General features: G+C 38.2%; 8 protein-coding genes and 1 pseudogene across 9 annotated transcripts in view; 7 read left to right on the top strand and 2 right to left on the bottom strand.

Moving 5' to 3' along the window:
* Window positions 1-14,818: 14,818 nt before the first annotated feature.
* On the bottom strand, window positions 14,819-17,661 carry LOC141592677 (uncharacterized). Of its 2 annotated transcripts, none has more exons than XM_074413435.1 (2): window positions 17,542-17,661; window positions 14,819-16,641 (listed from the first exon to the last, which is right to left on the bottom strand). In XM_074413435.1, the coding sequence occupies exon 2, from the start codon at window positions 16,624-16,626 to the stop codon at window positions 15,124-15,126; it is 1,503 nt and encodes a 500-aa protein (XP_074269536.1). In that variant the 5' UTR covers window positions 16,627-16,641; window positions 17,542-17,661; the 3' UTR covers window positions 14,819-15,123. The 2 variants fall into 2 exon arrangements, with proteins under 2 accessions (XP_074269536.1, XP_074269537.1); XM_074413436.1 differs by having other exon boundaries at window positions 14,819-16,635.
* A 3,347-nt stretch (window positions 17,662-21,008) lies between these two features.
* Window positions 21,009-23,093, top strand: LOC141591271 (uncharacterized). The gene has a single exon (XM_074411611.1). The coding sequence runs from the start codon at window positions 21,138-21,140 to the stop codon at window positions 22,935-22,937; it is 1,800 nt and encodes a 599-aa protein (XP_074267712.1). The 5' UTR covers window positions 21,009-21,137; the 3' UTR covers window positions 22,938-23,093.
* Window positions 23,094-72,269: 49,176 nt separating this feature from the next.
* LOC141590582 (G-type lectin S-receptor-like serine/threonine-protein kinase At1g11300) lies at window positions 72,270-113,161 on the top strand. Its single transcript, XM_074411158.1, has 9 exons — window positions 72,270-72,412; window positions 84,872-85,047; window positions 98,758-100,053; window positions 100,159-100,269; window positions 108,008-108,183; window positions 108,327-108,537; window positions 108,631-108,868; window positions 108,954-109,104; window positions 112,835-113,161. Exons 3-9 carry the CDS (start codon window positions 98,793-98,795, stop codon window positions 113,159-113,161), a joined length of 2,475 nt encoding a protein of 824 aa, XP_074267259.1. The 5' UTR covers window positions 72,270-72,412; window positions 84,872-85,047; window positions 98,758-98,792.
* Window positions 74,715-75,994, top strand: LOC141590583 (G-type lectin S-receptor-like serine/threonine-protein kinase At1g11300). Its single transcript, XM_074411159.1, has 2 exons — window positions 74,715-75,271; window positions 75,391-75,994. Exons 1-2 carry the CDS (start codon window positions 74,715-74,717, stop codon window positions 75,992-75,994), a joined length of 1,161 nt encoding a protein of 386 aa, XP_074267260.1.
* Window positions 113,162-123,539: 10,378 nt separating the features above from the next.
* LOC141592676 (G-type lectin S-receptor-like serine/threonine-protein kinase At1g11300) lies at window positions 123,540-129,741 on the top strand (annotated as a pseudogene).
* A 1,748-nt stretch (window positions 129,742-131,489) lies between these two features.
* Window positions 131,490-133,803, top strand: LOC141591270 (uncharacterized). Its single transcript, XM_074411610.1, has 2 exons — window positions 131,490-132,412; window positions 132,790-133,803. Exons 1-2 carry the CDS (start codon window positions 131,741-131,743, stop codon window positions 133,450-133,452), a joined length of 1,335 nt encoding a protein of 444 aa, XP_074267711.1. The 5' UTR covers window positions 131,490-131,740; the 3' UTR covers window positions 133,453-133,803.
* Window positions 133,804-136,806: 3,003 nt separating this feature from the next.
* LOC141590581 (glutathione S-transferase omega-like 2) lies at window positions 136,807-137,833 on the bottom strand. The gene is made up of 3 exons (XM_074411157.1): window positions 137,539-137,833; window positions 137,159-137,335; window positions 136,807-137,007 (listed from the first exon to the last, which is right to left on the bottom strand). Exons 1-3 carry the CDS (start codon window positions 137,614-137,616, stop codon window positions 136,807-136,809), a joined length of 456 nt encoding a protein of 151 aa, XP_074267258.1. The 5' UTR covers window positions 137,617-137,833.
* Window positions 137,834-139,460: 1,627 nt separating this feature from the next.
* LOC141590580 (G-type lectin S-receptor-like serine/threonine-protein kinase SD1-13) lies at window positions 139,461-141,240 on the top strand. Its single transcript, XM_074411156.1, has 4 exons — window positions 139,461-139,509; window positions 140,070-140,307; window positions 140,396-140,546; window positions 140,692-141,240. Exons 1-4 carry the CDS (start codon window positions 139,461-139,463, stop codon window positions 140,995-140,997), a joined length of 744 nt encoding a protein of 247 aa, XP_074267257.1. The 3' UTR covers window positions 140,998-141,240.
* Window positions 141,241-144,105: 2,865 nt separating this feature from the next.
* LOC141592675 (G-type lectin S-receptor-like serine/threonine-protein kinase At1g11300) overlaps window positions 144,106-144,179 on the top strand; it is a 4,810-nt gene continuing 4,736 nt past the window's right edge. The window contains exon 1 of the mRNA XM_074413434.1: window positions 144,106-144,179. This exon is cut by the window's right edge and continues 103 nt beyond it. The gene's annotated coding sequence lies outside the window, so the exon portion shown is untranslated.

Genomic DNA, 144,179 nt, shown 5'->3' with positions numbered 1-144,179 from the left:
ATATTAAAATTATACGTTAAAAGTTTATACATAATAATTATTATGTACAAATTCAATTATTTACTAACACAAAATACCGAAGAAAATATTTAAAATATACTTACCGTCATTAATTAAGTCAACGGATAAGTTTTCTTGAGTTTGTGAATAGTCTCCACGTGAATAGGGTAAGTTTATTACATAACGACCTGGTCTTTCTTCATTTGGAGTTATAGAAGGAAGAATTTCATTTAAAGCTAAGGTCCAGCATACTCGACACATAGATCTCTTACCAATCGCTCAACAACGTCGGTTAGACTACATATACCTCCTAAATCACGTTATTATAAACAATTATGAGAGGGTGTTTGTTTCGTGCACGGGTATGGGTTTGGAATCAGGAATCATACCCGGGTGGTATGGGTTTGGAACTTGATTCCTCATACCTTGTGTTTGTTTCATTTTTTAGTGGTATGGGTTTGAACCTCAATTAAGGTTAAAATGCGTAAATTAAAATATCGTAAATAATCATTTTTAATATTATAAAATCATGAAAATGATTATTTATCAAATAAGTATATAAAAAATTGAATTTATAATATGCTATAATTTGTTTTTTTCATATTTTTGTTCATTTTAGTTTGATACCCTTCCCCCTCCTTGGGTATGAGAAACCCATACCTCATGGGTTTGAGGTATGGGTATGAAACCCCCAAATTTGCCAAACAAACACTTGGTATGGGTTTGGCTCATTCCAAACCCATACCTCATACCTTTCTTGTGTGAACCAAACACCCCCTGAATTAAAATGTTAACGCGCATGACTAACTATGATATATAACAAATAGAGATAGATATATACCTGTAGTGGTAGAGCTAAGTGGTGTAGTAGGAGGATTCAATTGAGAAAAGACATTACTGACATTATCAGTACGTTTTTTAGTGAAAAACGTTTTACTTCTCTCTCTTGCCGTTTTCGCCTGTAATTGATCAGGCGTTTGAATAAGAGCATCGACATCTAATGCTCTCAATACTCAGATCTGAGTTATTCTTGTTGATTGGCAATTGTTTATTTTTTTTCACATATGGAATTTTAAATTAATTAATTTAAGTAAATAGGATTTTTTACTTGTAATTTTAATAAATTAATTTATGAAATGTTATAATTTCGTAAAGTGATCTGTGAAATTAATTAATCTCGGGTCCTACTTGACCCGAAACAATTGAGTCAAGCTGAATCGAGTTGAAACTAATGGCTCTAACCTTAATATATGCGTCTGGCCCGACTTAAACCACATGGGTCTGACCCGAATTGATCCACGTGTGTTTGACCTCATTTGACCCACATGGATCTGACCCGGCCCACATAGGTAGGAGCTGACCTGACCAAGTTTGTTTAGTTGACTCGAATTTTATCTTATGTAAAATTTATTTCCATAGTAATAAACTTTCAAATCGTCTTTTAATTACATCAGGTTTTTTCTGGACTTGCACGATTGTTGATTGGTGATTATGAGAAAGTGTAGGCTCATTCGAATCTGTTGTGAATGGATGTTAGCCCATTATTCCAATTATGAATTTGTTATTATCATAAATAATTTATTTGGCGATTCGATTCAAGGCTACGTTCTATTATGATATTATGATGATAATTTGGCCATAAAAACGAACTTGTGGTAACGAAAATTAATTGGTAGCCTATCATTGCCACCTTCCGAAAACGAAATGGCGGCTGGTAGATAGTTGCCGGAAATTTTTGCTCCAAATTAATTCTCGGTGATGATTGGATATCTGTCCTGATCTGAGAGGATATTAAAAATTTAAATTATATTTTTACTAATTATATCGTTAATGGTAACAACTTTTTTTCCTTTTAAAAAAATAATTTTAGTTTTTTAAAATTAAATTTTAATTTCCTTTTTTTCTAAAAAAAATTATATAATTTTATTAGTCGAGTTTATATTTTCTTAAGATTATTGCAACTATATGAATGATTAAACATAAATCATTATTTAAAATTTATTTTTTAAAAAGGATTTTGTTTTTTAGTCTCTTTGTTCATTTACAGGTAATTTATAATTGCATTTTGTATTTAGTATTTAATTTTTTGGTAAATCGACATAAGCGGTGGATCTTTTGTGTGCGTTAGTGTTATTTTAATTTATTACCGTAGTAAAAAAGTGTAGTAAAATTTTGTACGCAAATTCTCATTTGTGACGGGCATATGCGTCGCAACCTTGCGAATGGTCAAATACTACTCAAATGGGGAGATAAGACAAAAGCAAATTGCCTAGAGAGTAGCATTCTATTTTGTCTAATTTACCCATATGGGTAGTATTTGACCCGGCCCGTCGCAAGCTTCTGATGGATATACCCGTCACAAGGAAGACTAATTGAAGTTTGTATTGTATTTGTATCAATTTTTTTTTTTTTTTTTGTAATTTGTTGTTATTTATTGTAATGTAAATTGCTGTAATTTATTGTTATTTATTGTAATATAAACTATTCATAAATAGTTAATTCGTTAAAATTATTCATAAATATTTACGTATAAATTATAAATGTAATCATTTACGTACAAAACATCAACAATGACAGTTATTTGTTAATTACATCCTTAATTTTTCTGTGGGTCCCGCATTTAATGGTATAAAAGAAAAAAGAAAAAAAATTGGATTTGATGATGTGGATGCACATAATTGCTTTAAATGTTTCTGTATTTATAAAGATAAGATAATTATTTGTTTATTAATTAATTGTTCTATTTTATTTAATTATTAATCAACTTTTATTTGTTTATTAAATGATAAAATTTGAGTTATTTAAGTGTTATTTAATTAATCAAATTGTTTTAGATTGTTTCATATTTATTTCATATTCAAGCTCACTTGGTAAGGTGAAATCTAAACGATTTTATTCGGATGACTTTGGAAATTTAGACTTGAGAACCCACTATCAACTTCTTAGTAACAATCTTCGATCTTCGTCCTCTGGTTCAAAGGTGCAAGATTAATTAGTATGGACGGTTGAATTGTCCAAATTAATCATATATTTAGGAAGCTAATCGTGCTGCATATTGGTTAGAGAACTTTGGCGTCCACAATTCTACATCTACTATTTTTATCGACATACTTCGTGACAATCTTCGATCGATCCTTCGTGAAGATTTATTAGGAGTTGATTTCCCTCATTTGGTTTCTAGTTAGCTTTTTTGTACGGGGCTTCATCCTCTTGCGTACCACAAAAAAAAAAGATATTTAATTGACCAATTCCAATGTGAATATATGATATAATTAACTTATGTACCCCGTAATTCTTAAATCTCGCATACAATTTTATTATAACACAATCATCTTCTTCCTATCTCTGTCAGACAAGCATCGTGAAAATAATTGAATTGAATTGACATTATGACGGTTCCTATCTCTGTCAGACAAGCATCGTGAAAATAATTGAATTGAATTGACATTATGACGGGAACACAGTGCTTGTTTAGGAGGGTGTGTCAGTCTTAGGCTCCGTTTGACAAAGCATTTCAGGTACCTGATTTGGTCAAAGTAGCTTATTTGACCAAAATTTCTGGTACCTTATTTTTTTGTAAGCGTTTGGCAAGTAGCTTATTTAACCAAATAAGCTACCTGAAATGAAATGCTACCTAAAATAGCATTTGAGATTTCAGGTACCTGATTTGGTTTGATTTTCCGTTTTTACCCTTTAAATCTATACTATTAAATAATTATCATATCCTTTTGCGTCATTTCATCAAAATCAGTTACCTTTTCAATTAGTTTGCCAAACATTTTTTTATATAATCAGTTACCTTATCAGTTCCTAATTTTCAACCACCTTATCAGTTACCTTTTCAGGTTTCAGGTAGCTTTTCAGTTTTCAGTTATCTTTTCAGGTTTCAGCTAACTTTTCAGTTAATTTTACCAAACAGAGCCTTAAAATAAAAACGAATTAAATAAATTATACTCCCCGTGGTAGTCACATCCACCTAAACAAATACAATTGGACTCGTATCTAACACCGGAATAATATGAATTTCAATGCCCAAAGGCCCAAACCAAACAATAAAAATTTACCTGTCAACTAAGTTTGGGCACAAATTCAATTTTCCTCATTCTCCCTCCAAAACATAACACGCTACTCTCTGTTTATCTCTCTCTCTACTTTCTCTCGGTTCATCAAAATCAAATCATTTACCGTACTATCAAAACGTAAGAAATCTTGCAATTTAGTTGATAAATTCTTCAAGTTTATCTGATAATTGATGTTTAGTTTATTATATTTTGATTTTCATAATATCGATCGAGCATCGATTTTTTGATATTGATGTTTGATTTTATTGAATTAGGTTTAGCTATGGAGGAAGGTTCGAGTTCAAAGAAGCTGAAGATGACGGAATGCTCGGAGAACAAAATCGCTCTTGAAGCCTTGGATACGACTCTCCGATCGTATAAAAGGTAAATTATTGTGAAATTATTCAGAAATTTTAGTTTAATGATTATACATTCATAATATAACATTGTCGATGTTTGAGTAGGAGCGCACTTGAAGGAATGACCGCTGAATGGGAGTATCATGTCGGTTTGGACGTTTTCTCCGAAAATCACTCAAGTCTCTCTGCACTTGATCAGATGAAAGCTTGGTTTGCTACCTCCAAGGATGAGGTCCGTACGTTATTTAATCGACTTTTTTCTTTCTTTTATTGTAAGTTTGAGTAGGATCAATTATGAATTATGATTTCTTGATTACTGATTTACGGATGCGTTGTTTAATCAGTAGCTTTGGTGTTTTGATTAGCGCTACAATTCGGTTACGGACTGATTAATCTAATTTAGCGCATCGCGTTAATATTTCGATAGCACTAATAACTTGAATTTTGTTTCACCGTGCATTTTTTATTTATAAGCGAAGATATTTTGTAAAAAGGAAAAAAATCGCTAAGTTGATAAATTTGATTGAAGGAATTTGATTTTGAACACAGCAGTCTCTACATTTGATGATTTAACTGCATATAAATATCAATTACTGTAGTAATTATGAATTTATGATTGCTTGATTACTGATTTACGGATGCGTTGTTTAATTAGTAGCTTTGGTGTTTTAACGCTTCAACTAGTTTTATTACTCGTGAAATTCACGGGGCTAGCTATGTTATCACGGTGATGGTGTTATATAAGGCCGGATTTGCGATAACACTGGGCCCTACGGACAAAAGGGACTCGTAAAAAGAAAAAAATTATCAACCAATACGTATATTGTCATAATATATCATCAAAATATATTTATTGTTATGCGTATGGCCACAAGTTACTAAACTTTTGCCATTATTTATTATTATTTTGTCACGAATATTGCTACGTTTGTTAGTGTTTTGCAGCGATTATTGTTATTATTGTTTTCTATTTTTTTTCCTTTTTTTTTATTATTATTATGCTCCCTCCGACTCGGTCATTTTTCTACCTTTTATTGTTATTTCATTAAAAACAATCGATTTATGTAATTAATTCAACCTAAAAGAAATTTTTCAAAATAAAAATTTCTATATTTTTGTTTGCGAACTATACTTCAATGTAGATTGAATGTATAAAATTATTTTGAAAGAATATCGTGAGAACTATAAACGCTGGAAAAATAAATGATGATTTTGTTCATAAAATTTATTATAACAAAAAAAAACCTAAAATTTAATTACTATTCGTTTTGATATTTAATGATTGTTTAATTTATTTTTAGAATGAAAAGCCAAATTTTGATAATTGTGTTTAATGCTACAAAATATTTTGGCACGTGGTGTGTTTTTTCTTTATTTTTTTTTACATTTTACATTGTTTTTCTATTTTTCTTTTTATGGGTCACATGTTGTGTTTGATTTTTTATTTTCTTTGCTTATTATTTTTTCTTTTTCAGTGCATTTTTTTTTGTTTGATATTTTTTTAATTATTTTTCTCTCTTCGTTTTTATTTGTCTTTATCTTATTTCAACAACAAACGTGAAACTATAAAATTTAGTATGTATTTTAATTTTTGATTATTGTTTAATTTATTTTAAAATTTTAAAATTAAATAGACTAAAGTTTAATGTTTATTATGTTATTTATTTGCATTTAATGTTTATAAATTCATTTTTGTTTTCTTTTTTTTTTCTTTTCAAAATAAGAAATGATGATGTGGTTTGATAACTTGTTCTTAAATAGTTGAATGGTTAAATGTTATGCCTTTGATTGTCTTTTTATTATATCTATAAAATATAATTAAAAGGCTACCCTAAAATGACAAATAAACGCCACCTAGACAAAGCCACGTAGGATCTAAAAAGCCACCTAAATTAAAATTTAATGTGATGTGTCATATTTAAATGTGATGTTGCCTATTTTTAACAGATTTGTGACCCGGAAATTCACGGGTTTATCTGTTTTAGTTTTGTTATTTTTATCGTATTGTTTATATTTGTCCGAGCAATTAGTTGATCCATTTAAAAAATATAGTCTTGAAATCTATAAAATTTAGTTAGTTAACGCCTTATTTCTTTGACAACTAAATTATTGTACTTTAGTTGTTGTTTTGATTAATATACTAATAACATGTGGTTTTAAAAAAAAATACTTTCGAATCATCAATGAGTTCAGTAATTCATGACACTCATGTAAAAAAAATTAAATGGTTAAGTTTGCCTTTTAATTAGATTGTATAGATTTTGTACTAAAATTTCTGTGTGAAAGTTTGAACGCCCCTTTGTCATTTAGGATAAATAAAGTTAGTAAGTGAAGATGAAATGACAAATTAATGCATAATGTTGAATTATTTTCTCTTTTTTTTTTCCTTTCTTTTTTTTAGAATGATAAATCTCACAATCTAAGGAGCTTAAAACATATATGATTATAGGTTTTTTTTTATCTTCTCAATATTTTAATTCTCATAAATTATATTTTTTATAATAATATAGTCATGAAGTTTAATAAATGCTAGTCTTAGTATATCATCTATATCAATTTGTCAAAAATCCTAAATTTTAAATTTTTGCATAAATGATAAAACGAGTTAAATATTAGTAGTCTACTACAAATTTCATTGCAATCTCATTATATGTTTTGTATATGTACATTAGATAGATAATATGATATATACGCATAAATATTAGATAATAATTTACATTTAGCCATTATCCATGTCATTATGTCAATATGATTTTTTTTGTCTAACTTGTTAATAAGATTGAGATCCTCGCAACTCCAATTTCATTCTATGACAGCTATTATTATTCAAAGGAAAAATCTATACTCCCTCCAATTCTATGTATTCTTCCCTTTGTTTGGGGGCACGAGAATTAAGGAGAATAATAAAATAAGAGTAAAAAGTTGGGTGGGGTTTGATAGTAGGAGAGAGGTATGAATAATTATGAGTTAAATAAGAAATGGTGGGGCCAAAATATTAAGGAAAGTAATAAAATATGAGTAAAAGAGTTGGGTGGGGTTTGGTGATAGGAGAGAGAAATGAATAAAATAAGAGTAAAAATTTTCAAAATAAGAAATGGGAAGAAAACCTGAATAATCCGTTTTAGGAAATAGGGAAGAATATATAGAATAGGAGGGAGTACAATATAATTAAATGGCTAATGTGACATGACAAATGCGACAAGACAAAATTAAATGTGACATGCCAAATTAAATGTGACATTGTAAATTAAATGTGACATGACAATATCATAATCCACATATTATCAATCTATATAATATAGTTTAAAAGACTACATAAAATATTAAATTTTATGGCATGAGCCATTTTTACAATTAATTTGTATTTTGTATTTGATTATATAATATTTGCTTAGTGACAAATTACAATACAATATTGATGTCTTGATGGATAATTCTTACTAAAAAAACACATTGAATGATAATTGGGTTAGTGCCCCACCAAAATAAAGTAAAAGCCTATTTGGGGAGGTATATATCAATTATAAATAATTTTCTATAATAAAAAAAAAATACCACTTGAACACCGAAACGTAACTTTGACTATTTCTAATATAACATTGTTTATTTTAAATGAGACCATTACAACTTACAAGTAACTAAATTACCCTACAAGGTAATGTTTACAAATTTTTGGGATCAACTTAAAAATAATGTAAGTATTTGTGACTTAAAAATTGAGAAAATATTGCGGTCATACAAAAGAACGGTCTCACAAAAAAAGATTATCTTTATGTAGAATTTAGAACATAATCAACACAAATATTTATTAAATATTTATGTCATAATAATGAAAAAAATGATGTTCAAAAGTCATGAACTTTGCTTCATATTTATGCCTATATTAAATTTGATAATAATGAAAAAGGATGTTCAAAAGTCATAAAAAATATATATCCTCAATTTTTTATATATTTTTTATGGATGACAAAATTTGTGAGACAGAAATAAATCTAAAACATTAAATGCAAATAACATAACAAATATTAAAATTTGGCCTTTTTAATTTCTAGATAAATTAAACAACAATTAAAAATTAAATAAAATTCATGCTAAGTTTTAAATTTTTACTTTATTGTTAGAATATTCTAAGCAACAGATAAATATCACATAATTCTATATTAACCTTATCGTTATTAATTTAAGTTTTCTGGTAAATAATGAAAAAAAAGGGCGTTGAATCATAAAAATGTAAGTGTATTTACTTTTGAATAGCACAACTCCACAAATCTTGATAGCCCCTAAATGAAACAAAACAATATATATGAGAAGGTTAGAAATGTGAAGAGTACTTCATAACCAATGTAACTTAAAAATAAATAAATAAATTATTAATTTAAAACCTTAATACACTTACCTTGATGCTGATAAAATGATAAGAAAAATTATTGACACATATTTACAATTCTTTTGGCGATGGGGCAAAAAGATACTGGCTTATTTTGGCTCACAAATGTTGTCTTTCATCAAACATTTATAGCCAAATGAGGATGCATTTTATAACTTTTGGCGTCTTTTTTTATTATTATCAAATTTAATTTATACATAAATATGTAGCAAAGTTTTATGACTTTTGAACATTCTTTTCATTATTTTCATTTTATGACTTTTGAACATTTTTTATTATTTTCATTCTTTTTATTATTTTTAAACATCTTTTAGTTTCGTAAGATAACCCGCTAAACAATTCTCATATACATGTTAATATTATTCATGAATATTTTTTAGTCAACAATTTAATGTAGCTAATTTTATAACTATAAATGTTTGTTTAAATTTTTTACAAATTTGTTATTTTTATGTATTTATGATGTACGTCATAAATAATTAAGCTAAAAACGGTTGTGTCGTTAGGTCGATAAACAAAGCACTCCAAGATCGCGGTTACATATCTGATAGGTTTTTCTAAGAAAGTTAAGTAGATACTATTAATTTAACTTTTCCTCAAAATCTATACTTTTTATCAAAAATATACATGTAAAATAGAGAATCTCGCCGATGATGAATGGTGATGCTTTGTAAACCAACTAAAAGAGTAAAAAATATGTTTTCGTTTTTCACATTTAGATCCAAACATGTAATCTCCACTTTTTAATAGCCTTCTCACAATCAATAATCTGCAAATTGAGATAGTTAAAATTAAAATTAAAATTAAATAAGCATCATCTTAATTACAAAACTAACTATACAACTTATTAAACGTTTAAAATTTTAAAATCTTAAAAGATAGAAATATGGAGTACTTTTAAGAAGACTATGAACGTTTGAATCACATGCACATATACACCTTATTTTTCACTTTTTCGCAAGTGTGCTAATTACAATATTTAAGATGGTTTTGAAATAAATCAAAAGTAACAATATGAGAAATTGTGAAGCTTTATAATCCATGTTATTGGATTTTTCATTTACCACATATAAGACCTTTTAGCTACTATCTTTATTACTAATGAGTAATTATATGGATAAATTTTACGATTTAAATTTTAAATAATGAGAGTAAATTCTTAATTTATTTTTGTAATTTAGTACATGATCTTATGGTTTCCACTAAAAATATTATTAGTAGCTTTATAATCCAAATTATTAGACTTTTTATTTACTACATATAAGACCTTTTAACTACTATCTCTATGGTTAATGAAGAGTTAGATGGACAAATTGTACAATTTAATTGATGAGAGTAAATTGTTAATTAATTTTTATTATTTAAATCATGATCGGTATTATGATTTCTATCAAAAAATATTCGTAAATCTCATGAAATTTTTAATAAATAAGTCTGATGTAACCTTTATATTAACCAATATAAAGACGACATATGAATTAAAATTAGATGTTTTAAGTAGTCTTTTAACTATATTGTATTTTTTTTTTTTTTTTTTTTTTTTTTTTTACAAAAACAGAGTTATAAAAAAACAATTTACTAAGATCCTCTAAATTCGAATTAAAAACTAAAAATGTTTTGTTTTTATATCAAGTGAACAATTACGTACCAAATAAGTTTTAATATCATTAGAACATGGTTCAAGGACGGATATCAAGTTTTTGTTCAACTAAATCCTTCTATTGCCCACACATTTCTCATGTAGTTTTTTTTAGGGTTATTTAATGGCAATAATCCAACATATGCCTCCCCTTCCCATATTAATCCATACTAACGATTAACTGAGAAAAATCCAACTTATGACCTCATTTATCTCAAATTAGACCAGGTAACCTGCTACCGATTTTTCATGTCGTATTTAAAAAAAAAAAAGAAAAAAAAACTTTGATCTCCTTTCTTCCATATTATACTTTCTTCTATTACCACCTCCTGAGTACACCTCCATAATAATCATTCATACAATACAAACTTCACTCCATTGCTAGACACTTTTCAGGATTTGAAAAAATAGTGCTGCCTCATTTCCAATTCTCCCTTCACAACAACATCAAAGCTTCTAGGCAGGACGAATTTTTTTGGCGGAAGGCAAATACCTTGTTGTTGGTGGTTGTTAATGGAAATTTTAATCATCAACAAACCCAAATAATTAGCCACCATCTTCCAATCGATTCCCTTCCAGTCGATTTTAATCATTAACAAACCCAATCGATTTTTTGGCGTTTATCATGAATGAACCAAGAAATTGATTATGGGTGAGCCCAGAAACCAGATTGTAAACCCAGATATTTTGGGGGTTTATCAACAAACTCAAATCGATTTGAAACCTAACTTTAAAAAAGATCTGGGTTTATTAATCAACCTAAATTAAAGCTTCAATCCATAACCCAAATTTGAATCCATAAATTGAGTTTATTATTCAACCTAAATTAAACCTTCAACCCAGAACTGGAGGTTTATTATTCACCCTAAACATAAATATCATGGTATTGGATCTTCAACATCATCAACAACAACAACAACAAGAACGACTAGCAGAAGAAGAAAATGTCTTCAATGGTAACCTTAAAGACTAAAACCCAAGCAAGCAGACCGGAAAATCGAAAGAGATGCCGTCTTGAATATGAAGTATCATGACTTCGTCTTTCGTCTCTGTAGTGGTGGTGGTGGTGGTAATGTTTGTAGGTAGGTGGTGATAATGTGGATAAGTGGGTTTATGATTGATTGATTGTGGTGGGTTAGAGGCTGTGTGAAATTATCAAATTGTTGGGTGAGATTGTCAGAATTGTTGTTTTTGGGTGAGATTATCACTAAATGACGAAGGTTGTCCGATGTTGAGAGTGCTAATGATTTTTTTTTTTTTTGGTTACACGATGAGAGTGCTGATGATGATTGTCAGATAAAGGGGAAAAATGGATGAAAGTTATAGATATCCAGGAAGAAGGGGTAATGAAGAATAAGAAATGGGAAGCCTATGTATAGGAAAAAGGAAAATGAAATTAAGGAGGTGACCTGATTGTTTACCCATAGTAATAGGTCAAAAATAGGCAAAGTTCAGTGAAAGATAAATGAGGTTATAAGTAGGATTTTTCTCAGTTAATCGCTAGTATGGATTAATATGAGAAAAGGGGATATAGGTTGGATTATTCTCATTAAATAACCCTTTTTTTTAACATACTATGTTAATATTATGAGAAGACAAAGGAAGCATCACCTACAAAAATAGAATAAGAAACAAACATACATTTAACGATAATTCAATTAATCTTGTAAGAGGGTTTACATAAAGATAGTATAAAATAAATCTACCACAAAGCGATATTAGTGGATAAATTACAAAAAACTGTGCATTTTACAATAAGCTTATATAAATTACACAAACAAAACTCGTAGAACATACCTTATGTATAACGTAATTAACTGCACAATCCAACTTTGCAATAATAAGAAAATTGTACCATTCCACTGCAAAAATAAATCAAGGTGAGAAATACAAATTGACATCAATAAAAGTTATTTAAACAATATCAAATAAAACACAAATCTTATGTATGATATAACTTTATTTTTTTCACAAATGCAAATGATTAATAAAAATTATATGCAATGGAAAGTTTCAATAACATATGAATATGCCAAAAGGTTAGAAAAAGAGGGTAAAAAATAAAAGTGCTTATTTTAAAGACTTTACTTATATTAACTTAGCATCAAATAAGGAGTTCAATTTTAGGGGGAGAAAAGAATCATCAAAAAGGAAAAGGAAGAGGTAAAGAGAAAATGAAGAGTTAGAGATGAATAAGGGGTGATAAACGTGATAATAAATATTCTATCTTAATTCTATGAATGAATATTATTAATTAGTCACATATTATCAAATGAAAGTTTTTTAGTGATTCTACGCTGTCGCATGTCTTATACATATGCTCAAGGCAACCTTTTTATATTATTGTATAGATATGACATGTAGATTGTGATAGGTAATTTAGCATGCCTTTTAAGTTAGATATATAGATTTTGTATTTAGATTATAGAGTTATTGATTTTACATACATAAATATGGAGTAAGGAGAAATGTAATGTAAAAAGTTTGCATGAGAGTGGTTTATAAATTATCTTATGAAATTAAAATAAGACATATAGTTGATGGTTGATAGTTTGGCTTACTTTTTAATTATATTTATAGATTATTATTATTATTAAATTCACTTTGCATGAGGGTGATTTAAAAATTATCCTATGAAATTAAAATTATCTAAATTTAGTTTTTTACCATTAATTATGAGAGTAACTTTTAAATGTGGAATTAAAAGCATTGAAAAAGAGTTGGTTTCAATAAATAGTGTTTTATTTTGAAAATTTCTCAAAATACATTATACTTCCCTCATTTCATTTAATTCTATACATTTGTTTTTTGGGCACTATTCATAAATATTGTTTGATTTTGAAAATTTCTCAAAAGATAGTCATGTGAAATCTTGTTTAAATTCTCTTACCTAGTATATTGTGAATATCAATTTTTATTAATATGTAACTAAATATACGAACAAAAGAAAATGAGCATTGATATACGTGTATAAAGTAAATGTATAGAATTGAATGAAATGGATGTAATACCTTTTAAAATAATATAACTTGTACAACATATAATATATTCAAGTACTTAATTTAGCATGAAATTCAAGTAGTTCAATGGATTTGTGGTAAGTAAATCACTTGAAGGTCAAGGGTTCAAATCATCTCACAACCGACAAGAAGTGCATAGTGAACTACTAGAATTGATGACATGGAATGGCAATTTCCGACAATAATACCACGATTATGACTTGCATTAACATGAGACGAAAGAGTAAAAAGCTGAACAGAAAGTAAGCTGAACAGAAAGTGCTCATCTCTGATGAAAACGGGCCATTAAGTAGAGTATCCAAGGAAAAACTAAAGAAGCAGTCGGAGTGTTATGGGAATACCACTTGAAATATCAGAATTGACTGACAGCTTCTATAAGGTAATTGAAGAAGGTAGCAGTCGGTATATTGAACCTCAAGAAAACTGCAAGGCTATTCTTTAGATGGTAAGATACTGCTGTCCAGACAAAGGACCTAAACCCCTGCATTTACATGAAAAATATGAAGATGTTCCTAAACTGATAACCGAGGCTCAATCAGACGTTTTAAACCGTCAGTCCTAAATACTAATCATGGTGCGAGGCTCAAATATGAAGATGGGATTCTACTACTGGCTGCCGACATCTAAAATTACAATTCTCCAAACACAAAACAAGTAAACAACTCCCACATTCCTTTTATGCCAGAATGAGTCAGACCAGCATACCTGCACTAGTTAGCTTTTCCGAGAAATCTATGCTATCACAGTTTAATGATCTCAAAATAGGCAGTCAACATTGCTCCCTCCATCTCAATTATATTGGACCGGTTTCTGTTTTCATCCACCCCAGAAATAATTGGGCCTAATCTATACTAGTGCATACAAAAGTAAACTTCTTATACTGCGTAGTAGACAGACGCCTATTATTTATCAGTATTCAGTAATTGCATGGTACATGCTAATTGCTATGTTTCCCTTCTCTATTCCCGACTCCCAAAGGATCATGGGCTCGTGGCTCACACACAATCTTCTGAAAATAGGAAATAGCTACTCAGAGAAATGGATATCCAAATCCTGCTACCATGACCAAGAAGCTAAAAGATCGTACTGTATATGCATCAATGAGTCTAGGGTCAGAGAAGTTATTACCATTGTAACAATTATCCCATCCCAAGCATCACACAATGCGCCGGACTTTCATCTGTCTTAAAGTTAACAACACAAGGCACAATTGGAAAGGTTCACATGAATTTACTTCACACAAGTGTGCTTTGTCTACCCAATCTAATGGTAAAAGCAGCATCAAACTGAACATCATATCTGGCTTTTCTTCGGTATTTAAATTTACATGAACTGAACTGTAAGAAATGTTCTTCATGCATAAAGAACCATCATTTCATATCATCATTAGCAACCAGAAACTCGCAACAATTTCCATCAAATTCAACACGCATTTCTGAAATTATTGGGACCGAGGGGGGTAAATTACAACTTTGATCAAAGATCTAGATTTGTCAAGTTAGATAAATAGATTTAACAAGTATATAGCCTTAAACAGGAATGACCACAATAATACTACTTCTAATTACTGATGTTCAATGCTACAAGTACCATTTTCTACCTGCAATTGCTTAATGGCAAAGCTAACTATCCTCTATTAGATGTATGTCATGCAAGGTTAGCACTTAGTACCTAACAAAGCAGAAAACTCCCTCTCGAGTCTACTAATCCTCGATTCATACTGAACACAGAAAGCCACAAACGGGTTGTGATCATTACTGACAGTAAGCTGATTCATGGGATCTTTGTTCTCGCATAATGCTTCATCAGATTCATCTTGGGCAAGCAGGGAAACCGATGTTTTCACCTCCGTTTTCACATGGTGCTCAGCAACATTATGTTCCGGGTTTTGCTCTCTAGCATTGACCACACACTTTTTGGAACCCCCTTCTGGCCTCGTCAATGGACTCATAGCCCTAAACTTGCCAACTGCAGTGGCTAAATTATGATGTCTTGCAGCAAAATCTGAACCTCCAGCTTCGCTACATAGAATGGTGGTCTCATTTTCCTCCTCTTCATTGTGGAAACTACAGTGATCAGAATAATTACTACACTCACCCAACGTATGATTGATAATTCGGAACTCATCTTCCTCTGTACTCGTGTTTTCTTGTGAGTTAATTCTGATGTCAGTAGGAACTTGTAACAGTTTCCTGGTGTGATTGCAAACTTGCAGGACATTTCGAGACGACTCCTCTCTAGGTAGTGGTATATCCATCTGATTTTCCCTAGCACTCCCAGCTACATCTATTGCATCAAATTCGTTACTTCTATCAAAAAATTTGAACATTTTCTTAGCTCTATTCCTAGTTATCTTCTTCCTCTTACATCCAACCTGCACCTCTTCTTCTAAAAGTGACCCTGCCCTCCACCAATTTGAGTACCGATGTGTAACATCTCCTTCGTGCAATCGAGGAGGTATGCATAACTTCAAACCGCTGAGATTCTTCTTATACCAAAGCCAACCAAGTTTACAACTAGCCTTAGATCTATCAATGGACTCTGGAATATCTTGATCAAACCCGAATTGGAGAGCCACTCTATGTGGGTTATACCCCTCAACACAGTTCAACCCAACCAATTGACCTACCATCAAACACCTAGAGAATAACATCCAATCCTCATGGGAATCCACATCCACCCACTTCCCTGAATCTACATAAAACCTAGGTAATGACCAATTGGCAAGCGACATGGTATATGGGCGCCATCTAAAGGTCTCTCTAGACGAGTCTAGAAGCATCTCCATATCAGCATATGCTTGCCTTACATGACTTACCCAACGCGCCAACCTAATCTCTCCACAATTAATCATCCTAGGAACAGGCCCTAGCGACGGAAACCTCTCCCAAGCCCAAACCTGAACAAGGTACAATGGTGATGTCAACCTCACAGAATGACCACTTAAAGATCCCACAATCTTCCTTTTCAGCAAGGTCAAGTCCCTATAAATGGAAGCTAAAATCATGGAGCCAAAAGCGAGTTTAGCCCCACAACTAAGCCTGGCCGCCATGGGTAAAACCGAGTGAGGAACAACCGTGGTTGATTTGGCAGCGAAAACATGACGGGCAAGCCAAAGAGCCAGAAAACCAGCATGCTCTATCTGATTACCACATCCCATAAAATGCTCCTGCCACTTCAATTGACTCAAATTACGATTATGATTAAGATTATGATTAATTTTCGTTAATTTTCCATACGACTCAGTCAGTTTCTTCTCAACTAGTTCCACATTTTCCCCTAAAGTAGAGCTACTACTACTACTCAAAACAGAAGCACCCAAAGGCGAAAAACCGCCTAAAACGTAAACATCTTCTAATGTAACAGTAGCCTCACCCCATGGAAAAACAAAAGTATTACTCTCAGGACACCATCTTTCAACCAAGCTAAAAATGACATCACTAACTTTGGCAATCTTGTAAGTAGAACCCTTGATAGCATCAAAGATGCCGGCTTTTCGCCACACCGATTCATGGGTTACTCTCAATTTCTCCACCCATGTTTCCCATCCTTTAAGAGGGACTGAGGTGCAAAGAAAGACAACATTCGGCTCCGACGAGGATGAAAAAGATTGAATCTTTGGAAGTGGGGGTGGTAATGCATTAGGGTTTAATGAGGGTTTCAGGAAAAGGGCAGTTCTTTTAGTTGGGTTTTGGATAACATTAGAACTAGTATGATACTATGATCAACCATCAACTCTACTCTTTCCTCTATAATGCTACTTTCAGATGATTCTTCTTTTGCCATTTTTTGATCAAATGAGTTGGGGTTTAAACAATGTCACAACAATGTTCAGAAATCGACTCCAAATCGACATCAATGTTCATCAAACTCAAATGCAACACAACAAACATGACCCAAATCACATACTTCTAAAAAAATACATATAAATTTCAAAGTATCAAAACTTTGAGTTACATTACTTTAGTATGAGATTAATCTGCCTGAATTAAGCAGAAATTACCAAAGATATATTGATCAGTTGAGCTACAGAAATGTAGTTGAGGAAATGAGGAAACTAAAATCAGCAACTTACCTTAAAAGGTTGATTAGGAAGCTAAAGAGAGTTCAATTTTATGCTGTATATGTTCTTCCTTTATTTGAGCACAGTTGGGATTCTCCTTTATTACTCAATGGTGGGTTCGTTAACTTACGGGTACCATTTTCCTTCACAAATGACCCAAATAGAGGAGAGAGGGAAGCACATAGGGGTGCCCCACCTTGTCACCCCTATCCGTTTTGTGAGTGACATTATCCGTCACTTGCTCCGACCTGTCTTCAGCAAGACTAATTGAAGTTCACAAAATCTCATTTGTGACGGCATGTATCCGTCACTCCAAAGTGACGGATACGTGCCGTCACAAATGAGATTTTGTGAACTTAAGTTGGTTTAACTTGTCCCGAATAAGCCGACTCATAAGTTATATCCGACATGCACCCAAGTAGAGGTTTTGAACTTGACCCGATATCCTAAAGTAACCCGATCTAAATGTTTTTTATTGCATAGTGACTGTTATGAGCTATCTCCAAATAATTTGGTAACACTAACCCTCCATCCGGTAATGAACCGATTTGACCTGAATTTTTATAAACTGAAATGATTCAAATCCGGCAAGTCTCGATTGACCCGTCTGTTAGATATAGTTTTAACTTTTAAGTCCCTTTGGTTATAATAATACAAATGAGATACGACGTCAATATTTGAATGAATATTACTCATTTTGTCTCAATCATTTGTTAATCTTTTCCGGTGCCATGTCACCTCTCTCCGGCAAGAAATTGACCTAAATATCTTGTGTTGGGTTTGATTGCACATAAATTATAAGTAATGGCAAGAAATTGACCTAAATATCTTTTCCGCCCCTTGTGGGTCCCGTCACAAGGGGATGTGCACATTAATGGTCCTTGGGTTTTTGTTGTATGGTTTTGAACGGGGCTTAGGTGGTAAGGTTGCGGTCCCAACTGGCGGTATGATTACTGGTTGCGACTGGTAATCTGGCAGGACTATACCTTCGTGTTAGTCAGGTGATTGGTGAATTACTGGAGTTGGAGGTTCATAGGGTGGTACATCTGACGTACAATCTTTTTTCTCGTTTTAGTATTATCATTTTAGATTTAGATTAATTGAAATGATTAGTTATCATATAAGAGGGAGGGGGTTGGTCTGGCGGTCATAGCCTCATAGGGGAAGGGCGGTGGGTGAGGATGGCATGGTGGTTGGTGGTGGTTACAAATTAGAGGATGAGTTGAGAAAATGGAAGAACATAGATGTTGGAATAGAGGGGTAAAATGATCAATTATGTCCATAATTGAGTAAAACCCGTCCATGAATGAGCACCACCCAGTGTAAAATGTTGAACAATTACGACCTGGATATAGTACTCCCTTCGTCCCAAATCTCATTATTTGGCGAAACACGATTTAACTTTTCACAGAAACTCACTTTAGACGGATACTATCCATGTAAAGTTGTAGACGGGTCAAATATGTCACCATTTTCATAATAAGACAAACAAGAAGTGAGATGGTGGGGTTGTCTTATTATGAAAGTGGTGACATATTTAACCTGTTTATATCTTTATACGGATATACCCGTCTACAATGAGACTAACCGTTAACTTTTAACTATATGTTCAACAATGTACTTAAACATTGGTTGACAATCTAAAACACAATTATGAAACAATGCCGAAACACGATTTAATTTAACTATTAACCGAACACCAGCGTTATTAGACCGGGAAATAATCCATCATAGTCTCATAGATAGCAAATCCAAAGCCACCCTTTTCAAAAGTGACCCAAAATGATTAAATTTAAATTTTGCACACAAAACTTGCCCAAAAAGAACCCAAAATCAATGGAATCGTCAAACGTGTTATGCTTAAGGCGATATCGTTAGGTGTAATATATCTCATTTATGACAAATTATGATGCCTATATTATTATAAAATCAAAATGAATTAAGTCAACCAAACTAACTAAATGAGACCTATATTTTAACGGTCGGTCTCCTGAGAATGACCATATTCGTTTTAAATAAGTTAATTACTACTCCATATATAAATAGAGAGCTGGGGAGTGTGACTCAATACAAACCGAGCAAATCCGGCAGGATCCGAAAATGTTGCAAATCAAAATCGACTCAACCCAATACAATTTCGATGATGACATGCAACCCGACAAAACCCAATCAAAGCTGACCCAAACCCAAACCCAATTCGAATTGAGATGACCCGTAACCCGAATCAACCTGGTACATGTTTGGACCCGACTCAAAAAGTAACCCGAAATTGACCCAATCCGAAAGATAGCCTGACAATAACTTAAAATATTACCCTAACGTAAACGAAAATAAATTGACACCGTAAACGACTTTTATAAATTATTTAAAATTAACTAACCTTAAATATTCTAAATCATACTCCCTCCTATTCTAGATAAACCTCCCTATTCATGGGAGGCACTAGAATTAAGGAGAGGGATTAAAATAAGGTAAAATATTGTAGTAGGGTTAGTTAATTGAAGAGAGGGAAGATATTGTGGGGTATTATTGTGGGTGAATGATTAAAATAAGTATTGTTGTTGGGCAAGTTGATTAAAATAAGTATTGTTGTGGGGTGAGGTGGGGTATTGTTGTGGGATGAGTTGATTAAAACAAGTATAAAATTTTACTAAATAAGGAAATAGGTAAGGTATTGTGAATTGATGAAAAAGGAAAGAGAGAAGGTTACGTAGAATAGGAGGGAGTATGACCATAACCCAACTCAAATTTGTAAAATAATCAGAAAAATCGACTAAATGATAAATGATGAGTCAAACCAAGCAAGACCCAAACCCAACAAATTATCATAATTACGCGGCTCAAAAATGAGCCTGAGAATGACCCGACCAAACAACCAAAACCCAACCCAAACCTGGCCTTATAGATATTATCTAAATGACCCGACTCGACAATGTCCCGAACCCAACCCGACTAGACCCAAAATTGGGTGATATTTGACCCGTTATCTGTAAGACGAATGTATGTAGATGTCTAAGAGACCCACTACTCACCCAACTGATTTCAAGTAGACCTGTACTCGGGCCGGGCTAGGGCCGGGCCGGGCTGGCCAGGGGGCGGGCCGGGCTCTCCTGGTCAAACCCGGGCCAGGGGGAAGGGACGGGCTTGGCCGGGCCGGGCCGGGCTGGGATATGCTTGACCCGGGCCAAGACCAGAGGCGGGCTAAGGCCGGGTCGGGCTGGCGGGCCTTACCATTTTATTTTTTTTATTTTTTATTTTTGCTAAATTGGCGGGCCAAGGCCGGGCCGGGCTGGAATTTCAGGACCCGGGCCAGGCCAGGGTTAACGGCGGGCTAAGGCCGGGCCGGGCCGGTTCAGGCCAGGCTGCATAAAATAACAGGCTAGGACGGGCCGGGTCCGTGCCGGGCCGGGTCAGCCCGTGCTGATGGCCAGCTCTAATTTCAAGACTATCAACCAAAATTAATGTTAGAGAATCAAGTATATATGCCCATTTTAAAAGTTTCCTGAGCTGCAACCTGCAACCTGCAACCTGCAACCCTACAACAACCCAGACAACAGCAGCAGCAGGAGGCAACAACAACAACAACAACAACAACAACAACAGAGAAAATGGTAGAAAAAGAATTCTCAAAAATTAGCATTATAGAAGAAAGAGTAGAGTTGATGATTGATCCTACAACTTCAGAAGCTGAACAAAATCCAACAAAAAGAACAGCTCATTTTCTAAAACCCTCTTTAAACCTCAATTCATCACCACCCAAACTTCCAAAGATTCAATCTTTTTCATCCTCGTCGCCAAAACCGAATGTTGTCTTTCTTTGCCATTCAACCCCTCTTAAAGGATGGCAAACATGGGTAGAAAAGCTTCAAGCAACCCATGAACCGGTGTGGCGAAAAGCCGGAATCTTTGATGCTATCAAGGGTTCTACTTGCCACATTACCAAAGTTAACGATCTCATTTTTAGCTTGGTTGAAAAATGGTGTCCTGAGACTAACACCTTTGTTTTTCCATGGGGTGAAGCTACTGTTACATTAGAGGATGTATTAATCTTGGGTGGTTTTTCTCCTTTGGGTGTTGATGTTTCGGTTTCGAGTGATAGTTCTTCTTTGGAGAAAAATGTGGAACGAGTTGTGAATAATTTGATCTATTTATATGATATAATAAAGGATAAACACAATCAATTGTCTCAGGTAAGGTGGCAAGATCATTTTATGGGATGTGGTTATGAAATTGAGTATGCTGGTTTTCTGGCACTTTGGCTTGCTCGCCATGTTTTCCCAGGTAGGAATAACTATCTTGTTGGGCAGAAGGTTTTCGCAATGGCTGCTATGATTAGTTGCGGTGCTAAACTCGCTTTTGGTCCTGTTATTTTAGCTTCCATTTATAGAGACTTGACCTTGTTGAAAAGGGAAATTGTGGGACCATTGAAATTGTCATCACAATTGCAGTTAGTCCAGGTTTGGGCTTGGGAGAGGTTTCCATCGCTAGGACCCGTTCCTAGGATGATGAATGGTGGAGGGATTAGATTGGCGCGTTGGGAATGTTGTGTGAGGAAATTAATTGATATCCCTGATGATATAGAGATGTGTTTAGACTCGGGTAGAGAGACTTTTAGATGGCGTCCATATTGCATGTTTATTGAGAATTTGTCATTACCGATGTTTTATGTCAATTCAGGGACGACGTGGGTAATCGTGGACTCTGATGAGGAGGAGGAATGGAAGTTAGTATTTGGTAGGTGTTTGATGGTTGGCCAGTTGAGCGGATTAGATTGTGTGCAGAATTATAATCCTCATAGGGTGGCTCTCCAATTCGGGTTTGATCAGGACATTCCGGAGTCTGTTGATATATCTAACCTTGGAAATAGTCTGATGAATTTCAAGGGTTTGAAACTGTACATTCCTCCTCGATTGCAGGAAGGAGATATTACATATCGGTACTTTGATTGGTGGAGGACAAGGTTTGACGTACAACGAGTGGTGCTGGTAGGATGTAAGAGGAAGAACACATCTGACAAGAGACTGCAGAAAATGGCCAAAACTTTTGATAGAAGTTCTGAAGAGGACTTGGGGAAGACTGATGACGTTGGTAGGGAGCGAAACCAGGAACGAGATTTGATTAAGCATGATATGAAAATGGAAAACAGCTCGGAATATTTAGAGGCCAATGTTGTTCATATCAGAACACCAACTGAATGTAATGGATCTTTAACCAGAGTAGCTTGTGAAGCATTAAGTGAGGACCCAAACACGAATTACAGCAAAACTCAGGAGGTGGCTGTCAGTCTGCAAGTGATGGATAATTGTGTTCACAACCCATTTGCGGCTCTTTTTCTTGAGTACGAATCAAGGATTAGTAGGCTCGAGAGGTATTTCAATTCGGCTTTGTTAGTTTCTAATCCTACATAACTTACATCTATTAGAGGGATTTGTATGTATGATTTCTGTGCCTTGTTGGCTATGACTTAGCTGTCATTTACCTTTGTGTGTCATCGTCTTGCATTGTTAATGTACGCCCTGAGAAAGGGATTTATGTATGATTTCTCTGCCTTCGGACATCATGAACCAAATTACTTCACCTCTGCAATTTTGCTGATGGTATATTTTTGCTAAGTTTTTTTAAAAGAAATCCGGACTTCTATTTTAAAACCTATAAGTTTACTTGACTTTGTATTATGTTTCACTCCCCTTTTGTTTTCCACTCACCATGGACGATTCTAAAGGATGATTCATGTCAGCCGACCCCCCAAATCATTTTGGGATTAAAGCTCTGATGAAGTTGTTGTTGTATAATTTTGCTGCACTTATGTATCAGTCTACGCATTAATCCTGTTTTTCTAGGAGAATATACAGAGCTGTGAACTCAGTCCTACGACAGATCGCATTGGCGTGACATGGCGTTTATAAGACCTTCGCTTAGTCATTATACCAAAGACCATTCAAATTCCGAAACAAGGAATAAGATTTTCCATTTATGATCATTGAAATGTTGTTTAGTTTGGACTTCTAAGAGCATGACTAACTATGAAATTTTCTCTTATTTCGGTCATCATGATGGGGTTTTGGTGAAATCAATCAATCAATCAATATATATAACTAAAGGAGACTTTTTTTTTTTCTAATTATACTATTAACATTAGAATTAGAATTAGGTCAATATCTATCTATCTATCTATATTATTAAAGGAAGCTTTTTTCGAGCGATTATAGAGAGTCCAATATTATAAAAACACGTTAGACAATCTATCTATATTATTAAAGGAAGCTTTTTTCGAGCGATTACAGAGACTCCAACCGTTATGGAATTCTAAGAGCTACAAAAGTAATAATATAATAAATTAATAATAATGATCATGCTAAAATTAATTTACGTCCACTTTAATTTGGTGGTGTTTGTATTAGAATGGAAAACTAAGTTTGCAGTGTTGCACTAATAGGATTCTGCGGTTAGACATATTTATCAAGTAATAATATTAATTAAATCTTCGGGATAATAAAATGAGTTTTATATGACTACGATTACTTCCGTATGTATATAGCCTTGCATATATAAGGACACCATGCCCGACGTACAAAGAAGGTGAACAATACAACCGTCATATTCTTCTCTCCTAATTTTTTGTTTCTCTTATTTGATCTAGGATTGAGCTTTTTTTGAGATATTGCTTATTATATAATGACATTGAATGGCTTGCTTATTACCAGAGTATATTATATGGTTTGTTAGCGTACTAATAGTGTAATTTGGTATGTAATTTCAGGTGCAGTATGAGGGGGATGACATGGCCGTTTAATTCATAACGAAACAAATTTCAAGGACTTGCAATCGTAAGTCCGATGGCATAGTCATATACACGACATTACCAATTACGCCACGCAAAGATCTGCCATGGGAGGCAGATGAGATCATGCCACCAACGGTAACACCGGTCCAATATGGGGATAAGGTAGGGCTACACCTGCTTTTGTACCCTCATCTAGGAACTACACGTCGTTTGTTGATATGTATTGATAAATGCATTTATCTTAAAGTTGTCAAATTTGTAGCATCCTATATTTGTTATTATTTGTAGGTTTAGTTGTAAAACTTAATATAATGGTATTGATATTAACATTGATCTACTTATTTTAATTATCTGTTCCCAAAATTGATATACCGTCCCTTCAACGCTTTACTCCAATCTTTTGTCAGATACGGAGTATTAAGAAAGTGACCAGCAAAGAAGCTCAAATGCAGAACCCCAGTACTTTCTGCCTATTTCCATTAGAGGAGGGGCCCCCTCGTGCTTATGCTGCTGCATCTCAGATGAATTTAGCCGATCGACCAACCCCATAACCAGTCCCTTGGATACCTTATATAAATAAGAGGACTGGGATTCATGGATTGAGGACCTGGCTTGACCAAGAATAAGAGGACGCTGGTGAGCTTGATGATAAGCACTCTCACGACTTAGCTTCCAATATTAGTTCCTCTCTCGTTTGTCGAGTATTTCATACCTCTCCTTTTTTGTTAGTAAGGCAGGATCAAACTCATATTTTGGAATTCTTCCGCATTCAGAGTTTACCGAACAATTTAGTATGATGCTTATATTCAGATTAAATCTAAGTTTGACTTTTAAGAAACTTTTTTGGATAATATTCCAAGATCATTTTATACTACGTCAAAACTATTAACTTAAGCTTTTCCACTATAGTAGGATCCTAATCTTTCTTGGATGCAATTTAATGTTACAAATCTCTCAAACGCAGTGCACTATATATTATGGTCGTATGTACTCGATTCTTCAATGCGTTCTTTCGGGAATGAAGTATTAAACTTAACTAACCTACGTTAGCCTACATGTTACAGGAATAATTTTGATGGAGATAATAATTGATTTAACATTAAAATTGTGAATGTAATTTGAAACTTATGATAAATCTCGCTAACTTCAATTCATTCTAATGCGTAGGCAAACACACATAGTGACCATAATGATTTATACTCCGTATTACTTAACTGTCTTTCCCCATGAAGTTAAGGTAGCGTTACGATCTAAATTTATACGTAATAGTTTCATAAATTATAGAATAAGACGGTCTTACCGAGATGGTCGTTTTTTTAGAAAAAAAATCATAATTCATTGCAATTAATAAAAGTGTGATTTTTACGCAAATGAACCGTCTTACATTTTAAGATCGACTAACACGATAATTATTACTGTAATAGTTTATATTACCGAGCAGATTGGGGAAGGAAAGATCAACTTAAATAATTATTACAACACATATAGATATTGATGGTGATCGGTGAGATTATTAGACTAAGTCTTGTAGTCATCCCAAGAAAATTACATTAGGAAGATATCAAACCTACAAAATAAGGCGAAAACCTTTAGACGACTTTGGCTTTGCATAAGACAATACTACAAATCAGTATTCGTGATGATAAGTATCTTTACACTTACAGCTACGCTATTTTAAGGTCTACTTTTACGAGATGAACTCAGATGAATCTACAAATAACATATCATCGTATACGTGAATACGTTATGGGCTTAAATTGACTCTCTAATAACTATAAATTGTGATATAAGTCTCTTACAAACATTTGTGCATTATTCTTAGCAACGCAAAATATTTATGCCAACGTTTATAAATGAAAATAATGTTGAAGATTTGTTTGTTATAGTTGAATTTTTGTACACAGACCCCTACAAAAAGGCCCGTGCATCGCACGGGTATTAAATCTAGTAAATATATAATATGGAGTATATCAATTTGACTATGACACCAAAAACAACTAACCACTTACCTATTACATATTATCTTTGATGCTAAGACAAACTCTTATCTACATAGTATAAAAGCCAGGTTTTTTCTTGGTTTCTGATTGGCTGTTGAGTTTCTGCATGCGGACCCTCCCATGTTTCTTATTCTATTTAATTACCCTCTACTCAACCAAATTCATATTCATATCTCATTTTCCTATTTTAATTACTTATGTTAAAACATAAGTTAAAATATGACAATTACATAAAATGTTGCAATTTATGTAGACTCAACGGATCTAACATGTCAAATATCATTAATATAATTCTAATAAAATACGATTATATATTATCTGATATTCAACTCTAATATTTATCAAATATTCGAATCTCCAAATTTGAACTATTTATATTGTCACGATATTAAACACTTAATCACGTTCAATTATATGTTACGCTCAAATATATGTTCATGTATCTAATAATAGCACCTGCTATTACGACCCGTGCATTTTTTGCACGGGAATAAAACTAGTTATGCATTAAACGCAGCCATAATAACCACTATAAATAGAGACAATGATGATCTTGAACTATCCATAACAACCATTATAATTATAATTATAATTATAATAACTCCTATTTTTTGCTTCTTTTAACAAGACCACGTTCTTATTAGATCTTTTGTGCTTAAATTTTTTGCTCTTCAATTTTGAAATTTTGTAGCTGTCTTATACGGATATTTGCTATTGTTTGCATTTTTTATTATAGAATTTACTAATGTATTGATATTGATCTCTTTATTTTTATTTTTTTGTAGGATTGATTGCATTATTGTGAAGTTTTCATGGTCTTCACAATACATAAATACGGAGTAAAAGAAAACTAAACAACCAATACTACAAGAAATTCTTATGCTACATGGTCCATGGTCGATTATTTTTACGTGTAATCTATGCTTGCTTTTCTTTGCATTCAATTCGTGTGGTATATATGAACACTTCTTACCGTATATACAAGTATACAAACCATGATTGCTTTTCTTTGTATTCAATATTGGAGTAAAAAATTATTAATATTACCACACTTTTCCATGTTAAAGTTATTTTGATCTACTTTTGTAGTGTTTTTTTTGTTTCTTTAATAGTTTAATGTTTTAATGAATTTATCTATTTAACATTCTTCATTACGGAGTACTATTTTAGGGAGTATTTGTTTGGGTTTGGGTGAATTCTTTATTTCATGTATGGTATATTGATCATTATTTCAACTATTGGATGAAGAAATATGAAAGTAAATATCTCAATTTGGTACTTATATATATTTCGATGTATCTTTTTTGCATTTCGATCAGTTGTCGTATATAGATAAACAATACTCAAATATTGGAGCATGTAGATGAAAAAACATGGAAGCAAACATCTCAAATTTTAGATATAGTTTATGTAAACAAGGGAAAACTTCAAGATCCAAAACATAATGTACGTCATAAAACTCCAATAGTGCAATTACAAGTTACGATTACCATAAACTGATGAAATGGCCGAAAGCAAAGATCTTAAATTTTAACTTTAGAGAATGCGAACTTACTATTCTACCTCTTTAATTAAGAATAAGAGGGATAATACAATTTTAATATGGTGAATGGTAGTTACAAACTTAGGAGTATTAATTAGTATTCCCTTTTCCTTTATTTTGTGAGAGAAAAATAGAGAAAGTGTAAACATATCACTGGAACGGAGGGAGTAATAGTTTACTAATTTATATCAAACTAAATTAAGAAAGGGCAATAAAATTGGGATAAATTTTGGAGAAAAGAGATTAGACGGAGGCAGTAAACTATATCTACTCTAACAAATTAAAAATCTAATTTCATCTAAACTAATGATAAAAGAACTCCCATTTAAAGTATTTTTCAAGCGATTACAGAGAGTCCAATGTTATAGAAACGCGTCAAACAATTATAAACTCCAAGTTTTACTAACTACCTTGAGACAAGATAAAAAATATATAATACGAATTATATCATAAATAGTACTCAGTAGATGATGTACGTAGTATTATGAGCTTTTTAAAACAATGAAAAGTTTATTAGTAAGTTTCAATATTATAAGACTCCTAATATATGTAGGGTATGTAAACAATGAAAAGTTTCAATGTTATAAGAATGTCATAGAAACTCCTATTATTTACTATTAAAAGTTATGAAGAACATGATTCAGACTCCTAATAATTTGGGTATCGCATGTATATATTTTCAGTTTGGCCAATGAGAAAGTCCAACCTTTTTATCTCTGCAATTGGTGTTACGATTTGACAATCAATTTAACTACAGTTTTTTTTTCGAAGGAGATTTTAAACTTAAATAGTTATTAATTAAGATGGAAGGATTATATATTTAAGATAAGGCAAAGTAATGTATTAAGAATTGGTCTACGACTTTGTCATATTTATCATAATGCCAATATATACGTATCATGACTCACATGTTAGTAAAAAATGGTTGGATGATTTGCTATAAAACAGTGTAGATGGAGAACTAGAGAAGGATGAAACTCAATTGAAAGACCAATTGATCACCAAACAAACATATCAACAATTTGCTATAACGAGAGACGACTCATTAGCAATTTCTTATCACGACAAACTCATTAAAGTGAATCAATTAGATTAGAAATAATTAATCCTTGTGCGTACATACACTTATACACAATAGCCTTCTGTTTTTACGCCTCTTAGCAGCCTCTTTATCTCTTACAAAAGTTATGTGGACATAACATAAGCAAATCATTCTTACAAAAATAATGGCGAATGTTGTTATTTAGCTCAAGATATATTATTTTTATAAAGATTCTACTATGAGGCCCGTGCATCGCACGGGCATTAAATCTAGTATATAACTAAAGGAGACTTTTTTTTTCTAATTATACTATTAACATTAGAATTAGGAGATAATTAATTATTTATAATTTTTCTATTATAATTAGGAATATAATTTTCCTATTAGAAATGAGAATTAATTAATTATTTTACCATTTTCCTATTAGAAATAGGAAATAAATTAACAATTTATTAAGGCTTTTTTTTCCTAATTATACTATTAGAATTAGGAGATAATAATTATTTAAAAACTTTCTATTATAATTAGGAATATGATTTTCCTATTAGAAATGAGAATTAATTAATTATTTTACAATTTTATTATTAGAAACAGGAATTATCTACAATTTATTAATATTAAAAAATTATTTTTTAGTACTTGTTAACTTTTTATTAAATTAGAAGGAAAAAAACCTTTGATATATTTATAGTATCCAATTTTATAACAACTTCCGATTAAAAAAATGAGGTATTATGAGGCTAAAAGGCCCTAGGCCGAACTGGGTTGTGACAAATGTGCATGCGTAATACGTACTACATGGAATTTACTCATGTAAAGAGTAAAATGAACGCTGAAATATGCCCCTACGTCTTTTGCTACTGCTAATGTCATATTTAATTATACATAATACGACGTTTATTTTTCAAATGTCATATGTATTTCTTCTACTAATTTTAAAGTTATTTCCCTCACAATACACTTAACTTCTATTGATAATTTATTATTATATTATTTACATTCATTTGTCATTATATAAAAGTATATTAAACAAAATTTAAATAAGATATTCACAAATTATTGATAAGTACAAAGTTTGATATCTATTTTTCAAGGAGTATTAAAAGATAAAGAAAGTTGCTGCTAATTTGCGAATCGAAATATCATATTATGACAAATGAGTAAATGTTTTGAAAAACTTTATTGTGCGATTGTTTCATAATTTAAAGTAAAAATGGTACCACGAGTAATAAAATAGATTTGAATGAAGCTTGAATGTAAATTAGATACACTTATTATAGAAATATGTATAAGGTTAAGATTCAATTCAAGCAACGATCAACATTAAAAAAAAAAAGTCATGAAAAACACATAAAAGGGTAAGAGTAGTCTTTCCCTAACATAGTGAAGACCGTCTCTCTCAAGCTTTTCTTCTGACAAATTTACATGCATAAAAAACGGTACTATTCAATTATATGGAGCAAACTAATTCTATATTTTTTATTTGTGTGTAAATTGAGCACATCATCACTATAATTTAGGGAGAGATACGAATTGGGGAAGGGTGAGACATATTCGTCATGCATAATACGAAACTTTAACTACCTTTAGGCAAAAATATAAATATAAATGGAAAAATTTAAACGTAAAAGGGGGTCACGTACTTGCCAACTCTTCTATAGTTCTCTGCCACATTAATATTCTCATGAAGTTTATGACATTTATTTCATATTAATAAAAAAAATGATTATACTGCTTCCTATAATTTGTGATTTATAACTTTTAGCTAACTTATTGAACTTGCTTAAATTTATACTCCCTCCAATTCGCTATAATGTTCCCCTTTGTCTTTGGCACGATACTTAAGGAATACTAATAAAAATGAATAAAGGACATTGGTGGGGTTGGTGATTAGAGAGAGAGATGAATTATTAGGAGTTAAATAAGGAGTTGTGGGGCCAAAATATTAAGAAAAGTAATAAAATATGAGTAAAAGAGTTGTGTGGGGTTTGATGATAGGAGAGAGGGATGAATAAAATAAGAGTAAAAGTTACTAAAAAAGGAAAGGAAAACATTACTTGAATAATCCGTTTCGGGAAAGAGGGAACATTATAGCGAATAAGAGGGAGTATATTTTAAATGAAGAATATTAATTATACATATGATAAAGATAAAATTTGATCTTTAATATCCTCAGAGATAAAAAAAACTCAATTTTTATTTTCTTATAATATACTAATTAAAGGTCATAATGTAAAACAGGAAATTACACCACAATCTACTATTTCAATATGTCGATGATCAACACTCAAAATAGCACATATTTTATTTAAAAGTGTAAAAACTCTCAAAATGCTAAAAAAAATGTTCAATCGGTCGTTATCAAACAAAACCTAAGTTTCTCCATTTTTTTTGTCATATTCAACTTAATCTTTACGAGATGTAAATATGATGAAGTTCACAAAGTAGCGGTTAATTTTCTGTTGGTTAGATGGACTTTTCAAGAGAGAGATGAAAGCTTTGCATTTTAGACCGTTTTATGTGTGAACCGAAGGGATTAAGTAGTGGGCTAAAGGTTGTTTCGAGTGGGAATGAGGTTGATTGCGACAAGTTGATTGACTAAAGTTTTTTCTTACTAGATCTAAAAAAGGGATAATAGTTATGAGATAATAAAATTTGAAGAAAAAAGAATAATAAAAATGAGATGGAGGTAGTAAGATTTATTTATGCAAAATGAAATAAATAGCAAAGTTCGTGTATATATATAGTATTCAAACTTATTCAGTTTACAAACATAGTACCCAAACACTTTGTTTGAGTATCTGGAATGGAGGTAGGGGAGGGAACGAGAAAAAGACTAGAAAGGGAAGGGAGAGAGATAAGAGGGAAGATTGCTTCTTAAACTTTTCTTTGTTGAAGAAGAAATAAATTGTCTTCGATAAGGGAGACGAGGATACATATCATCTGGAGTAAAGATTGTTGTTTCATGGAGATGAATGTGATTAATGACTTCTTAGATGTAAAACGTGGAAGAAAGGTAGTGATAGTGGTAGTGGATTGAAGGTTATATATTCAAGTAGTAAGAACTAACCACAGTGGTTGATGTTTTATTTTATGGGTAAATTAGTGGGGTGGAGGGAGGGTGCATTTGTGGAGGGTGATGAGTTTAACGAGGATAGTGATAATAAATAAGGTTATTTATCAGCAAAATATCGCTTGCATTAAACATATAGGTAACATGAATAATAACAAGAAACCTCAAAAGATCATACTGATAAACTTAATCTTGACCCCATCATTCCAAATTAAGTAAAATCTTAATTCTAACAACATTGTCGAGAGCAAGGGTTAGTTTCCATTGGATTGTGGATTTTTCTAGAAGTAAGGGTTTAATTTTTTCACTAGATTGGATAAATTTGAGAGAAGTTTCGAAGACAAAGATCGATCTTTCAACTGATAAGATTGTTTTAGATCACGTGTGTGAATAGGGAAGAAAAATAGGGGTCTGCGTGAAAGATTTTGTTTCAAATGAGAAGATGTGGGGCAAGACTATTGTTATAGGGGGATGTCATAAGCAGCCCTAGCCATGTAGTATTGCGTTGGAATTTGGTTCACATTCAAAGGTACGTCTATAGTTTGACCGGGAGATATAATATTTAACTACCTGTAAATGTTTTTACGTAACTACCATTTGACTCAACAATGATTAAATTATGGTTGTTATTCTAAAGAAGGAGATTTGTTACATCATTGAGTTGATTATGCAAAGTAGATAATTATTGTTTTCCTTGACCAATTGAAAAACAAACAGGTATTAATGAACAAAATCTAAAAACTCTCAGTTCCAAATATCATATATATAAACTTCATATTGGTTTTATTTTCCTAAAAAAAAGTATTTTATTAATCAAACGCTCTTTTATTCTTATGTCAATATTATGTTAACGGGAATTATTTGTTGGTCATGCGGCATACATAAAATCTTAGACATGAACGATGTACTATATATTTATATTCCATTTTATTGTGAAATTTATCACACAATGTTTTAATATCCGTGCAACGCACGGGCAAGAAAACTAGTAACAATGAAAGGGAAGAGATTGATAAAACCATTGAAGAACGGCTTGGAACTAAGCTTGTGGCGGTCACAAACCGACCCAGTGTGGATTTTATGCTCTAACGGCCGACAAGTGAGCTAACAGATTGGTGAATGGTGTAGGAAATATGATCGATACTTTTCCATTGATTATGAGAACGAATATATACACCTAATCAACAAGCTAATTGCCTAATTACACGGGATCTTCTATTGACTAAATATAATACAATAGGTAACTAATAATATCTAATTACGGAATGAATAAATAAACAAATCACAATTGATTCGTTTCTATATTCTAACACAGCCCCGCAGTCTTAACGGGAGGAGAGCGAACGTTAAGACTGTCCCGAAAGTCATTAAATAGAACCGAAGGCAGCCCCTTCGTGAAAATATCCGCGAGTTGATGACGAGACGGTACGTGATGGAGTCGAACGTCACCCTTAGCAACCTTTTCCCTCACGAAATGAATGTCGAGCTCGATATGTTTAGTGCGTTGATGTCGGACCGGATTCCCAGCAAGATATATGGCACTAACATTATCACAATACACAAGAGTTGGTTTTGACAAGGGGCGATGTAATTCCAAGAGAAGATTACGCAACCAACAAGATTCGGATACCACATTCACAACCCCACGGTACTCGGCCTCGGCGCTAGAACGAGACAATGTGGGTTGTCGCTTGGAGGCCCATGACACCAGATTATCCCCCAAAAACACGGCATACCCACTGGTGGACCGACGCGTGTCCGGGCAGCCTGCCCAATCCACGTCTGTATACGTCGTCAAGGAGAACGTCGGTGATGCACTAAGGAAAAGGCCATACGCATGAGTGCCCTTTACATATCGAAGGATTCGCTTGAGAGCATTCATATGCACTTCCATCGGATTGTGCATGAACAAACACACCTGTTGAACCGCATAGGACAAGTTCGGACGAGTCAGCGTAAGATATTGAAGAGCTCCTGTGAGACGACGGTAGAGGGAGGGATCGCTGCAAGGAGGACTAGCGACCGAACTAAGCTTAGGCTTAGTATCCACGGGAGTAGAACACGGTTTGCACGAAGACATACCTGCCCTGTCGACTATCTCAAGTGCATACTTAGATTGCGAAAAAAATAATCCCCCTGGTTCTGGTGTCACGGCAATACCCAGAAAATAGCTCAACAGACCTAAGTCCTTCATCGCAAATTAGCTTGTTGATTAGGTGTATATATTCGTTCTCATAATCAATGGAAAAGTATCGATCATATTTCCATTGATTATGAGAACGAATATATACACCTAATCAACAAGCTAATTGCCTAATTACACGGGATCTTCTATTGACTAAATATAATACAATAGGTAACTAATAATATATAATTACGGAATGAATAAATAAACAAATCACAATTGATTCGTTTCTATATTCTAACAAATGGGTTCCTCCGTGAACGACTCTTGAAGTAAAGCTAAAGGATGGGTCACGATTTACGGTCTAAGATTAGAGGTAATCCTAGATGAAGTTAATGGGTTAGGGTTAAAAGGTTCTGATCCATTTAAGTAATCTTATCTTTGTTAATTCGAAAGACAATCTTTGAATGTAGGACGCGCCACGTCATTTGTATTTGTTTTTTTTTTGAAATTCAGGTTATGGTGGGACCCGTTGGTGTGCAAATAATTAATTTCTTCAAATCGTCCGCCAATACAAACATGTGACAATTTCCGTCTTAGCAAAAATATTATGAAATAATTTTACATTCGGAATAAATGAAATTAATTTAGACCAACTAGATAATTACAATAGAAATGCAAAAAAAAAATCTCATCCAAAAACATTAATACCAGCCCAAATACATACCCGTGCAATTTAATTACTAATTTAGACGAACTAGATAATTACAATAGAAATGCAAAAAAAAAAATGCATCCAAAAATATTAATAATGGCCGAAATACATACCCGTGCAATTTTGCACGGGTTTAAAACTAGTTAGGTTGACACGAACACGACTAGGAATTTAAATGGTTCGATTAGTGTTGAGCTCGTTTGCACGAACCCGTTACGAATAACCCATTTATTTAAAATTTTATAATATATTTGGATTAAGCCGATAATCCAACTAAACAACTTAAAAATAAGCATATTCATTCAGCAATTTTGGGATAATATGGCTATAAAACCGAATTATTTTATTAGTTAATTGAGTTAAATGGGTTAAAAATGACTTACTTCAAAATAAATGAGTTAAACAGGTCGAGTTGGGTTATAGAAAAATTAAATGGGTTGGGTTATGGTTGACAAATGACATGTTTATGTAATTAGGTCGAGTTAGGGTTGGATTAATAGTGACCCATTTATACCTGATTTGTTTGCCAGGTCTATCTAAGATGACGTGATCAATCCCGACCTTAGGTATATTTAAGGGGAGTTTGGTTCGTAGAGTGATATGGGTTTCAGATCATGAAATTCTAGTTCATTCAGTTCAATTCAGCTATTTTGAGCTAAAAAGAACGAGCCCTAAATTAGGGTGGTATTATTCGGCTCGAACTTGCTTCCTATATGGCTATATCTAGTGTTTAGTTCATTGTAAAATGTGTCGGTAATCAAATAAATACAATAGAGCGAATAACCATGTCCATTAATGTGCACATCTCCCTTGTGACGGGAATCACAAGGGGCGAATCAAGGGCGTGAAGCCATTCCCGAAAATGACTCCACTCAGCCGAGGGCGCACCTCGTGAACCACATACAATTACAACCACACAATTAGAAAGACCATGCACCACACATGACAACTAATCAACAGTACTGAGTAGGAAAACCTACTTTTAGCAATCAGCAACCAACATCGTATACATTCATATGAAGGCAAGGCAACCTCCATCCATATCTGTCACAACCAGTAGGAAAACCCCTATTACTAACAACCATAACCACAATGAAACCTAGGGATGATGATGATGACTTACCTATGTTCGGCATTCCGGTGACAAGACCGCGACTCGACTCAAGCCTTCGTCCCCATGGTGTCTCCAAGTGTGAGGGATCTCAAAAGGGTTGAAAGAAGGTAAGGGAGAATGTGTGTCGTCAAATAGGTTTTGGGAGAAAGGAAAATGAAAACTGATTTGGGTTTACGACTCACTATTTATAACCTAACGCTGAACCCGACATACTCGATCGAGTATGGAGCCTACTCGATCGAGTGGTCTCTACTCGATCGAGTCACTGGACCACTCGATCGAGTAGCCTACACTAGATCAAGTTCCCACCTCCCAAAGGTTACTATGACGCAAGGCCGATAGAGTAAAGGTTTCAAGAGGTGTAACATGTGTCTAAGGTCAGTCAACAGACAGTCAACGGGTCCCTAACAGAGCGGGTATTACAAATATATTTACTTACACATTATTAAAAATTATAAAAATTTGATATTCTTATAAAATTCACGACGATAAATCAAACAAGATCTTACATGACTATACTTTCTCTTATATATTACAAATAATACCAAAGATTCTTTACAACCATTAATAATGCCAAAAAGTCAATATAACATTTGGTCTGGAAGGAGTAAGTTTTCCTTAATTGATTTAATTAATTAAACTAAATTTGACTAAAACAAAAAAAGTAAAAGATGGAAATCAGAAATGAGAAAGGTCTTCCTAGTTGTTACTACCTCCGTCCAAATGAATAGTTTATATTTGCGTTATTTTGTGAAGGGAAAATAAAGTAAATGTAAACTATTGACTGAAACAAAGGGAGTACAATCTAATGTCAATTACCATACGGTTAATTAATCAATGGTTATAAATTGAACTTATTAATCCCGAATACTCCATATTTTTCCTCGGTAAGTTTAGACATTGATATACGTTTATGTTTTTTTTGGTGTAAAGAAAGACATAAACGTGATTTTAATGCTGATGCATATATGTTAGGGTCGTACTTTTTCACACACTCATTTTACAATATTACCCTTATCGTTTTTTTTCTTACCTCACTCAACTGATCTTGTTTTTCTCTCTTTCCTCACCTCCCTTCACCACCCAACACCACCCCCGTTCACCTTGACACGGCTATCGCAACCCTATCAAAGATAAAACCTAACGGTCTCAACTAAAATGTAGCAGAGGCAGTCGAGTATCGAATCCACAGGGAGGTAATGCAATTATCAGTCGCTAATTCTAATCCTAAGGTAACAAATGGGGGGTTGTTTGAATTGGGTTCTAAACTACGAGATTTAAGAAAAGAGAAATAAAGATAAGAGCAATAAAAACAAGAAAATTGGTTTAAACTATCAAGAAGAGAGGGACATGTCAGGATTTCGGTTCACTGCGGTAGTCCAATGACTCAGCTGTAAATGACTCAGACGAATTAATGTAAGACTGATGTTGAAAGGTCCTTTCGGTCCACTTTCTATCCTAAAATACCACTAACTTAACTTTCATCCTCATTAGGGTAGTCTCTTTGTTCATAGCGAGCCTATTTAGTCCAATCTTTCGATCCAGGATTAATTTTAGCCAGATTAAAGGGTGACATAGAAGCGTGCACTCAACTAAGTCGAATAAATACAATTAAATTGCTATGGTGACAGAGTCTTGGATCAATTCGTCTAATTCATTTACTACATCGTCACATTTCTACCGCAGGTCCCCTAATCCCAACATGAAAGGGGTTTAGCTACTCATATCGCTAATTAAACTAACAACAATTAAATTCCCAGCAATAAGCATTATGAAATAAACAATAAATTGCATAAAAGTAAATTAGGACAAAGGAGATAATGAGACAAACAAGAAATTAAAAGCAACAAATGATTAATTATTATTAAAGGAAGAGAAGGAATTACAATCAATGCGAATCCGGCGTAAAGAACAATCGAATCCGAGCAATAATAATCCCAAAACAAAGTTACAGTGAAGAGGAATAATGTACGTAACAAAGTTTAACAGTAGAGAGTTTGATAATATAAAAGATAGTTCTAATTAACCTAGTAAAGCGTGCTTAAATAGCAAAGTAAAAGAGTTTAGCGAAATAAACACTCACGCGGGCTGATTAAAGCCCAAAACCATCAAATCCACTCGATCGAGTGGATTAAAACCACTCGATCGACCAAATCCTCGGCCAAATCCTCTCGATCGACTGAAAGTTACTCGATCGAGTAGATGGCTTTTCTGCAAGTTAAGGATCGAGTATAAAGTGCTCGATCGACCATTCAGGATGTAGAAAACCACTCGATCGAGTGGTAAAACAGCTCGATCGAGTACTTTGACTTCGTTTTAGCTCAAGTCGGCGCCTAAATGCCTCGTAATGCGTGCCACGACGCTTCCAAATGCAGCATCTCACTCTGGAACAATCCCGTCTCCTCTAAATGCATGCAAAAAGGACGAAAAAGAGTACGATTCCACTACTTTCGCGTTCATTTCTACAAAATGGACAAAACGAACCAAAGTAGCCAATTCGGGGCAAAATACCATAAAAATAGTATAAAAATGCATAGAAATACGTGCTGAAATAGGCTAAAAAGACTATACATTAGGCACGTATCAAATCTCCCCAAACCAAACCTTTACTCGCCCTCGAGTAAACTCAAAACTAAACTAATGGAACGGAAATGATAACTCAGAGCTAGCTTAACTTGTCTACTTGAACCAATTTAATGCAACAAAAACTAACAGTTAAAGCTAAATAGTCAATACGCAAACGAATTATAAGCTGTTCAGAAATATAGCCGACCTATCGACCTTGCAAGACCAACAAAATCGGACTCTCTCGTGGTCACTCTTCTCTCATGAAGCAAAGGGTGAATGTTATATGTAAAAGAGAGAAGAAAAGACAGTCACTCACCTAACTGCGACCTACATAGCATGCATGCAACAAAAATGAAAGACAATTCAAGTACTAATGCACACAATCCAACCAATAATGTCCGTCACAGCCGAGGGCTTGCAAATAATTTGGGAATAGTGAGGTTCATGTGGGAACGGCAAAACATGTTATGGAAATGTGGAGGTAAAAGCGTCAAGCTAGTTCCTAACAGGACCATAATGAAACCATCCGAATCTCAACTGACTGAAAGACTAAGTACAAGTGCCCTTCTTTTGGCACACAGCTCACTAAAACCAAACACAATCTCCTCAAAAATATAGAATAAGAATGGAGGAGTCAGACGGTCACAAAATTCCCTTTTTTAATACCGTCTGAGAGGACTAACTGAGACAAAACAACTCTTTTTTTTTTCAAACTTTTCTTTTTCTTTTCTTCCTTCTGTTTCACGTTCAGCTCTCTTTTTTTTTTCATTTTTTCAATTTTTTTTTCATTTTCACGTTTTCTTCCCTTTTTTTTTTCTTTTTCAATATATATTTTTTTCTTCCTCCTTCCTTTTTTTTTCCAACAACTCCGAAACAAGAGATACGGGCCAAAATGCAACCGAAAAGCATACCACAAAAGACATACTAACTAGCTTGACTAGGCAGGCTTAGTTTGGGATGTAGCTAATGGGTCAAAAAGGCAAGCTTTGGCTAATGTGGAGCTAAATGGGTGAAAAATATAAGGAAAGGGAAATTTGCAAGCACCTCCCTGCATGTGACACCAACCACAAACCCGAATATGTGCATTTGACAAGAAATTGAATGTCATGAATGTGCAAAAATGATAAACATGCTATGCAAGGAGTACTACTCTCAAAATTCCTAATGAACTGGTCATGAATGTCACCAGTTATGGCTCTAAAAACTCAGAATTTTTAAGTAGTTTGCCAACTTATAGGTCAAGTCTAAACAGTCAGCTATATTTGAACAGAAACTCGTAGACTATGCGTATGACAAAACTAATAACTATCAATAGAAGTGCAAGGCTCAAGTAAAAATGACAAGTTATAGTGCATTGTCATCATGGAAATCTACCGTTCCGACTCAACCTATATGCAAAAGTAAACGTGAAATTTTTTGAATTTTTGAAATTTTCTAATTTTTTTTGAATTTTTGAAATTTAATGAAAATAAACAACAATGCAAGCTGAAAAATAAACGTGCATGCAAAACAAATGCAGATGCAGACTCAAAAGGATGCAATATAACCTCCCCAAACCAAAACGGACAACGCCCTCGTTGTCCTCCAGCATACACCAGCAGAAATATGGGGGAACGGGAATATACAACCTATAAACAAAATAAAAGCAATAAAATAAAGGAGACAAAATAAAAGATTGAGAGATACATACAAAATACGAACTTCCCCAAACCAGCCAGAAAACTGGGGAAGTGAGTAGACCAGTAGCTACTCGTCAGCGTCGTCGCCGCTGCTGTCTCCATCTCCATCCACCACCGTGTACTCCGGGTCTCTCTCCTCCTCTCTCCTCCTCTGCTCCTCAGCACGAGCTCTCTCCACTGCCACCTCTGGGTCCTCGTCCTCCTCCTCATCCTCTGACGCCGGGTACCCCTCAGCTGGGTACCTGAAGAAGGAAGGGTGTGGCCAACCCTCGGGGATCGGTCTGTGTCGCCGCAAGTGGTACTCGTACATAGGGTGTAAGGTCAAAGCTAAGTCCCTCTCCATACGAGACTGACGCTCTGCAACTGCAAGCAACAAACCGTAAACTGCGCCCCCTGGGTCTATGACCGTGGGCGCCACAAAAGGAGGAGGTGGTACGTAAGTAGCCGGTAAGACCGGCTCAGACTGTGTCTGGTCAGTGGGAGGTGGAGTAGGAGTGGTAGTAGTAGTGGGAGTAGGGTTCGGATCGGGAGTAGCCGTGGAAGGCCGGGTACTCCCGAAGGTGTAGACCCTTCTCCGCTCAAATCGCCGCTTCTTGGCGGCGGGTGCATCAGAGGTGGTCGAGGACGAAGTGCAAGGTGAAATTGAGGCGATCTTTGGTAGACGGTGGCCCTTTACCACGAGGGGTAAGGGCTCAAGACGGGGGAGACTGTCACAAGGTAAGTCAACAGACAAGGAGCCGTCAATCTTCCAAGTCTGGTAGTCTGGGGTTAGCCAATGCTGGGAGAGCATGGCTTCTAGACTCAGTAACCTCTCTCCCGGGAGGTACTGCAGGTCACGAGGCCAGGTGAGGTAAAGGCGATGGGCAAGAATGGTGGCTATGCCACCGCAGGCAATGGTTCCCGTCTCCTTCAGCCCCTGGTCGTGGAGGTACTGGGCGGTCAAGTAAGCTATGTTGAAGGTAAAAGGACCCTCACAGTCGACGTTCAGATAACCGCCCAGGATGGAGAGCTCGGTGTTGGTCATGTTATTCGGCTCCTTTCGGCCGAAAATAGAGTTCCCCATCAGTCTAAGAAAACAACGGACGGGGGGAAGGTGGACCTGATGGAGCTTTCGCTCCTGAAAAGTGGTCTAGGCCAGGCACCGCCAAAGCTGACGGTAGACCTTCCTCGGGGCTACTTTCACGCCCGTAGAAGTAAGGTCAAGTAGCCTACCAAACTCCGCCAAGGGCATCGGAAAAGTCCGGTTAAACAACCGGAAGGAGACAGAAAGACTGTCGGGGTCAGTATCGTATGCCCCTGAGGAGAAGGTAAAGGAGCTGAGAAACTCATGGCTCAGCTTTAGGAAGGTATAGCCTCTCATAGTGATGAGTCCGGCCATCCCCGTGCCTCGTAGTAAAGTACAGACTGACTCGTAAATGCCGAGTTTATCTAATGCCGATTTATCCAAAAATCGGGAAGGTACATGTACACACTTTATCAGGTTATAAAATTTCTCACGGTGTAAAGCGTTGACGAATAATACCTGCGGATGAGCTGGGTGAGAGTCGAGGGAAGTGTCCCCTCGGACTGTGACTGTCTCAGAAGTAGAAGCAGAAGCAGAAGCAGAAGCTGTAGAAGTGCTAGGAGCGGAAGTAGAGGTAGAAGGAGTTGGCGTAGCTCGAGACTGTCTACGACCCCGGCCTCTGGAACGCAAGGCAGCAGCCCGCTCTCGGACGGTGTAAGGAACCAGGGCAGCTCTGAAGGCAGCTGCAACCGCAGGCGAGTCCGCCACAGGTGTAAAAGTGGTGGCTGGTGTACATGTAGTGGCTGCTGTGTCCACCACTGAAGAAGAACTAGCAGCAGTGCTAGCAGTGGTGGTGACCGTGGTGGAAGTGGCAGCCTGAACTGAGCTAGCAGCAGAGCTAGCCGAAGCAAAAACTGTCCCTGCAGCTGAAACTAGGAACACTGGGCTGCAGTAGTGACTAAGGCGGTGGTAGTGGCAACAGGAGGGGCCACTGACTCACTCAAGGACGGGCTGGAGGTGGTACTGGTAGAAGGCAAAGTACTAGACTCCATCCTGTGAACATAGGGCAGAGGACACGATAAGAAAATAGCTGCTAACCGTGGCTAAAACAACACGTAAAACCAGCATGTGACAGCATGTGAATCCCCTACCAGTCGAAAAATTCGACTTTACAGCAAATAAATCCCAACGATTCCTCAAAATTTCGAATGACAGAATGCAAATAGCGATAGGGAACGGGAATAGCAGTTAACAACAGTAGTAAGCATCAACTGAAGTTAATTAAATCATGGAAGCATATAAACCGTCTGACAGTCGAAAAATTCGACTTAAACAGCCCTAACCGCAAAAAGTCACGCACATTCGAATGGAAGCATGTTAGGCATGTTAAACATTCTACAAATAGCAGTATTATCGCAACAAGGAAGCTAGCTTAGACAGATGACAACAGCAAAAACCGTCTGACAGTCGAAATTTTCGACTGTCCTGAGTCCAAATCGCAAAAATCCATATAGAATTCGGATTAAGCATGCAAAAACAGCGAGGAAGGGGAATTATGATCATCAAGCAAGATAATTAAGGGTAATAAACACAAATTAAGTCGAAAAAAATCGACTAGCCATGGATTTTCGAACCCTAATTCAATTTCACCTCATAAAATTCGAAATAATCGAAAATATAATGCAAAGAGGTTATAGAAATCACTTACTTGATGGCAAAGAACTGTAGACACCTCGTTTCTGCACCTCCCGCAAACCACCCGGTGATGATTGGGCCGCATGTTTGGTACGCGGAGCGATTTGTGACAGTTCGTAAGTTTATCGTCAAGTAATTGCTCAAATATTAATGTCTACCTCTTAGTTGTCATCTACGTCCCGATACGGTCGTTTTGGCAGTAATTAGAGTACATTTGGAGTCCGGGTCAAAAACCGTCTTCATTTCCTAACACCGTCAAATCCCGAGTCAAAGCGATGTGCTTGTCTACCTAAGGTTAGGATGTCATAAAATATTGAGATTATATCTCATTTTGAGTCTCATGTCACTTCATTAGGCTAAACTAAAAGTTTACATTACAAAATGTGCATTTCATTTAGCTAAAATGACAACCCGACCTTTAGGCCCGTTTTACGAGGTGATAACGACTTTTTTGAGTCAGGCCTATTTCACAGAAAGTTCTAGATCTTTCTTTTAGCTTTCCAACGCCACCAAAATCACCTTAATCCGAGTCTTGTAGAGAAAGTTATGCCTAAAATATGACAGGCTGTCAAACGCGTTTTCTACGCGAGAGGAACCTACCCGGAAAGGACGCGGCAAGTGCGCGCTCTTCCAAGGGACGCGATGCCTCTTTGCGCCTTTTCCCAGGGCTTTCTTTTTGTCCAAGTTTCCGTGTTTAACCTAAGTCGGTTATTTCCGGATCTTTCCTTCCGTATCCAAGTCTTACCATAATTCCTTCGCGTGATTAGTATAAATAGGAGCCTTCGTTCCTCATATTTCTCACGCGAGTGTCCGCCCTTCTCTTCTCCCTTTGCATTCTAGACTTTGTTCTTACTAATTGGCGCCTACGTGCTTGAACATTCGACCACGTAAGCTCGGATCCTTCCGGGTACCAGCCTCTCCGTTGCATGACCGACCAATTTGACCAACTCCACAATAATCAATCAACTTAATCGTTTTCCTCTTACGAGGGCACTCTCTTTGCATTCGCGTCGAGCATCACTAATCGATTTTCTTAGTCCTTCTCGTTTCGTTAACATGTAAGTCTGAGGGTGTATAATCCTTATTTGTTTATTGTATTTATTTTTATTGTATCACTCATGTAAGATTTATGTCGAAAATACCTCACTAAAACCGATTTCTAAAACCGTCTTTAAAACCTCTTTTTTACGGATTTTCAGAAGACTGACAGTCGAGAAAAGACGCAGCAACTGCTGCGCCTCTTCGAAGGAGCGCAGTTCCTGCTGCGCCTCTTCGTGAGGCTGCCGCAGTTCCTGCTTCTTTTCTTCTTCTTCGTCCTCTGTAAATTTCGTCTTGCTTTTGTTTATTTTGTTTGCTTGATTAATTCTTCGTTCACATGATAGTTTAATTCACATGTATATTATTCATTCATTCACATGTTTAACTCATTCATAAATCCGACTTAGATCCCAAATAACTCATATTTGCGGGTTTTCGTCATTAAATTCAATTCCGGGTTGTAGAGATTCAATTTGTTCATATTGGGTTTCTGGAATTCGTCTTTGATATAGTTTTCATCTGTTTATTCACATGTTCATCGCATATTCGTCATTAATCATCATGTTTAATCTAATAATTTGTTTAGTTAGTTTAATTCACTAATTCATCATAATTTCATGTAATTAATTCATTTAATTCCATCTCATTCATGTTTATTGCTTTTATGACCATCGTTCACATATAATTAATCTGTTAATCACTTCCATCCGAGTCAAATAATTTAATCAATCATCAAATTAACAATTGACATTAACGATTTGCGATTCAAAACTTCACGGCCCGAAACTCACCCTTGGAATGAGAATGCAAAGAATCGCCGCGCCTCTTCCGAGGGCGCGATCTGCTGCGTCTGCTTCCAGGATGAGTTCTGTCTCTGAACTCCGTTGTTGCCTTGACCTAGTTTAATTAGCTTACGTATTTAATCTACTATTAATCGTATTATCACCTAATTCATGTTCGTCTATTTCTTTAATTTTAGTCCTTTTATTCTTTTATTCCTTTTTATCAAATCATCCGTTTTAAAGGTATTTTCGACATAAATCGCCTATTCCGTTGTAATTATTGTAATTTATAATTATTGTATTCCTTTTATTGTTTGTATGTTTTCACATGTAATCAACATTAAATCCTGCTTCGACCCAATTATATGCTAATTGTCAACCGACTTAGTTAAATTCTCACATGCTAGGATTAATCTATGGATGTTGCATTCATGCATATAGCCGACGATATATCAAGTACGAATAACTTCCCTAATCATTAGTAGAGGCCGCTATCGAGGCGGGCGGGATTAGGTGTTCGATCAAAAGAGCTTCCTAATACGTACCCTCACCCCTTACTCCAGATCTCTGTGAACACCCGTGTTCATTGGCATCCACGAGAGTCATTCTAGACATAGAATGCTAAAGGTAACGATTGCTTAGTGTTCATGTCACTACTTTGTGTCTTGACATGACACGAGGTATTCGAACGGTTCCAGTTTCCCATAAAAATTGGTGGCGACTCCATACAAAATGCAAACGCTTGTTTTCGAGCCCCTTCACCAAGCGCCCCCGTGGGCGGCCCGCTGTCCACAGTTTGGCGACTCCGCTGGGGAAAATGCTTTTACGTGTAGCCAAGGGTGAAACTTGAACAAGGTTAGGGAATAGTTTGTATAAGACAATTGTCGGTTTTCATAACTCGGTCTTCCTAGATCGTTTTATTCGGCCTTCCTAGGCCCAACCCAACCCATTCGACCAATCGTCCCGTCTAAACGGTCCTAATTCTTATTTGGGCCTAAAGATGGATAGCGATTGACGTCATCCATACCATGATGCTTACTCTTGTTTGTGTCAAGGGCCTTCACTACTTGAGGAAATGGACTAGGAATCGGCCTTACTCTTGTTTGGCACGAGCCTCTCCACAGACTTCGGGTTTGATGGTTCGGTATGGCAACCCACCCTTTAAACCAAAACCCTTCTAAATGCACTCAGCATCCCGTTATAATGCTTGTATAAATGTTTGTACCTTACGTGATCACCATTTCTAAACAAAACCATGACGATTTTTGTAATATCAAAACCTCTTTCAAAATGTAAAATTTTCGAAGTAGGCCAATATTAGCGCAAAACCAGTCAAAATTCTGTCCATTTGTCAAGTCAAATTTCGGGCCTCAAACCCATTTCAAAAAACCAACAAAAAAAAAACAAAAACGTTTTTTTTAAAAAAAAAAAAAAAAACAAAAAAAAAAAAACAAAATATTTTCAAACCATGTAAATGTAAATATGTAAATTCAATTGGGCTAAATTAGAGTCAAAGTTCAAACCGACTATGTCCTAGTCGGAACTCTGTCGAGTCATAAACTGTCTCCCTTTACATTTTGGGTCTTTTTTCAAGTCATGTCCTAAGGTGTCACGCCGTCATTTTGGACCCCCTACCCCAATTCAGTTAGGATCTAAACACTCGAGTCACACGTTTCGAGACTCAACACACGAGTCTCAGTGGGCCTCATATTTGAGTCTAAACTACAACAGTCTTCCTAACACCTATAAGCAAACTCGAGTCCAGAATCAACGTGTGTCATCAATTCCGTCAATAAAGTCAATCATATGAAGGTCGCTTCGGTCAAAGTCAACACTCGAGTCTAAATTAAAGTCAAGCACCATGAATTCAAACACGAGAAGTCGCTCACGACATTTCATGAATTCACAAGTCAAGTCTAGATTTGTCATCTTATCCCTTCCTTTGTTTGTTGCCTTAGTATGCGTGATCCCATGTCGAATCGAGTTGTAATGCGCGTCATTTCTGTCGAGTAGGAATCCAGCAAGTTCCGTCAGTCAGCAAGGTCACGAAGCAGATCAAGCCACAATCACCGTGTCTCTCCAAGATGTATATGCCATGGTCCTACGAGTTCAAGCTACGTTGGAAAATTTGAGCATTCGCGTCTTCTCCCTTGAAAATGGTATGATGGAAAAGAACACGCCACCTAGAGAAACCTCTAGTCTAGGTCGTCCAAAGCTTAACCATCGTCCTAGAAAGCCGAAAACAACTGAAAGGAAACCTGGGAGGCATCAAAGGGTGCTTACCGATTTAGGCATGTCTTATGCCGATGCTTTGAAGAGACTTTCTGCCCAAGGCAAGCTACATCCTATAGGACCGACTCCGGATCCACCTTTAGAGAAACAGGTGAACCCCTGGAAGGGCAACAAATACTGCTTATATCACCAAGGTAGAGGCCATGATATTGAAGAGTGTTTTCTCTTGAAACACACCATCCAAGATATGATCGAAGGGGGCATGCCTCCAGAACCACCTTCTGTCAAGAAATCCAAGAAAATCAACCCTCTTGGGTCTAATATCATTAAACATGACGAAGAATCATCTCTAGACTGTTCTCATCTCCTCGATCCTTATGACAACGGAGATGTCAACATGCTTGAAGACGACGATATCCAAAATGGAATGCTCATGCTTTCCATTGCCTTCAACAATAGATTTGCCAAAATAGAGGGAGCTATTGATAGCCTAAACTCTCGGCTTTCCAACATAGAGAACCAGTTCGCCGAAATGGGTAAGAAGCTTGCTGCCCAACCTCTTAAGATGAAAAATATCCAGACAAACCCTCAGCTTGACAGTCCTAAGGAGAAAGCAACAAGTGGACAATCTATTCCTAGTTCTTCTCATCCAAGAATCAAAATCAACAAAGGCAACCTCATGGAGCCTTCGGGGTCGTTTACAAAGGCTTCCGACAATAAAGGCACACCTCCTAGGAAATTTACCAACATTGGTATTACATACATCGATGCCCTTCAGAGACTCATGGAACAACGAATGTTAAAACCTATAGGACCTACACCTGACCCAGAGAAGAAGTCTAAGTTCTGGGATGAGAATGCCTACTGCAAATACCATAGAGGCAAAGGGCATGATACAGAGAAATGTTACAAATTAAAACATGTCATTCAGGATATGATTGAAAGTGGGAGGTTGTCCCTCTCAACCTTTGACCCACAACGTAGCTTAGGCAATCCTCATGGATATACCACTTATCAAGAAACACTTCTTGACTGTTATCCTTCCAATGTTCCAAATGATGAGGATGAGGTGCTCAAATTGGTGAATGCTCAAAGTCAGATGCCGAAGCCAATTGCTGGAAGAGAAAACGTTCAAGCATGGGCCGATGATTACGAGTCTAGATCTAAGATCGCGTCAAAGTCTGAATCCGAGTCCGAATCTTAGGCTTTCTATCCCATAATTTTGTCATAATGTCTTTCTTTCTCCATTTTCATTTCTAGTGACAACCTGGGGGCTGTCCCACGAGTCACATGTCTTCTCGAGTCTATGTTAAATACATTCATTATTCATTTCAATAAAAGCACACTTTTCAATCCACATATTCTATCCTGTCTCTTCCTTTACCCTTTTCCTGTGACAACAAGAATTGGTTTGAGACATTTTAAAACGAACAACAACACATGACAGTCGATGTGAGTGCACTTATATGATGTTCCGTTCAAAGTTATAAAGGACCTGAAACTCCGTGTTCATTTTTCTTTATCTATTCCATGTCTGGCAATAAAAACCACAATATAACCCTAGTCTAGGACGAGCATATCTCAAGAGATTCTAGGACGAATCCAGACCGTCTCCCTTGTTAACAATCCATGACGGAAGGCAAGCCCATTCCCCACAATAAACAACCTGTGTTACTAAAAACCAACCCGTTTCCCACCAAAGGTGCTGGTCTGACCCAAGTACATGATAACAAGCAAATCCAAGACGATACGAGCCATGATCAAAGACAAAGGCTCAATCAAAAGAAATACTCGAAATCAATATCCAAGACTGTAGTTACGCCTATAGCCCAAGACAAAAGAGTCAAAAGAAGAAGGCTCAATCAATGACAATATCCAAAGTCAACGTTATCCTCAAAAACCTGAATCAAGAATCTGAGCAAAAGTTGAGACCAAGAATCTAAGTCTGAATCAAGAACAAGGCTGAAATCAAGCGCCGAAAGAGAATTCAAATATCAAATGCCAAGTCAACAACCGAACCTGAAAATGATGATGGTCAGCTAGCACCCTCAGTTATCCTTTCACAGATCACACACCCTAAGTCCTTCTCGAGACCGTTATGGGGAGATAGTTAGGAATTTTGAGAATCCTCTCAAGCTTGTCAAGTATACCCATCCTTTAGGGCCAAGACATGGAAACCTGATCCCACGTCATTTCAACCTACCTTTTTGTGCTCAGGCTACATCAAGCCAAGAGACTCCATTTCCAAGCCACATTACAAGCCATAATCCCATCGAGCCTTAACTCCACAAAATCAAGCTCCAGAGATTTGTTCATCAAAGCCTTTTATTACCAAGCTCCATATTCCAAATATCCAATCCAGTTTCACCTTGACCCAAACACGGAGTCTTCGAATACTTTGCTACCTAGAACGGGATATACCCATATCATCCTTAGGGTCCACTTTTAGGTGTGCTCACATGATAAGGAAATTTTTACAAAATTAGTTATACCTCTTTGGTCTACAATCAGAGGGAGTCATCTCAAATCGATTCTTCGAGTCACCAAAGGAATATTACCCTTGTGACCCCTACACTTTAAGGCCCTAACAACATAGCTTAGGCACACACTAGAACTACGAGCATGGTTTGATTTCACCTCTTCAGGTGGATACGTAGGCAGTCTTTTCTTACACAAGAAGGATACAACCACAATACCCAAATAAAATTAACCAAACCTCAGAACTACGATCTGGTTTGATTTCACTTCACGTGAATACGTAGGCAGTCCTCATGGACACAACCATCCCCACTTCCAACCTTAATTATCAACCATTCTAATTAACAACTTTCAACCACCTCAATTATCAATCATCCCAATTTCCAACCTTCCAACCTCAATTAACATCCCTTCCACAACCAACACCTCTATACTGGAGGCTCCTTATTGTCGCCCAACCTCTTTTTTTTACCAAAGTCCAAAGTCATCTTCTCATCTTGGGGGCTTCTCTTCCAAGATGTCACCCTTCCTTTATTCCTTTAAGTCTAGCTAGTACTCGGTCCGGACATTGACAAAGGTCTTAGATCAATTCTCGAGGTCACCGTGCCTCAAGAGGGGTCTCTTTTACAGCAAACGGTAGTGAAAGAAGTCCTATTAGACAGATGATCCATGGCTCATGCCCTGCCTTTATATGCCTTCATCATTCTTGCAATTCTTCTACCTTTGGAACTGATACGCATTGTCACCCACACTTGCCTAGGGGTTGCGCATGCTTAAGCAAAGTCTGTCAAAGTCATCCCTGTGTCGCGTCAAATCTAAGTTAGTGTCGCGTCAGTCAAACCTAAGGTATGTGTCATGTCAAGTCACGTGTCTAAAGCCCATTGAATATGCATAACGCATTACAAACGACAAATTTCCTTTACACAAGTTTTAAACAACTTTTATAAAGAAACGCCTTTTGCAAAACCTATGTGTTTCCTCATTCGAGGTCCATGTGATAATTGCTTACGTGCATATGTGTTTATGTTCTATTTGCATATTAGATTGCATTCTTGTGTGGCTACTAACCATGTAGGTAAGTGTCAGAAGCAGTGCTCGCTCCGACTGGGGGCTTCACCCAAGTCTTCATTCTCCCAAATGTGCAGCAAGATTTTTGCAAAGATTGCTCACTCAAGATTTCTTCTATGACGATCAAGATGTTCCTAGTCGTCAAAATATTTGTCCCCACCGCAAAGAAAAGATTTTTGCATATTGCTCACTCAAGATTTCTTCCATGGCGATCAAGATGTTCCTAATCGTCAATATATTCCCCAACAAGAGTTCGCTTGAGACCGACGCAAGCAGATTCAACCTCAAGTTTTTGCCGAGTTCGCTTGAGACCGACGCAGCGCATTCCCCCACCGTTTCTACCGACGTCCTGCTACCCTCAATATTATTGTTTCCTCACGGAGTTCGGCAAAGGTGTCGTTCTCCGAAAGTTCCCAAACCAAAGCCTCCTTCCTTAGGTTCGTAAACCCGAAGTTAGGATTCTTACCCCTAGATTCTTAGATCCCAAAATGGCTTCTTTTAGGTTCATAAACCTTTAAGCTCCCCCACGAACGTCCTTAGGTTCCTAAACCCACGTCTGTATACGTCGTCAAGGAGAACGTCGGTGATGCACTAAGGAAAAGGCCATACGCATGAGTGCCCTTTACATATCGAAGGATTCGCTTGAGAGCATTCATATGCACTTCCATCGGATTGTGCATGAACAAACACACCTGTTGAACCGCATAGGACAAGTTCGGACGAGTCAGCGTAAGATATTGAAGAGCTCCTGTGAGACGACGGTAGAGGGAGGGATCGCTGCAAGGAGGACTAGCGACCGAACTAAGCTTAGGCTTAGTATCCACGGGAGTAGAACACGGTTTGCACGAAGACATACCTGCCCTGTCGACTATCTCAAGTGCATACTTAGATTGCGAAAAAAATAATCCCCCTGGTTCTGGTGTCACGGCAATACCCAGAAAATAGCTCAACAGACCTAAGTCCTTCATCGCAAATTAGCTTGTTGATTAGGTGTATATATTCGTTCTCATAATCAATGGAAAAGTATCGATCATATTTCCATTGATTATGAGAACGAATATATACACCTAATCAACAAGCTAATTGCCTAATTACACGGGATCTTCTATTGACTAAATATAATACAATAGGTAACTAATAATATATAATTACGGAATGAATAAATAAACAAATCACAATTGATTCGTTTCTATATTCTAACAAATGGGTTCCTCCGTGAACGACTCTTGAAGTAAAGCTAAAGGATGGGTCACGATTTACGGTCTAAGATTAGAGGTAATCCTAGATGAAGTTAATGGGTTAGGGTTAAAAGGTTCTGATCCATTTAAGTAATCTTATCTTTGTTAATTCAGAAGACAATGCTGAATGTAGGACGCGCCACGTCATTTGTACTTTTTTTTTTGGAAATTCAGGTTATGGTGGGACCCGTTGGTGTGCAAAAAATTAATTTCTTCAAATCGTCCGCCAATACAAACATGTGACAATTTCCGTCTTAGCAAAAATATTATGAAATAATTTTACATTCGGAATAAATGAAATTAATTTAGACCAACTAGATAATTACAATAGAAATGCAAAAAAAATGCCATCCAAAAACATTAATATCGGCCCAAATACATACCCGTGCAATTTAATCACTGATTTAGACCAACTAGATAATTACAATAGAAATGCAAAAAAAAAAAATGCATCCAAAAACATTAATACCGGCCCAAATACATACCCGTGCAATTTTGCACGGGTTTAAAACTAGTTAGGTTGACACGAACACGACTAGGAATTTAAATGGTTCGATTAGTGTTGAGCTCGTTTGCACGAACCCGTTACGAATAACCCATTTATTTAAAATTTTATAATATATTTGGATTAAGCCGATAATCCAACTAAACAACTTAAAAATAAGCATATTCATTCAGCAATTTTGGGATAATATGGCTATAAAACCGAATTATTTTATTAGTTAATTGAGTTAAATGGGTTAAAAATGACTTACTTCAAAATAAATGAGTTAAACAGGTCGAGTTGGGTTATAGAAAAATTAAATGGGTTGGGTTATGGTTGACAAATGACATGTTTATGTAATTAGGTCGAGTTAGGGTTGGATTAATAGTGACCCATTTATACCTGATTTGTTTGCCAGGTCTATCTAAGATGACGTGATCAATCCCGACCTTAGGTATATTTAAGGGGAGTTTGGTTCGTAGAGTGATATGGGTTTCAGATCATGAAATTCTAGTTCATTCAGTTCAATTCAGCTATTTTGAGCTAAAAAGAACGAGCCCTAAATTAGGGTGGTATTATTCGGCTCGAACTTGCTTCCTATATGGCTATATCTAGTGTTTAGTTCATTGTAAAATGTGTCGGTAATCAAATAAATACAATAGAGCGAATAACCATGTCCATTAATGTGCACATCTCCCTTGTGACGGGAATCACAAGGGGCGAATCAAGGGCGTGAAGCCATTCCCGAAAATGACTCCACTCAGCCGAGGGCGCACCTCGTGAACCACATACAATTACAACCACACAATTAGAAAGACCATGCACCACACATGACAACTAATCAACAGTACTGAGTAGGAAAACCTACTTTTAGCAATCAAAGAACCAACATCGTATACATTCATATGAAGGCAAGGCAACCTCCATCCATATCTCATCACAACCAAGGGAAAACCCCTATTACTAACAACCATAACCACAATGAAACCTAGGGATGATGATGATGACTTACCTATGTTCGGCATTCCGGTGACAAGACCGCGACTCGACTCAAGCCTTCGTCCCCATGGTGTCTCCAAGTGTGAGGGATCTCAAAAGGGTTGAAAGAAGGTAAGGGAGAATGTGTGTCGTCAAATAGGTTTTGGGAGAAAGGAAAATGAAAACTGATTTGGGTTTACGACTCACTATTTATAACCTAACGCTGAACCCGACATACTCGATCGAGTATGGAGCCTACTCGATCGAGTGGTCTCTACTCGATCGAGTCACTGGACCACTCGATCGAGTAGCCTACACTAGATCAAGTTCCCACCTCCCAAAGGTTACTATGACGCAAGGCCGATAGAGTAAAGGTTTCAAGAGGTGTAACATGTGTCTAAGGTCAGTCAACAGACAGTCAACGGGTCCCTAACAGAGCGGGTATTACAAATATATTTACTTACACATTATTAAAAATTATAAAAATTTGATATTCTTATAAAATTCACGACGATAAATCAAACAAGATCTTACATGACTATACTTTCTCTTATATATTACAAATAATACCAAAGATTCTTTACAACCATTAATAATGCCAAAAAGTCAATATAACATTTGGTCTGGAAGGAGTAAGTTTTCCTTAATTGATTTAATTAATTAAACTAAATTTGACTAAAACAAAAAAAGTAAAAGATGGAAATCGAAAAGAAAGGTCTTCCTAGTTGTTACTACCTCCGTCCAAATGAATAGTTTATATTTGCGTTATTTTGTGAAGGGAAAATAAAGTAAATGTAAACTATTGATCAAAACAAAGGGAGTACAATCTAATGTCAATTACCATACGGTTAATTAATCAATGGTTATAAATTGAACTTATTAATCCCGAATACTCCATATTTTTCCTCGGTAAGTTTAGACATTGATATACGTTTATGTTTTTTTTGGTGTAAAGAAAGACATAAACGTGATTTTAATGCTGATGCATATATGTTAGGGTCGTACTTTTTCACACACTCATTTTACAATATTACCCTTATCGTTTTTTTTCTTACCTCACTCAACTGATCTTGTTTTTCTCTCTTTCCTCACCTCCCTTCACCACCCAACACCACCCCCGTTCACCTTGACACGGCTATCGCAACCCTATCAAAGATAAAACCTAACGGTCTCAACTAAAATGTAGCAGAGGCAGTCGAGTATCGAATCCACAGGGAGGTAATGCAATTATCAGTCGCTAATTCTAATCCTAAGGTAACAAATGGGGGGTTGTTTGAATTGGGTTCTAAACTACGAGATTTAAGAAAAGAGAAATAAAGATAAGAGCAATAAAAACAAGAAAATTGGTTTAAACTATCAAGAAGAGAGGGACATGTCAGGATTTCGGTTCACTGCGGTAGTCCAATGACTCAGCTGTAAATGACTCAGACGAATTAATGTAAGACTGATGTTGAAAGGTCCTTTCGGTCCACTTTCTATCCTAAAATACCACTAACTTAACTTTCATCCTCATTAGGGTAGTCTACTGTTCATAGCAGGCCTATTTAGTCCAATCTTTCGATCCAGGATTAATTTTAGCCAGATTAAAGGGTGACATAGAAGCGTGCACTCAACTAAGTCGAATAAATACAATTAAATTGCTATGGTGACAGAGTCTTGGATCAATTCGTCTAATTCATTTACTACATCGTCACATTTCTACCGCAGGTCCCCTAATCCCAACATGAAAGGGGTTTAGCTACTCATATCGCTAATTAAACTAACAACAATTAAATTCCCAGCAATAAGCATTATGAAATAAACAATAAATTGCATAAAAGTAAATTAGGACAAAGGAGATAATGAGACAAACAAGAAATTAAAAGCAACAAATGATTAATTATTATTAAAGGAAGAGAAGGAATTACAATCAATGCGAATCCGGCGTAAAGAACAATCGAATCCGAGCAATAATAATCCCAAAACAAAGTTACAGTGAAGAGGAATAATGTACGTAACAAAGTTTAACAGTAGAGAGTTTGATAATATAAAAGATAGTTCTAATTAACCTAGTAAAGCGTGCTTAAATAGCAAAGTAAAAGAGTTTAGCGAAATAAACACTCACGCGGGCTGATTAAAGCCCAAAACCATCAAATCCACTCGATCGAGTGGATTAAAACCACTCGATCGACCAAATCCTCAGCCAAATCCTCTCGATCGACCAGAAAGTTACTCGATCGAGTAGATGGCTTTTCTGCAAGTTAAGGATCGAGTATAAAGTGCTCGATCGACCATTCTGGGATGTAGAAAACCACTCGATCGAGTGGTAAAACAGCTCGATCGAGTACTTTGACTTCGTTTTAGCTCAAGTCGGCGCCTAAATGCCTCGTAATGCGTGCCACGACGCTTCCAAATGCAGCATCTCACTCTGGAACAATCCCGTCTCCTCTAAATGCATGCAAAAAGGACGAAAAAGAGTACGATTCCACTACTTTCGCGTTCATTTCTACAAAATGGACAAAACGAACCAAAGTAGCCAATTCGGGGCAAAATACCATAAAAATAGTATAAAAATGCATAGAAATACGTGCTGAAATAGGCTAAAAAGACTATACATTAGGCACGTATCAAATCTCCCCAAACCAAACCTTTACTCGCCCTCGAGTAAACTCAAAACTAAACTAATGGAACGGAAATGATAACTCAGAGCTAGCTTAACTTGTCTACTTGAACCAATTTAATGCAACAAAAACTAACAGTTAAAGCTAAATAGTCAATACGCAAACGAATTATAAGCTGTTCAGAAATATAGCCGACCTATCGACCTTGCAAGACCAACAAAATCGGACTCTCTCGTGGTCACTCTTCTCTCATGAAGCAAAGGGTGAATGTTATATGTAAAAGAGAGAAGAAAAGACAGTCACTCACCTAACTGCGACCTACATAGCATGCATGCAACAAAAATGAAAGACAATTCAAGTACTAATGCACACAATCCAACCAATAATGTCCGTCACAGCCGAGGGCTTGCAAATAATTTGGGAATAGTGAGGTTCATGTGGGAACGGCAAAACATGTTATGGAAATGTGGAGGTAAAAGCGTCAAGCTAGTTCCTAACAGGACCATAATGAAACCATCCGAATCTCAACTCGATCGAAAGACTAAGTACAAGTGCCCTTCTTTTGGCACACAGCTCACTAAAACCAAACACAATCTCCTCAAAAATATAGAATAAGAATGGAGGAGTCGACGGTCACAAAATTCCCTTTTTACCGTCTGAGAGGACTAACGAGACAAAACAACTCTTTTTTTTTTTTCAAACTTTTCTTTTTCTTTTCTTCCTTCTGTTTCACGTTCAGCTCTCTTTTTTTTTTCATTTTTTCAATTTTTTTTTCATTTTCACGTTTTCTTCCCTTTTTTTTTTCTTTTTCAATATATATTTTTTTCTTCCTCCTTCCTTTTTTTTTTTCAACAACTCCGAAACAAGAGATACGGGCCAAAATGCAACCGAAAAGCATACCACAAAAGACATACTAACTAGCTTGACTAGGCAGGCTTAGTTTGGGATGTAGCTAATGGGTCAAAAAGGCAAGCTTTGGCTAATGTGGAGCTAAATGGGTGAAAAATATAAGGAAAGGGAAATTTGCAAGCACCTCCCTGCATGTGACACCAACCACAAACCCGAATATGTGCATTTGACAAGAAATTGAATGTCATGAATGTGCAAAAATGATAAACATGCTATGCAAGGAGTACTACTCTCAAAATTCCTAATGAACTGGTCATGAATGTCACCAGTTATGGCTCTAAAAACTCAGAATTTTTAAGTAGTTTGCCAACTTATAGGTCAAGTCTAAACAGTCAGCTATATTTGAACAGAAACTCGTAGACTATGCGTATGACAAAACTAATAACTATCAATAGAAGTGCAAGGCTCAAGTAAAAATGACAAGTTATAGTGCATTGTCATCATGGAAATCTACCGTTCCGACTCAACCTATATGCAAAAGTAAACGTGAAATTTTTTGAATTTTTGAAATTTTCTAATTTTTTTTGAATTTTTGAAATTTAATGAAAATAAACAACAATGCAAGCTGAAAAATAAACGTGCATGCAAAACAAATGCAGATGCAGACTCAAAAGGATGCAATATAACCTCCCCAAACCAAAACGGACAACGCCCTCGTTGTCCTCCAGCATACACCAGCAGAAATATGGGGGAACGGGAATATACAACCTATAAACAAAATAAAAGCAATAAAATAAAGGAGACAAAATAAAAGATTGAGAGATACATACAAAATACGAACTTCCCCAAACCAGCCAGAAAACTGGGGAAGTGAGTAGACCAAGATAACTACTACTCGTCGTAAATCGCCGCCTGCTGTCTCCATCTCCATCCACCACCGTGTACTCCGGGTCTCTCTCCTCCTCTCTCCTCCTCTGCTCCTCAGCACGAGCTCTCTCCACTGCCACCTCTGGGTCCTCGTCCTCCTCCTCATCCTCTGACGCCGGGTACCCCTCAGCTGGGTACCTGAAGAAGGAAGGGTGTGGCCAACCCTCGGGGATCGGTCTGTGTCGCCGCAAGTGGTACTCGTACATAGGGTGTAAGGTCAAAGCTAAGTCCCTCTCCATACGAGACTGACGCTCTGCAACTGCAAGCAACAAACCGTAAACTGCGCCCCCTGGGTCTATGACCGTGGGCGCCACAAAAGGAGGAGGTGGTACGTAAGTAGCCGGTAAGACCGGCTCAGACTGTGTCTGGTCAGTGGGAGGTGGAGTAGGAGTGGTAGTAGTAGTGGGAGTAGGGTTCGGATCGGGAGTAGCCGTGGAAGGCTGGGTACTCCCTGAAGGTGTAGACCCTTCTCCAGTCTCAAATCGCCGCTTCTTGGCGGCGGGTGCATCAGGAGGTGGTCGAGGACGAAGTGCAAGGTGAAATTGAGGCAGTGCTGGTAGACGGTGGCCCTTTACCACAGTAGGTAAGGGCTCAAGACGGGGGAGACTGTCACAAGGTAAGTCAACAGACAAGGAGCCGTCAATCTTCCAAGTCTGGTAGTCTGGGGTTAGCCAATGCTGGGAGAGCATGGCTTCTAGACTCAGTAACCTCTCTCCCGGGAGGTACTGCAGGTCACGAGGCCAGGTGAGGTAAAGGCGATGGGCAAGAATGGTGGCTATGCCACCGCAGGCAATGGTTCCCGTCTCCTTCAGCCCCTGGTCGTGGAGGTACTGGGCGGTCAAGTAAGCTATGTTGAAGGTAAAAGGACCCTCACAGTCGACGTTCAGATAACCGCCCAGGATGGAGAGCTCGGTGTTGGTCATGTTATTCGGCTCCTTTCGGCCGAAAATAGAGTTCCCCATCAGTCTAAGAAAACAACGGACGGGGGGAAGGTGGACCTGATGGAGCTTTCGCTCCTGAAAAGTGGTCTAGGCCAGGCACCGCCAAAGCTGACGGTAGACCTTCCTCGGGGCTACTTTCACGCCCGTAGAAGTAAGGTCAAGTAGCCTACCAAACTCCGCCAAGGGCATCGGAAAAGTCCGGTTAAACAACCGGAAGGAGACAGAAAGACTGTCGGGGTCAGTATCGTATGCCCCTGAGGAGAAGGTAAAGGAGCTGAGAAACTCATGGCTCAGCTTTAGGAAGGTATAGCCTCTCATAGTGATGAGTCCGGCCATCCCCGTGCCTCGTAGTAAAGTACAGACTGACTCGTAAATGCCGAGTTTATCTAATGCCGATTTATCCAAAAATCGGGAAGGTACATGTACACACTTTATCAGGTTATAAAATTTCTCACGGTGTAAAGCGTTGACGAATAATACCTGCGGATGAGCTGGGTGAGAGTCGAGGGAAGTGTCCCCTCGGACTGTGACTGTCTCAGAAGTAGAAGCGAAGCAGAAGCAGAAGCTGTAGAAGTGCTAGGAGCGGAAGTAGAGGTAGAAGGAGTTGGCGTAGCTCGAGACTGTCTACGACCCCGGCCTCTGGAACGCAAGGCAGCAGCCCGCTCTCGGACGGTGTAAGGAACCAGGGCAGCTCTGAAGGCAGCTGCAACCGCAGGCGAGTCCGCCACAGGTGTAAAAGTGGTGGCTGGTGTACATGTAGTGGCTGCTGTGTCCACCACTGAAGAAGAACTAGCAGCAGTGCTAGCAGTGGTGGTGACCGTGGTGGAAGTGGCAGCCTGAACTGAGCTAGCAGCAGAGCTAGCCGAAGCAAAAACTGTCCCTGCAGCTGAAACTAGGAACACTGGGCTGCAGTAGTGACTAAGGCGGTGGTAGTGGCAACAGGAGGGGCCACTGACTCACTCAAGGACGGGCTGGAGGTGGTACTGGTAGAAGGCAAAGTACTAGACTCCATCCTGTGAACATAGGGCAGAGGACACGATAAGAAAATAGCTGCTAACCGTGGCTAAAACAACACGTAAAACCAGCATGTGACAGCATGTGAATCCCCTACCAGTCGAAAAATTCGACTTTACAGCAAATAAATCCCAACGATTCCTCAAAATTTCGAATGACAGAATGCAAATAGCGATAGGAACGGAATAGCGATTAACAACATAGTAAGCATCAACTCGAAGTTAATTAAATCATGGAAGCATATAAACCGTCGACAAATAAAAATTCGACTTAAACAGCCCTAACCGCAAAAAGTCACGCACATTCGAATGGAAGCATGTTAGGCATGTTAAACATTCTACAAATAGCAGTATTATCGCAACAAGGAAGCTAGCTTAGACAGATGACAACAGCAAAAACCGTCTGACAGTCGAAATTTTCGACTGTCCTGAGTCCAAATCGCAAAAATCCATATAGAATTCGGATTAAGCATGCAAAAACAGCGAGGAAGGGGAATTATGATCATCAAGCAAGATAATTAAGGGTAATAAACACAAATTAAGTCGAAAAAAATCGACTAGCCATGGATTTTCGAACCCTAATTCAATTTCACCTCATAAAATTCGAAATAATCGAAAATATAATGCAAAGAGGTTATAGAAATCACTTACTTGATGGCAAAGAACTGTAGACACCTCGTTTCTGCACCTCCCGCAAACCACCCGGTGATGATTGGGCCGCATGTTTGGTACGCGGAGCGATTTGTGACAGTTCGTAAGTTTATCGTCAAGTAATTGCTCAAATATTAATGTCTACCTCTTAGTTGTCATCTACGTCCCGATACGGTCGTTTTGGCAGTAATTAGAGTACATTTGGAGTCCGGGTCAAAAACCGTCTTCATTTCCTAACACCGTCAAATCCCGAGTCAAAGCGATGTGCTTGTCTACCTAAGGTTAGGATGTCATAAAATATTGAGATTATATCTCATTTTGAGTCTCATGTCACTTCATTAGGCTAAACTAAAAGTTTACATTACAAAATGTGCATTTCATTTAGCTAAAATGACAACCCGACCTTTAGGCCCGTTTTACGAGGTGATAACGACTTTTTTGAGTCAGGCCTATTTCACAGAAAGTTCTAGATCTTTCTTTTAGCTTTCCAACGCCACCAAAATCACCTTAATCCGAGTCTTGTAGAGAAAGTTATGCCTAAAATATGACAGGCTGTCAAACGCGTTTTCTACGCGCAGAGGAACCTACCCGGGAAAGGACGCAGCAAGTGCTGCGCCTCTTCCAAGGGACGCAGTGCCTGCTGCGCCTTTTCCCAGGGCTTTCTTTTTGTCCAAGTTTCCGTGTTTAACCTAAGTCGGTTATTTCCGGATCTTTCCTTCCGTATCCAAGTCTTACCATAATTCCTTCGCGTGATTAGTATAAATAGGAGCCTTCGTTCCTCATATTTCTCACGCGAGTGTCCGCCCTTCTCTTCTCCCTTTGCATTCTAGACTTTGTTCTTACTAATTGGCGCCTACGTGCTTGAACATTCGACCACGTAAGCTCGGATCCTTCCGGGTACCAGCCTCTCCGTTGCATGACCGACCAATTTGACCAACTCCACAATAATCAATCAACTTAATCGTTTTCCTCTTACGAGGGCACTCTCTTTGCATTCGCGTCGAGCATCACTAATCGATTTTCTTAGTCCTTCTCGTTTCGTTAACATGTAAGTCTGAGGGTGTATAATCCTTATTTGTTTATTGTATTTATTTTTATTGTATCACTCATGTAAGATTTATGTCGAAAATACCTCACTAAAACCGATTTCTAAAACCGTCTTTAAAACCTCTTTTTTACGGATTTTCGTAGATCGACGATCGAGAAAAGACGCAGAATCGCTGCGCCTCTTGAAGGAGCGCATTCTCGCCGCCTCTTCGTGAGGGCCGCCAGCAGCTCTCGCTTCTTTTCTTCTTCTTCGTCCTCTGTAAATTTCGTCTTGCTTTTGTTTATTTTGTTTGCTTGATTAATTCTTCGTTCACATGATAGTTTAATTCACATGTATATTATTCATTCATTCACATGTTTAACTCATTCATAAATCCGACTTAGATCCCAAATAACTCATATTTGCGGGTTTTCGTCATTAAATTCAATTCCGGGTTGTAGAGATTCAATTTGTTCATATTGGGTTTCTGGAATTCGTCTTTGATATAGTTTTCATCTGTTTATTCACATGTTCATCGCATATTCGTCATTAATCATCATGTTTAATCTAATAATTTGTTTAGTTAGTTTAATTCACTAATTCATCATAATTTCATGTAATTAATTCATTTAATTCCATCTCATTCATGTTTATTGCTTTTATGACCATCGTTCACATATAATTAATCTGTTAATCACTTCCATCCGAGTCAAATAATTTAATCAATCATCAAATTAACAATTGACATTAACGATTGCTGCGCTTCCGCTTCACGACCTGAACTCACCCTTGGAATGAGATCGGCAAGAATCGCCGCGCCTCTTCCAGAGGGCGCAGTCCTGCTGCGCCTGTTCCAGGATGAGTTCTGTCTCTGAACTCCGTTGTTGCCTTGACCTAGTTTAATTAGCTTACGTATTTAATCTACTATTAATCGTATTATCACCTAATTCATGTTCGTCTATTTCTTTAATTTTAGTCCTTTTATTCTTTTATTCCTTTTTATCAAATCATCCGTTTTAAAGGTATTTTCGACATAAATCGCCTATTCCGTTGTAATTATTGTAATTTATAATTATTGTATTCCTTTTATTGTTTGTATGTTTTCACATGTAATCAACATTAAATCCTGCTTCGACCCAATTATATGCTAATTGTCAACCGACTTAGTTAAATTCTCACATGCTAGGATTAATCTATGGATGTTGCATTCATGCATATAGCCGACGATATATCAAGTACGAATAACTTCCCTAATCATTAGTAGAGGCCGCTATCGAGGCGGGCGGGATTAGGTGTTCGATCAAAAGAGCTTCCTAATACGTACCCTCACCCCTTACTCCAGATCTCTGTGAACACCCGTGTTCATTGGCATCCACGAGAGTCATTCTAGACATAGAATGCTAAGGGTAACGATTGCTTAGTGTTCATGTCACTACTTTGTGTCTTGACATGACACGAGGTATTCGAACGGTTCCAGTTTCCCATAAAAATTGGTGGCGACTCCATACAAAATGCAAACGCTTGTTTTCGAGCCCTTTCACCAAGCGCCCCCGTGGGCGGCCCGCTGTCCACAAGAACCTACAATAAGCAATTAATCTTCAAAAAAACAAGAACAATAGGCGATTTTCGATCTCAAAACCGCAAACCCTAATCCTCTTTGAAAACCGTGTAAATCAACACAAATTAAGGGAAAAATAAGGGGCTTTTGGAGATTAATTAGCAAACAAGAGATTGTAGGTGGCGGATTTGGAGATTGGGCAAGAAACTTAGGGATTTGGGGTTGATTTTGATCGCACAAGAGGGGGGTGTTTAGACGAAATTAGGGATAAATGAATGAAAAATAAGAATAAAAGAGTTTAAGTTAGAAAAACTCCCGTGTCCTGTTGATTTCACTCGATCGAGTGGTTTTAAACCACTCGATCGAGCACTGTTGATGCTCATGTTGCTCGATCGAGGAGAATTCACTCGATCGAGAAGTCCCACTTATTGCTTTGCTCGATCGACTGGTAAAAGTGCTCGATCGACCAGTTTTTCACTCGATCGAGTACAAAAAGTAGTCGATCGAGGACTTTTCTCGCGTAAGCTCTTGAATTTCGTCTTTTCTTCCTCGGGATGCGTAAAACTTCCCCAAACCTGCATAAAAACACATCCAAAAATTTCCCAAAATACCAAAAACGCATAAGAACAGTCTATAGTCTTACGTCTACGCTAAAAAAAATGTCTAAAACTAATTGTCCTAATTAAAACGCAATAAAACAAATTCAAAAGAAATTCAAAAATTATCTATTACAAAGTGTTACACGGGGCATTTCCCCGCTCAATTCCCAACAGATTTCAGTAGCCCCTCGGTGGGCTCCTGACTGGAGGACGTCACCTCAGCAACATTAACTGTCCTCTTCAACTTCCATGAGCATGAATTATCACTTGAAACGGTAGGAGGGGAGTAGTTCACATCCACGTAAGCGCGAACTTTCCTCGTCCTTGCTTCTTTATCACCAGCTGTAGCGTCATCATTTCCAATTTGATTGATAATAATTGCACCATGTCCTTTGACAGCTCCTTCATTGCTTTCATCTGTACCTGCAGCAAGGAAAACAGACGAACTTTCCTCCTTTTTGCTCTCAATCTGAGGCGGAGGGGTAACAATAGCAGCACAATTCTCCAAATTTTCATCTGGAGTGTCAATAATAGGATCAATAGAAGAGAGGGCATTGCAAGGCTGAGCTTGCATGGGAGCCCTCCGGAACTTAGACTGATGAAAAATCAGCTCCTCGTCCCCTACCTGAAAGGTCAAAGTCTTACCCCCGACGTCTATTACTGCACGGGCAGTAGACAAAAATGGTCTCCCTAAAATAATAGGGGTGTGTGCATCTTCGGGGATGTCTAAGACAACGAAATCTACGGGAATAAAGAATCTCCCGATCTGAACCGGTACGTCTTCTACTACACCTAGTGGCCGTGATAGACTACGGTCGACCATCTGGACAGTCATGTTGGTGCAACTAAGCTTTGTCAAACCAAATCTCTTAGCCAGAGACAAAGGTAAGACACTTACGCTAGCGCCTAAATCGCATAGCGCGTTATCAATCAAATGCATACCGATATGACACGGAATTGAAAAACTACCCGGGTCTGACTGCTTAGGAGGTAACTTATTTTGAAATAGGGCTGACCCCACCTCAGTTAAAGCCACGGTCTCACTATCACTAATGGTCCTCTTACGCGATAAAATCTCTTTCATAAACTTTAAATAAGAGGGTACCTTTGTCAGCAATTCGGTGAACGGCACAGTGACTTCCAAGCTCTTCAGAAGTTCGACAAATTTGCCGAATTGTTGATTAGCTTTTGTATTCTGCAGCCGCCTCGGGAAGGGAACCGTGATAGGTATCTCGAGTCCCTTGTTTCTCTCTTCCAATGTATCTTTCGGGTCAAGTTCTGTATCCTTTGAACGCTTCTTACCCCTCGAACGAGGTCTTTCTGGTGATTCCTCGCTTAAACGAGCACTAGCAGGCTCTGGAATAAGCTTTTCGTCATCAAAACTACTCGATCGACCAAGATATCCACTCGATCGAGCAGTTTCCTCATCAAAGTCAGTCGATCGAGTACAATTTCCACTCGATCGACCAACTCCACTTTGCTCTTCACTCGATCGAGTAGAAAAACTACTCGATCGACCACTTTCTTCAACACAACTGCTCGATCAACCACTAGGAACCACTCGATCGAGCGATGTATTTCCCGTGAGCTTATTTTCTTCGACAGAACACTGTTCATCATCAGTTACAGCCATCCTCGGGTCTGATTTCGACACTTCCGGTCCCTCATAAGAAAGACCGCTTCTCAATTCTATCAGATTTACCGTCTCATGTGGATTCTTCTCATTTTGAGTCGGTAAATGACCCTGCCTTCTCGTGGACTGATTCGCGGCCAATTGGGCTACTTGAGTTTCAAGTGCCTTTATGGACGCATCTTTCTGTTGATCACTTGAGTTTCTTCGTTGATCACTCAGCTGAAGTTGCTTTGTAAGGGCTTGCATCATGGACTTAAGCTCTCCTATTTCAGTCACCCCACCGGAAGATGATGCACCATGGTTAGGAGGATTGAAAGACGGAGGCTTCTGATAGCCTTGTTGATTCTTATGTGGAGGAATATACGGCTGCTGCTGGTTCGGAGGAGGAGTGGGATTGAGCACATTTTGGCTTGTCCACCTCAAATTGGGATGAACATTCGGCTCATAATAAGTATTCGTCTGCCTGTAATGTTGAAAGGCAGCACAAGACTCAAGAGGACTAGGACAATTCTCTGAAACATGTCCCTCAGCTCCACATCTTCTACAGACGAAAGGACCGTCTGAAACAGCATTTACCTGATACATCCCTCCTTTGGAAACTCCTCCCAACTCATATTTATCAAACCTCGCGGTAAGAGCTTCTAGTGCAGCTACAAAAGAAGATTCAGCAGCTCTCCTTTGATTTCCCCTGGAATTCCCATACTCAGCTTTATGGGTGGCTAAGTCATCAATGATCTTCCACCCCTTAGTCTCTCCCATATTCTCAAAGAAATCGGCCATTGGTCATGACATCCAAAATAGCCCTCTGATCGTCATACAACCCGTTATAGAACTGATTGCATAGACTCCACTTTTCGAACCCATGGCGCGGAATGGTTCGCACCAGCTTCTTGAAACGGACCCATGCTTCATGAAAGTTCTCACCAGGCCCATGTTTAAAGCTCGTGATCTGAGCTCTAATGGCAATAGTCTTCGAGGCAGAAAAGTACTTCTTGTAAAACGCCAAGGCCAATGAATTCCAGTCGGTTATCCCATTAGCAGCCCGGTCCAGATCCCTATACCACTCCCTTGCAGCATCGCGGAGTGAGAAAATAAACATGGTTTCTTTTATCTGATCCGGGGTCACGCCAGCTGGTGGGGGTATGGAACAACAATAATCGATAAAGGTCTCCATGTGCTTAGCATCTTCGATTGCGCTCCCCAAATTGGTTTCTCTCAACCAAATTGATATAGGCCGGCTTCGGCTCGAATTTTCTTGCCTCCCCTGGTAATACAAATCCCTTATAGAGATTCGCTGCTGTCGGCTCAGAGTGACTGGCAATAGTTGCTTCTTCAGCCATTTCTAGAAAGTCTGGAGAAGTGACTGTCTCAGCTGATGAATTGGAAACTGGAGATGAAGGTGGATCCTCCTCAAATAGAGTGTTCTCGTAGTAACTAGACAGAGTACTCAGCTCTTCCTCTGTCGGCAATACCCTAGTTGATCGCCTCAACTCGCGCAAAGATTTCTCAATCTCAGGATTATAAGGCAATAATTCACCACCCTGTGACCTGCGCATAAGAAGAAACTACAAACATAATATAAGAATAGTCTAAGGAATGGGTGTCCCTTAAACTAAAAGAAGGATTAAAAGTAAAACAACTAATAAATTGAACAATTGCCTCCCCGGCAACGGCGCCAAAATTTGACATGGCTATCGCAACCCTATCAAAGATAAAACCTAACGGTCTCAACTAAAATGTAGCAGAGGCAGTCGAGTATCGAATCCACAGGGAGGTAATGCAATTATCAGTCGCTAATTCTAATCCTAAGGTAACAAATGGGGGGTTGTTTGAATTGAGTTCTAAACTACGAGATTTAAGAAAAGAGAAATAAAGATAAGAGTAATTAAAACAAGAAAATTGGTTTAAACTATCAAGAAGAGAGGGACATGTCAGGATTTCGGTCCATTGCGGTAGTCCAATGACTCAGCTGTAAATGACTCAGACGAATTAATGTAAGACGGATGTTGAAAGGTCCTTTCGGTCCACTTTCTATCCTAAAATACCACTAACTTAACTTTCATCCTCATTAGGGTAGTCTACTGTTCATAGCAGGCCTATTTAGTCCAATCTTTCGATCCAGGATTAATTTTAGCCAGATTAAAGGGTGACATAAAAGCGTGCACTCAACTAAGTCGAATAAATACAATTAAATTGCTATGGTGACAGAGTCTTGGATCAATTCGTCTAATTCATTTACTACATCGTCACATTTCTACCGCAGGTCCCCTAATCCCAACATGAAAGGGGTTTAGCTACTCATATCGCTAATTAAACTAACAGCAATTAAATTCCCAACAATAAACATTATGAAATAAACAATAAATTGCACAAAAGTAAATTAGGGCAAAGGAGATAATGAGACAAACAAGAAATTAAATGCAACAAATGATTAATTATTATTAAAGGAAGAGAAGGAATTACAATCAATGCGAATCCGGCGTAAAGAACAATCGAATCCGAGCAATAATAATCCCAAAACAAAGCTACAGTGAAGTGGAATAATGTACGTAACAAAGTTTAACAGTAGAGAGTTTGATAATATAAAAGATAGTTCTAATTAACTTAGTAAAGCGTGCTTAAATAGCAAAGTAAAAGAGTTTAGCGAAATAAACACTCACGCGGGCTGATTAAAGCCCAAAACCATCAAAACCACTCGATCGAGTGGATTAAAACCACTCGATCGACCAAATCCTCAGCCAAATCCACTCGATCGACCAGAAAGTTACTCGATCGAGTAGATGGCTTTTCTGCAAGTTAAGGATCGAGTATAAAGTGCTCGATCGACCATTCTGGGATGTAGAAAACCACTCGATCGAGTGGTAAAACAGCTCGATCGAGTACTTTGACTTCGTTTCAGCTCAAGTCGGCGCCTAAATGCCTCGTAATGCGTGCCACGACGCTTCCAAATGCAGCATCTCACTCTGGAACAATCCCGTCTCCTCTAAATGCATGCAAAAAGGACGAAAAAGAGTACGATTCCACTACTTTCGCGTTCATTTCTACAAAATGGACAAAACGAACCAAAGTAGCCAATTCGGGGCAAAATACCATAAAAATAGTATAAAAATGCATAGAAATACGTGCTGAAATAGGCTAAAAAGACTATACATTAGGCACGTATCACACCTCCCCTGCTCCGGTCGACCTATTTGCCGGCCGACCTCGTCTACTTCTTCCCCCACTAGTTATGATATCTTTTTTAAGAAAAAAACAAACAAATTTATTAAACAACTAGTTATGATATCTTTTTTTTTTTTTGGTAACAAGGGGTTTAATCCCCCCGGGCCCAGGCATTCCGGCGTCACCACCTGGACCATGTAAACCACCCCAATTGGGGCCGCCGAGATAACCGCATGCAATTGCTCATCCGTGGGTTCGAACATGGGACCTCGCAATTCTTGCCTTTGCAAGCTTTGAGGTTACCCAAGTCTACCACTAGACTGCAAGCACTTGGTTAACTAGTTATGATATCTTCCCCCACTAGTTATGATATCTTCTTCCCCCGTTCACCTCCAGATTCACCCACCCACACCCGTGACACACCCACCACACTCGCACTACTCTGACCTCCGTGCATCACCCTAACCACCGCACCAACCACCAAGGTACCACCATCAACCATATACCAACCATAAACCCTTATTTCATCCTATTATATAACCAAATAAACAATGATAAATTAAATAAAGCGTATTAGTAATTAATAAACAATTAAATTGCTTCACAAAACGGAGAATTAGGATCCATTGTTTATGTTTTTGGAGCAATTAGATTAAATTTTAGGGAAAAAAATTGATAGAAGAATATGTGAAAGATTGGTTTACTTAGTTCACAAATTCTCATTGAAGACATGACATATCCGTCACAAGCTTGTGACGGATACCATTTTACCTCACAATGTACCCACTTTTTCTCTCTCTACAACACTATTCATGTGGTCCCCTTTCTCCACTAACCCATTTTGTTACCATTTTATCTCACAAAATATCCGCCACAAATGGTAACCCGGTCACAAGGGAGACCAATTGTACTTAGTTTAGGTAAATGGGTATGAGATGCAAAATTAATGAAAAAGTGTATGTGAAAGAGTAAAGTCCGTATGCTTTAGTTAGATAAATGTTAATATCAATTCCTTCTATACCTTAATACTCATGCATCATATCCAATAAATCTCTCTACTTAATATTTTTGCATTCCAAAGATCCCTCTACAATTCGCAAACCTTCTTTGGGACGCCTTAACACCTCCATAGCCGCTACTTAAAGTAAACACGTTATCATTCGGGACCAAATTGAAGTTGACACAGCGGTTCAACGATTTGATGTTGCCTTCCTGTAGGCTGATTTATGGGAGGTTAGTGACATATCACCTTTATCACTAAACCAGGTCACGTACTACGCTGTTTAATGCTAAACAACATCCGTTCAGCTGTTAATGAGTGTTATTTTAGCAAAGTCGCTACTCAAGTAGTGACGGAAACAAAACCCTGCATAGACCCCTTTGGAGTAAATAGTTTGAAATGGATGCCAATTTGATAACTAGTTTATTAAGACCCGAAAAAAATTCATACGTTTTCGTATGTCATTGTAGGAAAGCGCTTTTGGAGAGACTCAATTCACTCAAGAAAAGAAGTAATGAAGATGCTTTGGGCATTCACTTGTCGGTGTGATTTTTATGGCAAATGTGGGCCTTTCAGTACTTGTAACTCGCAAAGCTCTCCAATTTGTCGGTGTTTGAAGGGGTTTGTGCCACAGAACCCAGGGGAATGGAACAGAGGAAATTGGTCTAGTGGTTGTGTTTACCTTATTGAAGGGATTTGTCGAGGATTAATTTACCTTCATAGAGATTCCCGATTAAGAATTATTCACAGAGATCTTAAAGCGAGCAATGTTTTGCTAGATGAAGATCTTAACCCAAAGATATCGGACTTTGGCATGGCACGAATCTTTAAGCATGGTCAGGATCAAGATGAAACTAGACGAGTTGTCGGTACCTAGTAAGTCTACCTAAACAAGCAAATTACTGATGATTTACTCTTTTTTATGCTTATTCTTTAACTGATTGTCCATGCAGTGGTTATATGTCTCCGGAGTATGCAATGGAAGGTCATTTCTCAGAGAAGTCAGATGTCTACAGTTTCGGTGTTTTGTTGCTCGAAATTGTGTCTGGCAAAAGGAATAGTTCCTTCTGGTTGGAGGTGGAATCATTAACACTTTTGGGATATGTGAGTTATGCACTTATGGGCGATTTTAATGCCGACGGAATCTGAACTAAGCTAGTTGACATCTTCTGCTTTTAATTCTTTTTATATGACATGTTACTTTATGAAAATGAATTCTCTTTAATTGGATCAAGCAAATTTAACTGCGGAGTTCTGATTGAATCGGGTGTATTTGAGCATTATTACAATAACACCCCTAAATTTACTTTGAAATCATTAAAGGTTCCACCTTTGAAATTAAAACCACCAATATGCATTTTACTTGATAGCATGATTTTGAAAGCATGATAACCCTAATTTTACCAAAGGTTCCACCTTTGAAATTAAAACCATTCCCAATTTACGAGTTTAAATTCGGAAAAGCAAAATCATAAACAGAATGAATAATGTTCCTTGCAATCACTTGAGACAAATCGATACAACTTAATTATTAGATAAAATTGATGCTCCATATAATTAAGATGAAAAGACAAAATTAAAGATGCAATTTGTAGATGTAGTTCTTACATAATCTTAATTAAGCAATTAATGGAAAGTTTCAGGAATAATTCCTAGGGTTTTAAATTTTGATGATTGTTCTTCCACCGGATTTTGGATTCATGAAGCGCGCGCTGAAAACGTATTACAGTCTTGGAGCGGGTCAGCCAAGAATGGCTCCGGGTAATTACACATGTAATAAAAGAATCTCCATATATGGTTCGGTCAACTCCCTCGACGCCTGCTACCCCTGTCAGCCAAGAATGGTTCGGTCTTTTATCCACAATATTCATAATTTCAGTCTTCGATCTCATCTGGTCCAATACAATCTTGAACTAATGCTCACACCTATGACCCTACTCCATATATACTACTCCGTAATATATACAGCACAAATTTTCATTTGTGACAGACAAAATCTGTCATTTTGAAGAAACGTGAGACAAAAGGGTAAGTGGGCGCGCAAGTGAAGAAGGCAAGTGGGGAGGGATTTGTGAGCTAGAAAGTAAAAAGACCAAAACTGACACTTTATTACGACACGACACGGACACTTGATACGGCATCCCATGAAATTTAGGACACGGAACACGCTATTTAAATTTAATAAAAAAACATATTTTATGGTTATAAATTACGTATGATTTTATTTTTGTAATGTATTTGATACTAAATTTAGGTAACTGAAGGTTAATTCGACTTTAACTATAACTAATTCTCATTTCTCACCCAAACCAATCTTGTAATCAATCTCTTTTGACAATTTATTCTTCGTCTAAACTATAACATTTTTTGGCGTGTGTCCGACGAGTGTCGGGTGTCCGGGTGTCGGACACGGTGTCGGACACGAGACGGCTAGTTAGGAGGAGTGTCCGTGCTACCTAGACTGTGAGAGGTCTCTTTGAAAAGACCGTCACAAGCAAGACTCTTTGTATATACGGGCCGTAATTAACCAATATTTTTACCAAATCCTAAACCATATATAGAGAAGGTCAAAGAGCCTAAGAAGATATTTTAAGAGCAATAGCAATAGTAGTTCTTAGCATTGGAGTTATCACCAAGACCTTTATTTTAAAAGTTCTTCTATTGCATTTAAAAGTTGGTTCTTATTTTTAAGAACCAAGTTCTAAAATAAGAACCAAGTTCTAAAATATTGAAAAATGTACAACCAATAAATATAACTTTGTAAAATGTGAGAAATCATTTTACATTATTTATTTATGATTTTTTTCCATCTAAGAATTTCATATAAAGTTCTTCTATTGTGAACAAAAATTCTTAAAAATTGGAGTTGGTGCATTGTGACATGACATGTGAAGAACTTTATATAAAGTTCTACTATCTCTAAGCAAGTTGTGTTCAAAGTCAATGAAGTCCATTAACAGGCATATTTTGAACAAGTCGCACAAGGACCATTAGTGTCTCATTCCCGTCACATAGTATTATCATTGACTCCTTACAAGTTACAACTCATATTTTGTTTGTACCCTTCAAAATCCACAAACTTAAGAGTTAAGAGTGTGAGTCAATGCAATCACTATCGAATTAGAGACCAACCACAAAATTTATTGTAACACCTATCAAACGACGCATTTAACACCGGAAACAAACACATTGCAATTTTTGTTATAAATGCTTGATTTCACGTTCTTGCCATTTTACATTAAGTTTAGCTTGCTACACGAGTACTTGCCTTTACTGGTAACCGGGTATGTTATCTGCTTGCTTTTTTTTTCAATCTATTTATATAACACAGTTCTTGTTTAAAAATTAAGTTGAGTATGTTAAATGCTTAAATAAAAATTTGTGTTTCAAAATTTATTATGTTTTGTTTTTATTGCTTCATTTTGTTTATTTATAGGATTTAATTTTTTGGGATCGAAAATATACATCGATTCTTTTGGACAGATTAGTAAGTAATGCTAGAATTTTATAAAAACCAGAAAATCTAGTTAAATTTTTCAAAAATAGCATTTGCTGCCATTTCTACTAATCCTTATTGACAGTCTTACAGGTTTAGCGACCATTTCTACTAACCCTCTTAATAGTAATGATCATATTAAGGAAACCACTATAGCGTCATCGTCAAATTATTTGTAATACTATGGGAATTTCAATTATAGTGTTCATTATTTAATGAATCCTACATTACATTATATACTATATTATGTGTTATGGCCCTTATGGGTGATACTCAATTTCAATACCACGACACCGAGTGACAACCTATCCACTATGTTCAAGAACCACAATAGCTCTCCGTGGAGCCCAAATCACCATACTAAGGCGTCAAATCATATCTAAGTTTGCAAAACCACTTGCAAATTGCACCAATATATAAGAAAACTCCACCTTAACGTCAACAATGTCATCCTTACACAAATTCACTAAACCCAAAAGCATGTCAACTTTCCCCAAAATCTTTTCACCCATAATTGACAAACCCAAATAACGCCTAAAATTAACCAAGTGGTGTTAGTCCAGTGATAGCCGGGTTAAATCTTGAATCTTGCTGAAGTGCAGGAGTTGAGAGGTCCCGGCTTCGACTACCAGCTGGGACGATGATCACTTGGCCACTGCAGCCCCCAAAAGGGGTGGCTTACATGGTCCATGTGGTGGTGCGGGAATGCATGGGCCCGGGGAATTCAACCCCTCGTCAAAAAAAAAAAAAAACGCCTAAAAGATAATACGGACGCAATATAGGCCCAAGTTTGAACGGTTGAACCTTAGGCTCGGATACCATCTAAGATATTATAATGACCTGATTTTTGTTAATGAAATAGAGTACAATATATACTAGAGCCTCTTGGAGAACAATTCAAAAATATTACACGGAATAAAAGTTTAATAATTTAGGGGGCGTTTGGTTGAAAATCTATAAAAAAGGAAAAGAGAAACAAAGTTATTGATTTCCTTTGTTTGTTTTGTGTTTGTTTGACACAAACAAAGAGAATGAAATTCTCTTCCTTACCCCTCAATCCATCTAATTCCTTACCCTCCCACCCCCAAGGTATGAGATTTCATTACCCTTGTTACCCTTCAACCACCTTATTTACTTATCACCACACTTGCGACTCACACCACACGAGTCACCATCAAGACACCGCCACCACCACCACCACCACCACAGCTACCCCACATAAACCACCGCCGCCACAACCACCATGACGCCACCACAACAGCCACCCCACTGCCACCACCACCACGACGCCATTGCCACCACCACCACCACCAAAACCACCACCACAGCCACTCCACATAAACCACCACCACAACACCACCGCCACCACCACCATCACCACCACCATCACAGCTAACCTACTGCCACCACCACCACCACAACCACCCCACCTAAACCACCACCCGCACACCAAAACAAACCACAACCCACCACACGTCATTTTCTTGATGTAACCAAACAACTAGTTAAATTTTAGGTAATGTCTTACCTTTCCCCCTCTTACCCTTTCTAATTTCCTTTCCCTTTTCCTTTCTCTAACCAAACGCCCCCTTAATGTTAATCCCTTCTATACCTTAAAACTGATGCATCATATCCAATAATTCTCTGTTTCGCACTTATTTTTGCATTCCAAACATTCCCTCTACGATTCTCAAACCTTCTTTCGGACACCTTAACGCCTCTATAGCTGCTACATACTTACAGTAACGCGAATCATTCACCGACCAAATTGAAGTTGGCACAGTGGCTCAATGTTGCGATAGAATAAATAGATGTTGGCATGTTGCCTTCGTAGGCTGCTTGATGGTAGGTTCGTGACATATCACCTTTACCACTAAACCGAGTCACTTACTCTGACGCTATCTAATGCTAAACAACATACATTTAGCGTTTACTAAGTGTTATTTTAGCAAAGTGGCTACTTCAACTAGCAACAAAAACACAATCCTACATGGACCTAAGGGTAAATAGTTTGAAATTAACGCCAACTTGATTCTTATTCTCTAGTATGTCATTGTAGGAAAGCGCTTGTGGAGAGACTCGAGGAAGTAATGAAGATGCTTTGGGCATTTACCCTGCTTATTTACGCATGCCTAACGTTGCCCATACCCATTTCCGCCACCAATATTTCAGTCACTGAACTACTTAAGGATCCAAACACCATAGTGTCTACAAATGGTACCTACAAACTCGGGTTCTTTAGTCCTCCAAACACCAAAAACCGATATCTTGGGATTTGGTACAATAATGTCTCTCCCACGTACTATGTTTGGGTAGCAAATCGAAATAACCCCTTAAAAGATTCTTCAGGATTACTAATGATTTCCGAAAAACTAATACTTCAAGTTGTCAATGGCAACAAACACGTCTTGTGGTCACCCAATATACCACCTCCTAAGTCGAATCACTCAAATGTGACTAATACTACTATCGACTTTTTAGTTAACGGTAATTTAATTTATAGAAGCACCAACAACGGTAAAATTCTATGGCAGAGTTTCGAGGACCCCACAGACTCGCTACTTCCGAATATGCAGGTGGCTATGAGTTCAAACAATTTGCAGAGGCTATACGCGTGGAAAACTCCTTATGACCCGTCAATTGGCAGGTATTCACTCGGGCTTGATTCTGCGAGTCACCCTCAAGTGGTTATATGGGATGGTAGTAAACGACATTATAGAAGTGGGCCATGGAATGGAAACGTGTTCTTGGGAATGCGATATGCAGACCCTACAGCAGATTACGCGGATACTCCATCCACAAAAACGATAGTGGATACAGTGTCACGCTTGTATATACTGGAGCTATCAACCTAACCTGCTCACATTATGTTTTCAACTACAATGGCTCCTTAAGCGAGGTTTACTGGGACCCAGGTTCTAAGTCGTGGGTAACAATTTACCAGGATCCGATTGATGAGTGTGATTTCTATCGCAAATCTGGGGAATTCGGTATTTGTAACTCGCAAAGCTCTCCAATTTGTCGGTGTTTGAAGGGGTTTGTGCCACAGAACCCAGGGGAATGGAACAGAGGAAATTGGTCTAGTGGTTGTGTAAGGAGGACTCCATTGCAGTGCGGGAAAGGAAGCACGCAAGATGGGTTTTTACTTATGGACACGGTTAAGTTGCCCGATCTTGAAGAGTGGTTGTCAGTACTAAATCAAAATGATTGTCGAAACCAATGCTTAGAGAATTGTTCTTGCACAGCGTATGCTTATGATGTCGGAGCTGGGTGTATGTACTGGTCGAAACACTTGATCGACATTCAAGAGTTTTCCAGTGGCGGAATTAATCTTTATCTTCGTCTTGCAAGCTCAGAACTACGTAAGTAACAATGCCAACGTCTTGTTTTCTGTATTGTCACAATGACTGATGGGGCATATTCTGCACCCGCTGACCGAGTCAATATATTGACCTTGGTCAAAGCCAGAAGACAACAAGTCAACAAGAAGGACGACCTAACCGACACAATATGCCGGCCTGTCACTTGGGTCTCGGCCTCGGCAACTAGCCAGCCGAGAGACATATCCGCGTACTCACATCCAGTCCCCTCGGCATAAAGACAACCAGGCCTGCCGGCCTGCCATGGGTCACCCGGCCGAGGGTAGAATGGTCTTTCCACCTGCTCTGCCACTTGGCCACTTGGCCACTACGTGACAAAAGGTGAAAGTCTATAAATACTCCTCAATCCTCATTGAGAAAACGATCCGAAAATAATCGAATAATCCATAAACTCACTATTAATCTGGTATAAACTCCCTTATCTCTCTACAATACACTTTGCCAAGTAACACACAACTTAATCCCTTTAAGTTTACTGACTTGAGCGTCGGAGTGAGTACGCTCGGTACCAAGCCGAGCCCTCAGTTTGTTCATTGTTTCAGGAGAGGCCGAAAGGAAGAGTCAAGAAAAGTCATCATTCAACAAAGCTTACGTGGTCATAACACTGCTCCGAGATTACACCCGGAACAATTGGCGCCGTCTGTGGGAACGCATACTAAAAGCTAGTCACCTACCTTAAAAAAAACCATTCAAAGAGATAAGAAGATGTCAAAACAGCCAGAATTTGTGAGTGTAGAAACTGAACCCTACCAGGATGACACAGTCCCTAATTCTGGGATCGGGCAGTCCCCCACCGGCCGGTTCACTGAACCGAGGTACGGGATGCCGAAAGAGCTAGAAACGCCGCTGCCCACCGACCAAGTCACTGTCATGGGACATGTGGTCGATGCGAAAACCGAGTTATTCCTGGACTGATGGGTAGTAGCTGATCACCCCCTGTCACGACGACGGTGACGGCAGCGCACCCCACGGTGAACAGGGCCCATAAAGTGACTCGAACAACCCTGTCCGGAGCGATGCAAGAGGTTGGGCGTACCAAAACGCCAGCGGTGCCCGTGTTGTCGGTGGCGGACCAAAGTCCTTCCCACACTCGCGGGGAGGACAGGCGCGGCGACAACGAGGCCCGCCCCGAAGAGAAGAAAGAAGTCCGACTCACCAAAGTCGGACGAGAAGCCCTTCCCGACCGAGGGAGGCAAGCCGGACTAAAGGTGCGACGAGCCGATCGCCGCGTGTCATTAGACACGTGGTCAGACAACCCCTCAGTGCCTATGTCCTCGACGTCCCGGTGCCAACTAAACTGAAGCTGCCGGCCATATCATACAAAGAGGATAGCGACCCAACCGACCATGTCGAGGCTTTCGAGTCGTACATGTCGGTGTGGGAGCAACCCGATGAGGTGTGGTGCCGAGTCTTCCCAACGACCCTACATGGGATGTCACAGAGCTGGTATAAGGGGTTACCCAATGGCTCGGTATACTGTTATGCCGACCTAAGAGACAACTTCATAGCCCAGTACGCTTGCAACAAGCGAAGGGCCGTGGAGACATCAGATCTCCTGACTATCCGACAGGGGGAGGACGAGTCCCTCCGGAGCTACGTCAAGAGATTCGACGCTAAGGTTCAGCAGATCCGAGAGCTGAACACTGAACTGGCGGCCTTCGCACTGATGAAAGGCCTACCGAAAGGCGACTTCAAAAACGAGCTCATCAAGTGCGAGGACTTCAACTTGGACTCCGCCAGGAAGATGGCCGACCGAGCCGTGAAGGTGGAGGACTACCACAAGACCTGGGTAGGCCACAGCGAGTCTGGGCACCCAGAGAGGAGGAGCCGCCGGGACAATGTAGATGAGGGACGCCGTGACGTTAATAGGTCACGGCCTGAAAGATTTAATAGGAAGCAGAACTCGGCGGGCGCCGGGGGGAGTTCGGGACCATACACCCCGAAGCGGTACAGCAGTCTCACTCCCCTGGTCAAATCACCGGCCGAGGTCTTTGCCCTAAGCAAGAACGAAGGGCAGAAATGGGCAAGGCCCCCCAAGGCGAAGGGGGACGGCGACCTTAGCCAATTTTGCGAATACCACGGCCAAACCGGCCATAAGACCGACAACTGTCGGCACCTGAAGAACGCCATCGAGGAGCTGATCCGAAAGGGAGCCCTCAGCAAGTATGTAGCTGGGGGCCGAGAAACGAGCCCCGACGTGGCGAATAGAAAATCAGTATTCCAGAGAATGGGAGTGATCCAGGTGGTCATCGGAGAAAACGAGAACGGTGGGTCAGCTAATGGGCACAAACGGCACTTAAATGAGCTTTATCAAGCCATCAACTTTGTGCCCACCACAACGATCCCCGCTTCCACAGTCCCCGATATAACCATCGGAAAGAAGGACTACGAAGGAGTCGTAGCCCCGCACAGCGACCCGCTGGTAGTCCACCTGGACATAGCCAACCACTTGGTGAAGAGGTGCCTAATTGACACAGGCGCCTACACGAACATCATGTTCAGGGAATGCTTTCTCAATCTTGGACTGAAGATTGAAGACCTGAGCCCCTGCACCAACCCGCTGTACAGCTTCTCTGGGGCCGGCCTGGTACCCCTGGGGTCAATCAAACTGCCGGTGATGTTCGGCCAAGACAATGCGGCTAAAAATGTCTTATCTGAATTCGTGGTTATTGACGGTTCGTCGGCCTACAATGTCCTTATAGGCCGGGTCACCTTGAGCGAGGCCGATGCTGTGATGTCCATCTGGGCTCTGACACTGATGTATGTCTCGGACCGGGGGGAAGCACAAAAGCTCATCTCAAAGGACGAGAGAGATGAAATCGTCAACGTCCAAGTATCTGCCAGAGGGTGCAACATGCAACCCTCAAAGTGGCGAAGAAGTCAAAGAAAGGGAAGAGCCCATCCTTACAACAGGAGGGCGAACGGATGGATACCAACATCGGCATGGTCGAAGGAGCCCAGACCGAAGAAGTGGAAATTGACCCAGGCCGGACCATAACTATCGGTGCTGACCTGGAGCCAATTTTCAGAGCCGATCTCCTAGACCTGCTGAGGAAGAACAAAGACGTCTTCGCATACTCAGCAGCCGAGATGCCAGGAGTGAGCCGGGAGGTGATCGTTCACAAGCTGAACGTACTCTCCACCGCTCCCCCTGTCAAGCAGAAGATGAGGAACTCCTCAGCCGAGAAGGATGAGGCCATCAAAGTCGAAGTAGACAAACTATTAGAGGCGGGCTTTATCATGTCTTGTACTTACCCTGAGTGGCTAGCAAATGTTGTAATGGTGAAGAAGTCATCAGGGGGGTGGAGGATGTGTGTTGATTTTACAAATCTTAATAAAGCATGCCCTAAAGATTGATATCCCTTGCCTCGAATAGATAGCTTAATTGACGCAACGGCAGGCTACACTATGCTAAGCCTGCTAGACGCCTTCTCAGGGTACCATCAGGTATTCATGGCTGAGGAAGACATGCCTAAGTGCGCATTCATCACCATACACGGCACATACATGTATAAAATGATGTCATTCGGTTTGAAAAACGCTGGCGCAACTTACACTAGGCTGGTGGACAAAGTGTTTCAAGATCAAAAAGGGCGAAACATCGAGGCTTACGTCGACGATGCTATTGTAAAAAACAAGTCTGACAGCGAGCCCTTGGCCGACTTGAGCGAAACATTTTGTTCACTAAGGAAATACAAGATGAAATTTAACCCAATGAAATGCAACTTCGGTGTCCGGGCAGGTAAGTTCCTCGGCGTGCTTGTCAGCGCCAGGGGAATTGATGCCAATCCAGAAAAAATCCAAGCAATACTGGACCTACCAGAGCCGAGGAATCGAAAAGAGGTTATGATGTTGACTGGGAAGATGGCGGCTCTCGCCCGTTTCATCTCTCGGTCAGCCGACAAGAGCACCCCTTTCTTCAAAGTGTTGAAGGGGAATAAAGACTTCAGCTGGGGGGAGGAACAGAGCACAGCTTTCAGGCAACTGAAAGCTCATCTTCTAACTCTCCCGACCATGTCCAGCCGATCTTTGGGGAAACGCTATATCTATACATAGCATGATTACCTCGGCCACGGTCGATCTTCGTAATCATCAGAGAAGAAGACAAGCAGCAACACCCAATCTACTTTATCAGCCATACACTGCTGGCCGCCGAAAGAAATTACCCACTGATTGAAAAGGCGGCCTTTGTCGTTGTCGTTACCGCAAGGAAATTAAAACCTTACTTCGACGCACATCCCGTGACGGTCTTAACCGACCAGCCATTGGAGAAAGCCTTAGAAAAATTCAAAAAATCAGGCAGACTTATCAAATGGGCAGTGGAGCTATCCGGCTTCGGCATCTAGTACAAACCAAGGCCTTCGATAAAGGGGCAAGCGCTTGCAGACTTCCTGGCCGAATGCACTTATCAAGAAGAATCACACCCCGGGGTGTGGGAAGTATACACCGACGGGTCCTCCACGGCGAACAGCTCAGGAGCCGGCATCCTTATCATCAGCCCAAACGGGGACGAGTTTGAGTACGCCTTGAAGTTTACCTTCTCGGCCTCAAACAACGAATCCGAATACGAGGCGGTGATAACTGGAGTCGAGTTAGCTAGAGCTGCCAGGGCGGAGCATGTTGTGTTGAAGACAGATTCACTCTTAGTGGCTAATCAAATCAGAGGAGAGTATGAGACTCGAGACGATGGGATGATAAGGTATCTGGAGAGGGTAAAAGGCGACACCTCAAAATTGAAATCTTTCCGGATACGATGCATTCCCGTGTCCGAGAACAACCGAGCCGACGCTCTCTCAAAACTTGCCAGTTCAAGCATCAAGAATGTCAGTCGAACCGTGCTGGTGGATATCAGGAATGCTAAAAGCATCACTGAGACCGTCGGCATGGTGGACGACACCGAAGCCGAGACGACGTGGATGACTCCGATAATGAAATACAAACTGACAAATCAGTTACCGGAGGACCGCAGTCTCTCCCAGAAGATAAGAAGGATCACCGCCAGGTACTTAGTGTTTGAAGGAGAATTATACAGAAGGTCTGTGATAAGGCCACTCTAGAAATGTGTCGGCCCAGCCGACGCGGAGCTAATACTGACAGAGATTCACGAAGGCATCTGTGGACATCACATGGGGGCAAGAACGTTAGTCCACAAAGCTCTCCGAGCCGGCTACTTCTGGCCTACCATGCTTGAGGATTCCAGAGCTAAGACCAAGAAGTGTAAAAACTGTCAAATGCATGCTCCGGTGATACATGCTCCTTCCCGAGACCTGCAACCGGTGCTTAGTCCCTTCCTTTTGCACAGTGGGGAATGGATCTATTAGGGCCATTTCCAACGGCCTCCGGAGGAAGAAAGTACCTGATCGTCGCCGTTGACTACTTCACCAAATGGGTCGAAGCTGTCGCGGTACCTGCCAAGACCACGGCGGCCGTAAGAAAAGTGATTTGGGAGAACGTCATAACTCGTTTTGGGCTACCCCAAGTCATGGTATTCGACCACGGCCGAGAGTTTTGGAGCGACATGGTGATGAACTGGTTAGAAGAACTCGGCATCAAATTCGCATACTCCTCTGTCTGCCACCCTCAGAGCAACGGGCAGGCGGAAGCAGCCAATAAAACAATACTAAACGGGCTAAAGAAGAAGGTTGAAGATCTAAAGGGAAGATGGGCTGATGAACTACCCGGCGTCCTGTGGTCCCTTCGAACCACGGAGAAAGAAGCAACAGGGTACAACCCATTCCACCTAGTCTATGGGTCTGAAGCCGTCCTGCCAATTGAAGCATCGGTGCCGACATTCAGAACGCAAACCTTTAACCCAGCCGAAAATGAGGAAGGCCTGAGAGATTCCCTAGACCTAGTCGAAGAGAGTCGAGACACGGCACGGCTCAACTTGGCAATATATCAAAACCGAATAAGAAGAGCATACAACCGTAGGGTCCACAAAAGGGACTTAAGAGTAGGAGATTTAGTCCTTAGAAAGTCGGCCGCCACCAACAAAGGAAACATCCATGGAAAGATGACGGCCAACTGGGAAGGACCCTACAAAGTGGTTGAAGAAATGAGGCCGGGTACATACCGGCTGACAGACATGGAGGGTGTTCCTCTAATGAGTCATTGGAACACGAACAATCTACGGAAATACTTCGTATAGCGGCGGAGGTGTCCAAGACCGTTGTGGGCACCCCAACGCATGATTATACCTTATGAAGAATGATCCAAGTTTTCCATCAAAGTACTTGTCCCCTCCATAGTCATGCCAACGCAGACGCCACGGCCAAGCCCGGGCAGTCACTACAAGAGCAGTTGAGACTCGCGAAAGCGGCCAACATGCTTAGGAACGTATAAATGCAGTTGAGACGCAAATCTGGCCGCCTCGGCCAACCGAAGGCCTGGCAGAGGAAGCAATCAATATGTCTACAGATACGAACGCTGTCGAGCCGTAACCCCGATTACCTCGGCCGAGAGCCGGGAGTGACGGGGACACATCGACCGACATGCTTAGGAACGTATGAGTACGGTTGAGAACGCAATTCTAGTCACTCCGACGGTATGTATCCGAGGGTGGCAGAGGAAGCGATCAATATGTCTACAGATACGAACGCTGTCGAGCCGTAACCCCGATTACCTCGGTCGAGAGCCGGGAGCGACGGGGACACATCGACCGATACGCTAACATGTTCACAACGGTGGTCGGGAAGCGCAAATCTGACCGCCTCGGCTAAGACCGTGCGCGGAGGAGGAAGCGACCGACATGCCAACATGTTGATAAACGTTTAAGTACAATTGGGTGCGCCTTCTAGCTGCCTCGGCTAAGCCGAAAGTAAAAACGAAAAAGCACTCAATATGTTGAAACGTAATAGGACAAACTGAATGGAGGATCAGATCCTCGGCCAAGCCGAAGGCAAACAAACAAACTTCATTTAAAAATGTCTTCAGATGAGGCAAATTAAACAAACTTTATTGAAAATGTTTACAAGTGAGGAGAATACAAACGACGGCCGTCCCCATAGGAATAGCCTAAACGCAACCTACCAAAGTTTAACAAAAAAAGAGAAGGTACAACAAAGGATTACAGACATAAGACTTGAAAGCGCCAAAAGGTTGGCAGGGAGGAAAGGCTCAAAAGTTGGCCCCCGAACAGCTGAAGCTGTCCGAAATGCCGGGTGAATCCGGTGACGACCGTCCGTCTCCCTATGCCTGTTTCTGCGCACCACCGGCGGCAGTAGCAGCATCATCAGCGTTGGGAGGCCCGGAAGCCAACTTGGCAGCTTCATCTGCCTTAGCCCTCTCAGCTTCCTCCCTGGCCTTCTTCACCTTTGCAACATGGGCCGCCTTCTCCGCAGCCTCCTCAGCGGCCTTCGCCGCCTCTGCCTCCTCCGCAGCCTTTGTCTCCGCAGCAGCCGCCTTCTCATCAAGAAGCCGGTCAAAATCTTGCCACGGGAAGTTACCTTCAGGGAAGAGCTCTTTGATTGCATCTCTGGCAGCATCCTCAGCTTGGTCCCGGTACTGGGCACACATGCCAGGGATGACGACGGTTTGGAGTGTCTCAATGTCCTTCTCCCTCTGAGCAACGACAGCCTTGGTGTTCCTGTGCTCCTTCGCCTCGGCGCCATGCAGGGACTTCCATTCTTCCCTATGCTCGACCATGGTCTTATAGCCGATCTCAAGCTTGTCCTTCTCCTCCCGCAGCTTAGCGGCATCAGCTCTCTCGGCCAAGACCGCCTTCTCAGCATCCTCCCTAAGCTTCCGCTCATCTAGGAGGTCCAGCTTCGCCTTCCCGACCACCTTCTTAGTAGCGGCAAGCTCAAGCCTAAGCCGTTCGAGCTCCGGAGTGGATTGAGCCACGGCCCTTTCTTGCTCTATAATGTGAGCGCCGGCTAGCTCAGTCCACTTCGCCAGTCACTTGGGTCTCGGCCTCGGCAACTAGCCAGCCGAGAGACATATCCGCGTACTCACATCCAGTCCCCTCGGCATAAAGACAACCAGGCCTGCCGGCCTGCCATGGGTCACCCGGCTGAGGCTAGAATGGTCTTTCCACCTGCTCTGCCACTTGGCCACTACGTGACAAAAGGTGAAAGTCTATAAATACTCCTCAATCCTCATTGAGAAAACGATCCGAAAATAATCGAATAATCCATAAACTCACTATTAATCTGGTATAAACTCTCTTATCTCTCTACAATACACTTTGCCAAGTAACACACAACTTAATCCCTTTAAGTTTACTGACTTGAGCGTCGGAGTGAGTACGCTCGGTACCAAGCCGAGCCCTCAGTTTGTTCATTGTTTCAGGAGAGGCCGAAAGGAAGAGTCAAGCAAAGTCATCATTCAACAAAGCTTACGTGGTCATAACACTGCTCCAAAATTACACCCGGAACAATGACAATTCTATATATATATGACTAAATGAATTTTGTTATATTATCTATAGGTAACAAGAAACGACAGAAATCGATTGTTATAGCAGCTTCCGTTATATTAGGAACTAGCTCGATTACCTTGTTTTTTTTACTCCTCTGGCTATGGCTTGCTCGACGTAAAGGTAAAGTGTCTTTTTCTACAGTATTTCATCACGAAACGATACTGTTGGGTTTGTGCCTTGAATCTGTTAGCCTCTCCCTAGCAGTAGTGCTTATCATACCATTTGAATCTGTAATCTAAAAACTCCTCACACATTAATAAAACTCTCTCCCTTCTGCCCTGTGAACGTAGCTAACATACCGTTAGTGAACCCCTTAAATCTGTGCGTTGCTTTGTTTATTGACTTATTTGTCTTTCTTCTGTTATAACAGATACGTTGCCCTCTAAATGTTCACTAATTTCCATAAAAGCATGTCTCTTGATAACTAATTATAATGTTTTCTTGCCAGAAAAAGAAGCTAGACGAAAGAATATCTTGGAGACCATCAATTATAATGATAAGACGAACCAAAAAACAAAGTTCGACGAGCTACCATTTTTCGAATTTGGGATATTAGTAGATGCAACATATAACTTCAGTGAAAGTCACAAGCTCGGACAAGGTGGTTTCGGACAGGTCTTCAAGGTAAATTTATCTGAAACCCGCTACTTTGCTTGTCCACGGACAACAAATATCATTTTTAGCTCGGCCAAAGCCCATGTATGATCACCTTTTATTAAGCCATTGTTCTATTTTCCTGTATTTCCCTTGTACATTTGTAGTAAATACTTTACTAGTTTAGCATAATTAGCATAGCTTTTCTTTATAGCTTTTTTTTCCATAAATAGGTATATCGCTATTCCGCACTTTCAATGTTTCCTGCTACCAAGATGTAACTATCAAATTTCCCTCTTTAGGGAGTACTAGTGAATGAAAATCTGCTTCCTACCTTGTGCCTTCGTATTGCTTGTTGTTGCTTTGTTGTGAACGACTTTTAGCCTTCACTTTTCTAACAAGCCGTGTTTGTGGGATCGACACTAGGATCCCGACTCACACACCCGAGACCGATTACGAACGCCTAGTGCTTGACAAACACTAGTGCTTGTCGCTCTCGTTGCAATCCTGTCGAGTGTTGCCGGGACCCGACTATCGTGCTAGTGAGCGATCCTTCACTAGTACGAAGATCTTTGTCGCTTGCATCTTGCCTTGAGACGGGCAAAGGTGCGCGCCATGATCCGGCAAAAGTACCGGACCCTGACATTTGGTATCAGAGCCCGGTCTTCGGACGGGTTTCTTCACGCCGCATTTGTTTATCGAGATCGAGAAAATGGGCGAAACAATCGAGGACCGAGTGGATGCCTTAGAGGAATCATTCGACGTCAAGCTTCCCAAACTCGAGAGCATCGTTATGCGGATGGCCGCGAGCCTCGAGGAGTTGCAGAAGATAGTTTGTGACCTCGAGACGAAGGTGGACGGGATGAACACCCGCATCCAAGCGATTAGTGTTGCGATCCCCGATGATCGGGAGGAAGAGATCAATCATCTCCACCGAAAGGTCGAGATGTTAGAGAACATTTGCGCCACGCTCGTGAAAGTGGTGGCCAATGACGGGAAATCTATGGGGAGCCATAAGGTGAAGGCACCTCCACCTCGTCCCTACGATGGGGCGAGAGATTCGAAAGCGGTCGATAACTTTATCTTCGATATGGAGCAATACTTACGATTAAGTGGGCTCGACGAAGACGCGGAAGTTGTCACAGCAAGCATGTATCTAGTCGACGATGCCAAGATGTGGTGGAGGGCTAGGTACAAGGAAATCGATGCCGGGACGATTACGGTGACATCGTGGGCCGACTTCAAGAGGATCTTGAAGGAGCACTTCTACCCCGAGAACACGGAGTTTGTTGCTCGGAAGAAGTTGAAGGGAATCAAGCACACCAAATCAATCCGAGAATATGTGAGGGAATTCTCAGCGTGCATGCTCGAGATTACCGAAATGTCCGAGATGGATAGGACATTCGAATTCATTGACTGGTTGAAGAGGTGGGCACAACAGGAGGTCATGAGGCAGAATCCCAAAACTCTGGCTTCGGCCATATCGGCCGCGGAGCGCCTGCTCGACTTTCACAGGGAACGAGAGGCACCAAGAGTTGTGGCGCCAACGGGGAATACTGGTGCATCACATAGTGGGTACAATGGACAAAGGCCACAAAATAGCGCCATTTCAGTTGGGAACAGTCGATTCCGCTCGCAAGGAAGTCAAGCCCAATCGGCGAGCACTATAAACTCGCCCTCAAGCTCGTCTTCGAAGGCGGGAAACTCAACTGCTTCCACAACGAAGAGACCGTTCGCGTGTTTTGTGTGCAAGGGTCCTCACAAGATGGCCGATTGTCCGAACAAAGTGGAGTTCAATGCCATGTTCAAGAAGATGACGAAAGGGGCTCAAGAACGTCTTGATGGGGCTTTGGCCGACTATCACCAAGAGTGTAACGAAGACTGGAGTGATGGTGAAGACCAACCACGGATGGGCTCATTTCAAAGGATTAGCTCGATGGGGAAGTACGAAGATTCCTGCGCCAAGAAATCCAACAGGCTCATGTACGTGGACTTGATGGTGAATGGGGAAACAAGCACGAGCCTTGATCGACTCGGGTGCCTCCCACAACTTTGTTACGAAAGAGGAAGCTGATCGATTGAGGCTAGTTCTGCGGGATGCTAACAGCTGCCTAAAGCCGGTCAATGAGAAGTTGAGATGCGTCCAAGGAGTGGCTAAGAAGGTCGTGGTCCAAGTGGGTGAGTTGGCAGGGGAGCTCGACTTCACCACCGTTCCGCTGGACGACTTCAAGTTAGTACTCGGGATGCAGTTCTTTCAGAAAGCATTAGTAGTATTGAAACCGAGTGACGGATCGATGCTACTAATGGGGTCTATCTTAGTGAAGACGGTAGATAGCGACGAAGACAAGGGGCAGAACCGAATTTCGGCTATGAGGGTGATACCGACGCCGAAACAAGGGATGCGACCTTGGAGAATGCCTAAAGGTTCGGTGGAGCCGAGGGCGGACAAGACTCAGGCTAACTACGCTGCTAAGTGGCCTGGGGGACAAAAGGAGAGTCTACCTCCTCACCGAGGAGTAGACAATGAGGGCCGAAATGCCCAAAGAAGTAGGCCTTTTACCATCAGGGGGCCACGTCGATATGATGAATCGACGTCCTGGTTTGAGGGTCAGCCGACCCGGGGGAGAAGGCCTCGTACCATCAGGAGGTTGCGCCGAAATGTTGATTCGGCGTCCTGGAAACCTCCCGCGTTCTGTAATGCAGGTGCTGAAGTGACGAGAGATAAGATGAAGGTCCGTTGGAGCCAGTACTTGGAGAAATCCTGAGAGAGGTCTTTTCAAGCAGCGACAAAGTGGACTTTCCAGAGAGACAAGGAGCACGTGGTGGACTTGGAGAACATGATGTTCGGTAGCTTCTATGTCAATGAACTCCAGCCTATCCTTGAAGGGACGAAGATGCCAGTCATTGTTCGGGACAAAACGCACATTCAAGCCGAGTTGTACAAGACAAACCCGAACACTGCATGGACAGTCAGAGCTCACCGAGGATGTGTCACTGAAGCACCATTCAAGATTTTTGTGTTGCCGAGGGCGGCAACAGATTAGGTGGGGGAGAGTGTGACGATCCGCACACTCGAACCCTTAGATTTATTCATACTTATGTAATTTCATTTCCCTTGTACATTTGTAGTAAATACTTTACTAGTTTAGCATAATTAGCATAGCTTTTATTTATAGCTTTTCTTTCCATAAATAGGTATATCGCTATTCTGCACTTTCAATGTTTCCTGCTACCAGGATGTAACTATCAAATTTCCCTCTTTAGGGAGTATTAGTGAATGAAAATCTGCTTCTTAGCTTGTGCCTTCGTATTGCTTGTTGTTGCTTTGTTGTGAACGACTTTTAGCCTTCACTTTTCTAACAAGCCGTGTTTGTGGGATCGACACTAGGATCCCGACTCACACACCCGAGACCGATTACGAATGCCTAGTGCTTGACAAACACTAGTGCTTGACGCTCTCGTTGCAATCCTGTCGAGTGTTTCCGGGACCCGAGTATCGTGCTAGTGAGCGATCCTTCACTAGTACGAAGATCTTTGTCGCTTACATCTTGCCTTGAGACGGGCAAAGGTGCGCGCCACGATCCGGCAAAAGTACCGGACCGTGACACTACCTCACGGTCATTATGACCCTTAATTCCCTCCTTTAATTCCTAATTAAGAGTTTTAATGACTAATTAATATAATACTAATTACCTATAATAAATTCTAATGAAGACTACACTAAATGCTAATAACAATAATATCTAATTAGGATGCTTTAGGATTCTTCGACGCCATAGCTTCGACCCATGCTTTCTTGTGTACCATCGACGCATGACATCGACACAACCTTCGAAGCTTGAAGACGAACTCGACCATCGACACTTAAGGATACCGTTACAAAATAGTCCATATTTGAGTTCACACGTCCCATATTCGAACCCCATTAGACCTTTATTAACTAGAATAAGAAATACTAAGCTACTTAATTAATTCTAAACCCGTATTGATTCTTCATGATGCGTGGTTGTTAATTTATCGTTTCGCCATTCGCATCATTCCCTCCTTCTTGAGAAGGAATTGCTCTCAATTCCGTCACCTTTTCTTTTTGCGGGCTACTTGCCTGAATCGCTTGGTAGGGCGAGTATGTAGTTCATAGCGCCACCCCACATCAACCCCTATAAACTTCGACGTTGCGGTGTCGGATGTGTCCCTCATGTTGATGACATTGCTTTCGACCGACTCTTTTTTGCTTACCAACTGGCCCTAATTCGTCAAATCGGGACGATTCTTTTTGAAGAAAGGGCGGATGATGCGAGTACGGATACGGCCCAAAAAGAGCTATTACATGGTCCTTTGTAAGCTGCTACACGGTCCATCATTACAAATATGTTTATCTTATTTACTAGCTAATAATATGTTTAATTTATTTACCTAAAATTTGGTTGTGTAGTCAATAAACGCATTAGTGTTAGACCTTTCATTTTTATTTGCTTTTATGGTTGTAATTAGTGAAGGATTGATGACAACCCTTCACTAGACTAGGAGTTTCGGTGTTGGCTGCTATATAAGGCCATGAATTTGCTTAATAAAAGACACACATGAATTATAAAAAAAAAGAACTTGAACGTTGCTATTGCAATTGTTTGATGGCTCGACGCGTTTCGATCCAAATTTGTTATTGTTTGACGCGTTTCCAGCATTAACCCGAGTTATAATCAATAGGTCTTGATTATAGTTCACCATTGTTTGAGTTATAGGTCTAGCTCAAGCAAATATCCCATTGGTTCGATTTATTCACATAATTCGAAACAAATATCTTTATTTCTTATTTCATTTACAATATCAAAAAAACACATAAAAATCTCCAAATCCATTCATTAAACCCAGAATCGTTAAAACAAATAGTTCATCCGATTTATTCAATCTGTTCGGTTTGTTCATTTCTGCGAATCTATTTCTCATTGAGATTTATTTCGCATCATTTGGCGCGTCAGGTAGCTTCTTGATTTCCTTAAATTCAAGACGATCTATGGAGGAGTTTTTGGAGTTCCAATCAGAATTTTTCGACCCAACTCTACCACCGAGATTTGACGTACATCCTGAAGAGTCAAGGCTCTTGATGTCCTCATTCGAAGACACTCCTATGGAGGAGGAGGGATTGTTCGATCCACACTTGCCTCTTGTTTTTGATGATTATCATGCTGAAAATATGATGAACCAGGTGCTGTCGTTACAGTGCTTATACGAATCATAAGCATATGGGAATCGTGGGATCAATTATGAACCTGTGACAATATATCAAGGTATGCATATATGTGTTTGGAACCAGCGGCAAATGTCCAAGATATTTGACCCGGGCACGTTACAAGTCGTTGTGGGAATAGGGCAGCAAATAATGGGCACAAACCAGTATTTCATCTCGACATTGGAAGGCACAAGAATCGAGACGTTTCTTCTTGAAGAAAGGGCGGATGATACGAGTTGGATACGGGTCAATGGAGGGGCGGATTCAATGCAAGTCGGAGATCAGTTTAAGGCATTCCCGATGATTATTTGGGGGACGGTGGAAGGAATCTCGGGAATGATTAAATGCATCTCGAGCTTTCATTGAAGACGTGGGCCTTACTTGAACACGTTCCACATGAGTATGGTGAGCCCGGGCATTGGCATAGCGGTATCAAACAGTTCCATTCGTTGAATTAAGACAAGCCCATCTACAACTTATTACTTTTGTTTTTATAACTTTGTAATGTTGGAATAAGCTGAAAGTTTCAGCATTATTAGGGAGTTTATTATCCTAGTAATTGCATCAATTAGGAGGCTTAAATGCTAAAATAATAAGATGTGGTGAACACACTATGTATAAATAGTAGAATTGTCCCACATCGAAAAATTACCATAAGGTGTGGTCATCCTATTATAAATAGTAGAATTGTTCTACATCGAAAGATTAACATAAGGTATGTTGATCCTATTATTATAAATAGTAGAATTGTCTCACATCGAAAGATTAACATAATGTGGGGTGATCCTATGATTTGGAACTTAAATATCAACCCAAAATCTTTTGAATCTCTTAAATATTGTCATAGATAGCTCTTATAAGAGTTTGCATTATTACCTCCACAATAGTGAAATTTATTTGTATTATACTATTGATTTTGGTGGTTTCACAATTATATAATTATATATTGTTATATCATCTCCTTTTCTACTCAAATTTAGTATTTTAGCAATAAGTTATTTATTTTTTAATTTTTAAGCTGAATTTTTAAATAACGAACATACATCAGTAGTATTCTTATTATATAAGAGACTTTAAAAGTAACGTTACATAATGTTAAATTTTAAAGTTTTAACATTTTTTCATCTAGAGAGTTCTACCCTTAAAAACTACTTAATATTTATAAGAGAAAAATGTTAATTTTATATGTAAGAAAAACTTTGGACTTTAGATAAAATTAGTTTGTTAGCAATAAGATAAAATTGCACAAATGTTACCTATATACATGCGAAAAACTTGAGACTCTAGATAAGATTAGTTTGTTAGTATTTGCTCATTATTAATCGGATTGGATGTTGAATGTACAAATAATAACATATAGTATTTGCTCATATTATTAAATATTAAATATAACTACTATTAGATATAATGAGTAACAATTGTCCGTATTTCAGGATTTGGGTTGGATGTCGAGCTAGGTATGAAAAATATGGTGTATTTATTAGTATGTTATTTGTCCCACATTGAAAAATAATTGAGGTGTTGTGAATATACTACGTATAAATAGTAGATTTGTCCCACATTGAAAGAATAGCATGCAAAAGGTAGAGTGATCTTATGATTATAAATAGAAGTCATCCTTGAAACTTGGGAATCAACCCAAAATCTTTTGAGTCACTTAACTATTGTGAAAGAGAGCTCTTAAGAGTTTCTATTATTAACGGTTAGAATTAAAATTTAACAAACTATAATTTTGTTGTCACTAAATTGTATGTTTGCTTATAGTGGCTAAAAACATAGACAGATTTATCTTTTATGTCTTTACGGTTGAATGATAGCAATAAGATGATCATAGGAGTATACATTACATGTGCTTTGTAAAAGAAAGAACATAAAAATGAACTTTATGTATCAGTAATTAGAAGATTGATTATTATTGTTATGTAAGACGATCTTATTAATTGAACAAAAAAAATTGAAATGACTAACTTATAAGAATGACACGTGTAAGTAAATTGTCCATTTTTGAAGGGTATGTATATGGTTCAAACAAAATATATACTCCCTCCGTCCGAGTCAATAATTTACATTTGCTTTATTCTCCCTACCAAATTATAGCAAATGTAAACTATTCATTAATTTCACACTTGTCTTTGTATTAATCATAAGGGTTATCAAAGCGCCCTCATTGGCTTACACTTATGATGATTAGTACTTAATAAATTTTGCTAAAATTCGAGATAACAAAGCTTTAAAGGCACTACTTAATGCTTAGAATCAAGTATGTATCAAGAGAACCTAAGGGATTAGGATATTTCATTTTTTTTAGAATTATGTGACACACAGATTTGAACTTCGAAACACCTATTCGATAATGTTCTTTAACTTAGTTTTAAAATAATCAAGGTCATTAACCCGTACGAAGTACGGACTTCCAAACTAGTTGCCTAATAAGTATGGCAATTATTTAGACCTTTGAGATGCTCTTTTCAGTTTTTATAGGATTTGCAAGGCTATTTAAAGACCATTTCAGTTTATCATTGCAACGAATGATTTTAAGAAAAAGAAAAGTTGTTTGCTTTGTCTGGTATTTGCTGTGTGCAATTACTGAGTCGGATTGATGCGTTCGATCCAAAACTAGTGATTAATTAGGACGCTTTTCCTAATTGTTACTCGATTGAAACTAATAGGTCTTGGTTAGCCAATCTCGTTCATCAAGTTATAGGTCTAACTTGGTGTCTGCTTATCCCTTTTATTATTTTGGTATTTACAAATCAAACAAAAAAACACATAAAAATCTCCAAATCCATTAATTAAACCTGAGAATCGTTAAAACGAACAGGTTCGATTGTTCACTCTGTTCATTTCCTGCGAATCTATTTATGTTGAGATTTATTTCGCATCAGGGAGTCTTAAAAGTGGATGTTGTCTAAATATTATCGCAGGGGCAAAACGGTCATAAAAAACAACTTTTCACCTGAAAGTCAAAACATGTGTAAATTTTAACCTGAGAATATTTAAAGGTAGTAATTTATTTAGCTATTATCTATTAGAGTGACTGACGTCAGTAATTAGGTCCACATAATAGAGAATTAATATGATAATTCTTACATTCTCCCACTTGGACCATATTACTGACCTAAACATAATGTCACGTGCAAACAGAGTCATAAGTCGCGCAGAAAACTAAATGAATACATAATGGGTTTATCTTAATTACCCTGATCATTCCGAACAACTGGTTGAGTCATGGCGGAAACACTACTATACAAGAGAAGTGGTCCTTCCATGTACTACGGACCAATCATTTAGAATAATCAGTCTGTACAAGGAGCAAACATAATCCCCGATAATATCCTTGAGGAAAAGGACCGATTACATTAATCGTGCAATAATAATGTATACAATAACAATAATACGATACGAAAAATCGTTCGAAACCATCATCATAAGAAAACATTAGTTGATTAATCAAAACATAAGTGTCATCATTACAAAACACTAGCATGATCCAAACACAAACGAAGCCTTAATGATTATCCTCCGGACCCATATCGAGTAGCATGCTTTAAAAAAGTCTTTGGAGGTAACCCCTTAGTTAAAGGATCTGCTATATTGGCACTAGTCGTGATGTGCTCAATTGACACAGTGTTTTTCCGAACTTCCTCCTTAACTGATAGGTATTTCATTTCCATGTGTTTTATACCTTTAGAATACCTATCATTCTTCGAAAAAGAAGACAATTTGCGGCATTATCACGGAAATTTTCAGCGGCCTTGCAACAGAATTCATAATGCTAATCCCTGAAAGAAAGTTCCGCAACCATAAAGCTTGAATAGTAGCCTCAAAGCACGCTACAAATTCAGCTTCCATAGTGAATGAGGCAATAATTGTCTGTTTAGCACTCTTCCAGGAGATTGCCCCCCCCCCCCCCTCACTAAAGCAAACACATAACCAAAGGTGCTTTTCCTTGGGTCCACACATCCTCGAAAATCTGAGTCAGTATATCCAATAACCTCAAGCTGATCAGTATGTCTATAAGTGAGCATTTTGTCCCTTGTTCCCTTTAAGTACCTTAAAACTTTCTTAGCCGCACTCCAATGACCCATTCCAGGATAATTGGACTGATATCGGCCCAACATACCCACTGCAAAACTTATGTCAGGTCTTGTATAGACTTGCGCATACATTAAGCTTCCAACTAGAGATGCATAGGGAAAGTTTTTCATGGCATTTCGTTCTATTTCAGTCTTAGGACACATACTTAAGCTGAACTTATCCCCTTTCTGAATAGGAACATCATTGGGATTACATTTTACCATGTTAAATCTTTCTAAGACCTTCATGATATAGGCTTTCTGAGACAACCCTAATGTCCTTTGTAATCTATCTCGAGATATTTCCACCCCGATCACATAGGACGCCTCTCCCATATCTTTAATCTCAAAGTTGCTTGATAGGAAATCTTTAGTTTGATGTAATAGTCCCAAATCACTGCTTGCGATGAGTATATCATCGACATATAAGACCAAAAATGCAAACTTACTCCCACTGATCTTCAGGTATATACACTGATCAACAGTGTTTTCTTGAAACCCAAAGGAGGTGATGGTATTATGGAACTTAATATACCATTGTCGAGAAGCTTGCTTAAGCCCATAAATGGACTTCTTTAATATACAGACTTTGTCCTCTTTGTCATCAATAATGAAGCCTTGGTGAGAGCCATATAGACTTCTTCTTCCAAACTCCCATTCAAGAATGCCGTTTTCACATCCATTTGATGTAGCTCTAAGTCAAAATGAGCTACTAAAGCTAAAATGATCCGTAAAGAATCCTTCTTAGAAACTGGAGAGAAGGTTTCATTATAATCAATGCCTTCTTTCTGATTAAAGCCTTTAGCTACGAGTCTGGCTTTATGTCGTTCAATATTACCTAAGGAGTCGCGCTTGGTCTTAAAGACCCACTTGCGGTAAACGACCTTATGACCTCTTGACCTACCGGTAAATTGACCAACTCCCAGACCTCATTCTTAGCCATAGACTCCATCTCTTCTTTCATGGCATTAATCCATTTATCGGAATCATCACTACTCACAGCTTGTGAAAACGTAACCGGATCATTATCCACACTAATGTCAAATTCACATTGATATACTTCATAGTCATCTGAAATAGCTGGCCTTCTAGGTCTTGTGGACCTTCTTAATGTTATTTCAGGTGCTGTATCAACAACCTCAGTGGCGATGTTATCATTCGGGAGTAGAGGATCATCAACATTAGGTTCCACAATATTGACAGAGTCAACATTATCATTATGTGGAACTTCATCAATAGAAATTGGGGGCAAAGGAACTGGAATTGTCACCCTAACCTCATTGACGACGACATCCCTTACCTGATCACTCCCACTAACTTCGCCATTCTCAAGGAATTTGGCATTTCCGGTTTCAACAATTCTTGTCTTGTGTGTAGGACAGTAAAACCTATACCCTTTGGACTTTTCTGGATAGCCGATAAAGAAACCACTAATGGTTCTAGTATCAAGCTTCCTTTCAAGTGGATTATAAATGCGTGCCTCTGCTGGGAATCCCCATACAGAGTATATGATTTTATAATGTTTTGTTTTTAAATTGCTCCGTTTCATTTCTATGATTTTTTTTGGAAAATGAGACGGCGACACCGGGTGTTACTCAATTGAGTAACACCAAGGGTATAATGATAAATTATTTAAGTATTTTCAAATTTAAAAAGTAAAATGGTAAAGGGTAATTAAGGTAATTCAATTATTACAATTAATTAACCAAATTAAAAGTTGTTTTAAAGAGGATAACTAAAAGAAGTTTAGGGTTTGTTATCAAGCCAATTTTGTAGGCATTTAGTTGCTACTCCATGGACGACTGGTGGACATTTATAACTTGCATATTGCATAATATAAACAATTCTCCCCCTTAATATGATCAAGCCATCTTTTTCGAATTTCATAAAATAAGATCTTCATCATTCATCAATTACACGAGTAATGGGCTAATTCTTTGGGTAGGCCGTGCTAAAAAGCATCCGTTTAGTTTACAAGCAATCAAGAAGATATGAACTAATTACTAAATTACATGTATCAATACTCTATACTAAACAAATCAAGTTTAAAATGATTTGAATTAAATCTCCAAAATCAAGAAAACATTTAGTAATTCTAAATTGTGTAGCGTATTTCTTTTCTTTTTTTGTTAATTGGTATAAAAGTATGGTAGAGGAAGATGAAGATCTGTGTTATGATATGCATTGTTGTATAATACATTAGATATTGTTAAATTCAACAACGGGCCTGGGCCGCACCCGAATAGAGGAGAAAGAGTCCACAACGTAGGCCCAAGAGGGTTCCACTCTAAAACCAATTGGCAGTAGAGGGAGTAGCCTTTTGCCTTATAAAGTGGTAATTCTTCTCCTCTTTTATCAATGTGGGACAACCCTCACATGTGGGACTTTGGGTTTCTTCAGATATAGATATAGTTCGGTTTTTCTAACGCGTGCCCTAAGGGCACACGTTAATAATAGCTTATCTATCTAGTTTCCACCTATAATTAACTACTTTTACAAAGTTACCTTATTTATGTTTTATTTTCTCTCACTTCCTTTTCATAATTATTCTCTTTCCATTTAATGATTTAATAATGATCTTACATCCCATTATTCGTAATTAGCATTGTAGCAAGAAACCATAAGAGTCAGGGACGACCCCAGCTAGTTCTACATTGGCCACCGATCCGCTCCAATTCGCACCCTTCCTCGGATAAGCAGACTTGACAATACGGAATTGGATAGGAAAATTGTGTTCGACTACTCGTTTAGTGTAGATCAAGAAGTCATCTGGTATCACTTCGACTATTTATTCGTTATTTCACAAATCACAACTTACACCAATCAACAATGGTTTCCGGGAAATTTACGGCACCGAAACTGACAGAAAACCACTTGGAAAAGGCATAACGTGTTCAATATCCGCCGCCTAAAAGCCATATTTATATAACAAAAAAAAAAATCAAAACTAAGATGATGAGGATGAACAATTTTAGTTTAATGGGGAATGAAGAATTATTTACGTATACGAGAAGAGAAATATAATTAATGAGAATATAAAAGGTAGATAATTGGTGATGGAGAAAGATGGAATAAGTTAATTATGTAAATTTTTTAAAAGTTTCCTAAACTGATTACAAAGTAGTTAATTATAGGTGGAAACTAGATAGATAAGCTATTATTAACGTGTGCCATTAGGGCACGCGTTAGAAAAACCGGATATAGTTTAGTTTTAATTAGTATCTTTTATTAATTTATCAATATAATAGTTTGTGCATTACGGTTTTATCCCTACGATTTTGGCGCAAAAACAAAAACTACTTCTTAATTTTTCACTTTTTTCTATTTTTTTTTTAGGGTGTTACCGAAACTCGGTAACACCCGGTGTCGCCCTAGCACTTCCCATTTTTTTTAGATTGATTAGTAATGCTATAATTTTACAAAAGCCGGAAAGATTAGTTGAATTTTCCAAAAACCGTATTTGCTGAGCTGCTTAGGCAATAGGCAGTGAATGGGAAAACACAAATTCTTATTTCAGACCGTTATATCCGCCTGAAATTGTCAGACGGATACCATTTCCTTTCACAAAAAACCCATTTAGGTGTGAGCGGGAAAACACATGGGCTATCCCACCCCCAGGTGCTTCTCACTTGTGAGAGGTCTTATTGCGGTCTGAAATAAGGCGGTGTTAAGCAAGACGGGTTGCTCGTTTGAGCAGTTTGTCACTGTATGTAATTCTCTGTCAGTAATGGGTTTTATTCATTGACGCTTGTTTACTCTTACTCAATTTTTGATCATTATATGTGAATGGGGGAATCGATTTAGAACCCCAAACCAAATTATTTCTTAAACCGATCGATTGAGTCATACAGGAGACATCCGCGAGTCAAGATTTTATTGCATAAAATAAGCGACTGTTCTCAATGAACTCTAGAACTCAGGGACGGAGCCCGGATTTGAGCTTGGGGGACGAAAACTTTTAGGGGGAGCGGAAAAAAATTTGAAAAATGTAACTAAAAATTTCAAAAATCTCAACTGTCGGGGGCGAGGGTCCCTGCTAGCCCCTTAGCTCCACAACCCGAGATATGTGATGTCTATTCAAGTTTTCAACGTTGGTTCAGGATAGTGATAGGGCGCCATCGGGTGACGCCCAAATTGGATGCCACCTTCTCACAACCATTTTTAATTGAAGGGGTTCCCACTCACTCCATGTGAGTCACCCGCTGGCGCCCTTTCATTTTCCTTTCACAAATATAATAGTTGGACCTCAACCGCCACCTTAAGATTTTGGTTCAGATGGTTCATCTAACATGGTATATCGTCAAAGCCAATGTGACAGAAGGTCACGGGTTTAAATCCACAAGTAGCTACAGAAGTTCGTGACATATCACTTTCTATGATGCTATCTAATGCTGTTTAAGCGAAAAAAAATCTTATGTTTTCGTATGGTCATTGTAGGAAAGCGCTTGTGAAGAGACTCGAAATAAGAAGTAATGAAGATGCTTTCGGCATTCAACCTGCTCATTTACGCCTGCCTAACGTTTTCCATACCCATTTCTGCTACTAATTTCTCGGTCACTGAACTAATTAAGGATCCAAACACCATAGTGTCTACAAATGGTAGCTTTAAACTCGGGTTCTTTAGTCCTCCCAACATCAAAAACCGATATCTTGGGATTTGGTACAATAATGTTTCTCCTACGTACTACGTTTGGGTAGCAAATCGAAATAAGCCACTGAAAGATTCTTCAGGATTACTAATGATTTCCGAAAAGGGGACCCTTCAAGTTGTGAATGGTAACAAAGACGTCTTATGGTCACCTAATGCAACAGCTCCAACATCAAATTTGACTAATACTACTATCGATTTTTTAGATTCTGGTAATCTTGTTTATAGAAGCACCAATGGTAAAGTTGTGTGGCAGAGTTTCAAGGATCCCACAGACTCGCTTCTCCCGAATATGAAGCTGACTATGAGCTCTACCAATTTGCAAAGGCAATTCGCGTGGAGAAGTGCTTCTGACCCGTCATTTGGAAGGTACTCGCTTGGGTTTGATTCTGTGAGTCACCCTCAAATGGTTATATGGGATGGTAATAAACGACATTATAGAAGTGGGCCATGGAATGGAAATGTGTTCTTGGGAATGAGCTATGCAGACCCCCCTGCAAATTACTCGAATAATTTTATCCGAAAAGATGATAGTGGAGACAGTGTTACAATTGTATACACCGGACCAATCAATCGAACCTACTCACATTATGTTTTTAACTATGATGGCTCCCTAAGTGAAGTTTACTGGGACTTGGGTTCTATGTCATGGGTAACAATTTACCAGGATCCGGTTGGTGAGTGTGATTTTTATGGCAAATGTGGGCCATTCGGTACTTGTAACTCGCAAAGATCTCCAATTTGTCGGTGCTTAAAGGGATTTGTGCCAAAAAATTCAGGGGAATGGAGCAGAGGAAATTGGTCTAGTGGTTGTGTAAGGAGGACTCCATTGCAGTGCGGGAAAGGAAGCGCGCAAGATGGGTTTTTACTTATGGACACGGTTAAGTTGCCCGATCTTGAAGAGTGGTTGTCAGTACTAAATCAAATTGATTGTCGAAACCAGTGCTTGAAGAATTGTTCTTGTTTAGCGTATGCTTATGATGCCGGAGTTGGGTGTATGTACTGGTCGAAACAACTTATCGACATACAAGAGTTTTCTAGTGGGGGGATTAATCTTTATCTTCGTCTTGCAAGCTCAGAACTACGTAAGTAACAACGTCAACGTCTTGTTTTCTGTATTGTCACAATGACAATTCTATATATATATATATATATGTGACTCAATGAAATTTTTGTTATATTATTTGTAGGTAACAGAAAACGACAGAAATCGATTATTATTGCAGCTTCCGTTATATTAGGAACTAGCTCGATTACCTTGTTTTTTCTACTCCTATGGCTAAGGCTTGCTCGACGTAAAGGTAAAATGTCTTTTTCTACAGTATTTCATCACGAAACGATACTGTTGGGTTTGGGCCTTGAATCTGTTAGCCTTTCCCTAGCAGTCATGTTTATCATACCGTCTGAATTGTAATCTGAAAACTCCCCACACATTAATAAGGCCCTGTTCTTTCTGGCTTATTTTCAGCCCATTTCAGTTCAGCTCAGCTCTATTCAGTTCAGCTCAGTTCAGTTCAGCTCCATTCAGCTCAGTTCAGTTCAGCTCCATTCAGTTCAGCTCAGTTCAGCTCAGCTCCATTCAGTTCAGTTCAGCTCATTTCAGCTTTACTCATCTTAAATTTAATAGTTACTAGTTTTCTTGCCCGTGCGTTGCACGGATATTAAAAACATGTGTGATAAATTTCACAATAAAATGCAATATAGACATATAGTACATCGTTCATGTCTAAGATTTTATGTATGCTGCATGACCAACGAATAATTCTCGTTAACATAATATTGATATAATAATAAAAGAGTGTCTGATTAATAAAATACTTATTTTTAGAAAAATAAATCAATATGAAGTTTATATATTGGACTAATTGTTTTTAGAATTTGTTTATTAATACCTGTTTGTTTTTCAATTGGTCAAAGAAAACAATAATATCTACTCTGCATAATCAACTCAATGATGCAACAAATCTCCTTCTTTCGAATAACAACCATAATTTAATCATTGCTAGATGAAATTGTAATTATGTAAAATCATTTAGAGGTAGTTATAATGTTATATCTCCCGGTCAAACTATAGAAGTACGTTTAAATGTGAACCAAATTCCGACACAATACAACATGGCTAGGGCTGCTTAATTATGTACACCCCCCCCCCCCCTTCTCTCTCTCTCTCTAACAGTAGTCTTGGCCCCTATCTTCGCATTTGAAACAAAATCTTTCACGCAGACCTCTATTTTTATTCCCTATTCACACACATGATCTAAAACAATCTCATCCCTTGAAAGATCGATCCTTGCCTCCGAAACTTATCTCAAATTTATCCAACCAAGTGAAAACTAAACCCCTACTTCTAGAAAAATCCACCATCCAATGGAAACTAACCCTTGTTCTCGACAATGTATTTTTTTAGGAAAATAAAACCAATATAAAGTTTATATATATGATACCTGGGACTGAAAATTTTTAGATTTTGTTCATTAATACCTGTTTGTTTTTCAATTGGTCAAGGAAAACAATAATATCTACTTTGCATAATCAACTCAATGATGCAACAAATCTCCTTTTTTAGAATAACTACCATAATTTAATCATTGTTGGGTTAAATGTTAGTTACGTAAAAACATTTAGAGGTAGTTAAATGTTATATCTCCTGGTCAAACTATAGACGTATCTTTGAATGTGAACCAAATTCAACGTAATACTACACGGCTGAGGCTGCTTATGACACCCCACTATAACAATAGTCTTGCCCCCATCTTCTCAGTTGAAACAAAATCCTTTACGCAGACCCCTATTTTTCTTCATTATTCACACACATGATCTAAAACAATCTCATTCCTTGAAATATCGATCATTGTCGTCGAAACTTCTCTCAAATTTATCCAACCAAGTGAAAGACTAAATCCCTACTTTTGGAAAAATCCACAATCTAATAAAAACCAACCCTTGTTCTCGACAATGTTGTTAGAATTAAGATTTTACTTTAATTTGGATTGATGGGGTCAAGATTAAGTTTATCAGTATGATCTTTTGAGTGTTCTTGTTATTATTCATCTTACCTATATGTTTTAATGCAAGCGATATTTGCTGAACTTTTTGAACTTCATCATTTTTACATCCCGTAAAGATCAAGTTGAACATGACAAAAAAAATGCAGAAACATAGGTTTTCTTTGATAACGACAAATTGAACATTTTTTTTAGCATTTTGAGAGTTTTTACACTATTTAAATAACAAATGTGCTATTTTCAATGTTGATCATCGACATATTGAAATATTAGATTGTGGTGTAATTTTCTGTTTTACATTATGATCTTTAATTAGTATATTATAAGAAAATAAAAAATGAGTTTTTTTTATCTCTGAGGAAATTAAAGATCAAACTTTATCTTTATCATATATATAATTAATATTCTTCACTTAAAATATATAAATTTAAGCAAGTTCAAATAAGTTAGCTAAAAGTTATAAATCACAAATTGTACGAAGCAGTATAATCATTATTTTTATTAATATGAAATAAATGTCAAAACTTCATGCGAATATTAATGCGGTAGAGAACTATAGAAGAGTTGGCAAGTACGTGACCTCCTTTTAGGTATACATTTTTTCATTTATTTTTATATTTTTGCCTAAATGTGGTTAAAGCATCGTATTATACATGACGAATATGTCTCACCCTTCCCCAATTCGTATCTCTCCCTAAATTATAGTGATGTTGTGCTCAATTTACACAAAAAAATAAAATTAAAGCATCAACAATAATTAGTTTATGCTCCATATAATTGAATAGTACCATTTTTTATGCATGTAAATTTGTCAGAAGAAAAGCTTGAGAGAGACGGTCTTCACTATATTAGGGAAAGACTACTCTTACCCTTTTATGTGTTTATCATGACTTTTTTTTTTTTTTAATGGTGATCGTTGCTTGAATTGAATCTTAACCTTATACATTTTCTATAATAAGTGTATCTAATTTACCTTCAAGCCTCATTCAAATCTATTTTATTACTCGTGGTACCATTTTTACTTTAAATTTTAAAACAATCGCACAATAAAGTTTTTCAAAATATTTACTCATTTGTCATAATATGATATTTCGATTCGCATATTAGCCGCAACTTTCTTTATCTTTTAATACTCCTTGAAAAATAGATATCAAACTTTGTACTTATCAATAATTTGTGAATATCTTATTTAAATTGTGATTAATATACTTTTATATAATGACAAATAAATGTAAATAATATAATAATAAATTATCAATAGAAGTTAAAGTGTATTGTGAGGGAGATAACTTTTAAATTAGTCGGAGAAATACATATGACATTTGAAAAATAAACTTCGTATTATGTATAATTAAATATGACATTAGCAATAACAAAAGACGTAGGGACATATTTCAGCGTTCATTTTACTCTTTACATGAGTAAATTCCATATAGTACGTATTATGCATGCACATTTGTCACAACCCAGTTCGGCCTATGGCCTTTTAGCCTCATAATACCTCATTTTTTTAATCGGAAGTTGTCATAAAATTGGATATTATAAATATATCAAAGGTTTTATTTTCCTTCTAATTTAATAAAAAGTGAACAAATACTAATGAATAATTTTTTAGTATTAATAAATTATAGATAATTAATTTATTTCCTGTTTCTAATAATAAAATTGTAAAATAATTAATTAATTCTCATTTCTAATAGGAAAATCATATTCCTAATTATAATAGAAAAACTTTAAATAATTATTATCTACTAATTCTAATAGTATAATTAGGAAAAAAAGCCTTAATAAATTGTTAATTTATTTCCTATTTCTAGTCGAAAAATTGTAAAATAATTAATTAATTCTCATTTCTAATAAGAAAATTATATTCCTAGTTATAATAGAGAAAATGTAAATAATTAATTATCTCCTAATTCTAATGCTAATAGTATAATTAGAAAAAAAAGCCTCCTTTAGTTATATATATTGATTGATTATTAATTTTGTTATCAATAATACTATTTTTTAATATTATTATTCTTTATTATTATTATTATTATTATTATTATTATTATTATTATATTTAATAATATTGTTAATTATGTTATTAATAATTTATTTATTTATCGGAAAATTCACGTGGTACCCCTAAACTTTGTTATTTTGTACGTGATACCCAACTTTTTAAGTTTGTACACAGGGTACTCTTAAGCTTTAATTTTCAAGTATGACGTGTCCTTTTTATCGTTCTTAAAATCTTCAATCGAGCATAAATCATAGACCGGAAATCGAAATTGATCAATTTTTTTTCATACTTGATTATCTCTTCGAGATCTATAATTTTATAAAACGAAAAACGGTCATTGGTAAATTTATGATCGAAATTACGGTTGATTTAAGGTTGTCGGAAAAATAAAACCCTATAAAATGCCCGACGACAATTTTTTTTATCTCAAATCGTAGAATATGAACAGAAAAATCATTATAGGACAAAAAAAGGGCTGATTCCGAATTCTGATGTAGGAGTTACGCTCAATTGAAAGTTTTTGTAGCGACAAAAAAAACATATTGTGCATGAAAACGAAATGTAAAGGGTACCGTGTATACAAACTTAAAATATTGGATACCATGTGAAAAGTGGCAAAGTTGAAGGGTACCACGTGAATTTTCCGTTTATTTATTTATTTATTTATTATTATTATTATGCGCGCAGCTTTCATTAAAATAAAAATAAAAGGTTTACATGAAATTGGTGGGGAGCCGAGAGACAATCTGAGCTCCCACACCCTTAGCAATAGCAAAGCTAAGTCTAGTAAAAATGTAAGCGGCTATCCGAGCCCCCGCATCCTGAGATACCGAGAATTTCTGGATCCGCTTGAGCAAGGCAACAACATCCGAACCCAGCTCTCCAAGTGAAGAGAAAGAGAAAGGTAGGAAACCATAACCCGCTACCGCGCACAAATCCCCATACTTAGCACACTTTCGCTGAGCAACATCAACGACAACCCGGCCCGGCACAAAATCTGCCAACCCAGTCTGAGTCAAAGGTGAAGAACCTGTCAGGTCGACGCACACATCACGCCCCCTGTCCCAAGAATAAAGCAATAAATCCGCAGGACGAAGAGAGCCACCATGCCCATCAACCAAACCGATATCAACCTCCTTCCCCGCAGTAATACCATATCTATAGCAGATGTCGAAAAGAGTGTCCCGGACAAGGTTATGCCGATGTTTAACGCCCACAGTACCAATACAAGAAACAGCGTGGTCCCCAAAAACATCCCAAAAAAAACCCGAGAGCAAGCGGACGGGGCCTAGATACCGTGAATAACGGAACACCCAGACGATACCCCAAAGACATTACGGTAAGTCCTCCCGTTCATAGTCTGCCCCAACCCTGAGATAGGAACCGCACGTAACAAATCAAAGGAGTGAGAACCTGCTTTCCATGATCGCCATAAAGCAAGGCAAGCGTGGTGTCAAAGAGAAAACAGGACTACGGGCGGCGAAAGAACCGTCGTGAAATAAATGTCCGCCAATTTCTTCATAAGTTTGGGGGCGAGCAATTTCACTAGGTTGACCTAATATATCGAACCTGTAGTCGCAGAAAACACCGCGCGACATCATCAAAAGCGGGGCCAGCGGCTACAACACCGGAAGGGCCGATCGCCTTAGCTCGCAAACCGGAGATATGCGGGACGCAATAAAAGCATAAAATAAAACATCTCCCGCCGCATAGACACCAAGTCCACCAAGATGAAAAGGGAATGTAGCAAGGCGCCACCGCCAATCCCAAAACCCGGCCCGACGCGGTGACAATACGTTCCAAGCTAGAACGCAGAGCGGCATCAAAAGGAAGATGGACAGACCCAAAAACACTAGGGGAGCAAGTACGAAGGAGAAGTAGAGCTTAGAAATACCAGTACAAGCTCGAAGAAGAAGCAACTCACATTGCGGGTCCTCAATCCTCGCAACCAAGTCCATTAGCTCAATGGTCTTAGTTACTCTCGTCGCCACAATCTCACTGCTAAAACCAGGACAAGTAATCGACAGTCCTCCCAATCTCTGTAACACCGCGCAATGGCCGAGAAATAGAAGTGGGGAAAACCCCAGGAAGCGGCTCAGTGGGTCCTCAACGAGCCAAAAGACCTCCGTCTTGGAGACATTTAGGTGTAAACCAAAACGAGGGCCATCCAACCTAATCAAGTCCAAAACCTTCCCCACCTCCAAAGTATCACCCACAATGGTGCCATCATCTAAGTACCATGCCTGCAAAGTGAGGTCAAAAGTGTCCCGGATCTTGCAAACCAAGGGATGCAAAACCAACGCGAAAAGCAAAGGCCCCAACGGATCACCCTGATGAACACCCTGACAAGACCACAAGTAGTGCTCCCCATAAAAAAGGCGGGCCGGGCTGAAATAACAAAACTCCACCCAACGGAAGAGAGCCGGGCAACGACGGCGGACCTCCTGAAGCATGGTCGAACGGTCAACAAGGTTGAACGCATTCTGGAAATCAACCAGCAGCATAGAAAGCCCCACCTGAGCCCCCCGAGTCTCAATGAGCCGGTTCAAGGCATGCAAGATAGCCTCTCCTCCACCGGACACACCCACCCCGAACTGAAGCCCATCAAAATAAGAAGATAAAGACGGGCCAACCATAGAAGCACCAACCTTAGAGACAAGCCGTCTCCAGACCGTACCAACAGCAATAGGACGAACTCCACCACCCGGTTTAACGAGTGGTGTGAGAGGGGCGCTGTCAATGTACTCACCAAGAGGAAGAGGACACCGGCCCTCAAGAAAAAGATTAACCACCCTAGTAATAGAAGTGATCAAATCATCGGAGATAGCCACAGCAGCGCCACTCAAACAGTCCATAAGGTGTTGGGCACGAAAACCATCCCTCCCACAGGAAGTACCACGAGGGAAGCTCCGAATCATATCCAAGACCACCGCCGAAGAGGCAACCAGAGGATGATGATCCCCAGACAGAGGAGGCAATGAAGGAGGCGGGGCGACAGGATGCTTCTCACGCAGGGCCACGAGAGTGGCATCGGAGTAGGGGGCGACCCCAGAGGAAGAAAGCACCCGTACAGCAGCAGTATAATGGCCATCAGAAATCTTCCGCCGGCATTGGCGGAGGTTAAGCTCACTCAAATCCAGATCCTCATCCACAGAAAATGAAGAAGGACCCTCATCAAAGCACTCCTGTAACAACTGCAAACCCCCCAGGTGTCCCCCAAGCAAGTATAGCCTTGGCAATACTCTCCTCCTGATGCTGACGCCGAATAGCAATCCGACACTCATGATTACTCCGAGGAGCGAAAGTCCTGAGCAAACAAAGTGGTAGAACAAGCAAACGAACCCAGCGGGAGAGATCACTAGGGGCATCAAACACCGCATCCAAGGCCCCTTTCAAAGCCCGAGCAAACCCAAGACGACACTTAGGAGGAATAATAATAATAATATTAACATTAATAACATTATTATTCACAACAACAACAACATTAACATTAATAACATTATTATTCATTTTAATAATAATATTCATAATAATAATAATAGTAATTATACTATGAATATTAGTATTATTATAGTTGATAATAACAATAATATTAAATATTATTATTATTAATATTATTAATATTATTAATATTAATATGATTATTTCAGATTCGATTCACTCAATTCACTTTATTCAGATTCGATTTAGTTCACTCACTCTATTCGATTCATTCATCCAGCTCGGCTCCATTCATTCATTCACTCCATTCATTCGATTCGCTCATTCAGTTCGGCTCATTCTATTCGATTCGATTCAGCTCAGCTCTAAAAAGCCAGAAAGATCAGGGCCTAAAACTCTCTCCCTTCTGCCCTCTGGACGTAACTAACATACCGTTAGTGAACCACGTAAATCTGTGCATTGCTTTCTTTATTGTCTTATTTGTCTTTCTTACTTCTGTTACAACAGATACCTGTCCCTCTAAATGTTCACTAATTTCTATAAAAGCCTGTCTCTTGATAACTAATTATAATGTTTTCTTGCCAGAAAAAGAAGCTAGACGAAAGCATATCCTGGAGACCATCAATTATGATGATAAGACGAACCAAAAAACAAAGTTCGAAGAGCTGCCATTTTTCGAATTTGGGATATTAGTAGATGCAACACATAACTTCAGTGAAAGTCACAAGCTCGGACAAGGTGGTTTCGGACAGGTCTTCAAGGTAAATTTATCTGAAACCCGCGACTTTGCTTGTCCACGGACAACAAATATCATTTTTAGCTCGGCCAAAGCCCATGTATGATCACCTTTTATGAAGCCATTGTTCTATATTCCTGTCTCACAATGCATTAGTCTTGTTGACAGGGAACACTGAAAGACGAGCAAGAAATAGCTGTGAAAAGACTTTCTGCAGCTTCAGGACAAGGCTTGGAAGAGTTTCGAAATGAAGTGATTGTAATTTCTAGACTGCAACACATGAATCTTGTCAAGCTTATTGGTTTTTGTGTTGAAGGAGAAGAAAAACTTTTGGTTTATGAATTCATGCCTAATAAAAGTTTGAGTGCATTTCTGTTTGGTAAGTTTCTCATTTCACTTCCTAGGCTTGGACGAGTCTCCGATTTTTGTCTACTTGATTGTAAAGCTAGCTTGTGTTTAATTTTGAATGCAGATCCTACAAAGCGAAAACTTTTAGATTGGAGGAAACGTCTGCACATTATTGAAGGGATTTGTCGAGGATTAATTTACCTTCATAGAGATTCTCGATTAAGGATTATTCACAGAGATCTTAAAGCGAGCAACATTTTGCTAGATGAAGATCTTAACCCAAAGATATCAGACTTTGGCATGGCACGGATCTTTAAGCATGGTCAGGATCAAGATGAAACTAGACGAGTTGTCGGTACCTAGTAAGTTTACATAAACAAACAAATTACAGATGATCTAATCTTCTAGATGCTTAATTACTTATTCTCTAACTGATTTTTCATGCAGTGGTTATATGTCTCCTGAGTATGCAATGGAAGGTCATTTCTCAGAGAAGTCGGATGTGTATAGTTTCGGTGTTTTGTTGCTCGAAATTGTGTCTGGCAAAAGGAACAGTTCCTTCTGGTTGGAGGTGGAATCATTAACACTTTTGGGATATGTGAGTTATGCACTTCTGCTACTTCTTGCTTTTGGTTTTTTTTTTTTGTTTTTTTTTTGTTTAAAGGGAGGCACAAGGGTTGCTAGGTCGTCGCCCGGAAGCGACGCGCCATCTTTACATCTGGGGGTGGTGTCAAATAGACAAGGGTGCGCTACATCTTCTAGACCCGGGTGTAGTGAAAAATATGCAAGGGTTGTTAGGTCGTCGCCCAAAAGCGGCGCGCCACCTCGAAGTATGGGTGTGGTGTCAAATAGGTTTGGATCTAGGAAGCATGGTCAAGAGCGGGTAAAGAAATCAGGACATGACTTTAGGAAGGGTAGTAGGTTACGGTTTGGTACTTGGAATGTTGGCTCTTTGACAGGGAGATTAGCTGAGGTAGGGGAGGTTATGAAAAGGAGGAGAGTGCATATAATGTGTTTACAAGAGACAAAGTGGGTCGGAGATAAAGCAAGGGTGATAGCGCCTTGGGGTTATAAGCTTTGGTACACGGGTAAAGACAAAAGTCGTAATGGAGTGGGTATTGTCATTGATAAAGATTACATTGATGATGTGGTAGAAGTATCGAGAAAGAGTGATAGGATTATGAGTATTAAGCTTGTAGTCGGGGATGAGGTGGTGACGGTTATAAGTGCTTACGCACCTCAAGTAGGTTTGGATGCTTCTTTTCGACGAGCCTTCTGGGAAGATTTGGAAGAGGTTGTAGAACGAGTCCCTATTGGAGAGAAATTGATCATTGGTGGTGACCTCAATGGGCATGTGGGTACTAGTAGAGTTGGCTTTGAGAACTTTCATGGGGGTTTTGAGTTCGGGGAGAGAAATGAAGCAGGAAGTGACATATTGGATTTTGCTTTGGCATATGACTTGGGTATAATGAACACTTGGTTCGAGAAAAGACATTCTCATTTGGTGACTTATAGAAGTGGAGGTAATGCTAGTCAAATTGACTTCCTTTTGGTAAGGAATGTGTGGAGGAAAGAGTACACCGATTGCAAGGTCATACCCGGGGAAAGTGCCGCAACACAACATAGACTAGTGGTTCTTGATTTTCGGGGTAAGAGAGACTTGAGGAAGAGAAAGATAATCGGTGAGGCACGGATCAAGTGGTGGAAGCTACAAGGGGGAAACCAACAAGTGTTTTTGGATAAGGTTGGAAGTAGCGATATTTGGTCGGATTGCGAAGAGAAAGATATTGATGCATCGTGGGATAAATTGGAGCATGTTGTAAAGGATTTGGCGAGGGAGGTGTTAGGGGAATCTAAAGGGAATAAACCATCAAGTAAGGACACATCTTGGTGGAACGATGTGGTGAGACAAGCGATAAAGACTAAACGTGAATGCTATAAGGTTCTGGGGAAATGCATGAGTGATGAGAACTTTGAAAAGTACAAGGAGGCTAGACGAGCCGCTAAAAAGGCCGTACGGGATGCGAGGGCAAAAGTTAACCAAGAAGTGTATGCGAGGTTGGACACGAGAGAAGGAGAGAAGGATATCTATAAACTGGCTCGCATAAGAGACCGAAAGACGAGAGATATTGGGAGAGTTAGGTGTGTGAAAGATATGGACGACAAGGTTCTGGTTCAGGATAACGAGATAAAGGCTAGATGGAGTTCTTACTTTGTTAATTTATTCAATGGACATCAGGAACAAGGTTTTGGGGATGTAGAGGTAACACCGAGCATGGTTAATCGGGAATTTGTGCGTAGAATACAAAAGAGTGAAGTTAGAAAGGCGTTAAGGAAGATGGGGTCAAAGAAAGCAGAGGGACCGGATGGTATACCCATAGAAGTCTGGAGGTGCTTCGGGGAGAAAGGGATTGAATGGGTAACCATGCTCTTCAACAAGATTTGGAGGAGCAACAAGATGCCATCGGCTTGGAGAAAAAGCACTCTTGTCCCTTTGTACAAGAACAAAGGTGATGTCCAAGAGTGTTCCAATTATCGGGGAATTAAACTTATAAGTCATACAATGAAGTTGTGGGAGCGGGTAATCGAGCAAAGGCTTAGGAGATATGTAGACATCTCGGAAAACCAATTTGGATTTATGCCCGGGAGATCGACTATAGATGCGATTTTTATCATGAGACAGTTGATGGAATACCATCGGGACAAGAAGAAGGATTTGCATATGGTTTTTATTGACTTGGAAAAGGCATATGATAGGGTACCAAGAGAAGTACTTTGGTGGGCTTTGGCGAGAAAGGGTGTGTCGCGAAAATATATTGACCTCATAAAGGACATGTATGAGGGAGCTAGTGCAAGTGTTCGCACTAATGTTGGGAGAACGGAAGAATTTCCTATTACCATCGGGGTGCATCAAGGTTCCGCACTTAGTCCTTTTCTCTTTGCTATAGTTATGGATGAGTTGACAAGGGATATTCAGGACGACATCCCTTGGTGTATGATGTTTGCTGATGATATTGTGTTGATTGATGAGACAAAAGAGAGGGTGGAGAGAAAGTTGGAATTGTGGAGCGGACTTTAGAGACTCGTGGGTTCAGTTGAGCGGGAGTAAGACCGAGTATTTGAGGTGTCGGTTCACTAAGGTGGCGGGGTTGAGATCGACAGAGGCGGGAGTATTATTTTCGATGGGAATGTTGTTGAGGGTTCGGATTTCTTCAGATATCTTGGATCTATTATTCAAAAAGATGGGGAGTTAGACGGAGATGTGGCTCACAGAATTAAAGCGGGATGGTTGAAATGGAAGAGTGCTTCAGGGTTTCTATGCGATAAAGATATGCCCCAAAGATTAAAGGGAAAATTTTATCGCACGGCAATTAGGTCTGCCCTACTTTACGGCTCCGAGTGTTGGGCCGTGAAACATTGTCACATTCAAAAGATGAGTGTGGCGGAGATGCGCATGTTGAGGTGGATGTGCGGACATACAAGGAAAGACCGGTTAAGGAATGAGGTGATTAGGGAAAAGGTAAAAGTGGCGCCAATAGAGGACAAGATGATGGAAAACCGACTAAGATGGTTTGGCCATGTGAGAAGGAGACCTATGGACGCACCAGTTAGGAGGCTGGAGACTTGGAGAACAGAAAAGGTCCCTAGAGGCAGAGGAAGACCGAGACAGACATGGTTGAGAGTGATAGAGCACGATATGAGAGTTCTGGGGCTTGAGGAGAGTATGGTGACAGAGAGGGCACAATGGAGGGAAAGGATACATGTGGATTTTTAGTATTTGATATTTTTTTGACAGACTTAGTGTTGTTTTATTTATTTGATTTAAAGAAATTAATTTATTTATTTTTCTCTCCTTTATTACACACTTTTTCAACAACCACTTTCTTATAGATTTTACCTGGTTCATTCCGGATCCTTAACTCTATTTCGGTTTTTAAAAATCGTTTTAATCTTTTCTCTCGATTTAAATTTTAAGTTTTTATAAAAGAAAGACGGAATTCGATTTTAAAACCCCTTAGTTCACCTTGACTTTACATTACATTTTCGTTCTCCCTTTTTGTTTTTCATCTTCCCTTTTTTATTCGCATTTTGAGGCGTGCGTTCACCCATGGACGGTTCGAAAGGATGATTCATGTCAGCCGACCCCAAATATTTTGGGATTAAGGCTCTGATGTTGTTGTTGTTGTTGTTGTAAAGGGAGACACAAGGGTGATTTTAATGCTGACGGAATTTGAACTAAGCTAGTTGACATTTTCTTCTTTTAATTTTTTTTTTATGACTTTTTAACTTCTGAAAATGAATTATTTCTTTAATTTGTATTGTTCTAGGTGTGGAAACTATGGGTTGAGGGTGAAGTAGTTTCGATCATAGATCCGATAATCTCAGATCCGAGTAATACAGAAGAGATAATAAGGGCAATACAAGTGGGATTGCTATGTGTACAAGAAAGTGTAAAGGAAAGGCCAAATACCTCAACTGTTATATCAATGTTGTCTTCAGACATTGCAAATCTGCCAAAGCCGAAACAACCAGGTTTCAATCGGCGTCAAATATTTGAGGAAGATGGCAGTTCCCAACATCAAAGCTCTGGTGGAAATAATGTGTCGATTCAACTCGAGTGCTCAATAGTCAATTACAGAGTGTTACGGGAATAAATTTGGTTCGGATTTCTGGATTTACATGTTGTAGACGCTATTTCGCTGCTAGGTAGCTGTGTTACAGCATATTTAGGAGGTAGACATATCACATGTAATTAATATATGTATCTATTCTATTATGTATGAACGAGAAAGGCAGGAAATCAATTTCTTCCGGTTATACAGGATCTTCGGCTTAACTCTTGTTCTTTACCTTCTGCTAGGTTTCAGATAATAACAGATCTATTTGCTAAATCTTGAGAGGCGGAACACTGATGTGAAGTTCTTTTGTAATATCCCCAAGCACATTTAACTGTGGAGGGAGTTCTGATTGAATCTGGTGCATTTGAGCACTATTACAATAACACCCCTAAATTTACTTTGAAATCATTAAAGGTTAAAACCATCAATATGCTATTACTTGGTAGCATGATTTTGAAAGCATGATAACCCTAATTTTACCAAAGGTTCCACCTTTGAAATTAAAACCATTCCCAATTTACGAGTTTAAATTCGGAAAAGCAAAATCATAATCAGCATGAATAATGTTCCTTGCAATCACTTGAGACAAATCGATACAACTTAATTATTAGATAAAATTGATGCTCCTTATAATTAAGATGAAAAGACAAAAGATGCAATTTGTAGATGTAGTTCTTACATAATCTTAATTAAGCAATTAATGGAAAGTTTCAGGAATAATTCCTAGGGTTTTAAATTTTGTATAGAGAATATATCTTATTCCTAATTCTAGTTATTGTAATATATTTAGCTAGGTCGTTTATCATAAATATTTCCTAGTTCTAGCGTCGTATATTTTCTGTATCTTGTGTATATTTCGATTTCCATATTCTCTAATTATGTAACCCAAGAATCATAGCCCTGTACTCTAGTATATAAGTTATATTCATGAATCGTAAACTATGCAATGCAATTCAATAATATTCAACCTTCATAATTCTATCATGGTATCAGAGCCTCGTGCTCTTGAAAGAGGTTAAATCCCTCGGAGTAGATCCTATTTCCGAAAATCTACCCACCCAAAACCCGACCCACTTCCGCTGCCGTCACCCGCGAATTGCATCAAACGTACACTCGTCGCTTTCGAAACTCCGCAAACACCTTCTACGCATCACAACAATTCACCACCGTGACCACCAAAATCGACCATCTCACCACCACCATCGTCACTCTAACTCAAAAACGACAGCCACCGCTACTCCTTATTCACGCCACCACGAGTCTCTCCTGCATCACACGCATAAACATCGACACACACCATAATTCGCATCTCCACTAAAAAAAACCCGACCCGTCATCAATCGTCACCATTCACAACCACCGTGGTACCATCATTCGACCACCTTGCTACAATCTACATCGACACCTCCCATTATCACCCGAGCTTAAAACTCTCGAAAATCGTACCCAAAGTCCTGGCCAAAACGAACAGAAACTGCTCTGTTTTGTTTTCTCGAAAACAGAGTTTCTGACCAGGCATGTTATCGCCCTTTTTCGCACCATTTAAGACTATCAAAGGCCCCGACTCTTCCCATATTCACAAAATTCGTAATCTCACGATTCCAAAATGTCCAAAACCTCGGATTTTCGTTACCGTTTGACCATCCAACGACCTCAGCAAAGACCGTCGCAGACACACTTAATTTTCGAAAAATAGACACCTTCTTCTCCGACTGCCTACACGATCAACACGACACCTCCGACTACCTAGCATCACCGACTTGGTCATCCGTTCCCGCAATTTTCTGTGCCAATTTTGGTGCGTCCCACTACCCCGCTAATCCGATACTCCACATATCAACGAGGCGATGCTCAACTTGCTGATTCGCTTCCTACACCGTTCTTCAACTATCGCTTTCTTCTTCTGGATTCCAAGTTTGGACTTACGTTCCGACTGTCCAACTTGCGGGAGCGTATAGAGAATATATCTTATTCCTAATTCTAGTTATTGTAATATATTTAGCTAGGTCGTTTATCGTAAATATTTCCTAGTTCTAGCGTCGTATATTTTCCGTATCATGTGTATATTTCGATTTCCATATTCTCTAATTATGTAACCCTAGAATCATAGCCCTGTACTCTAGTATATAAGTTGTATTCATGAATCGTAAACTATGCAATGCAATTCAATAATATTCAACCGTTCATAATTCTATCAGATTGTTCTTCCACCGGATTTTGGATTCATGAAGCGCGCGCTGAAAACGTATTACAGTCTTGGAGCGGGTCAGCCAAGAATGGCTCCGGGTAATTACACATGTAATAAAAGAATCTCCATATATGGTTCGGTCAACTCCCTCGACGCCTGCTACCCTGTCAGCCAAGAATGGTTCGCTCTTTTATCCACAATATTTATAATTTCAGTCTTATCTGGTCCAATACAATCTTGAACTAATTTTCATTTGTGACAGACAAAATCTGTCATTTTGAAGAAACGTGAGATAAAGGGGTAAGTGGACGGGCAAGTAAAGAGGGCAAGTGGGGAGGGGCTGTGAGAGGTCTCTTTGAAAAGACCGTCACAAGCGAGACTCTTTGTATATACGGGCCGTAATTACTCAATATTTTTACCAAAACCTAAAGCATATATAGAGAAGGTCAAAGAGCCTAAGATGATATTTTAAGCCAATCAGTCTTGTTTCAGATGGTCTGGAATAAGACGGATTAAATGTCACTATTTCTTTAATAGAATGTAGCCATTTAATGACAAAATGTTATAACTAAAATTGATGGTAACATTTTGTTAGAAAATAGTAACATTTTGTTAGAAAATAGTAACACTTTATCTTAAAATGACTACATTTGGCCCGTCTTATTTCAGACGGGAATGAGAATTTGCGATTTTAAGCAAGTCGTGTTCAAAGTCAATGAAGTCCATTAACAAGCATATTTTGAACAAGTCGTACAAGGACCATTAGTGTCTCATTCCCGTCATAAGCGGAAGACGGATACCATTTTACCTCACAATGTATCCACTTTTTCTCTCTCTGCAACACTATTCATGTGGTCCCCTTTCTCCACTAACCCATTTTGTTACCATTTTATCTCACAAAATATCCGTCACAAATGGTAACCCGTCACAAGGGAGACCAATTGTTTTTGTTATAAATGCTTGATTTCACGTTCTTGCCATTTTACGTTAAGTTTACCATTTTATCTCACAAAATATCCGTCACAAATTGGCGACTGAATCAACAGGCGTCGCCAATTTGGCGACTGAACTTGCGACTGAAAGGCGTCTCTAATTGGCGACTGAACCAAAAACCGTCGCCATTTTTGCGACCAATAGTAGTCGCCATTTCCGTCGCTATTTTGGCGACTACTCCCTCATCCGTCGCCATTTTAGCGACTGAAATCCGTCGCCCGAGTGATTTTAGGCGACTAACAGTTGCGACCACCACTTGGCGACTGATTGTAGTCGCCCGAGTACTTTTAGCGACTATTTTCTGTCGCGTAAGTCAGTCGCCCGAGAGCAGATTTCTTGTAGTGTTGCCTGGATTTGTAGTAGTGACTAAACTTAACCGAAACTTTGTTAGACCTGTAATTGACTCGACCCAAAGTGCTACAACCTAGAACTATCTGATCTAGCTTACATGGCACGGAGTGACAAAATGATTCATGTGAGTCACATCCGAGATACATACAAAAATAAAAACATAGTCATGAACTCAGAAATCTGAAGTACCGACTGTGTGGCACACTGGCACCCCCGTGGCCCCGTGCTTGGCAGAATAACACAAGCCTCAGTGAATTCAGAAATAACAGGCAATCGACTAATCCCAAATTGATAAATGTAAGGGGTGTAGCACAAGGCCTTCCCGTGATGTCCTAGAATTAATATCCTCAAGCACATTTAACTGCGGAGTTCTGATTGAATCGGGTGCATTTGAGCACTATTAAAGTAACTCCCCTAAATTTAACACAAGTCTCACGTAAAATATTTCATAAATACAATACAGGGATTTCTTCCTCCCTCTCCCCTTCCCTTGTCTTATATTTGCTATCCAAACAATCCCCCTTCATCCCCCCTCCCCTTCCCTTCCTTCCCTTTCCCTTCCCTCTATCCCCCTCCCCTCCCTTTCCCTCCCAGTTTGCTATCCAAACACACCCTTAAAGGTTCCACCTTTGAAATTAAAACCATCAATATGCATTTTACTTGATAGCATGATTTTGACAGCATGATAACCCTAATTTTACCAAATGTTCCACCTTTGAAATTAAAACAATTCCTGATATAAGAGTTTAAATTCGGAAAAGCATAATTGTTGGTGATTTAAGAGTAATTACCGGTTCATTTGGCGTAATTAAGATTGGTTCATAGATGGGTAATTTCTAAATAATGTAATGCGAGTTCGGGAAGTACGGAGTGTACACTCACTTAATTATTTACGGGATTACGGTATAGTTTTCGGTTCGAATAACTTTGAAGGGGGTCTCACTACTCGGATTTTAATTAAATGTATCCGAATTTACAAGAGTTGTAACTCTTCGAAATACATCTCCCTATACTGTTTTTTGTCATTATAAATGAAATGAAGGGATGAGAAGAAAAAGTTACTGAAAAATAATAATCTTCTCGCATCAAAAGAACGTTTAACAAACTACTCAAAAATACTTCTTAATTATATCTCTCAGTATTACATGTCAATACGAGGAGAAACCTTTATCTCAATAGAAAGTTCGATACAACCCAGGCACTAAAGTAAGGGTCGAATTGTTCTATTAGGAAAGCATAGCGATTCGGTGCGGTTTTATTATTGTCAATTCCAATTCGTGAAAATCAATTTCCTAACAATCTAATAGAACAATTTTGAAATATTTAAAGATGACGAATGCAAAGGGAATGACAATAAAAGTGACAAACTGGAAAGTTTGAGGGTGTTTATTTTAGAAGATGGCAGAAAAAGAAGGAGAAGCAATTGAAATAATGACGATTATATATGTCGAGGTAACATACTTACGAGTATTTTCGTTTTTATGATGATGATAAAAATCGGTAAGTGAGATATTAATGGAAAAGGTTGAAAAGTTTTGCGAAATTTCTATTGAAAGTAAGAAGTCACTACAGATATGTCATGCCAAAATTTTGTTATGAAAGATGATCCGTATACGGTATATATGGGTTGACGAAATCAGTTGCGGAAATATCACAGAAAATTTTGATATGTCGAAAAAATATTATATGAACCACTGAATGAATGTGGGCATCAAATTGAAAACATCAAAGTAAAAAGATAAGTACCTTTTATTGTTTTATATGTGATTGGTAAATCCAATGTACTCCCTCCGTCCCGGTCATTTGTTGTTCTTTGGTTTTGGCACAAAGACCAAGGAAATGGGAAGGGCCCAATAACTAAATGACAAGTGGAATAAATTGAGTGTGAATAATCAAATTACTCATCAAATCTAATCTTAAAATAGAAAGGACAACAAATGACTGAGACACCCCAAAATGGAAAAGGACAACAAATGACCGGGACGGAGGGAGTATATGATATCATGATGGTAATGTCTCTATTTTATATGTGGTGTTGAATTATGTTTGACATATTGCTTACGCAAAATGGTTTGAAATGTACTATGTCAAATTTTTGTCATCTTCGTAACTCATAGGTAGAGACTGCATAATACAGAGTATTTATTTGTCTTGGATTAAGTTTCTATGATTTCAGTGTATCATCTTCATGTCTCATACTGATGTTAAAATCAATATGAGTGCTCTTTTGCATGACTATGTTTCAACACGAGAATATGTAATGTTTCTACAAACCAAATGATCATAATGAAGTATGGTAGTCAGAATGTTTATGCCATCAAGTTTAAAATGTTGGATTTGAAGATGAAATGATTTTGTATTAAGACCTCTGTATTTATTAATTATTATCGTCACAGTTTGGTTTTTGTGCAACTAACTTTGCTGATGTTTTGATTATGTTCTTAATCATGTTTAGCCAACTATTGTAGATCATGTTGACTTGTAGTATGGTTTTGATATGATGCAATTATCATGAATGAAGTACGGTATCCATTATTTCATCTGAATTGATTCATGGTGGGGTTTTACTTGTCAAAATTTTAAATTATTGATTAATTTTGTCGTTGACGATGATGACATGATCTTGTTTGACACTACATAGTGGTTTACAGAGGATTATTATATTGTACCATCCTTTGGAAATTAGACAATTGCAGTCTTTTGGATTTCAGTAACCGTCTCACCTTTGGAAAGGGTTTATGTTTATTGATGTCTTGAATCTTAATATGGTGTAATATTAAGTGATATTTTGCCTATGTCTATTTGATTGTATGACATGGTTAAGAGGTGTACTATAACAATATGGTGTACAATTGAGTGTACAAGGTGGATGTGAATGTCATATATAAACTCTCCTTAAATGATACACGGATATGCGGAATTGAGAGATAAAATATGGGCACTCGTATGGCACAATAGCATAGTGTATCGGTGTTTGTGTGTAGTGGTGTATAGTCACGGTTTATAGTGACTTAGACACACAAGGTCGTTTGAGGGAGTTGGAGAATCACCCATGAAATGTGACATTTTTATGTCAAGTTTAATCTCATTGTGTTTTGCACTTATATTTTAGGAAAATGATGCAAGGTTAATGAGATGGGTATTAGTGTTAAGTTTGATTAAGAGTTGTTCATTAATCTTGTATAATATATATTAGATTGATTAATGTTTTATTTATAATGTTTAGTCATTAAATGCTTTGATAATCATGTTAAAATTGATTATGAGTTATCAAGTGTGTTGACTATGTTTTAGTTGAGTAACATTTTGTATGTGATGATTGATAATTTATTCATATGGATGTTTGTAGTGTTTTCACTATGCTTACTTGATAGCCTGGTGTATTGATATAAGGCGGTACTAAAGGAATCTAATTAATACCTTAAGTAGCCTAATTTTCAAGGAGGAGATGAAATTCACCCATATAGGACATAAATTTTGAAGTTGTGTTAAATCTCACATTGATTATTTATGTGAAATGAACATGTAAAGAAATATTTATGAAATATGGTGCTTTGATCAATGGATATTTGATTGGTTATTTAATAATGTTGTTAGAGTGCTAACTGTTTTGTAATGATTGTTTAACATGTTAATATCTTGTGTAAAGTATTTTAAAGTTTGATTATTTAATTGATTTATTTACCATATAATCTCGGGAATGATGATTTGTGATAACCATGATGAGATTATGGACTCATGGTGGTTTATCATATAAGAGGTAAATAAATAGCATTGAATGTACAATTACTGACAATCCGGTTATGGAGTTGTCATGTGTTGTAGAATTATTCACAAGTTGGTCTTTGACATAAAGCAAAGATTATTTACCTTGTAAAAGGTGTTTCTGTCATCGTGTTCTTCTATGAAGGACATGGGGGAGGTAATATGATCCTTAGTACTAGGATCAAGGGTGAGAGTATGATTATTATTCTCCAGTTAATATTCGTAAGGGTTGAGAATGACGGTTTTATCTAACATTAAAAGTGAATTGAAGTCATGACTCGGGTGTTCACAAGGGCTTAATTATTGTGGTTTGACAAGTTGTGTAAGTATACTAGTATAGCTAGTACTCATCTTTGGCAAAGGATTAAGCAAGTATGACAATGTATAAAGTAAACCATGAATTATGGTATGTCCTATGTCATTTTTCCTTCGGTTTTAGAGGGATAGTATTTTGCAAATTGAAGTACCAAATGTAGAAGGTGATTTTCTACTAGTGGTAGTGTATTTTACTTTGGAAAGTATCATGAGTATATGGACTTCCAAGCTAAGAAGCGAATTTGCATTATGAGTTTGACATTGGAGTTGGTATGCGTAGTGTTAGCATAGCCGGTTAAGGCTAAGTAGCTAAGGAAATTAATTAATCTACGGTATTACTTAAAAGTATTAGACCAATTTCAACATTGATTTCTTTTTTGATAGTGAATAATGGTGCACCAGGGTGTTTGCTATAACACGGTATATGGACTATCATAAATGGGGATGATCTTGGCTGTCTTTCGTGAGATCTCATTTTTAGTTGATCACTTTGCATAAAGGGTCAATTATGGACTTGGTTATTAAAGTCGGTTGACGGGATGGGTCAAAAACTCGTATAAGATCCTTGGCGATAGGATACCCAATTCCCCTCTAATACAACGTTAGAGGCTGAATTCAATGTGGAAGGCCTATTGTTAAGAGATTGAAGCACACAATAATTTATATCCCGAGGTGTGTGCTTAGACTTGCATGTTGTAAGATTGATCTTTTGAAAAAGTGTGTTTGCAAGGACACGATGAAAAGAATCAACCTATATGAACATGAAGTACAGCCGCTTCAAGGGAGTATGGGTTTGACTCCTGATATGTTCATGAATAGATATGGGACACTAGGCTTGTAAATAAGTGTCGGTTTATGTAATTTTAGAAGTAAATTAGTTTATGTGTGAGTTATCTTCATGTATTCAAAATGGGTAGAAAGGGTTCAATGCTTAGTCACACCCCGATACTCGAATATTTGGAATGTGTAATTTCACTAAGTGGAAATTCAATCTTCGTGACATTTCCATTTATGCATAAATTGGTATGTTTGTTAGCTGTTTAATCTTGTATTACGCTTAAATGGGGGAGGAATGTTGGTGATTTAAGAGTAATTACCGGTTCATTTGGCGTAATTAAGATTGGTTCATAGATGGGTAATTTCTAAATAATGTAATGCGAGTTCGGGAAGTACGGAGTGTACACTCACTTAATTATTTACGGGATTACGGTATAGTTTTCGGTTCGAATAACTTTGAAGGGGGTCTCACTACTCGGATTTTAATTAAATGTATCCGGAATTTCTGAAGAGTTGTAACTCTTCAGAAATACATCTCCTATACCTGTTTTGTCATTATAAATAGACAAAGGGATGAGAAGAAAAAGTGAAAAAATAATAATCTTCTCTCGCATCAAAAGAACGTTTAACAAACTACTCAAAAATACTTCTTAATTATATCTCTCGTATTCTCACGAATACGAGGAGGCAAACCGTCTTATCTCAATAGAAAGTTCGATACAACCCAGGCACTAAAGTAAGGGTCGAATTGTTCTATTAGGAAAGCATAGCGATTTGGTGCGGTTTTATTATTGTCAATTCCAATTCGTGAAAATCAATTTCCTAACAATAATCATAAACAGCATGAATAATGTTCCTTGCAATCACTTGACAAATCGATACAACTTAATTATTAGATAAAATTGATGCTCCATATAATTAAGATGAAAAGACAAAAGATGATACCAATTTTGATGTAATGGTCCTTGCAATTTGTAGATGTAGTCAGTTCTTACATAATCTTAATTAAGCAATTAATGGAAAGTTTCAGGAATAATTTCTAGGGTTTTGAATTTTGATGATTGTTCTTCCACCGGATTTTGGATTCATGACTGAAAACGTATTACAGTCTTGGAGCAGGTCAGCCAAGAATGGCTCCGGGTAATGACACATGTAATAAAAGAATGCGAACAATATGGAGATTCATGGAGCGGGTCAACTCCCTCTACGCCTGCTATCCCTCTACGCCTGCTACCCCTGTCAGCCAAGAATGGTTCGGTCTTTTATCCACAATATTTATAATTTCAGTCTACGATCTGATCTGGTCCAATACAATCTTGAACTAATGCTCACACTTATGACCCTACTCCATATATACTAATATATACATCACAAATATTCATTTGTGACAGACAAAATCTGTCATTTTGAAGAAACGTGAGATAAAGGGGTAAGTGAGCGGGCAAGTGAAGAGGGCAAGTGGGGAGGGGCTGTGAGATGTCTCTTTGAAAAGACCGTCACAAGCAAGACTCTTTGTATATACGGGCCGTAATTACTCAATATTTTTACCAAATCCTAAAGCATATATAGAGAAGGTCAAAGAGCCTAAGATGATATTTTAAGCCAATCAAAGTCTTGTTTCAGATGGTCTGGAATAAGACGGATTAAATGTCACCATTTCTTTAATAGAATGTAACCATTTAATGACAAAATGTTATAACTAAAATTGTCACTTTTACCCTGAAAATGATGGTAACATTTTATCAGAAAATAGTAACATTCTATCTTAAAATAGTTACATTTGATCCGTCTTATTTCAGACAAGAATGAGAATTTGCGATTTTAAGCAAGTCGTGTTCAAAGTCAATGAAGTCCATTAACAGGCATATTTTGAACAAGTCGTACAACGACCATTAGTGTCTCATTCCCGTCACATAGTATTATCATTGACTCCTTACAAGTTACAACTCATATTTTGTTTGTACCCTTCAAAATCCACAAACTTAAGAGTGTGAGTCAATGCAATCACTATCGAATTAGAGACCAACCACACAATTTATTGTAACACCTATCAAACGACGCATTTAACACCGGAAACAAACACATTCCAATTTTTGTTATAAATGCTTGATTTCACGTTCTTGCCATTTTACATTAAGTTTAGCTTGCTACACGAGTACTTGCCTTTACTGGTAACCGGGTATGTTATCTGCTTGCTTTTTTTTTTCAATCTATTTATATAACACAGTTCTGGTTTAAAAATTAAGTTGAGTATGTTCGTCTTAAATAAAAATTTGTGTTACAAAATTTATTATGTTTTGTTTTTATTGCTTCATTTGGTTTATTTATAAGATTTAATTGTTTGGGATCGAAAATATACATCGATTCTTTTGGACAGATTAGTAAGTAATGCTAGAATTTTATAAAAACCAGAAAATCTAGTTAAATTTTTCAAAAATAGCATTTGCTACCATTTCTACTAATCCTTATTGACAGTCTTACAGGTTTAGCGACCGTTTCTACTAACCCTCTTAATAGTAATGATCATATTAAGGAAACCACTATAGCGTCATCGTCAAATTATTTGTAATACTATGGGAATATCAATTATAGTGTTCATTATTTAATGAATCCTACATTACATTATATACTATATTATGTGTTATGGCTCTTATGGGTGATACTCAATTTCAATACCACGACACCGAGTGACAACCTATCCACTAGGTTCAAAAACCACAATAGCTCTCCGTGGAGCCCAAATCACCATACTAAGGCGTCAAATCAGATCTAAGTTTGCAAAACCACTTGCAAATTGCACCAATATATAAGAAAACTCCACCTTAACGTCAACACTGTCATCCTTACACAAATTCACTAAACCCAAAAGCATGTCAACTTTTCCCAAAATCTTTTCACCCATAATTGACAAACCCAAATAACGCCTAAAAGATAATACGGACGCAATATAGGCCCAAGTTTGAATGGTTGAACCTTAGGCTCGGATACCATCTAAGATATTATAATGACCTGATTTTTGTTAATGAAATAGAGTACAATATATACTAGAGCCTCTTGGAGAACAATTCAAAAATATTACACGAAATAAAAGTTTAATAATTTAGGGGGCGTTTGCTTGGAGGTCTATAAAAAAGGAAAAGAGAAACAAAGTTATTGATTTCCTTTGTTTGTTTTGTGTTTGTTTGACACAAACAAAGAGAATGAAATTCCCTTCCTTACCCCTCAATCCATCTAATTCCTTACCCTCCCACCCCCAAGTTATGAGATTTCATTACCCTTGTTACCCTTCAACCACCTTATTTACCTATCACCACACTTGCGACTCCCACCACACGAGTCACCATCAAGACACCGCCACCACCACCACCACCACCATAGCTACCCCACATAAACCACCACCGCCACAACCACCATGACACCACCACCACAGCCACCCCACTGCCACCACCACCATGACGCCATTGCCACCACCACCACCACCACCACCAAAACCACCACCACAGCCACCCCACATAAACCACCACCACAACACCACCGCCACCACCACCATCACCACCACCACCACAGCTAACCTACTGCCACTACCACCACCACGACGCCATCACCACCACCACCATCACCATCACCACCACCACAACCACCCCACCTAAACCACTATCCGCACACTAAAACAAACCACAACCCACCACACTTCATTTTCTTGATGTAACCAAACAACTAGTTAAATTTTAGGTAATCTCTTACCTTTCCCCCTCTTCCCCTTTCTAATTTCCTTTCCCTTTTCCTTTCTCTAACCAAACGCCCTCTTAATGTTAATCCCTTCTATACCTTAAAACGGATGCATCATATCCAATAATTCTCTGTTTCGTACTTATTTTTGCATTCCAAACATTCCCTCTACGATTCTCAAACTTTCTTTCGGACACCTTAACGCCTCTATAGCTGCTACATACTTACAGTAATGCGAATCATTCACCGACCAAATTGAAGTTGGCATAGTGGCTCAATGTTGGGATAGAATAAATAGATGTTGGCATGTTGCCTTCGTAGGCTGCTTGATGGTAGGTTCGTGACATATCACCTTTACCACTAAACCGAGTCACTTACTCTGACGCTTTCTAATGCTAAACAAAGATACATTTAGTCATTATTAAAGTGTTATTTTAGCAAAGTGGCTACTTCAACTAGCAACAAAAACACAATCCTACATGGACCTAAGGGGTAAATAGTTTGAAATTAACGCCAACTTGATTCTTATGCTCTAGTATGTCATTGTAGGAAAGCGCTTGTGGAGAGACTCGAGGAAGTAATGAAGATGCTTTGGGCATTTACCCTGCTTATTTACGCGTGCCTAACATTGCCCATACCAATTTCCGCGGCCAATGTTTCAGTCACTGAACTACTTAAGGATCCAAACACCATAGTGTCTACAAATGGTACCTACAAACTCGGCTTCTTTAGTCCTCCCAACACCAAAAACCGATATCTTGGGATTTGGTACAATAATGTTTCTCCCACATACTATGTTTGGGTAGCAAATCGAAATAAGCCACTGAAAGATTCTTCAGGATTACTAAGGATTTCCGAAAAACTGATACTTCAAGTTGTCAATGGCAACAAACACGTCTTGTGGTCACCCAATATACCACCTCCTACGTCGAATCACTCAAATGTGACTAATACTACTATCGACTTTTTAGATAATGGTAATTTAATTTATAGAAGCACCACCAATGGTAAAATTCTGTGGCAGAGTTTCGAGGACCCCACAGACTCGTTACTCCCGAATATGCAGGTGGCTATGAGTTCAATCAATTTGCAGAGGCTATACGCGTGGAAAACTGCTTCTGACCCGTCAATTGGCAGGTATTCACTCGGGCTTGATTCTGCGAGTCACCCTCAAATGGTTATATGGGATGGTAATAAACGACATTATCGAAGTGGGCCATGGAATGGAAATGTGTTCTTGGGAATGCGGTATGCGGACCTACGGCCAGACACGCGGATACTTCAATCCACAAAGACGATAGTGGATACAGTGTTACGCTTGTATACACTGGAGCTATCAATCTAACCTACTCGCATTATGTTTTCAACTACAATGGCTCCTTAAGCGAGGTTTACTGGGACCCGGTCTCTAAGTCGTGGGTAACAATTTACCAGGATCCGATTGATGAGTGTGATTTCTATGGCAAATGTGGGGAATTTGGTATTTGTAACTCGCAAAGCTCTCCAATTTGTCGGTGTTTGAAGGGGTTTGTGCCACAGAACCCAGGGGAATGGAACAAAGGAAATTGGTCTGGTGGTTGTGTAAGAAGGACTCCGTTGCAGTGCGGGAAAGGAAGCGCGCAAGATGGGTTTTTACTTATGGACACGGTTAAGTTGCCCGATCTTGAAGAGTGGTTGTCAGTACTAAATCAAAATGATTGTCGAAACCAATGCTTAGTGAATTGTTCTTGTACAGCGTATGCTTATGATGCCGGAGCTGGGTGTATGTACTGGTCGAAACACTTGATCGACATTCAAGAGTTTTCCAGTGGCGGTATTAATCTTTATCTTCGTCTTGCAAGCTCAGAACTACGTAAGTAACAACAACGTCAACGTCTTGTTTGTCACAATGACAATTCTATATATATGACTAAGGGTCCGTTTGGATTGAAGGAATTGGAGAGAAGGGGAGGGGAGGGAAAAGGAGGGATTTAATTTCCTTTGTTTGGATAAAAAATATGGGAGAAAGGAAATGGAAGGAGAGAGAAATGAGAGAGAAATGAGAGGACTTATTTTCCCTCCTATAGAACAAACTATAATCTTTCCAATGGTGGCAAGATTTGGAAAGAAAATATTATTTGGACTCTAATTATACCACCAACATCCTTCAATCCTCCATCCATTCTTCATCTCCCTCCTTCCTCCCCTTCCATTTCCCTTCATATTTTTTGTTATCCAAACACCCACATCCCATTTGCCCTCCCCTTCTCTCCCCTCCCTTCACCTCCCCTCACCCCCCTCCCCTTCCCTTCCCTCCTAAAATTGTATCCAAACGGACCCTAAATGAAATTTTTGTTATATTATTTGTAGGTAACAAGAAACGACAGAAATCGATTATTATTGCAGCTTCCGTTATATTAGGAACTAGCTCGATTACCTTGTTTTTTCTACTCCTATGGCTATGGCTTGCTCGACGTAAAGGTAAAATGTCTTTTTCTACAGTATTTCATCATGAAACGATACTGTTGGGTTTGTGCCTTGAATCTGTTAGCCTTTCCCTAGCAGTCATGCTTATCATACCGTCTAAATCTGTAATCTGAAAACTCCTCACACATTAATAAAACGCTCTCCCTTCTGCCCTGTGGACGTAGCTAACATAACGTTAGTAAACCACGTAAATCTGTATGTTACTTTCTTTATTGTCTTATTTGTCTTTCTTGCATCTGTTATAACAACAGATGCCTTGCCCACTAAATGTTCACTAATTTCTATAAAAGCCTGTCTCTTGAAAACTAATTATAATGTTTTCTTGCCAGAAAAAGAAGCTAGACGAAAGCATATCTTGGAGACCATCAATTATAATGATAAGACGAACCAAAAAACAAAATTCGACGAGCTACCATTTTTTGAATTTGGAATATTAGCAGATGCAACATATAACTTCAGTGAAAGTCACAAGCTCGGACAAGGTGGTTTCGGACAGGTCTTCAAGGTAAATTTATAATAGAGTTGTTCATGCGCAGGACGGCACATGAGATACATCAGCTCAGCCAAAACCCGCGTATGATCACCTTTTATTAAGCCATTGTTCTATTTTCCTATCTCTCAATGCATCAGTCTTGTTGACAGGGAACACTGAAAGACGGGCAAGAAATAGCTGTGAAAAGACTTTCTGCAGCTTCAGGACAAGGCTTGGAAGAGTTTCGAAATGAAGTGATTGTAATTTCTAGACTGCAACACATGAATCTTGTCAAGCTTATTGGTTTTTGTGTCGAAGGAGAAGAAAAACTTTTGGTTTATGAATTCATGCCGAATAAAAGTTTGAGTGCATTTCTGTTTGGTAGGTTTCTCAATTCACTTCCTAGGCTTGGACGAGTCTCCGATTTTTTTTTACTAGATTGTAAAGCTTGTGTTTAATTTTGAATGCAGATCCTACAAACCGAAAACTTTTAGATTGGAGGAAACGTCTGCACATCATTGAAGGGATTTGTCGAGGATTAATTTACCTTCATAGAGATTCCCGATTAAGGATTATTCACAGAGATCTTAAAGCGAGCAATATTTTGCTAGATGAAGATCTCAACCCAAAGATATCAGACTTTGGCATGGCACGAATCTTTAAGCATGGTCAGGATCAAGATGAAACTAGACGAGTTGTCGGTACCTAGTAAGTCTTTTATATAAACAAATTATAGATGATCTGATCTTCTAGATGCTTAATTGCTTATTCTTCAACTGATGCAGTGGTTATATGTCTCCTGAGTATGCGATGGAAGGTCATTTCTCAGAGAAGTCGGATGTGTATAGTTTCGGTGTTTTGTTGCTCGAAATTGTGTCTGGCAAAAGGAATAGTTCTTTCTGGTTGGAGGTGGAATCATTAACACTTTTGGGATATGTGAGTTATGCTACTTCTTACTTTTGGTTCTTTTTTTTTTTTTTTTATGCTGACGGAATTTGAACTAAGCTAGTTGACATCTTATGGTTTTAATTCTTTTTATATGACATGTTAACTAATGAAAATGAATTCTTTCTTTAATTTTTATTGTTCTAGGTGTGGAAACTATGGGTTGAGGGTGAAGTTGTTTCGATGATAGATCCGATAATCTCAGATACGAGTAATAGAGAAGAGATAATAAGGGCAATACAAGTGGGATTGCTATGTGTACAAGAAAGTGTAAAGGAAAGGCCAAGTACCTCAACTGTTATATCAATGCTGTCTTCAGACATGGCAAATCTGCCAAAGCCGAAACAACCAGGTTTCAATCGGCGTCAAATATTTGAGGAAGATGGTAGCAGCTCTCAACATCAAAGCTCTGGAGGAAATAATGTGTCAGTTACTACTCTGACTGCTCGATAGTCGATTTCAGAGTGTTAACAGAGTTGAATTTGGTTCAGATTTCTGGATTTACGTGTTGTAGATGCTATTTCGCTGCTAAATGATCTTCGTCTGATTGATGTATGTATTCTATTGTGAATGACCGAGAAAGGCATGGAATCAATTTCCTTCGGTTATAAATGATCTTCGTCTGATGTCGTCTTCTTTACCATCTGCTATGTTTCGGATAATAGATCTATTTGCTAAGTGAGGCTGTGTGATGTTCTACTTACATATTTCGATTAGTCTTTCCTTTCAAAGTGACAGGTAAACGAATGACGACCGCCTCAAAGTCTCATCAAACAAAGATTCATTTCTCGAAATTGTTTATAGTTTTGGTGTATTGTTGCTCGAAATTGTTTCCGGCATGAGGAATTGTTTCTTTTGGTTCGAGGAAGAATCATTAACACTTTTGGGATATGTGAGTTATAAAACCCGGAATTTTTTACCTAAACTTCTTATTTACAAATTTCTGCTACTTATTTATTTGAAATTGTTGTTCTAGGTGTGGAAACTATGGGTTGAGGGTGAAGTTGTTTCGATCATAGATCCGATAATCTCAGATCCAAATAATACAGAGGAGATTGAACGGGTAATACAAGTGGGATTGCTGTGTGTTCAAGAAAGTGAAAACCAAAGGCCGAGTACCTCAACTATTATGTCAATGGTGTCTTCAGACATTGCTAATCTGCCAAGGCCAAAACAACCTGGTTTCATCCGGCGACAAATATTTGTGGAAGACGGTAGCTCTCAACATCAAAACTCTTGCGGAAATAATGTATCTATCACTGCTTTGAGGCCTCGATAATCCATCAAAGCTCTTGCGGAAAGAATTAACCAATGTCACTTACGATCTCCGGCTTAAGTCTTCGTCTTTACATTCTGCTAGTTTTCCGAAAATTAAGTCTTCGTCTTTACAACCCTTCCCTTTTGAAATGTTGAGATTTTCCTAAAATCATTTCGTCAATTCGCAACCGAAATTGATCACCACATATTTCTTATCTTTTAGTTAACCCCACCAAACAAAAACTAGTGATGGCAAGTTACCTTGCCAAATTTCTTCTACTTAGCTCGTTCAGCCAAGTCTTTTTTTTTTTGGCAGCGTTCAGCCAAGTCCAGCCATCATTTTAGAACATAAATTCACTGTTATAAACAGCGGATTAATTTCAACATAATCAGATTGCAAAAGCAGATTATAAATGACAGATTTTATCAAAAAGTTTGACTAGCATATTATAATTAGAAGAATTAATTTTGAGTGTTTTCCAATTTATTTTTTATCTTACTTTCAATTGAATAATAATATACTCAAACTCAAATTGTAAGATATTTCCATAAATCAAATAAGTATTATACTAATATTTAATATTTATTCTGATTAAGGTTCACCGAAACCTACCTATTAAGAAAATACACCATCTAAATTGTGAAATGAGGGTTTGGAAGCCAAGTCAGATTTGGGGCATAAGGAATTGGGTTGTTTATTAAGAAGGATCAAATATTTTAAGCAATGGTTTGGAGGTAAATGTCGATCTCTTTTATTCTTTTCATTGATTTATACATGTTCATTATGAGATTAGAACATGTTATTTTAGACTATAAAACTTACACAAATATCATCCAATTCTATTATACGATAAATATTATTGGCAGATTACGATTAGTAGATTGTTAGTTTTGTTTGTAAAATGGAGAAAATTTTCCTATTTTACAATATGTTATCCAATATCTTTGGGTAAAAGCAAAGATATTGTAAAACAACATATCGACCAAATATCTTTATTTCAATATCTTTTATTTACCAAACACTAAAATTAGATATTGATTAGTCAAATATGTTAAAACCCTTGAATATGCTAAAAATTGGCCAATATGCCGTTTACCAAACAGCGCTTTAAGACGGAGGTGTCTATCTTAAGATTAAAACGGGTCAAATATCACCCCACTTGTTGAGGGTATAAGACAATCTATTGGTTTTCCCAATGTAATCTGCTTTTGTCTTATCCTAACTATTTGACCCGTTTTAAGCTTAAGACGGATACGTGAAAAGTCAAGTGCAAGATAATACAAAGTCCCCTTTCAAGTTCACCTATAGACATGACCCGAAACTTTCCTCTAAAAATTATTCTAAATCTTTCAAGAGATGGAAGAAACACAGCTTGATCCATTCATCCTAGCTACACTAAACGGAGCCGTGAATTCGCTACACAACTTGTTGAAACCGCAATTAGATGCACTCATCCTAACTGCAAGACTATATGATGCAACAATTAGAGGAGACTTGAATTCCTTACACGGTTTACTCTGCGAAGATCCATTCATCCTAGATCGTTGCATCATTGAAAAATCAGACCGTTTCATGCTGTCACCATTACATGTTGCAGTAAATCTCGGTCACTTAGAGTTCACCACAGAAATACTACGTCTAAAGCCTGATCTAGCGGGTCAGCTTGTTCAATCAACTAGAGCATCTGCACTACATTTGGCCTCGGAAAAAGGGCACTTGGAAATAGTGAAGAAGTTACTTGAAGTGATGCCTAATATGTGCTTTGCACGCGATCAAGATGGTCGGAACCCTGTTCATGTTGCGGTCATATATAACCAACTCCATGTGCTCGAGTTTCTTGTTAGTACGAACCCAAGTGCTGCTCGAGAAATAACTTATTCCCATGAGACCATTTTGCATTTGTGCGTCAAGTATGCACAATTTGAGCCTCTCAAATACTCGGTGAATGCTATGGGGGAGCTTCTTAATGCCAAGGACATTAATGGTAACACTGTCTTGCATCTCGCAGTGGTAGCCAAGCAACTCGAGGTATATATATATAAGTATTAAACTTTTTTTTTTTTGATGACGAGGGGGTTGAATCCCCCCGGGCCCATGCATTCACGCACCACCACGTGGACCATGTAAGCCACCCCCTTCGGGGGCTGCAGTGGCCAAGTGATCATCGCCCCAGCTGGTACTGGTAGTCGAACTCGGGACCTCTCAACTCCTGCATTTCTGCAAGCTTTAAGATTTAACCCGGCTACCACTGAACTAACACCACTTGGTTAAGTATTAAACTGTTGGTTGGGTATTGATCGTAAGATTAACCTCGTTTGACCTTCAACCAAAAGTTTAAGGCGATAACTGAGCAGAATGATATGCTATTGATGTTTTTTTAATTTCCGAGCAATGTATAAATGCAGGCAGTAAAACTGTTGGCAAAAATGAAGAAGATGCAACAAAATGCAGTCAACAAGAGTGGATTAACAGCACTTGACTGCCTCGCTCAAAATGGAAGGAACCCAGACGACAAGGAAATTCGACAAACGCTAAAGCGAGCAAAAGCATTGAAAGCAAAAGCAATGGAAAAACAAAAGAACAAAGATGGGAAATGGTTAAACAAACAACGAAATACACTAATGGTGGTTGCCACCGTGATTGCGACTATGGCTTTCCAATTTGGACTTAACCCGGATTTGAAAGACAAAATCTCTGACTACGGATATAAGACCTTAACGATTGTGAATACCATAAGTTTAGTATCATCTCTAAGCGTGGTGTTGGTCCTCATAGGCGGGTTTCCCTGCAAACGACTCTTTGTGGTTGTTCTGATCGCTACAATGTGGGTCTCTCTTACTTCAACAATACTTACCTACTTCCTGTATTTGGCAAATCCTTCGAATGAACTCCCGGATGATGCAATTCTACTAGCACTAACTGTTTCGCGCGCTGTCTGGATAATTTTGTTACTCGCTCTGCTACTTGGACATATCCTTCGTGTTTTAATTAAGCTGGTGAAGAAATTGGTGCGTAAGTTGTGGGCGTACTGTTGCCATGGCTCGCTCAACTCTCGAAAAATCCCTTAAACTGTACGAGCTCGTTAGACGATAATATACCTAAGAAACTATTATGGAGTATGTAGTTGTACATTTGTACACCAGATGTAAGGTCAATTTATTACCATGATTATTGAAGATATGCCTTTGGATTTCTACTCGTAAAGTTCGATTCTTTCATTATTCAACAAAGATGTAGTCAAAGAACAAACGGTTTTTCAAACTACCACAAGAAGAACACTTATCAAAAGGTAAATGAAACATAAGAGCACCTCAAAGTCTCAAACCGAAAAACAGTTGATGAAATTACTAAGAACAAAACCTGTACTGATCAGCATCATGATAAATTTACATAATGAAGATACGGTCTATTATTTACCTCTTCATATGGTTCTTGCTTGGTAGCAAAACCTCAGCTGTAGACACCATTGTTAATAGCGTCATATGTGAAGTTTTTCTTAAAATGGGGTTAAAAACCAATATATTTAACAAAATGGGTTAGTTTTAAATTTATTACGCAAAGCGGGAGATCGACTTGGTCGATTTGAGACAAAGTCGCTTTGGGGGTGAGCGACCAGAATTGAATTTTTTTTTTTTTTTTTTTTAAAAAAAAAATGTAGCAGCAGGGAATCGAACACAACACTCACGCGTTTATACCTGTTGCTTACACTTAAACCACCAGATTTTTGGAAAATATTAGCGCTTCTATTTATAAGAGCTCCCAAACATTTATGACTCGCTGATTACGTTTGTAATTAGATATAAATTGTCTATTGTTAGAACACATTTGTTGATGATGACATGCCTATGTTTAACCATGTTTTAAGATGTTCCATTTCAGGATTTAGTCCTCTTCCCCAATCAAGAATTAATCAATGTTCAAGGTCAAGAAGTGTTGATGAAGCTACCCAAGAATTGTGTTGTAATTAAGAGTCACTTATGTAAGGGTAAGAGAGTATAGTACTAAGGCAACAGTAAGCAAGACTGTTGTTGAACAACAAATCATTACTAAGGCAACGATCAACCAGGACCGTTGCTTCAACTCGTGTCACTTGGAAGAAGTCTTCATTTTCAAAATATTCATATTTCGAAAATACTAACTTCTATTTTGAAATACAAATTTCTGATATTTGAATCTTGTAAAAGGTTATTGTTTAAGAAAAGGATATTCTATTGGCATCTTTCAAAAGGACTTAACTCAAAGTGGAAATATTTTTTATCATGGCTTTTAGAAAGAAGAACTTGTTTCTTTCCAAATTTGTTCCTCTAAAATGTCCTCACTTGATTGTCCATCTTACCTTGACTGATTTTCAAAGGCCTTTTCAAGATAGTAACAAAGCTCCTTTTCTTCTTTAACCTTTGGAAGAATGCTCCATTTTGTGCAAACTTGGGCAAGTCAAAATTATTTGTTTTCTACCTCATGTCTTGACCTCTAAACCCTAGTTTGCTTCCCTATAAAAGGAGCACTCTTCTCCTTCATTTTCTTAAGACTTTTCAGAGAATTTCAAAGTGTTTTGCAAACTTGTTTTTAAGAACTCAAAGCTTTTTACTTACTTTGCAAAATAATTCTAAGTCTTCCAGTGGCAACAGTCTTCACTACCGTTGCCTTAAGTATTACTTTCTCTTGTCTAGATACGTTTGATCTATAAGTTGTCCTTATCAATTCTTTCATAGAATCAGTTTGAGGAAACTTGATCTTTGTAAACATTCTAGTTAGAGTCTTAAGTTTCTAGACGGAGTAGTCTTGAAACATGTGTCGCAACCGGAGTAGGTTGTTGGTCCTTTTATTGTAAGTGTTTAAGTAGTCGGAGTAGATCACTTCACTTATTAATAAAAGAAGATTGGACGTAGGCCCTTAGAGTGTTGGCCGAACCAATTCAAAAATATCGTGTTGATCTCTCGTTACTTTTATTTCCGCTGCATTTTTACTATTCGATTGTTAATCCACGTTTTATTTAACAACAAATGTCTTGACATCTTTGTTTTTGGTCGATAGCCTTCTCTTATGAGCTAAGACATACAAGCAACAGTCAGATCAACCGTTGCTTTACTGCAATCTTCTTAAACATCGTGATACACTCTTAATGAATCAATATTACTTGATGTATCCATTTGTTCTTCACATTATCAATCAACTTGCTTTAATTCAATAAACACTAAGTTGAAATTTTTAAAATAGTACCTAATTCACCCCCTCCCCCTCTTAGGTACTTGAATCCTAGACTCTTCATTTATTTAATTAACAAGCATTAATTTGGTTTGGTGGTTAGAGCATAGTGACTAAATGCATGAGATCTTGGGTTCGACTCGCTTTTGCTACAATGTTTATTCTACGTGGTAACCCTGTGTTTGTTTGAATTCTAGCTGGTAACCCTTCGTTTTTCAACCACCCACGTGGTAACCCTGAACTTATTAAAAAAGATTCTCCGACTTGGGCTTGTCTTTTACACTTCAAATGCTTAAATGGACAAGTAACTATGGTCTTCTCAACTTAATTAAATAAATAAATCCCGAGTTTTCCAAACAAATAATTATATTATAGGTGTGATAAGAGTATAATTCGTAATCTTTTATTATCATTGTTATTATTATCATCATTTTTATTGCTTAACAAAGAATACTAAAGTAGTAAATATATCGAAACACGTCTTACTTTTGTTTTTGTTATAAATTAGATTGAATTATAATTGTTAATATTGATATTATGTTATTATTATTTTTATAACAAAAACAAAGATAAGATGTGTTTCGGTATATTTACTACTTTAATATTATTCGTTAAGCAATAAAAATGATGATAGTAATAATTATAATGATAATAAAAAGATTATGAATTATACTCTTAAGTCTTACTACACCTAGAATATAATTATTTGTTAGGAAAATTTGGAGTTTATTTATTTAATTGAGTTGAGAAGACCATAGTTACTCGGCTATTTATGCATTTGAAGTCTAAAAAACAAACCCAAGCCCCAATAAACATGCAAACTAACGGAGTTTTTTAAAGCGTTAAAAGTTGAGGGTTACGGAGAACGTTTTTTGATAAGTTCAGGGTTACCATATGGGTGGTTGAAAAATGAAGGGTTACCAGCTAGAATTCAAAAAAACACGGGGTTACCGCGTAGAATAACCCTTAATTTTTTTTACAATGTTTAATTTTTTTTTATAGTTGCTATAAAATCGCCATGCCCCTGGGCGACTTGACCCAAATTCATTTTTTTATATATTTTTCTACTTATTTCCAAGTCGCTTAATGGCTGAGCGATTTCACCTTAAGTCGTCGTCCGACTGAGCGACTAGAATCCGGAACCTAGCTTTGCCAAAACCGAGTCTACATGGACCCATTTTTGGTAATTACTTTCGAAACTACCATATGTTGTTAATTTATTTGTTATTGAACCCCATTTTGGTAAAAAATTCGTCATATGTCCACTCATTCACCTCATCAATTTGATTTCGCAAATGCTCAGGATAAAGATCCAGATTTGCATTCTCTGCTATGTCATTGAACTCAGAGTTTAACATGCGAATAATCTCTGAGCTTTCATTGTTCACAATTGTCTGAAGTTTTTTGTCCCACAGAACCTACAATGATCAGAAAAATGAATAATAAGTATAAACATATAGCGCTCATATAGCGCTCTGTGTATTTTCCAGAGTAATTATGCAAATTAAGGGGTCAGTGACATCCCTACTATTATGCAAATTATTCGACAACTATAGAAATGAAACATACAGGCACGGTGTATTTTCCAGAGTAATTCGAACTAGCAAGCTCATATAGTGCTCTGATACTTTTTGCTCCATGTAAGGGATCAGTTTCAGCATCTGGTTCCTCCGTATCAGAGGCGGGAAAGACCCATCCCATGTGTGCATCATCTTCCTTAGTTCTTTCCCATTTTGGTTTCACAGACTGCACACAGCAATGGAATAAGCAAATCATCAAAAAATAAACAATAAAATCAGCAAATGACATCATACTGATTACAGTAGAGCTTCTTCCTGTGGTTGGTAAAAGGCAGGCATTGCAAATTAGTCATTTGGTTCGAGTCTATTTCAGACGCACTATTAGCGATTTATTTTGAGTCAACAGGTACAGACTGGGTTAATTAGTACCATTTTATGGCAGAGTTTCGACCATCCCACAGACTCGCTTCTCCCACATACAAAGCTGCCTTTGAGTCGTACCAACATGATAAGATTTCGTGCGTGGAAAAGTCCTACCGACCCCTCAATCGGGAGGTACTCGCTTGGGCCTGATTCTTTGAGTCACCTCACCTCACCTCCAAATGGTTATATGGGATGGTAATAAGCGACATTATCGAACTGGACCATGGAATGGTAATGTGTTCTTGGGGATGCACTAAACGGACCCCACAGCTGATTACGCGGATACAGACATTGTTGAGTGAAATAAGTATTGCATTTAGGAAGTAGAAGACTTAGATGAAGCATTGAAGTTGAATTGAGTTGGTGTTATTATTTGATTGAATGAAAAATGCTGAAATGCAGCTGTAGTGAAGTAAATACAAAGCAACGGGTTATTAACCAGTGGACAAGAGCATAAGTTGTATAAAGACTGAAGGATTGAAGTGTGTATCTAATATGCAGACTAGGAAGTCTATATTGTATATGTCATTGTCCTAGTTTGTCCTTAGTTCCTTTTTCTTTCTTTGTTTCAATTATGAATAAGCTCTTTTGTCTGACTGAGTCCTTCGACTGTTATTTGTTCTGTTGTGCTTGCTGCTACCCTCTTTAACCCCCCCCCCCCCCCCAGATGAGAGTGGAGTGAAGACGTAACTCCCGTCTTGGAGAGAAGATGTTGGTGCTGTGAGATAGGGCAGGACTTAGTGAATATATCAGCAACTTGTTCCTTTGTGTTGACATACGAAGTGGTGAGAAGTCCCTGTTGAATTTTCTCCCTGATAAAATGACAATCAACCTCTATGTGCTTTGTACGTTCATGATAGACAGGATTTGCTGCAATAGCGAGGGCAGCTTGATTGTCACACTTGAGATGAGCTGGTTCTAGATGCTTGAGCCCTAAGTCTTGAAGCAATTGTACCAACCATGTGACTTCACAGGTGGTCATCGCCATAGCTTTATACTCAGTCTCAGCTGAGGACCTGGACACCACAGTTTGTTTCTTGGATTTCCATGAAATGGGAGAATCTCCAAGGAGAACACAGAAGCCAGTAGTGGACCTCCTGCTGAATACACAGGAGGCCCAATCAGAATCACAATAAGTTGTGAGTTGAGCTGCAGAGGTGCTAGCAAAGAGAATTCCCTGGCCTGGTGAGGATTTGAGATATCTGAGTACTCTTCTTGCTGCCGAGGTGGGAGCTTGAACGAATTGACTCAAGAGTTGGACAGAGTAGACAATATCAGGTCTTGACAAAGTCAAGTAAATGAGCTTCCCAACTAGTCTCTTGTACATGTCTGGTTGTGGGAGAGGTACCTTTCCCTGGTTCCAACTTAATGACGGGATTGACAAGCAGTTGTATGGCCCTGGATTTATCTATACCAAATGAGGCTAGTAAGTCCAAAGTGTACTTTCGTTGAGATATAAATATATCCCTGCACTACTCCTTTCAACTTCTAATCCTAGAAAATATTTCAGAGATCCCAGATCTTTCATGTGAAAGGAAGAATGAAGATGAGACTTGAGAGCTTGAATTTCAGATGAGTTGTCACCTGCAATCACCATATCATCAACATAAATTAGGACAATAGTGGTGTTGTTGTTGTGTTGTTTGATAAATAGAGAGTGGTTTGCATGAGATTGTCTGAAACCACACTGAACCAAAATTTGAGATAATTTGGAGAACCACTGTCTAGGGGGCCTGTTTGAGGCCATAAAGTGATTTCAGAAATTTGCAAACCTTCCCTTCAGTACTAGCAGTGTGACACTCCCCCGTCCAAAGCAGGTGAGGGTCCCATCTGTGTATCCCTGAGGTAGCTTCATGTAGACATCCTCCATAAGATCACCATTCAAGAAAGCATTAGCAACATCCATCAGACAGGTTTCCTAATCATTGATGGAGATGACAGCAAGGAGGGCCCTAACAGTGGACATTTTTGCCACAGGTGCAAATGTCTCATCATAATCAATCCCATACATTTGTTGGAAGCCCTGCACCACAAGAAACGACAGAAATCGATTATTATTGCAGCTGCAGTTATATTAGGAACAAGCTTGACTACCTTTTTTTTTGTACTCCTATGGCTATGGTTTGCTCGACGTAAAGGTAACTTTTTTTTTTTAATCTAAGTGTTCACTAGTTTTATAGAAAACAGTCTCTTGATAAGTTATCACAGGGATAATCGATTTTCATGTTCTTATTTTAACTCGAATTATTATGTTTTCTTGCCGGAGAAAAAAGCTACGAGAAAGCATATCTTGGAGACCATCAATTATAATGATAAGACGAACCAAAACACAAAATTCGACGAGCTACCATTTTTCGAATTTGGGATATTAGTAGATGCAACATATAACTTCAGTGAAAGTCACAAGCTCGGACAAGGTGGTTTCGGACAGGTCTTCAAGGTAAATTTATAATAGAATTGTTCATGCGCAGGACGGCACATGAGATACAGCTGATTATCTGAAACCCGCTACTTTGCTTGTGTTTTGAATAATGCAGATCCTACAAAGCGAAAACTTTTAGATTGGAGGAAACGTCTGCACATTATTGAAGGGATTTGTCGAGGATTAATTTACCTTCATAGAGATTCCCGATTAAGGATTATTCACAGAGATCTTAAAGCGAGCAATATTTTGCTAGATGAAGATCTCAACCCAAAGATATCAGACTTTGGCATGGCACGAATCTTTAAGCATGGTCAAGATCAAGATGAAACTAGACGAGTTGTCGGTACCTAGTAAGTCTTTTATATAAACAAACAAATTACAGATGATCTAATCTTCTAGATGCTTAATTGCTTATTCTTTAACTGATTGTCCATGCAGTGGTTATATGTCTCCTGAGTATGCGATGGAAGGTCATTTCTCAGAGAAGTCGGATGTGTATAGTTTCGGTGTTTTGTTGCTCGAAATTGTGTCTGGCAAAAGGAACAGTTCCTTCTGGTTGGAGGTGGAATCATTAACACTTTTGGGATATGTGAGTTATGCACTTGTGCTACTTGATTTTGATGCTGACGGGATTTGAACTAAGCTAGTCGGCATCTGCTGCTTATAATTCTTTTTTTTATATGATATGTTAACTAATGAAAATGAATTCTTTCTTTAATTTCTATTTGTTTTAGGTGTGGAAACTATGGGTCGAGGGTGAAGTAGTTTCGATGATAGATCCGATAATCTCAGATCCGAGTAATACAGAAGAGATAATAAGGGCGATACAAGTAGGTTTGCTATGTGTACAAGAAAGTGTAAAGGAAAGGCCAAGTACCTCAACTGTTATATCAATGCTGTCTTCAGACATTGCAAATCTGCCAAAGCCGAAACAACCTGGTTTCAATCGGCGTCAAATATTTGAGGAAGATGGTAGCAGCTCTCAACATCAAAGCTCTGGTGGAAATAATGTATCAGTAACTACTCTGACTGCTCGATAGTCGATTGCAGAGTGTTACAGAGTTGAATTTGGTTCAGATTGCAGGATTTACATGTAGTATACGCTGTTTCGCGTCTATTCAGGATCAATTCATGTATTTATTCTATTGTTCATGAACGAGAAAGGAACGGAATCAATTTCCTTGGGATATATACAGGATCTTCGGTTTAAGTCTTCTTCTATACCGTCTGCTAGGTTTCGGATAATAGATCTACTTGCTAAATCTTGCGAGGCTGAGTTTCGAGGAAGGTTCATAAAGTCTTTCCTTACAAAGTGAATCGAAAACATGTGTATCTTAATCTCTGTACTTATCAAAAGGTGAAAGACAAGAACACCTCAAAATCTCAAAAATTCACTTAATAATAAGAGTAAATTAATAATTACACCTTCATTGTGACATATTCCGTCAAAATTCAAATTTTCTGTTTTAAAGTATAAAATTATGACGAAAATGCCCTTCATTACTGTATCATATACTTCATGTTTCTCTTCATTCATCCTTCATCTTATATTTTCACTTCATTCAGAAGAAATCTTAAATTTCATTCATCCCTCTTCTTAAATTATGAATTGTAAAATGCTAACTCTTCTAACCTGGAATCATCAAAGTTAATGATTCCTAATGATTCTGGACGATGAAGAGCTGCTGTTTTATGAAGTCCCATTACATTCCGATATTGGGGACGCAGGTAATTTGCGTTTTAAACCCAGAAATTAGACTTAAGAAACACATAAATTAGGGTTATAAACCAAAAAATTAGACTTAAAACCATATAAATTAGGGCTTAAAGCACACAAATTAGGGGTTATTCACCAATTAAATTAGGGTTTTGAACCCAAATTTGAGAATTTCAAGCCCAGAAATTAGAATTTCGAACCCATAAATTTGTCAAAAATGAACCCAGAAACTAAAATCAAGAACAAAAAGAAGTTTGTGATGATACTTAGCGACAAAAAGATGACGAAGTTAAAGTGATAGTTGCCCTCCTTTTTCTTCTTCTTCTTATCTTACACTTTTTAATCCAAAACTTGGTGTTTTCAAAACCCAAAATGAGTTGGTTTATGGAGCAAGGGAAATACTGTGAAAATGTCGACAAGGTTAGAAATGACTAGAGAGATAGTAGGTGAAAGAGATGACGAATGTGGTATTGAAATCGCCACAAGTTAGGGTTGTTTGATTCAACAAGGCTTAAAATTTGGGGGAGATTTTAGGCAGGGGTGGGCCCACCTGGTAGCAAGGGGTGGCGTCCGCTACCCCAAACGTAAAAATATCGGTTAAGCGGATCGAATTTTGCTATTCCAAATATTGCTCAATAGTGGATAAATACATATTAGCGCAACAAATATACAACGAAAATCATGTGGTTCAGTGGTAAAGGCTTTGTTTTCTCATCAGTGGTCTTGGAAGGGTGTAATTATTAATTTACTCTAGTAATAATAACAATTGGTCTCCCTTGTGACGGGTTACCATTTGTGGCGGATATTTTGTGAGATAAAATGGTAACAAAATGGATTAGTGGAGAAAGGGGACCATATGAATAGTGTTGCAGAGAGAGAAAAAGTGGGTACTTTGTGAGGTAAAATGGTATCCGTCACTCAAGAGTGACGGATATGTGCCGTCACAAACAAGAATTTGTGTAATAATAATATCACTAAGAGAAAAACCAGTGTCGATTGCATCTAGACGAGTACTCTAATCATAAGTTAGCTTTCAAGCATGATTTTGAGCGAGGTTTTACTCTAAACCAATTGGTAATAGAGGAAGTATCCCCTCAACTTATAAGTGGTAAACTCGCTCCTCTTGTATCAATGTGGAAGTGTAAAACACTCACATGTGAGTATTATTGGGTTTCTTCATAATATCTTTGTGTCAAACGCAGGGACACCGTCTTACCTCAATAACCAATTCGGAATAACTCAGACACTTATATAGGGATCCAATTGTTCTTTTAGACAATTACTTCATTATTATAACACAATTGACCAAATCCTAAACCATAAAGAAAGATCAAAGAGCCTAAGATGAGATTTTGTGTTTAAGCAAACGTATTCAACTTCAAACAAGTAGTACAACGACAGTCACACAAATAGTTTTTCATTTCCGTCACGTATCTGTGGTTGACTGGTTGTATATCATTGACTCCATATTTTTCACAAGATCTTTTGTGACGGTAATATCCGTCACAAGCTTGTAAGTTGTAACAGATATCATTTCTTCTCACAAAATATCCATGAAAGGTGAATGGGGAAGCACATAGGGGTGCCCCACCTTGTCCCCTCTCCCTTTTTGTGAGAGGTCACAAGACGCTTTTTTTTTTTTTTTTTTTTTTACGGAAACGGTTTCTCAGAACTCACTTTTTTGTTTTTCACTGCCTCCATCGCGGTAAATTGTTATCTATTTCCATTTTGAGGTGTATCATTTATTTGTTATCTATTTCTATTTCGAATAAGTATTGAACAAGTAACTAGTGTATGCAAGTGGGCAATTTTTCCTTTATTTTAATTAGTTTGTTTCAAATGCATTGGTTTTGTATAAAAAGTACTCCCTCCTATTCTCTATGATCTTCTACATTAGTTTTTTGGTAGAATTTAGTGATGTGATGATATGTGGATATAAATGAAAGTAAGATAGAGAATGTGGGGTCATAAGTTATCATAACCACAAAAGATAACAAATACTTCCTCCATTCAACTCCACTCTACCACTTTCTTTTTTCACGTTTGTCAACGCGTGTTTTACGCGTTAAATATCGTTAGCTACGTATTTGCAAAAAATATAAATGTTATATATTTTTAATATACTCGTAAAGACGAATCAAACAAAATCCCACATGAATATATTTCCACTTACGTATCGAGAGAAAATCGAAATTGAACACACAATTATGAATAGTGTACAAAAGTGAAATAGGTAGAGTGAAGTTGAATGGAGGAAGTAAGAAAAGTGGAAAATCTTTGTGAATTTGCCGTTTTAGGAAATGTGGAAGATAATAGAGAATAAGAGGGAGTAATAGATAACAATTGACTCTGAAGGAGGGAGTGATTATTTGTACGTAACCTCCAAAATCCACAAACTTTGAAATAAAGTCAATGCAAATTATGCAGTCAGCCAGTCACTGTCGGATTATAGAAAAACCATCAAACGATGCTTTAACACCAGAAAAACCACATCCCAAATTATTA

This window comes from Silene latifolia, chromosome 7 (genome assembly GCF_048544455.1).
Source record: "Silene latifolia isolate original U9 population chromosome 7, ASM4854445v1, whole genome shotgun sequence".
NCBI classification, from domain to species: domain Eukaryota; kingdom Viridiplantae; phylum Streptophyta; class Magnoliopsida; order Caryophyllales; family Caryophyllaceae; genus Silene; species Silene latifolia.
The sequence above is the reverse complement of the archived record's forward strand: the minus strand, read 5'-3'. Positions and strand labels throughout refer to the sequence as shown.

Excerpts from the sequence above, each read along its gene's own strand:
- LOC141592677 (XM_074413435.1), bottom strand. The coding sequence starts at position 16,626 with ATGGGATGTGGTAATCAGATAGAGCATGCTGGTTTTCTGGCTCTTTGG.
- LOC141591271 (XM_074411611.1), top strand. The coding sequence starts at position 21,138 with ATGGTAGAAAAAGAATTCTCAAAAATTAGCATTATAGAAGAAAGAGTA.
- LOC141590583 (XM_074411159.1), top strand. The coding sequence starts at position 74,715 with ATGAAGATGCTTTGGGCATTTACCCTGCTTATTTACGCATGCCTAACG. Across the intron at positions 75,272-75,390 it reads TATGACCCGTCAATTGGCAG|ACCCTACAGCAGATTACGCG; the intron begins GTATTCACTCGG and ends TGCGATATGCAG.
- LOC141590582 (XM_074411158.1), top strand. The coding sequence starts at position 98,793 with ATGAAGATGCTTTCGGCATTCAACCTGCTCATTTACGCCTGCCTAACG. Across the intron at positions 100,054-100,158 it reads TCTTGCAAGCTCAGAACTAC|GTAACAGAAAACGACAGAAA; the intron begins GTAAGTAACAAC and ends TATTATTTGTAG. Across the intron at positions 100,270-108,007 it reads AAGGCTTGCTCGACGTAAAG|AAAAAGAAGCTAGACGAAAG; the intron begins GTAAAATGTCTT and ends TTTTCTTGCCAG.
- LOC141591270 (XM_074411610.1), top strand. The coding sequence starts at position 131,741 with ATGGAAGAAACACAGCTTGATCCATTCATCCTAGCTACACTAAACGGA. Across the intron at positions 132,413-132,789 it reads TGGTAGCCAAGCAACTCGAG|GCAGTAAAACTGTTGGCAAA; the intron begins GTATATATATAT and ends GTATAAATGCAG.
- LOC141590581 (XM_074411157.1), bottom strand. The coding sequence starts at position 137,616 with ATGTTGGTACGACTCAAAGGCAGCTTTGTATGTGGGAGAAGCGAGTCT. Across the intron at positions 137,336-137,538 it reads CGAAACTCTGCCATAAAATG|TCTGTGAAACCAAAATGGGA; the intron begins GTACTAATTAAC and ends TGCTGTGTGCAG. Across the intron at positions 137,008-137,158 it reads CTGGAAAATACACCGTGCCT|GTTCTGTGGGACAAAAAACT; the intron begins GTATGTTTCATT and ends TGATCATTGTAG.
- LOC141590580 (XM_074411156.1), top strand. The coding sequence starts at position 139,461 with ATGGAGATGACAGCAAGGAGGGCCCTAACAGTGGACATTTTTGCCACA. Across the intron at positions 139,510-140,069 it reads AGTGGACATTTTTGCCACAG|ATCCTACAAAGCGAAAACTT; the intron begins GTGCAAATGTCT and ends TGAATAATGCAG. Across the intron at positions 140,547-140,691 it reads CATTAACACTTTTGGGATAT|GTGTGGAAACTATGGGTCGA; the intron begins GTGAGTTATGCA and ends TATTTGTTTTAG.